General features: G+C 43.7%; 3 protein-coding genes across 6 annotated transcripts in view; 1 reads left to right on the top strand and 2 right to left on the bottom strand.

The window, feature by feature from the left end:
* PNMA2 (PNMA family member 2) overlaps positions 1-980 on the top strand; it is a gene marked incomplete at both ends in the record, with an annotated part of 1,092 nt that extends 112 nt beyond the window's left edge. The window contains one exon of the mRNA XM_080926762.1: positions 1-980. This exon is cut by the window's left edge and continues 112 nt beyond it. Coding sequence (XP_080782888.1) covers positions 1-980 — 980 coding nt within the window.
* A 53,118-nt stretch (positions 981-54,098) lies between these two features.
* Positions 54,099-75,705, bottom strand: BNIP3L (BCL2 interacting protein 3 like). 3 transcript variants are annotated; one of them, XM_080925852.1, is made up of 7 exons: positions 75,532-75,705; positions 67,705-67,888; positions 62,515-62,587; positions 58,247-58,350; positions 57,979-58,128; positions 57,761-57,804; positions 54,099-56,682 (listed from the first exon to the last, which is right to left on the bottom strand). In XM_080925852.1, the coding sequence occupies exons 1-6, from the start codon at positions 75,626-75,628 to the stop codon at positions 57,798-57,800; spliced, it is 615 nt and encodes a 204-aa protein (XP_080781978.1). In that variant the 5' UTR covers positions 75,629-75,705; the 3' UTR covers positions 54,099-56,682; positions 57,761-57,797. The 3 variants fall into 3 exon arrangements, with proteins under 3 accessions (XP_080781978.1, XP_080781977.1, XP_080781979.1); XM_080925851.1 differs by lacking the exon at positions 57,761-57,804; XM_080925853.1 differs by lacking the exons at positions 57,761-57,804; positions 75,532-75,705 and adding an exon at positions 75,024-75,141.
* Positions 75,706-83,546: 7,841 nt separating this feature from the next.
* PPP2R2A (protein phosphatase 2 regulatory subunit Balpha) lies at positions 83,547-133,850 on the bottom strand. 2 transcript variants are annotated; one of them, XM_080926707.1, is made up of 10 exons: positions 133,524-133,850; positions 131,727-131,801; positions 104,985-105,082; positions 94,921-95,086; positions 90,027-90,139; positions 88,916-89,093; positions 88,331-88,495; positions 87,405-87,574; positions 86,785-86,876; positions 83,547-84,261 (listed from the first exon to the last, which is right to left on the bottom strand). In XM_080926707.1, the coding sequence occupies exons 1-10, from the start codon at positions 133,528-133,530 to the stop codon at positions 83,982-83,984; spliced, it is 1,344 nt and encodes a 447-aa protein (XP_080782833.1). In that variant the 5' UTR covers positions 133,531-133,850; the 3' UTR covers positions 83,547-83,981. The 2 variants fall into 2 exon arrangements, with proteins under 2 accessions (XP_080782833.1, XP_080782834.1); XM_080926708.1 differs by having other exon boundaries at positions 104,985-105,079.
* Between the last annotated feature and the right edge of the window lie 10,329 nt (positions 133,851-144,179).

Raw genomic sequence — 144,179 nt, 5'->3', positions numbered from 1 at the left:
TCCTCCAGGAGACGCTGAAGTGTGTTGGCAGCTACCGGCTACTAGGCAAGATACTACAGAGGCAAGACAACACCAGCGCTGTTTTACTAGAACTTACAGAGGACACGAATATGTCTGTGGTCCCCAGTGAGGTGCAGGGAAAGGGAGGTGTCTGGAAAGTGATCTTCAAGACCCCTAATCAGGATGCTGAGTTTCTCCAAAGACTGAACCTCTTTCTAGAAAAAGAAGGGCAGACGGTTGCAGGGATGTTCCGAGCCCTTAAGCAGGAAGGAGTGTCTCCAGCTACCACACCGGGCACATCCCCTGAATTATTGGCTCACTTGGTGGGGCAGGCAATGGTTCATGCCCAGAGGCCTCTGTTGCCTGTGAGGTACTGTAAGCTGAGAGTATTCTCCGGGAGCACAGCTGCCCCAGAGGAGGAGTCCTTTGAGGTCTGGTTGGAACAAGCCACTGAGATAACCAAAGAGTGGCCCATCCCTGAGGCAGAAAAGAAAAAGTGGATGACAGAGAGCCTCCGTGGCCCTGCCTTGGAACTCATGCACATAGTACAGGCAGACAACCCTTCCGTCACTGCCGAGGAATGTCTGGAGGCCTTTAAGCAGGTGTTTGGGAGCATGGAGAGCCGTAGAACCTCACAGGTAAAATACCTAAAAACCTATCAGCAAGAAGGGGAGAAAATCTCAGCCTACGTGCTCCGGCTGGAAACGCTGCTCCGGAGAGCTGTGGAAAAAAGGGCCATCCCCCGGAACATTGCTGACCAGGTACGGCTGGAACAGGTCATGGCTGGAGCCAACCTTAGCAATGTTCTGTGGTGCAGGCTGCGAGAGCTGAAGGATCAGGGCCCACTACCCACCTTTCTGCAGCTGATGAAGGTGATACGCGAGGAAGAAGAAGAAGAGGCCTACTTCGAGCACGAGAGCAGGGAGGAGCCAGGGGAAAGGGAGAGCTCTGGCCGCTGGGACAGTTTGAGGAACAGCTGACAAGCATCCCACTCCATTCCTGATCTGGTGGGCACAGGGGTAACGCTCAACAAGGCTACTCCCATTACAGTGGACTTTAAAGTGCAGGACTGAAACCGAAGTTGTTTTGGTTTTTTCCTTTCTTTTTGATAGGGTCTCACCTTATAGCCCAGGCTAGCCTTGAGCCTCCGAAGTTCGGAGTTCTGGGATTAGAGGAATATATCACCACTAGATCCCCATTTTGGTTTTTCTTTCTGAGAAAAAAAAAAAAAAAAGCAAAAGCCTGGAGTTTGATGGACTCTAACTGGATTGTTTTAAAAAACAAAATACTATAAGACTAAGTTCCGATAACTCAAACTCCTGAACTTTAGTTTCCTTTAAGTCCATGAGGGTTGGCCAGACAGCTCAGTTGGTCAAGTTGCTTGCCAGTCTCTTCAGAGGGAGTAATGGGCTGGAGAGATGCTCAGCTATTAAACACACTTGCTATTCTTTAAGAGGGGTTCTGATCCCACCACCCATCTGGTGGGTCACAACTATCTATAACTCTTGTTTCCGGGGATCCAACACCTTCTTCTGGTCTTTTTGGGTACTGCACACATGTGGCACACACACATACATGCAGATAAAATGCACACCATACACATAAAATAAAAACAAAACTTTGGGAAGAAAAGAAACTGGCTAGGCAGTTTCCAGACATTCCACAAGTATCACTGGTCCTCTGGTTCTATCCCCTTCCTAAAAGTTCCACTTCCTAAAAGTTACTGGACCTTCAGCCAGACACTAATCCAGTTGTGAATAGCTTTAGAATTAGATCCATAGGTTTGGGCTGGACAGATGGCTCAGCAGTTAAGAGCACTCTGACTGCTCTTCTAGAGGTTCTGAGTTCAAATCCCAGCAACCACATGGTGGCTCACAGCCATCTGTGATGGGATCTGATGCCCTCTTCTGCTGATGTGTCTGAAGACAGTGACAGTGTACTTCTATATATAAATACAATAAACAAATCTTTAGATCCATAGGTTTGTCATGATAAAATGGCTTGTATCTGTTCCTCAATTTTAGCCCATCCCCTAAATGATTTTAAGGTTACCTCACCAGAGGGGGAATTTACAGTGTCCTTGATCAGGGCTTTTCTGCGTCTCATTAAGAGAAAAACATTGCTTTCTGGTCAGAAAAAAATGGAATCTACCTCTTGCCTATGCAGAGACCTACCACTGCAGGTCCCATCACCTGGCTAATGGACTTCCCACCAGGAAGGCAGATTCACCTAACTCTATGCTAATGAGATGGGAGGAATAATTATCCCGTTAATGAGGTCATAAACTTTTCCTTCCCAGAATTCCTGCTATCTGCACAATTACTACAGAACCACCATGAAATATAGTTTTCTCTTGTTCTTTGTCTGTTTTTGTTTTGGCTGCTGGCCCAGGCCTAAGTACATACTCTAGCACTTCCAGTCGGTTCAGTCTCTCCATGTGGCTGCATGCTAACCCTCTACCTACACAAAGAAAGAGTGGCTTTCTCTCTTCTTCTTCTCTGTATCCCTCTTCCAGGCAGGTTTGATCCCCATAACCCACAGAGTAGAAGAAGAGATCCAGTTCCTGCAAGTTGTCATTACACACACACACACACACACACACATAAATATGTAATTTTTTTAAAACCACACCAATGTTTACTCATACCACAGAAGGATACATTGTCATTATTTAAAAACAACGACAACAACTTATGTGAAACACATATATCCTACTTAATGTGTGCGGTGATCTACTCTGTGTATGCTTGCATGCATGTATGTGTGTGTGGAGGAGGGGCGGTGCTTGTGGTTCACTTCATAAAAAGAAAAGAAGCAAAGATCAGCTGAGTTAAATGGTCACAGCACCAAAAGGCTCAGAAGGTGATACCTGAACAGAAGCCCACGACAAGACGTTAGAAACCCACCCTCTACTGCATGTGACGCAGGTGTGTTCTCTTAGCTCTGTAGAGGGTTGATCTTTTAAGCAAGTGTGTGCTTGAAACTCGTTAAATCTCAAACACCCAGCAGGTAGTATCAAGCATGCTAACGACCACGTCTCAGCACATCAGTATTTGCCAAGCTTGGTTTTGTTTCCAGACTGACCCCTGGCTTCGGAGCAAAGCTCCCTGCTGGCAACGGTGCATATTCCAGCGTCCTGTAGTCCTGCACAGACTTGGAAAGCTGTGGGTCTTGTGAGCACGTGTGTGCCGGGTCAAGTGCACTAGGGCACTGTAAACAAATGCCGCTTAGTTACACGCCAGGTAGAGCTGGGGCACAGTTCATGTGCAGCCTGTGGTAGAGCTCTGTGTGCCGTAAGCAAGTTGCTTAGTTTCTCGGAACATCAGTTTCCTTATCTAAAAATGGGCTGCCGTCAGGATCAAACGGCATAATGCTTTTACAGGGCTTTGAGTAAACTTAGTTAGCCCTTGGTACACTGACAGTCTCCGTGCTTTTGTGATAGTTGTCAGCTCAGCACAGGTCTCCTGACTGCTCCCGTTGTATGGAAACAAATCATGATGTAACAGACATCCATTGAAGTCAGGATGCACCTGCAGCCATTTTGGCTCTTTTTTGGAATTAAGCATGCACAAGCTGGTCACCCACGTCTGTGGTAAGTATTCCAGTATCGGTTGGTGACTGTTAGTCGACTTAACTTTGGAATGACAGCCTGTTCTTCTGGGTTGTGGGTGAGTTTAACTGAAAAAGTTGTAAGAGTGGTGTTCTGGGTTTTGTTGTTTTTTTTGTCTTGTTTTTCCAAAAGTCATCACCTGTGATGGTTAATCTCTCGGAAGTGTGTTTCTCAACACTGTCCAGCCACAGTGATGTGATTGTCCCTGCGAGTTCTGTGCTGACTTTTTTGTGACTTTGTGTACCTGGGAATGGCTTCGCCGTTGTGCTTACCAACAGGCTGCAGAGTTAAATGTTACCACTGTGAAGTTACCAAATAAATCTGAGTTAGTGAGATCCTGAGTTCTTTTCTGCTTCCTGGATGTCTGAGTGACTGAAGGAGCTTCGTTACTGAAAACAAAACAAAATCAAACTAAGGGGCTGGAGGGTGGCTCTGTGGTTAAGAGCACTTGCTGATCTTCCAGAGGACCTCAGTTCAGTTCCTAGCACCTACATCTGATGTCTCGTAAGTAATACCTGTAACTCCAATTCCAAGGGACCTAACACCTTCTTCTGGCCTCTCAGGGTTCCAGCACACTCATGGGGTACTCACAGAGACTTAAAAATAAATCTTTAAGCCAGGCGGTGGTGGTGCACACCTTTGGTACCAGCACTTGGGAGGCAGAGGCAGGTGGATCTCTAAGTTTGAGGCTGGCCTGGTCTACAGAGTGAGTTCCAGGACAGTCAGGGCTACAAAAAAAAAAAAAAAAAAACTCCTGTCTTGAAAAACCAAATAAATGAAAATAAATAAAATGTAAATAAAATCAACAAATCTTTAGGAAAAAAGAAATCAAACTAAAGCCAAAGGCCTTGGACGCTTCTAGGTAGGAAATGCTGAGCACAGGGACCTAGGACAAGCACTAGGGCGGAGTCTCCAGGGATAAAACGGAGCTCTGCTCACCCACCATTGATTTCTGTATCAAATGCACAGGACCCAGGCAGATCACCAATTGATTCACTTGCTCAGGAAAGCAAAATCCCAGATCAGCTCTCCAGCCTGAGCTTCGCCTTGGGTAAGATAACTAAAGGTGGACTCTCTCGTTTGGGGCTGAAGTCAGCTTCTCTGTGCAGATCTATACAGAGAGATTGGCTCTTGCCTTTGGGGGGGCACATGTGTGCATACACACACACACACACACACAGAGAGAGAGAGAGAGAGAGAGAGAGAGAGAGAGAGAGAGAGAGAGAGAAGAGAGAGAGAAGTTGTCCTGGTCCAGACCTCTGTGACATTGTTCCTCTCTGTCCAAGTGCTCCTTGACATCCCAGATGGACATCTGCATCAAGATTAGTGAGACTCGAGGAGCACAAACCCGAATCAATGTCCCTGTCAGAAAAGGTATAGGGTTTCCATCTTGCTTTCCACACACCAGCTGGGAGTGCCTATTAGTTATGTCTGGGCTTTTGTCAACAGCAGCTGAGACTTTCCCCAGCCACCCCACCTCCCCTTAAAGGTCATACTTACTAAGGGGGAGGAGTGGCAAAGGCTAAGAACTACACAGTGGATGTGCTGGCCTGGGCTGGAAGCCACTGTGAAGGCACCACAGGAAGGGAAGGGAAGATTGTCCCCCACACCCAATCCTACCCAGACCTGTCCCTCCTCCATACAGACTCAGTGCAAGTCTCTGACAGCCTTCATAGGTCCTTCCGAGCACACTTTATTACCAAAATGAAAGCTTTACTGGACAAACAGTTGTCACAAAAAGTGCATTTTGTATTGTTCTTAAGCAAAGACAATGGAGTCAGGATGATGAACCACGGGATCTGAGCCGGTCCCCAAGTTCTTTCATGCTTCAAAGCTATAGGTGAAATCATCTGACATGTATCCCAGGGACTGAAGAGACGGCTCGACAGTTAATGATTAGTGTCAGGTTAGGTTTCCAGCGTCCACTGGGAGGCTCACAGCCATCCCTTAACTCCAGATCCACCCAACTCCTCTGGCCTTCGAGATCACTGCAGACACAAGGCATGCACACAAAATACCCACACCTGTGCCCGTAAAATGAAAACAAATAAATCTGTCAGAATAAGACGTATTTCAATGGCTCATATTTCGGGTCTGTTTAGAAATTTCTGTCTAAGGAGGAGGTTGGCATAGCTGCTTTCTCATCACTGAGAGGGGGTTGGAGTGTTTTTCTGGAGGGAGCGGGTTATACAGACCTAAGCTGGGCATCTTGAGGCAGAAAAGGTACCCAGGCCCGGCTAGGGATAAGGATGGGACTTGATATGCATTGAAGAATAAGGGAAAAGACAGGGACCATTGAGATGTCTTTGTGAGCAAAGTGACTACCACATAAGCATGACATCCCAAGCTCCATCCAGAGAACTCATGATGGGGAGAGCTCACTCCACACATGCACATGAACTCCACACATGCACTGTGACATTGAGTGCTCCTATATGCATCCTGCACACACATTAATAACAACTCAAAATAACAAGCTTAAAATGGAAGAGAGCCAGAGACCACAAGAAGGGACAGGGTCAGTGAGATGGCCTGACAGGGAAGGGTGCTTGCCAACAAGCCAGAGGACCGGAGTTCAAGACCCAGAAACCACATGCTGGAAAGAGAGAGCCTGCTTCTCCAGCTGTCCTCCGATGTCCACCTGCCTGATGTGGCACCCACCCGTCTATCCACATATACAAATAAAGAACCCTGGAGGCAGCTATAGGAAATGGTATTTACACAGAAGAACAATAGTAGAAATAAATGCTAATAATACATGATAACAGCACATGCAGGCAAAAGACAGACTATAATGCTATTAAGCCATCGAATAAAGAGGACTGTTGGCTCAGTGAGGATCCAGTGAAGTGTGACTTCAGAGTCATCTGAAGCTAGGAGAGACATGGAGATGCTTGCAGGGGGAGAAATCTGGGCACTGGGAGAAAGCCTACAGAATGGATTTCTTTAATGGCTACTGGACCACTCAGGATATTGCATTTCCTCTGGGACCAATTTTGATCACTCAGATTTTATTTTACCATTTTCACAAGGTTTTCAAATGAAAAAAGCATACATCTGTCAGTCTCCATGTCTTGTTTTAAAATGTTAATATTATGGTTCTTGCTTTACTTCCATTCCAAGTTTCTCCCCCACTCTACCTCCTCCTCTCTCTCAATTTTCCATAAGTTTAGCTATTTTGTTGATGATTTATGGAGAATCCGCTCTTTCTGCTTCATCATCTTCCATCTTCCCCACACTAACTTCCACTCTGAGTTTTATTCCATCTTTCCTTTCATCTGGCTCACAATTAACACACTACTTCATTTTGAGCGTTTTTAGGACTGTTCCTTGTCTTTTTATTTTTAAATGCTGGGTGTAAGACTGACTTAGGGTTTTACTGCTGTGAACAGACACCATGACCAAAGCAACTCTTGTAAGGACAACACTGGGGGCTGGCTTACGGGTTCAGAGGTTCAGTTTATTATCATCAAGGCAGGAGCATGGCAGTGCCCTTGCAGGCATGGCACAGGAGGAGCTGAGAGTTTAACATCTTGTTCCAAAGGCAAGCAGGAGCAGACTGGCTTCCAGACAGCTAGGATGAGGATCTTAGAGCTCACACCCACAATGACACACACTCCAACAGGGTCATATCTGCAAATAGTGCCACTCCCTGGGCCAAGCATATGCAAACCATCACAAAGACCCAGGGTTTCACAACACTGAGCAGCCTGGTCTTCATTATTTGTCCTACATTAATATATTTAAGCATAGAAATGTATGTCACTTTTAATTCTTTGGCAATACTAGGGATGGAACCTGCAATGTCACACATGCTGGGCAAGCACTCTATTACTGAACAACACTCTCCAGTTTCTCTACTGTGTGTGTGTGTGTGTGTGTGTGTGTGTGTGTGTGTGTGATCAAATAATATCTGTATTTTTATATATTTGTATGTGTTTTAAAATTCTTGTTTGTATTTGTGTTTGTCTACAAGAACAGGCATATGCACATGGGTGCAGTGCCTGCAGAAGCCAGAAGAGGGCACCAGATAACCTGGAGCTACAGCTGGTCAAAGTGGGTACTGGGAACTGAACCTGAGTTCTTTGCAAGAGCTGTAAAACCTCTTGACTGCTGAGCCATCTCTCTAGCCTGTTAAATATTTTGTAGTCTTTCTTTATTAAATCGTTCAGTGGGGAGACAGATGAGTACAACATCTCCTCATTTTAAGATAGTTCTAATTACAATGTAGTTAATGGATACATTTACTTATTTGCGACATTATCTTACTATACAACCCTGGACGGCCCCAAACTCACAGAAATCCTTGTGCAATGCCACATCTGGCAAGCATAACTATTTTTTAAAAATATCTTGGTGCTTCATTTTTATAACTATCTTATGTGCTCTGAAACATCATCTCTGTCCTCCATGCACTTTCCTTTCATCCTGCCTCAGTCTCCCAAGTACCAGGATCACCAGCACCTCTGCATGTTGGCTGAAGTTCCCTCTAGTCGCTAATCTGGAGCAACTGTGGAGGGTGCCTATCTTAGTGTCTTAGTCAAGGTTTTGGTTTTCTACTCCTGCACAAAGCATCATGACCAGGAAGCAAGTTGGGGAGGAAAGGGTTTATTCAGCTTACACTTCCACATTGCTGTTCATCACCAAAGGAAGTCAGGACTGGAACCCAAGCAGGTCAGGAAGCAGGAGCTGATGCAGAGGCCATGGAGGGATGTTACTTACTGGCTTGTTTCCCCTGGCTTGCTCAGCCTGCTTTCTTATAGAACCCAGGTCTACCAGCTCAGGGATGGCACCACCCACAATGGGCTGGGCCCTCCCCCCTTGATCACTAGTTGAGAAAATGCCTTACAGCTGGATCTCATGGAGGCATTTTCTCATGGAGGCATTTCCTCAGCTGAGGCTCCTTTCTCTGTGATGACTCCAGACTGTGTCAAGTTGACACAAAACCAGCCAGTACACTTAGTTACCCCCTCTTGGAGAGCACAGGCTTTTTTGCCTACTATTCAATATCTTCAAACTGTTATTGAATAGTCCTTTTATACACTCACCAATCTGTGTATGTCTGTAAATCTATCAGACTCCAACTTAGCTGAAAATGGAAGTCTTCTGGCACTTTTTTTTTTTCCTGAAGAGACTTGGAAAATGAGAGCAAATGAGCTTCATATTTATTCTTACTTTGATATTCCTAGTTCTCTCTGCCAAGAAACTCTTTCCATAACTTCTCACAAACTGCGGCGAGGAATTAGCACAGCCTGTTAGTGTGGAACGTGCTCTGATTTGCCTCGCCATTGTTTAAGGATATCGTGCTAATCTAGGTTGGCTTTTTGAAAGTTCTGTGTGTGGGCTGACCTGACTCAGAAACTCAGGGTGCTTGGTGTAGAAAATATTTCACCCAACTGTGGGGCTTCTACCCTGCCTTTGATCATTCAGTTCCTGGACAAAAGACACACAGCTTTTCCTATTAACAATAAGCCTTATTCAGCACTGGAGCTGGGCAGATACCTACCCTCTGTGCTATTAGAATCTACTTTCCGAACACTAACACCAAGTTATTTATTACTTACTAGGTTTCATCTGGGCTGCTCTTAACTCCAATTGGCCAGCCCTCTTGGCCATGCTTTCTTGCCTCCTGACCCATAGTGTCTTTTTCTTCTCTCCCCCAACCCCAAGGCCTGCAACACCAAACCCCACCTATTTCAATTGTGCCCAGCTATAGGCTGTAGGCATCTTTATCCACCCATCAGAAATAACTTGTGGACGAGGTCACAGAATGTCACTTGGGTCTATGTGCAGACATTCTCTGGGGCATTATAATGCATAGCAACCTCAGCAGACGCTTGCTGCCAATGTTTGATCCCCAAACTTTTGTAAGATGGAAGAACAGAATGGATTGCTGCAAGTAGTTTTCTGGCCTCTATGTGTATGCTGAGGCAAATACACGCCTCGTCCAAAAAATTAATTAATTAGCTAATTAATTAATTTAGTTAAAAGTTTATTTTTTCTTTTTTTCTTTAAAATTTTTAGATGCAGGGTTTCTCTGTGTAACTCTAGCTGCCCTGGAAAAACCTAGTCCTGCAGACCAGACTGGCCTCAAACTCAGAGATCTGCCTGCTTTTGCATCCCAACTGCTTGGCTCAAAGGCATGCGTCACCACACCAGGCTACAACCAAAAGTTTGAAGAAACTCTGAACACCAAAGTTTGCTTTATCCTCTTGCCTGTGGCACTTCTGAAAAATACTTGCAGTTTTGTACACCTCATGTCTTTATCTCGTTGGAATTGTTCTAGAATTTATTTTTCTGACTTGTTTCCAACAAGTTAGACACACTTAGATGTGATTAATTTTTTTAAATCCTGCTTAGGGTTCACTGGCTTCTTGAACATGAAGATCACAGTTTTCATCAAATTTGGAAAATATTTTCCTCTTGACATAACCATCTGATGTTGCCCTCCTTAGGAGACTCGAGTCACGCTCACTTCCTGCAGCTTGGCACTGCTCTAATATTCCCTAGGGGCAATGTTCCTTTCTTCCCCTCCTTTTCCGTGTGTTGCCGTGGACAGTTGAATGGCTGGGTCTCCAACCTCACCGACTTTACTGCTGCTATGCTGTGGGGAACATAATCTGATGTGAAGCCTGGAGAACTTTTTGGTCCAGATATTCTGTTCCTGCTCCCACATCCCTCTCGGCTCCTCATCTTGCTCCCTTTTATCCGCTCATATGATCACGGTTTTCTCTGAATTCTAGAACATACATCCTATAACATCCTTCCCTATTAGTGCAGTTGTCTCTCCAACAAGTCTCGGTCTATTCGTCCTGCGCTACCGACCCTGGTTCCATCAATCACCTCGGTTTCATGACTAACATGTTCCTCTAGAAGACACAGGATGTGCTGAGTCGGTTGCTTGTACTAACTGTGGCTCCAGATTCCTTTTCTATTTTGTTGCCACAATCTTAGGTCACACCCAGGGCCTTGAGCATGCTCAGGCAATTGCTGTACCACTGAGCCCCACCACAGCCCAGAACCCCCTTTCTAGCATGTTTCTGGTTTGAGTGAGACACAGGAGGGAGGCAGAAACCATGCTGCAACACAGGTCCCTTCCCAGTATAGACCCAGTACAAGCTGATGTGCGCCTTCGGAGACTGTTCTGTGTGTCACTGAAGTCCGTAATTCATTGTTCTCATTTTAGTGCGATTGCTTTTGCAGTGCTGGCACCAAATCCAGAACGTGACACGTGTCAATTTTCAAGTTGCCGAAATGAAGCTTAGTTAAAGTATGCCGGCCTGACTTAATCAGCTGACAGTCTTTCCAATGATTTTAACATTTTTGTTTTGATTATGTGTATGTGCATGTCTGTATGTGACCCCAGGGGAGGCGGCAAGCTGTTGTGAGGCGCCCAGTGTGGGTGCTAGGAAATGAACTGGGGTCCTGGGGAAGAGCAGCTCACAACCTTAACAATTTGGCTTACTGTCCAGTTGCAGGTCAAAGTCTTTAAAAGGGATCTGAGCACTTGGAGGGCAGGGATATGTGAATCTTTGTGAGTTCAAGGCCAGCCAGGGATACACAGTGAGAGCCTGTTTCAAAAAAGGAAGGGAGGAAGGGAGGGAGGAAGGAAAGAAAGAAGTGAGGGAGGAAGGAAAGAAGGAAGGGAGGGAGGGAGGAAGGAAGGAAAGAAGGGAGGGAGGAAGGAAGGAGAGAAGGAAGGAAGAAAGGAAGGAGAGAAAGGGAAGGAATTGGAGAAAAGGAAGGAGGAATGGGGAAGGGGGAGGAGAAAGAAAAAAAGATAAGGAAAGGAACGAAGATAACTCAGACCACTCCTGAGCTCCAAATCGCTTCTCTCGCTTGTCTTTGCAGCATACACCTGACTGAGCCACGACTCTTCAGCCTATAGACTTCAAGTTTGCTTAATGAGCCTCTCGACTTTACATACGCCAATTCTCATTCTATATCTACTTCCTTCTCTGAACCCAGACTGGCCTGGGAGTGACACTGGTTACTGTGAATATTAGGTCACTGGGTGTCTGGATTGGTTTCTTCTTTTAAAGAATATTGACGCTAGTTCTAGTTTAGTTCTAGTTTACGGTTAAATTCCTTGTGAAATAGCTTCATCCTTTTGTGCTTTGTTTTTCAGGTGAATTAGAATGAGTTAGATGAGATTAATTACTTTTAATTACAGTAATAGTCATAGCAATAGTAGTGGTAGTCATGTTAATAGTCTTGCTGCTGATATAGAGTAGTGTCACTATTTATCCATGATCCTTGTAGCTGTTCCAAGAGGTTTTCCTCTTCTGGCCCAGTCATACTTCAAATGTCATCAGCCCATGTGAGCTCCAGTCCCACACCTAGCTTTCAGTGGGAAATCCTCCTCAGTTTCCCTGGTTTGCCTGGTAAAGAGAGTTTTATCCTATGCATGAACGACCATTTGCTGATGCTTGATTCTCCTCTCAGAAGGTGCACAGCTCCTGCTTAGACACTCCAAACTCTGTTTCCTACATAGCTTCCCGTTCCCCTACGCGTTTCTGGGAAACCCAGTGTTCTGGGATACAGGGGATCCTGCCTCTCAATGCATAAGTAGAACATTAAAAGCCGACAGGTAAGAAGGCTGGAGAGGAAATCAGAGGATATGCAAGGTGAATTGTGTTTCTGGTCCGAGAATACACGGACTTCAGTAGGAAGGTCTCTTTCCTGCACCAGAAGGAAAGAAGAGGGATTGGGGTGCTCTACACAGATTGACAGCAGACCACGGGCTGATGTACGTCCAGTGTTCAGGTTGGAAAGCAACTTACCATCTACTCTAAAACCCCAGCGCAAAACTGAAGGGGTTTCAGCTGCCTCAAGTCATGGCTACGGTGGCTGGCAAAGGAGCCACAGAGGTTCCTGTCCCTCCAGGTTTTCTTCCTAATGTGAAGCCCACACCAGGAGTCTCTTTCCAGTCTCCTCTGCTGCCTACCCCTCCAGCCTCAAAAGAGGGAGGGCCTGCTTAGACTCAAAGATGATGGACGACACTGTGGGGAGGGGGGAGAGAAAGGACTGGAGTGGAGTTGAGGCAGAGAGGTGTTCAGTCTGCTTGAGGCTTGGGTTCAACCTCAGCACATAGAACAGCGGGGGCGGGGCAGCACAACCAGGGCCTGAGCTGAGCTCCAAGCAGTGCCTGGCTTTGTAAGCACTTCCGAGTAAAGGGTTACATCTCAGAGTGCGGGAGACAAAGAGACCAGATTGTGGAAGGCTTTGAGCGCCAGAAGTAGGAATTAAGAATGATTTCTGCTTTCACTTATTCATTAATTCGTTTCTAAAAATGTGCTGGATGATATGTAGGCTCTGGGCTCAAAAGACTGCAGACAGTGGGGCTCGAGGGGATTTCTAGTTGAGAGAACGGAAGGATGAGAGAGGTAAATACTTGCAAATGAGCTGTGTGGTGTGATGGCCTCTGGAACGCGCGAGTTCACCTTTGGTTTCTGACCACAGGAGGATATGCCCTGAATGTTCGTGGTATATGACCATCCAGCTGGGCAAATTCACCCAGGCTCAATAAGCCTTTGTCTCCTTCTCTTTGAGCTTTAAATCAAAACGTCCCTTAGTTGAAATATGTTGATTTATTCAGAAATATTTATTCAGCATCCGGCCAGTAGTTGAGATACAAAGAAAACCAAGGTAGGTCCCAGCCTCATGGGACTCCATCATGGGATAGATAATGTTAACAATACAATGGAGGTAGGAGGGTAGAAGCTGAGCAAGCACACGGTCACATATCACTAATCAGCAGCAGCTGGCCGGGTGACCCGCAAGTGGTGACAAGGCCTTTTGGTATATCAAGCCACAGAACACCACACCTCAGAAGGCAAAGGCCATGAGTTTTCCCAGTGCCTGGTGGAGACTGTCCATTCCCGAGAGAGACTCAAAAGTAGAATGACCACAGACATGATCCCACCAGCTGGTCTGAAAAATGGAGACTGTGTCTCCTGGGAAAGCCATATTAACTCCCTCAGAGAGATGTGACAAAATGCTACAGAGGGGCTTCCCCATGAAGCCTTTATTTTCTTACAATTCTGGAGGCTGGAAGCCTAAGATAAGGGGTCAGCAGGGGTGCTTTCTGCTGAGACCACTCTCTTCCCCGTGTGCTATCATAGACTAAACGTTTGAGCCTCTGCCCAAACTTCTACGTTGATCAGTATGGTGGCATTTGCCTGTAATCTCAACACTGGGAGCTGGAGGAAGAAGGGTCAGAAATTTAAGGGCCTAGGATAGCAAGTTAAAGGCCAGCCCAGGCTACCTCAGACCATATCCCAAAAGAAGAGGAGGGACAGGAGGGAGAGAGAGAGAGGAGGGAGAGAAGGGAGAGGAGGGAGAGGAAGAAGGAAGAAAACTTCATTCTCTCACTCTTCCATTTGAGCGTGCAGCGTGGTAGCATTAACTTGAGTGTGGGGGCCCTTGGGAGGTGACAACATCATGAAGGTGGAGCCATCATGGATTGGATTAGTGTCCTTTAGGAAAGAAACCCCAGAAGAGCACCCTTGGCCCTTCTGCCATCTGGGGGCACCATGAGAAGATGCCACCTATGAACCAGAAAGTGCATCTTCACTGATCACCAGCCAGGACCTCGATCTTGGGCTTTGCAACCTATAAAAGCTTGAGAAATAAATGTTACTGGTTTATGACAGTCTGGCTTAAAAAAAAATACCTAGATAGCATTCATGCAGCCCATACTGGCCTCAAACTTGCTATATAACCTAGGACTGACCTTGGACCTCTGATCCTCCTGCCTCCATCTTCCAAGTGCTGGGATTACTGGTGTGCATCCCACGCCGGCTCCTGTATAGTGCTGGAGCTCAGAGTAAGCATGCTAGGTGAGTACTCTAACAATGGAGCTGCAGCCCTGCCTGACCTGAAACATGATGTTACAGGATCTCTCCTAAGACAGCTGTCCTCTCCTCTGTGCTCAACTGGCCACTCTCTGTGCACACATGTCCCCAGTGTCCCTGTGTGTTCTGATCTTATCTTCTGAGGGACTAGAGTTCACCCCTATCAGTCTCTGTGTATCTTAATCACCTCTTCAAACCCCCAACCACTTACCACACACAGTTATACGCAGTTGTGCTGAGTGGCCAGGGTTTGAACACAGGAATTTGGGGTTAATGAAGTTTAGCCCATAGCAGGATTTAAGTTTGGTTTTCTACTGCTTGGCACCATAGGGACAAAGATGGGGGGCAAGGTCAACTCCCCTATGAAGGTGAGAACCTCTTCTGTGTGATGAGGCTGGCAAGCAACAGGAAGAGGGAGCCATCAGCTTCCAGAACAGGCACCGTTGCTCAGAACGTGCGAAATGGCTCTTCTCCAAAATTAGAGTGCGCCACACTTCCTTGTTGCTCTAAATAGTGCCTGTTAAGGCTGCTGTCAGCTTTCTGGAGACTTCACTTTTGGTAGACTTTAACCCGTTGCTGAGCAAGCATAGCATGGCATCAGTAACCTGTGTGAGCCCTTTCTCTAGGCCAGGCAGAGTCCCCACCCCCACCCCTGCCCCTACCACTGGCTTTGCTGGCAGAACAGTCTCTCCTTGTCACATTTTCAACGCTGGCTATTTACTCTCAAGAAGAGCAAGGTGGGGGTCTGGCACAGCGAACAAGAAACTATTTCAAAGAAAGCCTGTTACCATAGGAACCAGTTGTCAAATGCTTTTCTGTGCGGGAGGTGTCAAGAGTGGGACTTCGGGATTTGCTAAACGTGGCTTTGTCTTCAGTTAGTGACATGAACGGTGATTGGTGATGGGGGAGGGGAAGGAAAGCTCTCATCTGCTGTAAGTTCACCCTGAGGGTGAGCTGGTCGCTTCCAACTGCAATGCTCAGGGGATCATAGGGGGTCACATAACACCCATGATCAAAGGGCAGAGAGATGCCTCCTCCCTAAACCAGAAGGTGTTCCTAAGGTCCGCCGCCTCCCGTTCTCAGCCCTGTTGCTAGGCTAAAGTCAGGCAAGGTCTGTAGCTTTGGAGGGCCAGCAAGCTGCCTGGGGAAGTGGAACAAACACTCAGGAAATGCAAAACCACGGAAGCCAGTGTGCAGTGTTGCTGAGCCCCATGCAGAGGCTCTCTTCGGTGTGTGCATGCGTTCTAAATGGACAGCCTGAGATGGAGGGCCTAGGATTTTACCTGGGACCAGATTAGGACGGCAGATGTGGGGGCCCGTTGTTCACATATCCCTTTGAGAAACGATTGGTCCAGGGTTGATAATAAAAACATGTAAGGGACTCAGAAAATGAAAAGAAAAAAAAATTTTTACCTGATTTTAAAATGGGAGCAGATATTATTTAAAAGACAGTCAAATGGTGAACCAACAGATGAATGGTGTTCTATGTCATTCATCCTCAAGGAAATGAAGGGGTTGAAAAGATGGCTCAGCAGGAGAGAACATGCACTGCCCTTCCAGAAAACCCTTGTTCACTTCCCAGCACCCATGCTGGGCAGCTCACGGCCACCTGTAACTCCAGCTCCAAAGGATCTGATGTCCTCTTCGGACTCTGAAAGCACTAGCTCTCACATGTGCACATAATTAAAAGTTAAAGTAAGTCTAAAAGAAACCACAGTGAAACACTGGCCTATAACTGTATGGATGGCCTATTATTAAAAAAATAATACTGAGTAAGAATGTGGAGAAAATGCATGACCTGTTGTACCAGAATATCTGTTGTACAAAAACCTCTGTAGCCATCATGACAAACAGACTGGAGAGTCCTCCATGTTGGGGACATGGCTCACTGGTTGAGTACTTGCCTAGTGTCTTAGTTTTACTGCTGTGAACAGATGCCATGACCAAGGCAACTCTTATAAAGGACAACATTTAATTGGAGCTGGTTTACAGGATCATCAAGGCTGGAACATGGCAGCATCCAGGCAGGCATGGTATAGGAGCTGAGAGTTCTACATCTTTATCTGAAAGCTGATAGCAGAATACTCGGTTCCAGGCAGCTAGGATGAGGGTCTTAAAGCCCACACACACAGTGACACACCTACTCCAACAAGGCCACACCTCCAAATGGTGCCACTCCCTGGGCCAAGCATATACAAACCATCACATTCTACTCCCTGGCCCCCATAGGCTTGTTCAAACACATGAACTTATAGGGGGGCATACCTAAACATAGCATAATAAAAAAAATTACATTTAGTCCAACTTCCAAAGTCCCCATAGTCTATAGCAGTCTCAACAATATTAAAAGTCCAAAGTTCAAAGTCTCTTCAGAGACTCATCCAATCACTTAGCTGTAATTCCCAAAGCAAAACAGAAAATAATTTGGGCAAACTCCAAACTCTGCATCTTCATGTCTGATGTCAAAGTGGTCTTCAGATCTCCATTCCCTTTTCATCTTTGTTGACTACAACAAACTTCTTTCTCCTGGGCTGGTTCTGCTCCCTGTTAGAAGCTTTTCTCAGCAGATAGCCCATGGCTCTGGCATCTCAAACATCTTGGGGTCTCCAAGGCAACTTCAGTGTTACAGCTTCTTGTTTCAATGTCTGGGATCTACACATGATCTCTGGGCCTCTCCAAAGGGCTGGCATCACTTCTCCAGCTCTGCCCTCTGTAGCACTCTACGCTCAGGTTAATTCACTCCACTGATGATGCTGGTCTTGGTGATCATCCCATGGTACTGGCATCTCCAATATAATGGGGTCTTCCTCTGCAACTAGGCTTCACCAATAGCTTCTCATAGGCTCTCTTTATGATGCCAAGCCTCAACTCCTTTGCATGACCCCTTCAGTCCTGGGCGATCAACTGCAACTGAGGCTGTACCTTCACCAGTGGCCTTCCATGACCTCTTACAATGCCAAGCCTCAGATGCTCTTCATGACCCCTTCATGCCTCCAAAACCAGTACCACATGAGTGACTCTTACACATTACCAAGTACAGCTGCAGCATGAGGTACAACCTTGGTGATCTCTGGAACACAGCTTCTTTGTGCTCTCAGAACACACTTCCCAGAAGACTTCATGTTACTGATGCTGGTCTCTCCTTAATGACCACTAATTTCTTAGCTCCAGCATCAACCATCCCAGTAGTTCCTTCTATTCTGGACTCTAAAGCCAGAGCCATATGGCCTATGCTGCCTTGTTCTGCTGCTTGCTGGGGATGGAATGTGGCCTTCTTGTTCTCCTACATTATCACCAGCTTTCTGTTTTCCAACTCCCTCCCTGCCTAAGTTTGGCTGCCCTGGATTTTGCTCTGTAGACTGACTTTGAACTCAGAGATCTGCATGCCTGTCTCCTAAGCACTGGGATTATAGGTGTGGGCCAGCAAACCTGGATTTAAGTTTTTCTTTACCTAGAATTTACTCTGTTCAAAGATGGTCTTGAGCTCAGAGATCTCCTTGTCTTTGCCTCCTGGGATTAAAGGCTTGTACTACCATTCCTGGATCTAAATTTAGCTAGGTGGAATCTTGCCACAAGGTTATTACTCCCTTAATTCAATTTAATCTCCTTGAACACAGGATTCAGCTCCATTTCACTTCTTCGTGCCCATTAAATACTCAAACCATATATTTTGTGTTTTTTTCCTCAGGTTGCTATGTTTGTTTAAAATGCCCTTCATGAGACTCAACCAGAGAACAAAGTCTATGATGGGTGTTTCTAAAATTTCCTGTCAATGCAATTAATCTGAGTCTCTTCACCTTAGCCTTAAGAAGACTCTTCAGAGAAGGGCAAAAAGTATTCATATTCTTCACCAAAATACCACAAAACAGTCTCTAGGCCATATATTGAAATTCTTCTCCACTGAAACCTCTTGAACCAGGTCAGCACAGTTCAGATCACTCTCAGCAACAGTCTTCCATATTCCTTCTAGGATAGCCCATTAAGCTCCACTTAAAGCATTCCAGTGCTTTTCAAAGTCCTCAAACTCACATTTCTTCAAACAAAAGCATGGTGAGGCCTAGCACAGTGATACCCTATTCCTGGTACCAACTTTTGTCTTAGTTGGGGTTTTACTGCTGTGAACAGACACCATGACCAAGACAAGTCTTACAAAGGACAACATTTAATTGGGGCTGGCCTACAGGTTCAGAGGTTCAGTCTATTATTGTCAAGGCTAGAACATGGAAGCATCCAGGCAGGCATGGTACAGGAGGAGCCAAGAGTTCTACTTTCTCATCTGAAGGCTGCTAGCAGAATATTTGATTCCAGACAGTTAGGAGTAGTGTCTTAAAGCCCATGTCCACAGTAACACACCTACTCCAATAAGGCCACACTTCCAAATAGTGCCACATCCTGGGCCAAGCATATTCAAACCATCACACCTAACATGCATAAAGCCTGGGTTCTACCCCTAATGCCAAAATAAATATGCACACAGTCCACCCATCCATCAGTGCCCCTACTGAGTAACAGCCAAAGGAAATTAAGGTGGTGTGCCAGAAAGAAATCAGCACTCCTTCTCACTACAGTATTAGCCACAACAGTCATAATATGAAAATTATCTAAATTCAGTTCGCTAAGGTTGGAAGATCCACTCTAAATACAGGCTACACTGTTGCATGGGCTATGTTCTCTGATAAATAGAGGAGAAAGTAGGCTGAACAGTCATGTCTGCTTCCTCTACAAATACAGTGTCACCAGCTACCTCAGGCCCCACTGCCATAATGTCCCCTCCACAACAGACTATGTCCCCTCAAAGTGCAATCCAAAATAGACTCTTTTGTCAGATACTCTGTCCCAGTAGGAAAAGTAAGTCATTCACTGGTTTCATGTCCTTTTTGAACTGCTTCCACAGAGCGCGGGTCACCCTCCTGGCCTTAGACCCCTAAGGGTCAAACATCCCTAACTAGTTTCCTTGCATTAGAAACTATCCATCCTGTACCCACAGCCTCCCCCTTCCCCGTCTCACCCTACAGATCCTCACACCAGGCTTTCAGCTGCTTTTCCTGGGCGGACTGCTTAGAACAATAAAGGCAGCCACCACTTGACCATGTGTGTCCTCTGAGTTCTCAGGCGGTGGTACAGCACCTGGCATGGGATGGGTGTGTCTCAAGAATGGAGGACTATGTGAGTGAGGGTGAGCACCTGCAGAGATGACACACTAGAGAAGCAGGAGCCCCCACCCCACAAAGACCTAGAGAAACCTCAGCAGCCCCTCACCAGGATGCTCTCCTCAGATCCTTTGTATTCATAAGCCAGCTTGATGGATATGGTTAACACACACACACACACACACACACGCAGGAGAGGAGGGAAAGAACCTATTAAATAAACATGAAGTTTTATCCTACATAGTAAGAGCTTAATGGACCCAATTTTCCATTTCATTTGATTTTTTTGTACGGTTGAGGGGGTGCTTAGAGATATCGTTAGAGGAGGCAGGAGGAAGCTTCTGGACTTCTCAGCCACATCCAACACCATTGTTTATCCAAGGCCACCAAGAGCTGGAAATGTAGCATCCTCCTTTGGAGATGTTCCCATGGAAACCATGCATGTGCTATGCATACAGAAGGGCAGCTTCTAGCACCATCCGCCAGCCGTGGCTCCTGAGACAATGTGGTACCCAGAGTATGGAGCCTGCAAATAAGGAAAGGGCAGGGGCAAAAAACATCTGCTGCCTCACAGCCGGAAAGCACATCTTCGGTTTCCCTGTACTCCGTTAGCTGCCACATCCCCTTCCTGGGAAATGTGCCAGCCCCCCTATGGCCCTGAGCATATACGTCCCTGACCTCAGTGATGGGTGAGAGAGACATCTACCTAGGAAGGTTACAATGTTAATTTCACCCTGTCATGTCACAGGCAGAAATAAGACAGGGCTGAAGGCACAGAAGGGATTTTCCACGGGGGGGGGGGTGACATCTTTGATGCGTTTTGCAGTGTGGACACGTGGTGAGCAGGCTTAGACTAGGCAGAACACATGCTGTTGCTCTTTCGTGTCTAGGGAGACAATGGCTCCCAGCCATTGCCCACTTCTCTGCAGGTAGGTCTTGAAGGCAGGAGGCAGTGTGGAGGCCATCTTTGCTCCCTCTGGTAACCCACTTCTGCGGCACCTACCTGTCAGTGATGTGGTAGCTCTCTGAGCCTGTCTCCTTATCTAGTGGATGGAGATAATAAAATCTGGTGCATAACCTTCTTTTCTTTCAAAGAACCGATGACACGTAAACAGTCTCTAACAAGGGGCTAGAATTAACACCCAGCCAATCACAGGCTTTCTTCCTTTCCATGTACATACTGACTTCCGGCCAGTGGAGAGATCTGATGCTTGTTTTTCACTTTAGACGTCTCTCATTGTACTCCCCCTCCCCCATCTCTGCCTCTGCCTCTGTCCCGGTTTAGGGACAAATTACAGTCTACTGGAAGGAGACACGAACTAAGGCTACGAATCCTACCTTATCAGGGCCGTGTGGCTTCTTGCCTTCTGTACTTTAGCCTGGCTCCTATGGCACGCCAGTCTGCTGTGCCTCTGTGTGCATCGAGAAGCCATGAAGCCCTTACTGCACGTGGCCTCCAAACTGACCCGTTCTGTATGTACGAGATTTTCTCTGCAGCAGCCAGGCCCAGAGACCATCTTACTTAGCCATATCTTGTGAGGTGCTCCTGCTCTGCTGAGCTCTTAGGGAGGTGGTACTAAAACTAGACCCTTCTTTAACAAGAGGGATTCTCAGAGGGGAGGCCATAGACCAGAAGCACCCAAGTTCCATCTCTCCTAGTTCCCCATCCTACCGTGATGGACTTGTCCCAAAGTCTTTGGGAACACTCAGCAGGAGGTTTACTGGTCCAGTCCTGAAGGATACTGCTTCCAGATCCTGGAAGACCCAGATTTCCCATCGGAGTTGTCAAATGCCTACACCATATATGAACAAAGGCCAGCAGAGCCAAATTCAGGGACATCCTGCCAGTCGTGTGGTCGGATGCAGAAATTCAAACTGAGAAACTGTCCGTGTGTGTTATGGCAGATAGAAGACCCAGATACGCACCTTGCTGCAGGTACAGCTGCATGCTGAAGAGACAGACATGGTTCGATTATCCCGCATCCTTTCCCAGAAAGCCAAAAGCCATGCTCTGCAGCAGAGCTGAGCAGGATTCATCTGATCCAGGTCACTCGTGCCTTCCCCATTGTTCATCTTCTGCATCTTCCGGCCGCTCTAAAAACAAGGCAGCCGGAAGCACCCACCTGGAGGTCCTTCCAGGAAGTGGTTCTGGTAGGCATTCACTCACTCATCTACAGATTCATGAACACCTAGGGTCGGTCTGACAGTGTACGAAGTACTGGGCAGATGCAGGAATGCAGGCCAATGCTAACATGGGCACTGAAGAAATGCCACAAGCCCTATGGAACTATGACCTGTGTCCCATGGGGGAAAGAAGCTATGCTAGAGAGCCTTCTCCCAGCCAGCGTCTACTGGGGTCTGTGTATGTCTGAATATTCCCAAGAACGAAGACAAGGACAGAGGATACAGCAGGGGGTACAGAATGTGCCCAAGACCTGTGCTATGGGGACCAGAAAAGCAGAAGGCACCTGACATGGCAACCATGTGGAAGCCATGATGGGGGTTGTCTGCTCTGGAAGAGACAATGATGCACTGGCATGATGACGTCACAGGAATGCAGTCGTGACTAGATGACCGCTGTTCGTGGGCGGTGGCTGTAGGGAGGGACAAATGAACTGGAAAGACTTGGGAGCCATCACTGACAGGTCATGTGAGTCAAGTGGGTATGGGGCTGAGGGACAGGAAAGTGAAGGGGAGCCAAAGGATCTGTCCTGCTGGGTGAGGATTGGGGTGAAAAGCATGGCTTTGGTTTGGGGCATTGTCACAGTTTTCTCTTACTGAGGGAAAAAAAAACTTTGGAGAAATCAATTTCTAGAAGAAATTATTTTGACTCATGGTTTTAGTCCAAATGTTGCTGGGCTTTGTGAGGCAGAGCCTCAGCAGGAAAGGTAGAGCAAGCTGTTTGCACCACAGCTGAAGGAGCCAGGGAGAATGCTAGGGGAAGGCTCTAGGAAACAGACACAACCTTAAAGGTGTGGCCTCACTGGGCAATTCCCTCCAACCTTAACCTTAACCAGTTTGCTCTGAACTTGTCAATGGGACAACTTATGAAATTAGCTCCTCGGGACCCAGCCATGTGTTAACAGCACCATCGCCGGGGATTTTTATATAGAAGCTGTATCAGACATGTCAACATGTAGGAAAGGTCTCCTCGTCTGAAAGATGTGCCCTGTGTGGCAGGAAGGACTCCTGAGAAACAAAGAACCAGAAGAGCCAATGGTGTAAATCAGTCTGCAGAAGTCAGAGGGCAAAGGAAAAGGGACAACTCAGCTCTGGCAGAGGGTAAATCCACCCTTCCTCTGCTTTTGTGTTTGGTTTGGGTCCCTCCATGGGTGACTTGAACCTTTACTGTCTACTGATTCAAATGCTAACCTCTTCCAGAGTCACCTTCACAGATGCTCCCAGAGATAAAGTCTGACCAGCTACCTGGGCATCTCACGGCCCGGTCAGATCTACACCATGGTCACACATGTTGTCACACATATCACACAAGTCGTTTCCCGTCACTTCTGTGTGTGCAGTGTCCCACCATCTCCCATACTTTCCTTCTGTGGAGGCGCATCAACCTCAGTTTCCTTTAACATACAGCATCTCGGCGTCAGCCCCTTCCTGCGTCTACCTCCACTCCCAGGTTTATTCCCATTATCCTCATCAAGAGAGCCTGTCACACCACCCTCTAACTTCACATTCCTTCATGTTCTGGTGCCACCCCCCATCATCCAGAGACCACAACCCTTAGAAGCCGCTGTTGGACAAAGCCTCTGGGATCATCTCTCCCTCCCTATCCCCACTCTTTTCTCTGATGTCCCTCGGGGCCTGTGATGGTTGGTCTTAGATGCCAACGTGGACTGGATTAATATCTACACTATGGGCATTCACCTCTGTATGTCTGTCTACAGGGGTGCTTCTGGGGAGAACTGACATGTGGGACAGTCAACGGAAGACGCCCCTCCTAGTTGTGAGTGGCATCCTTCAGCAGGCTGGCATCGTGGGGATGTGGGAGGAAGACAGCGTCTACAGACAGTCTGCAAGGCCCCATCTTGTTGGTTCTGAAACCCTGACTAGTCCAGCACCTCTGCAGTGGCTGCTACCCCTCTGTCTTTCCCCAAAGGCCCTTGTATCACCCCCAAATGCTGTGCCTTACATCCTGACTTGCAAGGCTAAGTCCCAGGTTTTCACCCCATCAGGATCCGAGGATGTTTCTCGTGTCTGCATGACATTCAAACAACTACGCTACAGAGACAGCCCCTCCTTCAAATCTGTTTCATGTTTGATCCCCATGAAGTTATCAGTTCTCTTTCTTGTTGCTGTGACAGAAACTTTAAAAGAGGGACTATTTAGGGGGTAAAAAGTTTTCGTGGGTGGATTGGTGTCCTTATATCTCCCTGGGCATCCTGCCTGGCTGCAGGAGGTGGCCTCTTCAGGTTCTATATCCCCACTGGTGTAAGACTCAGCTAAAGTCCATAGACTCCTGGGGGCCTCCCTCACCCCAGGTCTCTGACACATCCTAGAGATGCCTCCACCTACCCCATCCCCCCACACACCATCTGTAGATCTCCATTCATCTTCTGCCCTCTGCCCTGTCTCTCCCCACACCTGAACCTGAGCACCCCCCATTCTCCTCCTCCACCCAGCTCCTTCCCGCCATCTGCCTCCTATGACTGTTTTATTCCCCTTCTAAATGAGATTCTAGCATCCTCGCTTGGGCCTTTCTTCTTGTTTAGCCCTTTTGGATAGGTGGATATATTTGCACTTCATAGCTAATATCTACTTATAATTAAATAATTACCATGTATGTCCTTTTAGCGCTGGGTTACCTCACTCAAAGTATTTTCTAGTTCCATCCATTTGCCTGAAAAATCCATCATCTCCTTTATTTTTTAATAGCTGAATTTGTCTTGTCTACCAAAAAAAAAAAAAAAAAAAAAAAAAAAAAATTCAGAGACAAAGATGCAGCAGAGGCTGAGGGAATGGCCAACCAATAACTGGCCCAACTTGAGACTCATCCCATGGGCAAGCACCAGTCCCTGACACTATTAATGATATTCTGTGATGCTTGCAGACAGGAGCCTAGCATGATTGTCCTCTGAGAGGCTCCACCCAATAGCTGACTGGAACAGATGCAGAGGCCCAAGGCAAACATTGGACAGAGCTTGGGGATTTATGAAAGAGGTGGAGGAAGGATTGAGGACCCCAGAGAGGACAGGGGCTCCACAAGAATATGAAAGAGTCAAGTAACCTGGACCCTTGGGGGCTCTGAGAGACTGAATCACCAAGCAAAGAGGGAACACAGGTTAGACCTACCCTACCCTATGATCTTCCTGTGGGTCCCCCAGCAACTGGAGCAGAGGCTGTCCCTAAAGCTGCTGTCTGTCTGTGGGATCCACTCTCCTAACTTCAGCTGCCTTGTCTGACCTCAGTCGGGGAGGATGCACCTAGTCCTGAAGAGACTCGATATGCCAGGGTTGGGGGATAATCAGGGAGGGATAATCCTAGGAGAAGGGATGGGGGATGGAGGTAGGTGGGGGGGCAGGGGAGGGGCATGAGGAGAGGGAACAGCAATCTGGATAAAAAACAAATAAATAAATAAATAAATAAATAAATAAATAAATAAATAAATGGAATATTTTGGCTTACCATTCCAAGATTTAATTACTTTAATAGATTTATTTTTAACCATGTATATCTGCACATAAATGCAGGTGTTCACAAAGGCCAGACATATCAGATCCCCCTGGAACGGGAATACAGGCAGTTGGGAGGACAGGCTGCCAAGTGTGGATGCTGGGAACTGAACTTGTGTCCTGTGCAAGAGCTGTACATGCTCATGACCACTGAGTCATTTCTCCAGCCCCTTGACTCAAAAATTCAAAAGGAAAGACACACAAGATCCATTTAGGAGGGAAGGCACGGCAGCAAGAGCATGGGACAGCAGGTCACATCTTTTCACCACCAGAAAACAGGGCAGGAAGTGAGCCCCAGCTGTAAGCACTGCAGGCCCCAACAGGTGCTCCACTTTCTGTAATGCGGTCTCACAACCTCTCCAAACAAGCTAAGAACCAAGTATCCACGCACACAAGTCTTTAGGAGATACTGCACACTCAACCGTAACAAAGACCACCACGAGGCAAAGGATTTTTTAAGTGGTTTATTAGGAAGTATTTCCAGGGAAGCTAGTCAGGAAGAAAAGGCCTGCTCTTGGGAAGGAAAGCAGACCAAGCAGAGGTCTGCGGGTTCCTCTACCTCAGCCACGTGAACACCTAGGATGCCTGCCATGTTTGCAGGATGTCCCTTCCTAGCCTCTACTTAAGGTCTTGCTTCGTAATCTCCCAGCACACGGTAGCACTGGCTTGTTGATTCACTTTTATCTCTCTCCTCCGCTCTCCATGGGCAGGGAGAGAGGAAAAGAGAAGAAATAGGAAAGGGTTAGAAACCAAAGAGTTAGCAGAAAGTCAAGAGGTCAATCCAGTCCAAGCCAGTCAACTGCCAGTTTGTCCATCCCGTGGGCTAAGGATGCTTTCCCCATTTCTGAATTGCTAGAACACAATCAAAATAACTCCTGTCCTCTTACAAAATAAATAAATAAGTGTTAACAAAGAAAAAGGAAGAAAAGAAAGAAGGGGGAGAAAGGAAGGAAGGAAGGAAAGGAAAGGAAGAGAAAAAAGAGGGAGGGAGGGGAGGGAGAAAAAGAGAAGGAGGGAGGGAGGAAAGGAAGGAAGGAAGGAAGGAGGGAAAAGGGAAGAAAGGAAGGAGGGAAAGAAGGAGGGAGGGAGTGAAGAATGGAAGGAAGGAAAGAAAGGAGGGAGGGAGGGAGGAAAGAGGGAGGGAAGGAAGGAAGAAGGGAAGAAGGAAAGGAAGGAAGGAGGGAAGGAAGAAAGGAGGGGAAGGAAGGAGGAAAAGAAGAAAGAAAGGGGAAAGGAGGAAAGGAAGGAAGGAGGGAGGGAAGAAGTGAAGGGAGAAAGGAGGGAGGGAGGGAAAGAAGGAAGGAGGAAGGGAATGAGGGAAGGAAGGAAGAGAGGAAGGAAGGAAGGAAGGAGAAAAGGAGGAAAGGAAGGAAGGAGGGAAGGAAGAAAACCCAAAAGGTTGCCAGCCTCAGCAGTTCCCTAAGCAGGCGGGCTCTGCCAGCCCAAGGCCCTTAGGGCTGAGTGTCGAGTAGCCAGAGCTCCTGTCTCACTCCGCTGCCTGTTTGTAAGCTGGAATGATTTGTCTCAGCATCTTCATCTTTCGAGGGATAATAGTAATAAATAGTGCCCACAGAGCCGATTGGAGCCTGCCTCAGCGAGGCCACATGATGTAGACCGGAAGGCTCGTATGCTCCATAGGAACCGTAAGTGGTAAATGCCTCCACTTCTAGAAGCTTCTCCTAGCCTTCATTTATCTCCAGGGCGCATTAGCACTTTCACAGGCTTGGAATACAGGACTTAATAAATCTTATCTGACTTTGGAGGGGCCAGGAGCCCCCAGCTGTCACCTGGGCTGCACATCCAGTGAAGAGTGACAGATGGCAAACGTGTGCAGGAGCAGGTGTGAGACATCACATGTCACTAGGGAGGCACAGATGGAAGCCACCGCAGGGACCAGGGCACACCTCTGAGAATGGCTGACATCCAAGGATCTGACGGTCACACATGAGGGTGGGGCGGCAGGCGCTCTCGTTGATGGCTGCTTGGATGACAACTAGTCTGCAGACAGCTCAGCCGTTCTGTACAAAACTAAAGACTCGGGAGCCACACTTGGATATGTCTGCTGGAAACTGTGTTCACACACAAAGCTGCACTCGGATGTTTACAGAGGCTTATTTGCATCGATAAAAGGGGGAAGTGAGTGGGTAAAACCTACAGTGTGTGAGGCCCATCACACGACTGTCCAGGAGGGTGAAAGTCTGGAACAATAAAGCATCAAAGCTTGGCAGGGCCTGGAGGTGGGGATGTCCACACGGCAGGTGTACTGCAGGGGGTTGGGGGCACTGAAACAACTCTATACGATACTATAGGGATGAGCCATGTTGTCACACACCTGTCAAGACAGGTACAGCTCGGACCAAACGTAAACTACGAACCTCGAATGATAATGTGCTGATATTGGCCTATGTACACTGGCATAGGGGTGCTTGCCCAGATCGCCAACATCTGAGGAGTCAGGAAGATCAGTGGTGCTCAGGAGTTCAAGTCTAGCCTTGGCAACACAGTGAGACCCATCCTGTTAATGAAAAAACAAGACAAACAAGGCTGGCAAGATGACTCAGCAGCTAAAGGTACTTGTCACTATGCCTCATGTCTGAGTTTGAGCTCCAGAACCCATAAGGCGAAAGGAGAGGCTCATTCTCTCTCATTCTCATTGTGTGTGTATGTGTATGTGTGTGTGCATATGTGTGTGCATGTATGTATATGTGTGTATGTGTGCATATATGTATATGTGTGTATGTGTGCATGTGTGTGTGTGTGCACATGCACCAAGCCAGAATATAACTTTCTGATGTCAGGTCTCTCCAACCATGAATGCTAGGGAGACTCTGGTCTGGCCAGAGTGCTTTGCAGGCTGAGAAAGCCTGCCTTCCTAGTGTTTACATGGAGTTATCGCTTTCCTTTGCAGCCCTTCATCTGTGTCTTTGCTTTGCACCTGGCATCTGAACTCCGGTAGGTCGTGGAAAGGCTTTCTGGTCAAATCTGGGCCCTAAATGCCACAGTTTGGGGGTCTGCTCTTCGTCCAATTTGGGAAGCTACCTTCTCTGACTTGATAGAAGGATCCGCCTCCTGCTGGCTGCCTCCGTCTTTGGTCTCTTTATCATAGCTCAGCTTCTTTTGGGATGCTGACACTTGAAATCCCCATTTCCTCCATCCTCCGTTCTCAAATTCTTCTGCTTGGTTCAGGATACTCGATGTTTTCTACCACGGGTGAGTTTGTTGGTTTGGTTTTTTTCTCTCTCAAGTTTTTCATTTCCAACATTTCTGTTTTGTTTTCAAATCTCATGCTCCTTGTTGGATTTTCCTGACATGCTGCTAACTCGTGCATACAGAGGGATGACTCTCATCCGTTTGGCTGACATTTTCTTCCATGCGCCTGACCATCTTCTCTGGGTCCTGGATTCAGCCCATCTGTCATCTGTATCCTTTGGAGTCACTGGTCAGTCTTACAAGTAAAGATCAGAACCCTCTGTCTCTTGCCTACGTTGGTGTCAATGGCTGGGGAGTTAGGCTCCTTTGGGGGTCATGTTACCTGGCTTTTCCACATGCTTCTTTGCTGTGGTTCACACCTTTGATAGTGAGACCTCCTTCCCAGCTTTGTTTGGGGAATCTTCTTGTGCACAGTCTAGTCTAGAGGGCTGAATCCTCAACACTGCTCAGAGTGAAGAAAGCGAATTAATGTAGCAACGGCCTCAAACCCTGAAGCACAGACAATGGCTGAAGATCAGTCAGCACCAGATCGGACCAAGACCGACCTAAGCCTGGAAATGCCGAGATAGTTAGAGAGCTGGAGTAGACGTGGAGACGGTAAATGAGATGAAGACGTGGAAAGAAGGATAACGGGGTGGGGGGGGAGCAAGTTAAAGGAGGACGGGGAGTGGAGGAGAGCAGAATGCATCGGTGAGCAAGAAAGAGGGGCAGGAGATGAAAAAGGTAGACAAACTAAGGAGCAGTGTAAGATTTCCCAGTGATTAGAAAGTTTAAAAAACAAAATTACACCCACATAAGAAGGGGAATAAAGAATTAAAATGCTAGAAGTTTTATTAAAATATGAAACTAACAAGATCTGTCGAAATAGCTAAAAGGGAGAGCTCCGTGGGGAGAGGGGCTTGCCACCAAGGCTGATGGCCTGAGTTCAATCCCCGAGACTTTGAAAGGTGGCCTCTGACCTCTGCACTTGTGCAGTGCACATATAATCAATGAGTGAACTGTTAAGAAAGAAGAGATGCAGATAGAGAAAACCGTCTTAAAGAAGGCATTGCAGCACGGCTGTGGTGTCAGCAGGCGGCTGGAGGAAGGGGCTGTCTGTCCTCTGAACAGCTGATGCTCCCTGAACCCTGGCTGTGGGACCTACTCTTTTTAGGTGTTAGCTGGCCTAAATCATTCAAGAGCCCTGAAGAGACTCAAGAGGAGGGAGAAGGGAGAACTTCAGGATGCGTGACGGAGCTGCTCAGAGTGTGAGCCTGGCACTGAATGGCCAGAAAAGCACGGCCCCGCTTGTGACCGAGGCTGGTCCGAACAGCTGCGGATCCAGTCCTGGGCCATAAGTCTCACAGGTTTGCTGTCTGACCGTGGATCTGATGAACCACTCATGCCGGAGCCCAGGCTCTAGGCTGTGCCACGCTTCTTATCCTAGACCCCCAGGTCCCAGATGTGAACCACATCTGGATTGGCTTGGGTTTGACTGTTCTTTCCAGGGCCCTAGTGAAGGCAGGATGACCTACAGAATGGATATTAGTTAGGACTGAAGGATTGAAGGGTCCTCTAAGACTCTATTCAACATGTGCATGTGCCTAACTACAGGTCGTCTTAGAAGTGATCACTGTGAGGGAAAAACTGCCTGTAACAAGGGACCGAATAAACTTTTTTTATGTGAGAAATAATTGGGGGTGGGGTGGGGCAGAAAAAGACAATTGCCCAATAACAAGTAAAAAAAAAGGGGGGAGGTTGGAAAGATGGATCAATGGTTAAGAGCAATTCCCAGCAACCACATGGTGGCTCATAACCATCTGTAATGGGATCTGATGCCCTCTTCTGGTGTGTCTGAAGACAGCAGCAATGTACTTACATTCATAAAACAAATATGTTTTTAAAAAAGAATAAAAACATGTATTAATTGTTTTAACACAATAAGGTAACAATACCACTAAAAGTAGTAAAAATAAAATGGGAGAAGAGATGAGCGAGTAGCATCAGCTGAACTGTGCAGTCCGTCCTTCCTTAGTCCTTGCTTCTACTGAGCCCCTACGTAGCAGGTGTCTGATGGCTCCTGGATCCCTCCCCACGTGTGCGTGCGCTCGAGATCACGTGTGCATGCATGCATATTCGTGTGCGAGTTAATGTATATGGCTTGCCTTCTTTGTATACTGAGGGCCTCTGCTGGCCACACTAAGCTTTGCAGTGTCTGCTGTGAGATGTCAGCCTGGACTGCAGCCCCTGGGCGGCTGATGTTCCAGCTGTGGGGTGTCTCCCCAGTATGCAGCGGTGAGAGAGCAGCCACAGCGCTGGGATGTGTTCTGGCAGAGGCCTCATCCTCGTGGTTCACCGCTCCCAAGTACTCTCCCTGGGGTGAGATCAGTGGTTGGCGTAGAGCAGACAGGTGGCTCTGAGGGTTGATCTACTTGATAACGTCCTTATAGTGTCCTGGTAACGTCTGGCTGAGGGTTGTCACATCCAGAGTTTTCTCTGCCGGTGACTACTGCTTGCTAAGCTTGTCTCTGCATCTCCTGCCCGTGTTTCTCAACCCGGATTCTCTTCAGTGTCACCGGAGTCTTGTTTGTATACGCTCCCCATGTGTGTGTGCACTTGCACTCGTGTGTGTGTGTGTGTGTGTGTGTGTGTGTGTGTGTGTGTGCATGCATATTCATGTGCAACTTTGTGTAGGTATGTATCCCCGTGCATGCATAAGGATCACTTACCAGCCTGGGGTTGTTGGTTCATACCTTCCACACGGTGTGAGACACGGTGCTTGCTCGCTGGTGACTAACTGGCCCACACACTTCCAGGGGTTCCCTTGTAGCTGCCTACCATCTTGCCTTGGGAGTTCTGCAATTTCCAATGCACCGTGGTGACCTGCTTTGTGCGGGTCCTGGGATCCAAACTCACGTCTTCACGCTGGCACAGGAGGAGATTTACCCACTGAGCCACCTTCCCAGCAAGAGTGGAACTGGTGAAGTCTCATGCCAGCTCGTGGCCTCACCCAGGTCCCACGAGGACTCCTCTGAACGGCGCCTATGGAAGTCTTGCTCTGGAGGAGCTGTCGGCTTGTCCACGGACAACAAGCTAGCCTGACTGCTCTCTCAACCCCCAGCAGGGGGAGCTAACGTCTGCCTGAGACAGAGCAAGAGCATCACACTACTTCATTCTTACCGGATTCCGGGTGGCTCAGTAGACTCGCTTGGGTGCTTACTGCAGTAGAAAGCAACAGCTCCGTCTCGGTTCACTGCTGTCCTGACCTTTTCTCAGAATTATCCTTCCTTTACAGCTAAGGCAGCTTTGCTCTTTCCTCCAGGCTCTCTATGTATGAACCCTGGCTACTGTTCTGCCCCGAGCAGAGGTTTGGATATGTAACAACTGTTGTGCCTTTATTTCCAAGTAATTCATTTTTAAGCCTTCCAATTGGCAGATGCTTTAATTTGATATTCACTTATTGTTTTTTTTTATTTAAGGATGTATTTATTATATTTATATGAGTACATGGTAGTTGTTTTCAGACACATCAGAAGAGGGCATCTGATCCTATTACAGATGGTTGTGAGTCACCATGTGGTTGCTGGGAATTGAACTCAGGACCTCTGGAAGAGCAGTCAGTGTTCTTAACCACTGAGCCATCTCTCCAGCCCCATTTACTTGTTTTATATACTTGTTACTTTAAACAACTCAATCAAGCCAATATCTCATTCGTGTGGCTAAACATAAAAACTTCATGTTTACCCCCAATTCTTTTTATAAAAAGCAATCACTACGAATTCTTGAAGGCTTATTGATAAATTACTCTGGACATTTTCATTATCATTATTTTTTTCCTTGCTGTTATTTTGCTGTGATTATCTTGAATTTTTAGAATCGAGATCTTCTTTGTTATCTGATGATCCATTTCTTTTTTTAGTAGATTTACTTTTACTTTTATTTATGTGTATGTTATATGCACATGAAGGGTGTCCAAGGCCAGAAGAGGGCATCAGACCCTCTGGACCTGTAACCTGGAGCTACAGATGACAGCACAGTGGGCGCTGGGAATGGATTAACCCTGGCCCTCTGGAGCAGCAACCCGTGGTCCCAACCACTAAGAGATCTCTACAGCCCCAAAATGTAGAATTTTTAAAATAGCTTTTTAAAAAAAAATTTATAATTTTCATTTTAAATTCTATTTTGACTGGTATAAATATCTACATGTTTACTAAGATTTTCTTAAAATTTCGTTTTCATGCATTTTAAACCTTTATTTTTGTTTTTTACATGCTGCAAAAAACCCAAAGCTGTGCGTACGTGGGCAAGCACGCTTCTTCTGAGCTACACACTTAGCTCCCACCAACTGACAAATATAAATATAGAATACAGACTTATTGGGTACCATGTGACATTTTGTTGCAATACATTGTGAGGTACCTTGTGATGAGTGGTGTAGAATTTTTCTACGGCATTCTGCAGTGGAAATGCTTTCTACGGCCAGATGTTCTTGGATTTCAGAGAGACATTTAAGAAAACATTTAAACTCACTTCCATTTATTGAGATTACTGCTGTGGTTAGCACATTCCTGATTTTCTTTTATGTTTTACACTTACCGCACTTTTTTTCTGTTTTCTGACTTCTGTCAGGTTACAGTGTTCTTCTAATGACGTGGACATTCTGTGTTATGGTTCCAGTTTTGTGCTGGTACCCTCTCGTTTTAAACTCAGGGGTATTTTCTTTTAAATCAGGATCTAGTGCTGATCAAACTGTGCCCACCCCCTTGGGTGCCTGCCTGTGGAGGAGAGAAGAAACATCCTGAGCAAAGATGCTCTCCCTGCCTGAGAGTGGTTCTCAGCATTTCCTACTGTGAGGGAGAGTAGCTGAGAAATCTCCTTCCAAACAGAAACACAGGAGAAGGGGCTGTTTTGGCAATGCCAAATGTCGAGGTGCAGCTGTCAGAGACTTAGACCTTAATAAAGACTCAAATTATACTGTCGCGCTAACAAGCACCTCATAGCGTGGCAAAAGACTCTGTTTGTGTCTGGGCTGACAGTTGGCAAAATGAAAAAAAGAAAGAACCAGGAGTCAGACGGCAGGTTTGCCTTCTGGCTAACAAGTGGGGTCATGGTGGCCAGGAGCCAAGAACCTACCAGGAGCTAGGAGGCTACAGGAATTACCAAGGTCTGAACTGAAGACGGTCCCTGAGCTGTTGGCAGCTAAATTTGTTTTAATGTGGCGTGGGCAGCATGAACGAGAGGAAATGACTGTCAAGAAGAAGGATTTTTCCTCCATGGCATGTCACCTGAATGGCCCAGGAGGGAAATGAAGGCAAGGTGCTTTACTGAGGTTATGTGAGGCCTGTCAGGCCTGAGCATCTTCGTGGGCTTGGGGTCCAGGGGTGTCCACGGCTGCCTGGGGCCTGGCCTGTGGATGGGTCAGGCAGAGCAGATAACCACCAGTGAGTCCTGGGGGAAGGGCTATGGACAGTGGATCACTAACTGGTTTGAATGTGAAAGCAAACATCAGGGACTGTCTCTAGGGAGCAGCTGGCCCCAGAAGAGCCTTTCTGGACCACCAAGGCCCCAGAAGTAGCACCACCCGGAAATAAGATATCTCATTAAAGACTCATCAAAGTGGGAAGGCTGACGAGGAGACCGGAGCAGGCCAAGGTGAGGCAGAGGGGGAGTGAAAACCGGCTGTGGTGGGAGCCTACTTATTCTCCAGAAAGGATCTTTGGGGGATAGTAAAGGGGAGCCCGCAGGAGCTAAGAAGACGGCCCCAGTAGTAAGCTTCCTAAGCACAAACACCCGAGTTTCATGCCCAGGAACTCGAATTATCCGAAAACAGAGGTGCTGCCGCGTGTTTGCAACCCCAGCTCCAGAGAGGCAGAGACAAGTGGATCCCTCCGGGCCCCTGGCTGGCCGACCTAGCCCAACTGCTAAGACTCAGAGCAGCAAGAAACCCTGTCAAAACACAAAATGGGTAAGTCCATGGGGAATGACCCAAGCTTGAACTCTGACCTCCACATGGAAACAGGCGCCTACACACACACACACACACACACACACACACACACACACACACACACATACACAAACACACACACACACACACACACACACACACCTATACACACATATGTGTGTACGTGCACACACAGACAGCAGCCCACAAAGGACCAAAGTCAGCTCTCTGCCTTCTTATGACAGAACTGTGTCCCCGGCAGGAGTGCCCAGCCTCTCTGCTTCCCCCAGGTCACATATAATAGTAACACAAGAACAAATAACTTCAAAGGGGTTGTTATTGTTATTTTAGGGTTTGGTTGGTTGGTTTTTTGAGACAGGGTTTCTCTGTGTAGCTCTAGCTGCCCTGGAACTCTATCTGTACACAAGTCTGGCCTTGAACTCAAGAGGTTTATCTGCCTCTGGGTGTTGGGATTAAAGGCCACCATCTGACTACAAAAGGTATTCTTACTTAGTAAATTTGCATGGAAAATCTCACGAACATAGGCAACCTGTGTCACACCAGTCACACTTAGAAGCTCGTCTCCTTTTTGATGAACAAGATCCGAGCTGAACCAGGAAACTTCAGCCCAGTTGGCCTGCTCCTCCAAGTGCTGATGCCTGCTTCCCGTTCTGCAGTTGAGCGCCCCCTGCTGGCCAGCTTCCAGGAGACGCAGGAGACAGGCTTGCCCGGCCCGACAGAAAGCATGACGCCTCCCACTCAGCCAAGTCCAGCTGAGACAGTAAACAGAGCTCACAGTGACAGGAAGCCAAGGCTGCTGAGAGCCCGCATCTGACCTCGCTGAAAACAAGTGGCATCCTCTGAGATGCCAGAGGCGCTGCTGTCCCTCGTCTTGTCAGCTGTCTTTGTTACAGAGTAAAGACCTTCTGCATTCTAGGATGGCTGGAGCTCATAGAGGGCAGGGGCAAAGCGGGCAGTAGCCATGCCTTCTGGCCTTCCTATTCTGTTACCAGAGTTCTGTGGTCAGAGCTTGGGGTCTGGTGGACTCTAACAAGCTAAGCTCTGTCATCTGTCACCAACAGGTCAGTTAAAGATACAGCTAACAGGGAAAAGCAGGAAAAGGAGATGGATTCAACATGACCACATAAATCAGCAGGAGGCATCCAGAGAGACTGGCTCAGTGGTCAAGAGTCCTGAACTTGGCTAAGTTCAGTTTCCCACCCCCACCCCCATCCCCATCAGGGGCTGACAGCTGCCTTAACTCAAGTTCCAGTGGATCCAAATCCTTGTGACTTCTTGAGTACACACACACAAACACACACACACACACACACACACACACACACACACACACACACGGGGGCAGGGGGGAGCATACACTCACATAGACACACACATACATGAATAAAAACACATTTTTTTAAAAAATCAGGCTCAGTGACAAAAGCCCATCTCCGGGACCCGCTATGACGTAGGTTTAGGAAGGTGAGTGTGTGCACAAAGCAATCCTGGCCAAGGCTCGGCCCTACCCATCATCAGGCCTTGCAGCCCTGGTCCCTCCTGCAGGTCTGACAAGCTGCCAGAACTGTGTGATCTCTGCTTCCTCTGGCTAACATCCCTCTCTCCTGCAGGAGGTTTCTGGGGAAAATCCTTGTTTCTTGTGGTCCATTGCTCAATAATCTGATAGCCAAAGGGGAGGGGCACAAGGTTCTCTTTAGAATATCTTCATTTCTGCCAAGATGGTTACAATCAGAAGCAATGAAGAAGTCAGTGGCTATAACCATCAAAGACTGCATGCCACACACAGCCCTTACCCAGCATGGGGCGCAGTGCCCTACACTGGGGAACAATAAACCGTTGTCCTTCAGTTGTCCTTAAGAAAATTAGCTCATTAGACCTGCGAAAGAGGACAAAGCCATCCTGCTCCCCACCCCCACCCCAAAGCAGCCTTTGGCTCACTGGGACAGGCCTACTGTCTACAGTGGAAACAAGACACCCTGTCTCCACCCGGAGGCTGGTGGGGATCCTGGAACGGAATGCAAACAAAGAGTCTCCCTCCAGCATGACAGGCATGACGTGCAGTAGGCAGAGTCTGACACTGTGGCATCCAAGGTGAGGCAGGAAGCAGAGGTCTTCAAATCCAAGGGTAGGGTGAGGGGTGGTGCTGTGGCTCTAGGCAGCGGTTAGCAAAGGCCCAGAGGCAAGGGTATTGGGCACACAACCAGGTTAGATATACAGCAGGACACAGAGGCAGGAGGACAGTATCAGGTCCAGAGACCACGCGTGGGATGACCAAGAAGCCGGGTGAGAGGATGAGATGCAGGAGGCTCACCTCAGGCTGGCTTACATTCTTCTACTCAACGCAGTCTCCTTCGTTCCCTGAGTGGCAGGCGGTACCCACTACTTAGTAACAGAGATGGACACTGCCACCATCATGGTGCCTGATGCCTGTAAGTGGCCAACGGAGCAGGTGGACCGTTGGGCAGTGGTGCCAGAAGCTCAAGGACTCCCAGAGAAGCACCCAAGGGCAGTCCTGTGCCTCACTGTGTGTCCCCCCAAGTTGGATCACTGGGATGGGGTGAGCCTTGAGCCCTTACGTCTCCGTCCCATCTCTTGTGCCTTCTCTGCTTCCCAGCTGCAGAGGCAGCGTGACCGGCAGCCTCCCCCGTCTGCCACTCCACCTTTGCTGCAGGGATGAGCAGTACATCCTCCTTAAACTGTGAGCCAATCCCGGTTCACAGCCATGAGAAGTTATGTGACGGGCTCAGCTAGCAGTCTGGTCAGCCCACAAGCTAAGAGGACGGAACTGACTCTGGGCAGCTCTCCTCGGACCTCCACATGTGTACTTACACATGCGTGTGCATACACGGAGATAAATCAGCAGCAACGTCTTCACTTCACTGGTCACTAACAAATGGTGTCTGTTGAGGTTGTTTCCAGCACGTGTGTTCACAGTGACACTGCTCACGATTGGCCAAAGATGGAAGCAACGTCATCAGTGAATGGATGAGCAAAATGTCCTTCCCCTGAAACTCTCTGGGCTTAGCCAGGGATGGAATCGAACCTTCCACTATGAGTGAACCCTTTACATTTAATGAAAGGAATCAGTGGCAAATGGACAGATGCTGAAAAATTCCACTTCCCCTAGGCTCCTGAGGAGTCAGGTTCCTAAGAAGAAAGTGGAGGTGGGGGTTAGTTAGCGGTGTCAAGCATCACCTATGAATGATGGGAATGGATGGATGGTGGGGTGCTCACACAGCAATGTGAGGGTGCTGTGTGATTAAACCACACTGAAAAAGAGTTTAAAATGGCTGAGCATCATCTCGTCTGCGGTCTGGAACTTGGGAAGTAGGAAACTGAAGCCTAGCCTGGGTTACACAGTAACATCCTACCTTTGAGTTTTTATTGTTTATTTGTTTAGTGCCTGCGCATGCGTGAAGGTCAGAAAACAACTTTTGAGAGCTGCTCTTCTTGTACCACGTGGGTCCCTGTGACTGAACTCAGAGCATCAGTTTAAAGGAAATCTGAACGTGGAATATTATGTTATGTATATTCTATTGCAATATTCCAAAAAGAAGGTTTCCAGGCGGCCTTGGCAAAGGCAGAAATCCCTGGCCTTTAGAGTCTCATCATCTTTAATAAGAGGGGTTGGACCTGGGGCTTCTGGGTCTGCAGTCTGTTTCCATGGTAACCACAGCAGGCAATGCCTGGCAGGCAGGATCTCATCATCAAATCATCGATGTCCCCACAATGGTCTTCCACCCACCCTTTCTCCCCCCTAAGCTACCCTGAGGAAGCCCAGGCGCCCATCTCTGGCCTCTGTATCTCAGTCCAGTGACTCTGAAGCTCGGGTGCCATGCTCTCTGGCCTCCTAGTCTCTCGTGCTCTTCTCTCTACTCTGCAGCAGCTTCTCCTCCTCCCATTTCCTACCTCCATCCTGTCCTAGCTCCTCCTCTTCCTTCACATTTGTCAGGGCTGCCCTGTTGGTTCCTTGACCGGCTAGCAGGTTATGGGTTACTGAGATGGGTGAGTCGTGAGCTGCAGTCACAGTCCACGGGAGTGTGAGGCACAAGGATCAGGAATTCAAGGTCACTGCCAGCTGCACAGTGAATTCAAGGCTGGCCCAGACCACGAGTAAAGCACTCTTCAAATCTTGGCTCCTCTGTGCTCCATTTTTCTTCTCCTAGACCAAGAAGGGTTCGTGTGTGGCTGACCCTTCCCCCAGACAAGATCTGTCAAAGAGAGGCAGCCAGGCCTTCAGCTCCCATTGGGATCTCAACCGGACAGGACTAATCTTCAATCATGGAAAGTTGGAAGTCCATCCTAGACACTCATCTCTCCTGCCCCCACTGTCCTGTGTCCCATGCTCTCCACAGAGTGCCACCTCCCGTCTGATTCTCCAGATACCATGTCCCAGGCCCGGAGTCCCCCCTAAGACTCTTTCTCTGCCCTGTGCTCTTCCCTCCGCCATAGAAAAGGCTGAGCATAGGCCTCTGCAGCTGCTGGGGCAGGAGCTGCCATACATGTCTGAGTTCTCTCTCTGCTCGGTGACTCTTACTTGTTTTGTTTTCTGTGGTGCTACGCACCTATCCACATGAATGCATATACACCCACTCCTCATTAATTCCTGCAGACCCTCAGAGAATACAGGGCAGATTTCCATGTACCCCAAAGGGTTCCACCCACATGCCCCTTCTTCAAAGGAACCTTTCCTAACTGCCCAGAGCAGCCGCCTCCCAAGGGAAGATAGGTCATGGGACAAACATCAGTAAGGATGAGGCATTTCAGCGAAGGCCAGCGTGTCCAGGTGACTTTGTTTAGATTAGAGGGAGCTTGTGGGCAAAGGCCTTGGGACTCGGAACCTGTAGGATAAGTCACCCAGCTGGCTTCAGCAGCAGTGTGCCTAGAAACAAGTCACAAAACAGCTCTGAGCTGCTCTTTCTTCCCTGAGGGCTGCAGGTACATTTCCTAACCCATCAGGATGTTGAAATGAGGGAAGTGGTACAGGAAGGGCCTTGCTCCAGGAGCCTACAGCCACACCCCCGCACCCCGCTTTTTCCTGGACACTCACTCCAGTGGATTCCACTTCTTCCCTGGTTCATTTCCAGTTTGCAATCCAAGTGTCTTCCCAGACAGAGTGAGCAAGGGCTGGAGCCCCTTGGTTAATAAAGCATACGGGGTGTTGTGTTTCTTTCCTCGTTGCTGTGGGAAGACACCTGATACACACTGGCTTCAGGAATGGTTTATTTTGGCTCACAGTGAAGAAATCACCGCAGCAGGGCTGGGAAGCAGCCGGCCATGGTGTCCACAGTCAAGAAGTAAAGAGATCAATGCTTGGCTCAGTTTCACCGGGACCCCGGCCCATGCAATGACCCACCCAGTGACCTGTCACCTAGGGGATTCTAAATCCCAACAAGGTGACGACCAAGATTAACCAGCAGAGGGACAGTTATGGTTTGGATACACAACTTAGCCCCCAAAGTCTCATGTGTTAAGGGACTGATTGCCAACTGATGTCTTCTGAGAGGTGATTAGGTTATGAGGGCTGTAACTTCAACTTTGTTGAATTCTGAGCTGAATAAACCATGGCTGCCTGTCTCCATTGCTTTTAGGCCTCTGGCAAGGTAGAAACATGGCGGAAGGAAACTGCTCACCTCAGGGGAGCCAGGAAGCAGAGGGAAAGGAAGGGCCAAGGATACTCCTTCAAAGCTTCACCCAGGAAATTACTTCCTGCCTGCTCTGTTCCATCTCAGGCTTTTCCCAGCCTATTAACAGCATCCCTTCCCCCACAGAAGCCATCCCCGCCCCAGTGTTCCAAGGCTGCAGCGCCCAGCCTTCCCTGGCTGTACTCACAGTCCGACTTTGTGTCCTCACGTGACCCGATAGTTTTCATTTCCTTATTTTTTTTTTTTCATTCCTTATTAAGTGCAGCTTTGCATGCACATCTATTCACGTTTTATTTTTAATTTTGGCTCCATTCGTGTAAACTGCATAGAAGTGCATACTTGGGGCTGGGGCTGCAGCTCAGCGGTAGAGTGCCAGCCTCACACCCATGATACCCTAGGTTCGAGCCCCTGGAGCGGAACAATGAAAGAAGAAAACAAGTGAGTGGCCACTTCGATAAGCTCAGATGCATGTACAGACCGCATACCTATGAAAGAATCAACCCAGTCAGGACAGTGAATTCAACGTCTGTGCCCTTCAGACATCTTTCCCCTTACTTGGTGTCAGCCTCCAGTCTGCCCTATCCCTGCACAGGCGCGCATCTGTGAGGGCTGCAAGCACCGGCTGTGCATCTTTCTCAGTGGCTCTCCATTCTCGTCAACACTTGACACTAGTTCATTTTAGCCTCTGCAGTAGGTGTGCAATGGCGTCACACTCAACTCTCGCTTTTTTCCAATAACCAGTGATGAGAACTCACAGGTACTGTACGTGGACGACCCTATCACTGACTGCACGTCATTCTTTCTACCCTACTCTCCGAGGCGTCTCTTTCTGTTGCTTTAATCCGAATCCTAGGATAACAGGTCTGACAGAGAAAGTTGTGACAGAAATCACAACTATCCACTAAGCAGTGACAATACCTTTAATGCCAACAAATACCTGCACCATCATTTCCAAGTGGTAATCAGAGCCAAGCTCCCAAATCCGCTTACCTGTGTTCTGACCTCCATAAGCCCACAACTATGGCGGACACCCCAAAGAGAGGAGGAGGGGGAGGACACTGCTGCAGGAGAGGAGGAGGGGGAGGACACTGCTGTAGGAGAGGAGGAGGGGGGAGGACACTGCTGTAGGAGAGGAGGAGGGGGGAGGACACTGCTGTAGGAGAGGAGGAGGGGGGAGGACAATGTTGTAGGGGAGGAGGAGGAGGGGGAGGACACTGCTGTAGGAGAGGAGGAGGGGGGAGGACAATGTTGTAGGGGAGGAGGAGGAGGGGGAGGACACTGCTGTAGGAGAGAAGGAGGGGGGAGGACACTGCTGTAGGAGAGGAGGAGGGGGGAGGACAATGTTGTAGGGGAGGAGGAGGGGGAGGACACTGCTGTAGGAGAGGAGGAGGGGGGAGGACACTGCTGTAGGAGAGGAGGAGGGGGGAGGACAATGTTGTAGGGGAGGAGGAGGGGGGAGGACACTGCTGTAGGAGAGGAGGAGGGGGGAGGACACTGCTGTAGGAGAGGAGGAGGGGGGAGGACAATGTTGTAGGGGAGGAGGAGGAGGGGAAGGACACTGCTGTAGGAGAGGAGGAGGGGGGAGGACAATGTTGTAGGGGAGGAGGAGGAGGGGGAGGACACTGCTGTAGGAGAGGAGGAGGGGGGAGGACACTGCTGTAGGAGAGGAGGAGGGGGGAGGACAATGTTGTAGGGGAGGAGGAGGACGGGGAGGACACTGCTGCAGGGGAGGAGGAGGGGGAGGACAATGTTGTAGGGGAGGAGGAGGAGGGGGAGGACACTGCTGTAGGAGAGGAGGAGGGGGGAGGACACTGCTGTAGGAGAGGAGGAGGGGGGAGGACAATGTTGTAGGGGAGGAGGAGGACGGGGAGGACACTGCTGCAGGGGAGGAGGAGGGGGAGGACAATGTTGTAGGGGAGGAGGAGGAGGGGGAGGACACTGCTGCAGGAGAGGAGGAGGACGGGGAGGACACTGCTGCAGAAGAGGAGGACGGGGAGGACACTGCTGCAGGGGAGGGGGAGGACACTGGGGCAGGAGAAGAGGAGGGGGAGGAGCACTGGGGCAGGAGAAGAGGAGGGGAGGACACTGGGGCAGGAGAAGAGGAGGGGAGGACACTGCTGCAGGAGAGGGGGAGGGGGAGGACACTGCTGCAGGAGAGGGGGAGGACACTGCTGCAGGAGAGGGGGAGGGGGAGGACACTGCTGCAGGAGAGGAGGAGGACGGGGAGGACACTGCTGCAGAAGAGGAGGACGGGGAGGACACTGCTGCAGGGGAGGGGGAGGGGGAGGACACTGGGGCAGGAGAAGAGGAGGGGGAGGAGCACTGGGGCAGGAGAAGAGGAGGGGAGGACACTGGGGCAGGAGAAGAGGAGGGGAGGACACTGCTGCAGGAGAGGGGGAGGGGGAGGACACTGCTGCAGGAGAGGGGGAGGGGGAGGACACTGCTGCAGGAGAGGGGGAGGGGGAGGACACTGCTGCAGGAGAGGAGGAGGATGGGGAGGACACTGCTGCAGGAGAGGGGGAGGATGGGGAGGACACTGCTGCAGGAGAGGGGGAGGATGGGGAGGACACTGCTGCAGGAGAGGAGGACGGGGAGGACACTGGGGCAGGAGAAGAGGAGGGGGAGGAGCACTGCTGCAGGAGAAAAGGAGGATGGGGAGGACAATGCTGCAGGAGAGGGGGAGGATGGGGAGGACAATGCTGCAGGAGAGGAGGACAGGGAGGATGAGGGAGGATATCATTAAAGTCAGCCACATACACACAAGGATGATGTATCACAACGGAACTCGTTGTTTTGTACATTTAATGTCTATTAAAAACAAAGGCATAGAGAAATGCATGTACATAACATTAAAGCATATTTTAGTGTACAATTCAGAGGCACGAGGAACTGTAGAGGAAAATATGCTCTCTCTCTATCCTTCGGTTTTTAGATAGGCAGAGCTTTGTAAGAACAATCAGCCTGAGAGTAAAGCAAACAGGAGTTGAACAAGGTGTGTATTGTATGTCATGCACACAGGAAAGGGCCAGAGAAGGAACAGGTCACGGCGAGGCTTAGAGAGAACTGGCTAAGACGACCCACCAGACAGCTCACGGCTGCCTGCAGTCCCAGCTCTAGGGAACACGACGCCCCCTCCTGGCCTCCACTGGCACTGTAGTCACATGCATACACACTGCCACCCGAACTAAACATAAAAAGTAGTCTTAAAGAAAATCAGACTTGTATGGAAGTCATGCAAGCACAGAGAACAGTTCAGCAGCAGGGGACATTCCTTAGCTGGGTCACTCACACCCCACTCTGACCGACTGCAATCCCACCTGCCTTGAGCTGCATACACACCCACTCAGAACAAGAGCTTTCTCCTCCCCTAATGACCATCAAGACTAGGTTCTATTATGTTATACTCTTCTTGTGTCTGTAAGAAGATACAGTAATGGGCCACCACCCTCTGCTGCATCAGGGTTTTTACTAATTGTCTTTTAGAGATTACAACCCAGTACACACTGCAGCGACTGACACATTAGGCACTTAATTAATAAAAATAATAATATCATGGGAAACCGAGTGAATGAAGGAGTGAACCCACGTACAACCTCGACAGCACTATACCTGTCCACCGGAGGCCAGGCTCCTACAACAGGCTGCTGAGTCAGGGGAGACTGATCTGTCTGGACCCGAGGAAATCAGACACTCCCCTACTTGGGTTTGTCACCTTTGCCTCATCTGCAGTACCATGAGAGGCCAGGCCCTGCCATCCCTGCGTGAGTAAACAAACTGCAAGCCAGGAGAGATGTGGCTGAGGAATTCGTTCCTCAGAGACACGTGAGGCCCACTCACAGCATGCCAGACTGCCCTGAAGCAGAAATGCCACCATCAGCTGCCGGTCTGCTGACTCTGCCTGTTGACTCTTGGGCATCATCAAAGGTCTCACTGTATAGCCAGGCAGATCCAAATCCAGATCCTCGTTCTTCAGCTTCCTCGGTGCTGAGAGCACGGTGGGTGAGTCTGTCTTACCCAGAGTAAGCTTTTCACATCACACAACCCTGGGAGAAGAGCCAGGCTGCCAGTCATTTACCAGAACATTCCCATCAGACGCCACGCCATCCCTATGTATTTAACTCGGTATGGTGACAGATGGCTGTCTTCCGTTTTGTTTTTCTAAACAGTGTTTCTCCGTGTAGCTCTGGCTGTCCTGGATCTCACCCTGTAGACCAGGCTTGCCTAGAACCAGAGATTCATCTGCCTCTGCCTCCTGAGTGCTGGGACTAAAGGTGTGCACCACCGCTGCCTGGCCAGATGGCTATTTTCCTAAGAAAGAGCCATCATGGGCATCCTGGAGGAATCCTATGAGCCCAACACTCAGGAAGCCGAGGCAGGAGGATCGTAAGTTCCAGGATATCTGAACTATCTAGTGAGATGCCTTCCCAAAAAAACTAAAACAAGGTGGAGGAGAGGCAGGAGAGGAAAGAACATGGGTGCGCACCTTTAATTTTAGTACTTGGGAGGCTGAGGGAAGAGGACATGAGTTACTGGCCTGCCGAGCTACATGAAACCTTGTCTCAGAGAGACAGACAGACAGAGGGAGACACTGACATGACCTCTGACCTGTCTCTGCAGCCCTGGACCACATCTGTCTCCTCCATGTCTTTCCCATACTCCTGCCCAATGACCCTAAGACTATGCATGGCACTCCTGGTGTCAGTGGGCGCACTGAGGAATTACATCACACATTACTTATGGGTCTCAAGCCACAGTACCCCAGGGGAGTCATCACCTTCTTTCACCTCAGTGTCTCTACCCAAGCCACTTGCCAAGTCCTAGAGAAGTAGGAATCCAGAGAGCTGGGTGCGGATGCCAAAGCCCCCTCCTCACTGAAAGAGGGTAAAAGAAAGTTTGCGTAGGGACAGAAGGCAGAGCTCAGGCCAAGTATGGTGACAGCTGTTATTTTCTTCCTCAGGAACCTTGAGGAACCACTTTGTGATACTGTGATTTATAATGACACATACATCACCCCATTCCTAGTGCAGAGCTCATCCGATGCTTGGGATTCCCTAAATTATTCATAATAAGCCCCGTCAGCCCCAGTGCACGCTAATGAGGTGACTCCTGGGAGTAAGAAGCTGGGTCCTGGGAACCAAAGTGTTAGCAGAAGACTGGAAGGTCCAGCCCCACCCATGACTGGGGAGGTAGAGGCAGGCAGTTTGAGTCAACTTCCAGGGACCAAGAAGCTCATGACTCATGCCCAGGGAATGAGTCTCCCCAAAGGAGGGGTTCAGCTTTCAGATGAGCACATGGAGTGCTGGCAGGGAGGAACTCCAAAGAGGCAGTGCCACGCCCCTCAAATGCTAAGCAATCACCCAGTTACTGAACTGATACTTCCCAGACCTTTGGAAAAGCCATTTCCCAGTGTGTGTGAACAAACACACTATAGTGGCGGTACTTGGGTTGGCCAGCAGGTATCTTTGGTGCTAAGCCAGCGGTTCTCAGCCTTCCTAACACGGAGGTCCTTTAATGCAGCTCGTCTACCCTGTGGTGACCCCCTGACCATCAAGTTATTTTGTTGCTTTTACAACTGTAATTTTACTACTGTAATGAGTTACAATGTAGATCACTGAGATGTAGGATAGCTGATATGTGACTTCAAAGGGGTCACAACCCACAGGTTGAGAACCACTGTCTAAGCTGTCTCACCAGTACCACCCTTTCTCTTTGAAATAAGCTATGCATTTCCCAGGCTGGTCTTGAACTCAATTCTATAGTTCAGTGTGCCCTTGAATGCGTGGTCCTCTGCTTTAGACCTCCAAGGTACCTGGGATGACAGGTCTTGCCATCAGACCTGGTGATACAGCCTTTATAATAAATGGGCATCTGAGACTGGGGGCATTCCTCAATAGTGTGTGCTTTGCATGCTCAGGACCCTGGGTCCAAGCCCAAGAACAGAGTGGGGGGGGCGTTGCTTCTCTGGGAACCTCTGATTTCTGATTTGAACTCAAAAGGTGACACTGATCTTTGAAGCTGGGGACAGATTACTGGGATAATCTGCTGCAACTCGGTGTAGTACGGAGCTGCTTTCAGTCACAAGTTGAGCAGCTGGCCCTGGAGAATGGGTCACTGGGGAAAATCTACCAAGTGGTGTCGTAAGGAAACTACGGATTGTAGTTGAGAAAGGACAGCAACAGGATGCTTCCTGCTAAACTTCAAGCAGTTCTTCTGCAAACAGGCCCTATAAATGGAGGGTGGGGGGATCAACATTCCCCACCCCAAGTGCTTAGGATGGACATGGTCTACCACTGCATTGCCTCTCCAACCCCACAGGGACATCCCTAACCGGTGTTTTTCCTGGGATGAGGTGGTTTGGGTTCTCCATCAACCCCAGCATCCCTTCCCGTCTGTACACCTTCTTACAGAATGACTTCCCCATTTCTGGGCATCATCAGGACACAGTCTTGGTTGGCCCAGTGGTTCGCTTAACTTGGTGGGTACGGGAGACAGCTCATGCGGCTCTGAAGCCTAGGCAGCAAGAGGCCTCTTGGTCTGTCTAGCTTTATGCAGCCATACTGTTGGGAAGCTGAAGGCGTCTGATGCTGGGAGGTCCTACGGGTGAGTGCTGGTGGCTTCAGCTAAGGGCAGTACCTACAGCCAGGACAGATTTCACTGGTCTTCCGCAGCAGATCTCCCATCTGGACTGAGTAGCTTTAAGATTTGAGGATGGGGCTTAGTAGATTGAAAAGATGACTAGAATATTTGTTAAAACCGACCCTTCTGTTTAACCAGCTCTAATGAGTTATTAATATCCTCTGCCTAAAATCTTGATCCTTTTCTGCCTCTTATAATTACGTGTGAACCTTGCAGAACAGAAGGCCTGAACCCTAGGAAGGAGTGGAGTCCACCAGAGAAACTGGAAGAGGTAATAGAACTAGAAAATTAATATCACCCACCATCATTACTGCCCTAATGATGGGTTGTTTGGGGTGCCTCTGCTGCCCGAGACCAGTCTTCAGATAAGAGTCAAACTTGGAACAGAAATGTGTGGGCTGACTGGATGCTCTAGAGCTCACAGACAAGTCTTGGGGTATGAGGGAGGAACCGAGATGGTCGTGGGGCTGGAGCAGGATTCTGGAAATGGGAATGATTTACTGGGTGAGGTCAGGGTCCCTTAGAGAGGGTCTCAGAGAGGACCAAGAAGTACAAACGTAGCAGCTTGGGCACATGGTATGGGGTGGGGCTGGGGACACACTCCATGTCATTTATTGCACCCAGAGCAGCCTGATTCCTTGGGAGCTAGGTAACACTAGCAAAGCCTGCTTGGCACTGCACTGGGTAAAGCTTTAAGGAGACATGGGATCTCCAGGGAAAAGTCTTTCACCAAAGCAGGGCCCAAGAGAAGTAGAAATCAAAGTGGGGCCTGGTCTAGAAGGCTGCCTTTGTTTAGAAGGCAGACAGAGCCACCCTGGCAGCTCCATTCTGTTTCATCAGGCAGGCTACTTACTGCCGTCCATGTACGACTTCAGGCTCAGCTCCAAGTGAGGCAAAGCTTGCCCGGTGTTCCTACCAGTTCAGGAGACAAAGCTGCTCTTGGGGAAGACCCAGGTCAGGAAGTCAACCTGGGAAGCCACATCTCCCAGCTTTCCTCCCCCACCCGCTTTAAAGGTACCAGGTCCACTGCCCAGCTGCTTCTGATTCTTTCCTGTCAGTTCCACAATGCCCAGGGACGGGGTGGGGATGTGGACCCATTACACTCCATAGAAATGATGATTACACCCTGCCGCCAACGGCTTCAACTTGAGAGGGACTATTTTAGGCTGCACCTGCCCTAAGGAAAGATAAACAGCCAACATCCTTACCCTTAATTTACATGTGGGAAGACTGAGTCAAGGCATCCTCAGCACTCCAGTGACTCAGGGAGGCCAACATGCCACCAAACCAAGCAAACAACTTTGTGCCTCCAGGTCCTGATGTGCGTACAGATATGAGGGCCAGCCAGAAGCAGCACTTCCTTCTGTGGTCCTACCTAGATGCAGCCCAGCATCACTGGGCCAATAATGCTGGAATCCCAGCTAAGTGTGGTGGCTCAGGCCTGTAATTACAGTATTTAGATTTAGGCAAAAGGATCTGGAGTTCAAACCAACATGGGCTACATATGAAGTTCAAGACCGGCCTGAGTTATATGGAGAGACCTTATTTAAAAAAACAAACAACAACAATCCAGTAGGGGATGATTTTTGCCTGGAATATTGCTCAAGAGTCCCTGCACAAGATGATGCAAAACCCCGAGTTAAATCCTCTGGATAGAGAAACAGAAACAGAGAAGATGGATGGATGGGATAGAGATAGACACACACACACACACACACACACACACACACAGAGAGAGAGAGAGAGAGAGAGAGAGAGAGAGAGAGAGAGAGAGAAGTAGACCTACTATGAAAAATAATAAGTTAAACAGAATTACTGTACGAGCCAGAAACGGATGAGTGGATACGCAGAGACCTGTACAGAAGATCAAGCACTATGAGCATCCCCACAGTCTCTGCAACAATACTCAAGTGTGCACTGAGCATCTACCTACCAGACAACCTGCTCATTACCCTTCACCCACAATGGTGAGACAAAGAATGTCTTAGATTCAAGTGTGTTAGGGATTAAGGAATGTTTTCATGGATTTCACTGATGGAGCATTTTAGGGCTAGAGAGATAGCTCAGTGGTTAAGAACAGTGACTTCTTCCAGTGAGGACCTGAGTTTGATTCTCAGTACCCACATGGCAGCTGACAACTTTAACTGCAGTTCCAGGGATCTGACACCCTCTTCTGGACTCCACAAGTACTGCATGCATATTGTGTATGGACACATTGAAGACAAAAACAAAATCTTCACACATGGAATAGAATATTCTTAATCTGGATCAGAAACCCTACACATGGACTGAGATGGCTTAGCAGGTAGAGGTGCTTGTCACCAAGCCTGACAACCTGAGTTCTATCTGAGACTCACCTGGTGAAAGGACTCTCTCTCTCTCTCTCTCTCTCTCTCTCTCTCACACACACACACACACACACACACACACGGATAAGCATACTGACAAAAACATGGAATATCTGGGTAAAACAAGACTGGACACTGCTTCCATAGGACCTGGTAAGGAACTGTAATGAGTGAAAACAAACTATACCAAAGGAAGGTGAAACTTCGGGGGGAAAATCACAAAGGTGCCAGAAGAGCTGAGCAGGGAAGAGACAGAGACGGGAGAGCCAAAAGGGAGTAAGCCAAGCCAAGCACACCTCCAGACATGGCTCCCTGAAAGGGGAGAATTAGAAGCCTCATCAAAAAAGGAAAGCCAACCATCAGACGCCAGTCCACTAAGGCTCAGCCCCACTGTAAACTACCGGAAAGGTAAGAGCACATGAGTGGCCTCCACGTCTTTCCCCTTTCTAAGCAACTAATTGGCAACCTCCAGTTTTCAAGGACCCAGAAACCTGCTCCAACAACAACAACAACAACAAAAAGCTGCAAAACATCAAGTTACCAACAAAAGAAAACATAACATCAGATTTCTAATTATCAGCTACAAAAATCAGGAAAGCAAGGAACAATGGTTCAAGCCTTAAGTCAGCAAAGCTACTGCTTACAACTACGTGAGAATGTGAGAATGGCACTCTGCTTGCTGTGCTGAGAGGACAGCCACCTTTTAACTGACAGAAAAATGAGGACATGGTCGAGGCAGGGACAAACTATGGCAGTGCGCAGCCACTAGGCCCACCCCTCGGAAGATACTTAAAGGGACAATACACACAGAGGAGCAAGACAGCACAGGAAAGAACCAGTTTCTTAAAATGAGCATAGAGAAAAGGAGAGCTAGTAGGATAGGAATACATCACGTCTAACACAGTGAACCAGCAAACTTGTAACTTAACAGGGGAGGGGAGGGGAGGGGAAGGAGGGGAGGGGAGGGGAGGGGAAAGAGGGGAGGGGAAGGAGGGGAGGGAAGGGGAGGGAAGGAATGGGAGGGGAAGGAAGGAATGGGAAGAAGGGAGAAGGAGAGGGAAAGGGAGAGAACCAAAAACCCAAGCCCAACCAACCAGAAGAACAAACAAGAAAATCAAAGCAATTGGTAAGTATGTCTCAACTATAACCTTATGTGTAAATGGTTCAACTTGTCAAGAGATGCAGATGCTGACTAGACTGAAAAGCAAGATCTCTAAAACAAACAAGCAAACAAGCAAACAAGCCTTTGTCAGATTCAGTCTGAACATCACAGGATGAAGCCCGCTTATCAAATGAAACCCCAGAATGAATGTGTTCAGCTCTTCTGACACCTTATTATGCAGACTTCAAATGACAGAAGAAAAATTTGCCAAGATATAACAATGACAAGCAAATGCTCACCAAATGCTGTGGACTCCCAATTCATAAAATATATACAAGTGGGCATAAAAGGTCAGCATCGGTCCTAAAATCACAGTGGAATTTCAAAATCCCAGGCTCAGTGTATAACCCATCCAAAGTAAAGGCCAACAAAGACCTCATAGTTAAATCGCACCAGAAATCACATGGACTTAACATCCGTAAGATGTACCATCCAACAGATATGGGGTACATATTCTCTAAGCAGCCCACGGAACATTCTAAAACAGACCACAACCTAAGTCCCAACAAACACATACACCCACCTAGCTTCAGCCACCTGATCTTTAGCAAGGAGTAGTAACAAACGGGGATGGGGAAGACTCTTCAACAAATGGTGCTAGAAAGGCTGGGTGTTCACATGTGAGATAATGAGACTGAATCTGTGCCTCCCACAGTGCATTAACACAGTAATGTTGTAAGACCAAAGACCTTCCTGTAAGATGTGGGACTGCTAAGGAAGCAGCACAGAGCACAGGCAGAGGCAGGAACTTCCAAAAAGACTCCAAGAACACGGGAAGAAAGTTCAAGAACTGAAACAGGAGACTGTGTGAAATTAGTGTCTGCGCAGCAGAGCAAAGGCCAGGGGGAGATGACCTACAGGAGAGAAAACCTATGCCACTCTACAGAACAGGGGTTGAGGTCCAGAATATATTAAGGACTCCAAATCATGAATACCACTACCCAACCAGCAAATGAGCTGACTAGATAGTTTTCAAGGGAAGAAAAGTGAAATTTTAACTTTATCTTCCCACCCCTTAGTTTCTATCAGTAATGACTCTGAGAACAAATTGGTTATTATCCAATGCCTAGCCCATACACTTTGGCTCATTTCTTGACGTATAACTTACTTAACCTGTTAAATTTTTATGGCTACCATGTGGTTAGTTACCTTTCCTTCAGTCCCAGCCTTTTTCCCTAACCTCTCCTCAGCACCTCTCTCCTGGTTAATGCCCACCTTCTTGGTCTGCCTCCCACCTAGTCTCTCATGGCACTCCCCTTGTCTCTTTTTTATGTCTTACTATCTCCCAGAATCCTCTCTTCCTGCAAGTGTCCCACCTCCTGTTTCCTGCCTCAGCTCATTGGCCATCAGCTTTTTTATTGACAGGTGATGTTTATAGGTGATTTTCTTTACAAAGAAATACAGGTGTCCAGTAAATATCTGAACAAGTGTTCCACATCCTTAACCCTTTTAGTAATGTGAATTAAGTTTAGCCAAAAAGCCCTTCTCAGTCACGTCAGACTGGCTGAAACAAATGACCATAAATTCCAGGGAGGCTGTGTGCAGACAGGGGATTTAGTCACTGGTAGGCCTATCAACTGAAATGTGGGGGCTGTTAGAAATCTGAGAAGCACTTAACTGGTATCTGAATTTACAATCACCAAAACTTTATTCAAAATTAAAAACACAAGGAGACAACTATGTTTTGGTTAGTACTCCCATGTTGCTTTGTGCAACTTCACCCAAGCCCTGGTTCTGAACACACACCACATCCTCTATGCACTGAGCACACCATTGTGCCTCAGGCCAATGAACACTGCCCAAAGCACTGTCAGACTCGAGACTACTGTGTTAAAACTGCAGTGATCTTATTACATATACAGCATTCTCTGTTCTGTGGGAAATACTTTTAATAATCACCTACCACCATTCCTTATCTTGTTAAAGTAGTGTTATCTTTGTTGTAGTTTTAGAACATTTGACTTTTAAAATTGTTGTTTGAGTTGCTGACTTGAGTTTCACTCTTACAAATGTTCAATGATTTTGGAGTATTGTGATGACTAAAGATGGGAAGAGGCTGAAGGAATGGCTCAATGGTAGTGACCTTGCTGTGTAGTCATGTGGACTAGTCTTCAAATCACATCCACCGTGTCTAAAGGCAGAGAGCAGGGGAAATCTCTGGGGACTTGCTGACTTCTGGCCTAGAAAATAAATGTAAGTCCTAGGTTGGGCCCTAGGAGGTGGGGGGGGGGGGGACCTTGACCCAAAAGGTTATGTGGAGTGACAGAGGCCACACATGCCCTGTCTCAGCCTCCAGGCTCATAATTCACGTTTGAACTCCCAAATAAAGTAAATCTGAATGAAGAAAAAGCAGAGTCTGGCTTATGGAGAATGCTCCCTCTTGGTTTCTGCACTTACTCTGACTCTTTCACTTGTATTGGAACCAGCATATTAACAGTTAACACTGTTAACAGCTAGTTGCTGTGTATGAGAAGACAGCAGTCATTCTTCCAACTTCTTACCCTGACTTCTGTCCCCTAAAGGCTGTCTCTTTTAGCAGGAACCGTGTGGACTTAGCAAAGGAGATGAAGATCAACCTGGAGAAACAGCTGACACACAATACTGAACCTAATGATGCCCCAGGAACACACTGAAGCTCTAATCTTCTTTACACCAGGACGGCCAGTACTGCCTCCTAGCAGGACAAGGAACAAGGGAGACACTGCCTTGTGACCCGAATGCCATCAGGACTGCTAGCTGAGCACTTTTTAGAATCTGCATTATTAGAGCCATATTTTGTTGTATGTAATCCTCCTAAATATTACTGATACTTCAGGACTGCTCCAGGAAAAACGACTCACAAGGCTTGCTCTTTAGAGGCTAGTGCCTGCAAATTGCTTCTGCTTTGAGTTGGCATTCCCTCTGTGAATGATACAGGAGTTTGACAGTTGGAACACAAAGCAGGCCCACAGGCTCCTGGGGCAAGAGCTTGGTCCCCGGCAGGCAGCACTCTCTGTAAGTGGGGAAGCTTGAGCTGAAAAAGTGCATCCCTGGAGACTCAGGTTTTTTCTTTCTTTTTCTTTTCTTTCTTTTTTTTTTTTTTTAATATTTAGTTTATGTATGTGAGTACACTGTAGCTGTCTTTTCACACACCAGAAGAGGGCATCAGACTCCATTACAGCTATGAGCCACCATGTGAATTGAACTCAGGATCTTTGGAAAAGCAGTCAGCCCTCTTAACCACTGAGCCATCTCTCTGGCCCAGAAACTGATTTTGAAGGGTGGTCCTGAGTCCTTTCCTGTCTGCTACTACTGCATTAGGGTTAAATTAACCCTGTCTGGCCCCAGTTCCTTCAGCTGTGATACTAATTAACATCTGCCACAGTGCTCAGTAAGGGATTCCACAGCAGGCAGATTTCTCTTCGAAGGCAAGGCAGGTAACTTGGAAGGAATACTGACCAAGGCAAAGTCTGATTCCCTGTACTATACACTGAATTTTATGCAACTCCACCACCTCATTTCAGGTTAAATTTTAATCATATTCCCTACTAATATGGGGATGAGGGAGTGCTGTGGGTTGAATCCAGGACAAGGCAGGCAAACATTCTCCTTGTGAGCTACATGTATTGTTCCACAGTAACCAAGCTTAATGTCAGGCCAGCCAAGCCCCAAGACAATCACAAACCCCAAATGATTAAACAATACCATTTAGCTTACTACTGTCCCAAAAGAAAGGCTTGGGCAGCACCACTTGGGATAGTCAGGTCCTCTGTCCTGGAGAGCTCTCCATGGGGAAGGGTTGCATGTAGACATGGAAAGGCTTTTCAGGCAACAAGAGTGAAGTCAAAATGATATGCGGACAGGCAGGTTTTATGAGCGCTTTAATGGCACAAATGTTTATAGCTACAAGTCACACGTGCCCTGTAAACTGTAAGGAATGACCCCAGTGCTGACGAGACAGACGAAGGATGCGTGTCACTCAGGCTCCATGAACACCAGGAGTTCAAACGACTGCTTCACGGTGAGATTCGTCTTCATTTCACTCTTTACTGCAAATGAATAACTCACTGTGCAGTTCTCGGTGCCGCTTTCCTCTTGACTTACAAACATCTGAGCCAGTTTTCAATAAACTTAAAATGAAGCCTGCTTTTCATCCCAAATTGTAAACAGGAATAAAGCTTTTTAAACCTTATCTTAAATTTCAACTTTGTTGAATCCTGCTTTGTGATAGGACAATCTGTTTTCACTCAGCAAGAATCTATAGGAGGATGAATATCCCGTATGTTGGAGCTGCAAATCAACACTGTGCGTGCTCACTGATGGACAGTTGTTCTGTGATATATTCCAGGATTTTACTGATACTTTCAAAAATGGAAAACTAAATTTAGTTTTAATGCTGAAACAAAATCATGTTCCCATAGTTCAATGGCACTGCTGATGGAACTGCTACTGCATTTAGAAAGGTGATGTCTGCCTGTGAGAGCGATCAAGAATGACTCTGCTCTGCCAGCTCACACGGCAGCGCTGCAAACTGTGCTGAGGTTAGCCTCAGCAGCCTTGACAAACTGTGCTGAGGTTAGCCTCAGCAGCCTTGACAATTTAATTCCAGCTTTTCAAACCACCACCAACAACAAAACAACAGGCCATCGGATTGACTTTCTTCCTAAGAAACTCTATATAAACACTTGAAGTAATAGGTGAGAAGGCAGATCAAGCGTCACCAGGTTAAGAACAAGAAATGAAAAGGAGAAGTTGCCTACAAATCATGTAGACATTAAATGTCAGAAAGAAAATAACTCACAAAACTATTTTGGATATATTATCTTTCTTAAACAGCTATGTTCTTGAAAAAAGACAGAAATATCCTCTTATCTATCTTCCTTTCCATTTCCGTACAACACCAATTTTATAACCCTTTAGTGAGAGAGGAGTTAGTTTCTGTACACTGGCAAACCTGGTTGCCAAATGTATTCAAGGCAACCTGGTGCACCATGTAGGTTGCTAGTTTTGAAATCCACAATGGTTCTGTAACTATAGCAAAGTGTACACCATAAACAGCAATTATTTATATAAGACACAGACCCCTTCGGAGTGCTGCTGTGCTCTGACATCCAACAAGGTCTACTTGAGATAATCTGCACTGCTGATGCTGTCTAGCAATTTGGTCCTAAAGCTTCACATTTTAGAAACAGACAAAAGAAAGTCTGCCATTCGAAGAATTTTCTGAGTACTGTAGAACGTGAGGAATTTGACAAAACTGAGGAGACACCTACGTGAGAATCACAGGGTCCTGGGAGAGACTAGGGACATCTTGGGAGGACTGCAGCCAACAACAGAAGTAAGGAACCAAAGAGAATGAATGGCATCTTTCCGGAGCTTTATCAACTGTTCCCACAACCCAAGTCTACTCTTCAAGTCACACAAGTACTTGGAATAACTCAAGTTACTCTTCAGAATGTAAAGGCTCCAGAGAGTAAGGAAAGCTTCCTAAAACAAGAAGCCTCTATTAACACCATGAATCAGACTCATTCCAAGTCTCTTCTTAGAAAAAAAAAAAAAAAAAGAAAGAAACTAGAAAAACAAATAAAGAAAGTCATGAGAAATTCACATGCAGTAACACATGAAAATACCAAATGCGCAAAAATCTCAAAAGTATGTTTCATGTATGTCTAGGCCTGAGACATTCCTTACAAATAAAGATTCTCTATCATAGAAAAGACAGCATTGCAATGCCTTAATGTTAACTCTACCTCCTGTCTGTCACCCATACAGGCCGCTCCTACAAGCCGAAGTTGGTGCAGGAGGCTTAGGAAAGGAGCGGCTCCAAAGCTGGTTTAAAGGAATTTTTATTGCCCAGGGTATTTTTTTCCTTTTCTTTTTTCTTTTCTTTTTTTTTTTTTTTTTTTTTTTGGTTTTGTTTTCATTTTGTAACTATAAATTCAAGCTTAGAGAAGCTTGTTTTTGTCCTGGAAAACAAAACAAAGACTAAACAAAGCTTTTATAGTATTATTTGCAAACCTGACCTCATTTAGAAAGAGATGTTGCAAGGCTGGAACACAGTTTCTGGCATGAATGATGCAGGTGTGACTGTGGTACTAAGAGGAGACAATGCACTGTTGACAAGATTATAATCTGCTGGTGGCATTGCTGAAAAAAAGCCCTTGCAAATTTCTAAACAACAGTGAACTCTGTTAGGAATCTCTAAAGTGTCTTACAGGCCAAAAAGGGGAAAAGGTTAGTAAAATGCCCCAACAGAGTTTGAGTAAAATACTGGATTTGAGAGTTACCGGAATTGAGTATGTAAAAATGGGTTGTAGGTGGGGATCATGCTTACAATAGGTCTCAAATTCAAACTACAATACACCACTTCACAGGCCACACGAATTTCCAGGGCTTTTCGTCTCCCTCAGTAGGTGCTGGCAGAAGGTGTGCTCAGTCGTTTTCCAATATATATGCTGTAAGGAAGCAGAGTGGATCATGTTCTATCTATTTCCACAGTACAACAGCCTGGCCATAGGTCACCTCTGCTGACAAGCTGGGACAGCTCTGAAAGCCCCAGTGCATGCTTCCCAGACTCCCCGACCACTCATCGTCTCCTCTACCTGTTAAAGCAGCATGCTCCAACTGAAGGACAGGCCACTGACTAGCTCAGAGCAAATGACTTTAGGAATTGTTTCCTCGTTAAGTCAGGACTGGAAAGCACAAGGGCAGTGATGCTAAGCCAAGTCAAGCTAAGAAAACGAGACCCTTCAAAGCCCACAGCAGAGTACTTCCCGGCTCCAACTGTTGCATTTTAGATAAAGTGTTCTCTTGCTATTTCGAATCTAGAGCCAGTGTTTTTAAGATGGGACCTAACATGGCTTTCCAATACCAGGCGAGAACATGACCCTTTCAAAGCAAGAGCAAAAAAGGTCAAGAAAAAACAGGCAGCACAATCCTCAACAGTATAACAGCAATTTTTTAAGCCCCCTTTAAAACATTTTCTGTGGCAAGAGTTAAATTTAACTAAAGCAACAAAAAGTTTAAAGATTCATGAAAGCAAGAATATTGAAAGGCCCCCAAAACCAAGCTTTTGAGGTAAATGAACTGAATAGTTAGCAGGTATTAAGCGTCCTTCCAAAGCTCCATTCTCCCTCCACAGCGCCTCTCCCTCAGCTCTCTGTGAATACTGGCCCCAGAAGAGCCAGGGAAAGTGTCACACCTGCCCATGCTGCAGAGCAGGCACTTCCCTCTGCTGTGCTGAGCCGCTCACAGCGAGACCAGGAATGATCCACTTTCCATGCATCAGACACAGAAAGACTCACTGGCATGCTCAGAGCACAGCAGGTAGGTCTTGAAACTAATATTAATTAAACTAATGCTTACGATCTAAAATCTCTCAGAAGTGTATTTTCTTAAATATTAAAATCAGGGGAGAAAGCTATTAATTGAAAAGACATGCCACAAGTTAATGAATTAAGGGAAATACTAGGCTAACTTGTGAATAAATGCCACAAAGTTTAAAAGACAAAGATGGAACCCAAAGCAGCCTACCAGTGTATTCCAGAATCATCCTCCACAATGGTGTGTTTTACCATCTGGGGAAGGGAGGGGGATCATTTTTCATTTACTCCTACATTTACATTTAATAATTGATAAATTAGTCACAATTAGCCATATTTTAAATAACTCATAAAAGATAAATAACCTTTCTTTTCATTGCCTTCCTGTCCATTACCACAAGTCACACACGGCGCCATCAGGGTACTTACCCCAGCCCCAAAGCCAACACATGAGAAAGAAAGAGAGACGGGATGAAGACCTTTAGGAACTCTGCAGAGAAAATGCCTCCTTTTTTCATGGCTCCACTCTTCCGCATGCTTAGAGACGCAGCACGTTTAGGGTGTCTGAAATGGAACTCTCTGGGGAAAAAAATTCAGAGGCTGGAGTCAGACCACAAGTGCTACAGAAACCTGGGTCTGAGGCAGCTCCTATGTGTGAGTACAGAAAGCGCATGGCCCAGACACTGCAGACACTTACTTGGGTGGGATGTTTTCGGGTCTACTGGACCAGTCTGATACCCAGTCTGCACTCTTCTTCAAAGCCTCAACTTCTTTTTCTCCTTCTACAACTTCTTCTTCTGACTAAAAAGAAGAATTAAACAGTGGGAAGAAAGAAACAAGAGAACACAGAAAAGAACAATTCTTTTTAATACAAAAACAAACTAAATACAAAGTTGTGCATTGGTAATTTTAATGGAGGAAACAAGCTGTTTCCTAAAACTGGAACACAGACTGTAACCCTGGAAAAGCCCTCTGCAGAGATGTGGTGATGCTGTGGAGTTGGTGCTGTTGAACCCAAGATGCATACAAAGTATTTCACCAAATCCTTCTCAACATTATACTTCCTACACTGAACAGATTTTCAACTGCATTTAAAATAAACATACCAAAAAGGAGATGGAAAAAAAAAAAAAAACAGAACTGTGAGAAAGCTGGCAAAGGGATGTGGTAAATCCTAAAGCTGCCGACCACCTGAAACCAGCATCCGCTAAAGCCGATCTCATGCGCTGGCCTTTCTCTCGGTCAATCCCAAACAGAAACTGCTGTTCTCCACTCTTCAGATAAGGACAAGGCTTGTGTGACTTGCTGAGAGCCTCGCAGCTAAAGGGGGAGACCACTGTTTTCTAGCCCAGGCAAACTGCTCCAAAGGCCCTTTCTTACTCTCTAAAAGATAATGTTTAATATGAACTTTTCTCAAAATTTTGAAAATATGTTAGTCGGTTTTTCTGGAATAAACTATTTTGAAGTGAGCCAGGAGATAACATCTACTGCAATCAATCATTCAATCAATCAACCAATCAATCAATAATATTCTTTTTATTGCTAGTGATAACCTAATCTTTCAGGCCAGAAAAACAAACAAACAACTTACATTTCCACAAGCTTTTTCTTGTTTTTGCTCTCTGAGACAGTGCCTCATTCTGTAGCCTAGGCTGACCTGGAATTCACTATGAGCTAGGCTGGCCTTTGATCTCCCAAGTGCTGGGATTATAGACTTGAGCTAGCATGTCTGGAAAACTCTTTTAACAAAAACCAAGGGGATGATAAATTTTTAAAAATGACACATTTGTATCTATTCAGTTTTAAAAGAATGTGAGGCTGGGACTCCAAAAACTATGGAACACTCTGATTCTGACTGACAGTTGAAACCCCCTGGCCTGTTCACACGAGGCTTTCCCCACAGCCCCAGCTCCTCGTGACTCAGCTGTCTGGGAGTTTGAGCCTGGCTCTACACATAACACCCCTTTACTACCAAATCCAGGCCATGTCAGCACGGTCCTTATCTAGTTCTGCTGAAGTTGGCAAATTCCACTGACTAACACAATGCAGCATTTACAACGGAGCCTTTCCCAGCAGGCACTGAGCTTACTCAGAATCATGAGCTGGCTCTGTAGAGTAATCCTGAAATCATCCTCAGGCAGAAACCAATCAGTAGTCATGTTGCAAGCACTGAACAGCATGTGTGCACACCATTTCTGAGTCTTCAAACTTCTATAGGTCATTCTTTTGTTTTTATTTTTTATTTGGTTATTTGTGACGTGTAAAAGTCAAAGGTCAACCTGCAGAAACTGATTTACTCCTTCCACCATGTGGTGCTGGGGCTTCAATGTGGGGTGGAACTCAGGAGGACAGGCTGTCTTGCTGGTTCCCGTTCTTTTGGTTTGGGTTCAGCAATGCTGGAGACTTAAACCCAGGGCCTCCCACATGTTAGGCAAGAGCTTTGCCTCAGTAACTACACTCCAACCATATAGCAGTTCATTCTTAGTTCTTCCTTTCTAGTTTAGCTTAGGTACTTTTTAACCAGTTAACATTTTACTCTTTTCAGAGTATAAACAGTGAGACTTGTTCTCTGAATTTTCCAATATGATGGGATTTCCTCCCAGGGAATAAAGCAAAGTTACTGCTGGATTCATATAGTTGTGTTAGTCTACATACACATTTCTAACTTTAAACTCTAGTATTTACTGTTTCTGCACTGTTCCAGGGTTTTGGAGAGGGGATGGTAAGACAGCCTCGTCACACTCCTGAGGCTGTCCTCAAACATTTTTTAGAGCCCTGGCTGCCCTTCAGATCTCATGACTCTCAGCCCCCGAGTCCAGAAAACTGCAATATAGGTCTTAATACTATGCTTGGTCCATTTTGAGGTTTTAAATCATCTTCCTGTGACTAAAGAATATGGGAAAAGGGCACGTCATCTGACCACGTAGGGCTCATGCTTTGCTCTTCCCTGGACACATGCTTCCAGTCCTGACCACCTCAGACAGTCCAGGAAGGTAGGGAGGGGTCAGTCCTTATCTTACACTCACTTAATTCTTCCTTTTCTGGCCCACCTCCAGTTCTTTTAAAGTCTCTAAGCAGGGACAGTAAACTGCACGCCTGTATCCATGTACAAATAAACCATAGTCTCACAAGATAAAGAAGCTATTTCCACAGATCTCAACTCTGCACTAGAGCCATTCTAAATAACAACAGACTATCTGCATGAGACTGTGAATGTTTCTTGCTACGGTGGAGCCTCATGAGTGCCAGCTTCCGATCGGTGAGAGCAACCCTCTGCCCTAGCGGGCCACACTAGGGTTTTGCAGTCCTCAGTTTATCTGTATGCCCAGCAAGCTCTCCTGGGACTGACTTTCCTCAGAGGTTAGTTTCAGTGGAAGGACTAGGTAAGACCATGGGTTTGGGTTTACTTTCAGTCCTGACTCCAACACTGACTTGCACTGTCATCTTAGGTAATGACATATGACGACAAAGTGTCTCTCCCCATTTCCCCCAGTTGGACTAAGAATACTACAGTGATAGAGTGTGAAGTTTGGGGGTTTGTTTTGTTTACATAAACTTAGCAGCCAGTATAGACTGGTAAGCACCTGGTATTTTTCTCACTTCTCTGGACAAAGCTAGAACATGACACCTCACCTGTTCCTCACAGGTATAGAGAGAAGAGACAGCCTCAGTCAACTGCTCTCAACTTTCTAACATCAAACATTCTTATTCATGAAATACCACTTTCCTAATCCCCAGTAACTAAGTTTTCAATCATTTCTTCAATTTAAAAGGGCAATATAAAGGATCTACTAATACATCTCCATTTTAAAATTCCTACCCCACAGAGCCAATACTGTCTTTATAGACATTTAGCTACATTTACCAACACCAATGTTGTCCTTGCTGGCCTGTCTATCAACATGGTCAATCTCACTGGCAATCTGTCAGAATCTCATAAGCTCTCCTGAATTTCACAGATTTCTTTTTAATTTTATGATGGCTGCTTTCAGTCCTAAAATTGTAGTTAAATTCAGTGACCACATGCACCAGACCACTGGTGTCCTTATTTTGGGTTCTGTATGACCTGACATGGGTCCTCATGGGGCAGGGACTACAGGACTGCTGGTGATTTGACTCCAGAGTCTGTCTATGAAGCTTCCCAACTGAACACTTGAAGACACTCTTTGAAAAATGTCTAAACAAAAGCAAAAGAACTGAAGAACATAAACAGCAGAGCATCAACTCCCTGCTCTCTAATGTCCTGGGGATGCCTTTTGCCATCAACTTCATGTGCCTTTTCCACACCAGTTACACCATCCTGCACGTGGCCAAACACACACTAGCCAGAGATTTAACCATTTCAGCCAATTACCACCAATCTTCTTTATACAATAAAGTGCATCACAGAGTAAACTGGTATTCCAGGGTTCAGCATGTGAGCAGCTGAAATGAGCTTACATAAGCCAGTGTTGAGCACATGAATTTTCCAGCATCAGAAAATAGCAAAAGGGAGAGAAATCAGGTGTGGGGATGCTGTGTAGTCTGACAGAAGACTAGAACCGGTACCAGGCACACAGATCCAGCACAGGTGCCTATGCTCACAGTGAGAGAACAACGAAAACAAGGCGTCTGCAGGCCTCACTCAGAGAGCCACCAGTACCTTTCAAACACCTCAGCACAAGAGAAGATGACAGGAACATGGAATTCCTATCTTCCATTTACTGTCTTTATGCTTGCTGGTAAGAATGCAGCACATCAAGGGCCAGCCTTGGACAACTGTGAGCAGCCAGCAGTCAAAGTGACAGCTCCATGAGCTCACAGAGATGGTTTCCCTCTGCACTCTGCAGCAAGCATGCCAGTGGCAAACTACTCAGTCCTGATGCTTCAGAATGCAATCAGGTTTGGAGCTCAGCCCCAGTTTTCAGCCAACAAACTTGAGAGACTCTTATGTATTTTCCAAATCAAAGTAAAACACACACCTACCTGAGAGCTGTGGTCCCTGCTGGTGTGCATCTCAACATCGAACATAATCTGCCCATCTTCTTGTGGTGAAGGGCTAAGAGAGAAAACTTAAGTTATTAGTTTTTGGTTCTTACATTTAAGTTATTTTTCTGGACATAGATGTCACTATGTGTGGCTGCACATATGTCCTGGCACACATGTGAAGGTCAGAGGACGACAATTGGGAGTCTATTGTCCCCTGCCACCATGTGGGCTCCTAGAAATAGAACTCAAAAAGTCATTAGGCTTGGCAGCAATTACCCCCACTAACTGAGCCATCCAGCTAGACTTCCCAGTAGTTTTAATTCTTGATGTCATCTTAAGACTTTATCGGAAAAACAGAAAACTGAACCCTACAGAAAGATAGCTTAAAAACAGGAACACATTTGAAAGTCTATCTCACACAAGTAAGCAAATCGTGTGTGAGAGAAAGTGGTGAATGTAATGGAGTAATCATGCAGAATGCGCAGACTCTGTGATGACAATTGCCTTCACAGAGACAAAGCCAGAGAATATACACCAGCCTAATGATGTAGGAGCATCCCACTTTCTTGTACCACTGTCTAATGCAAACAGCCTGAGTTCTTTTGTAACAAGCCCCCAGACCTTAGCACAACTGATGCCATGCCAGAAGCAACATTCTGGCTTTAAAACCCAGCATAGAGGCCCCAATATCTCCCAAAACAGAAACAAAGACCTAATCTCTGAAAAATCTCATTCATAATCCCGAGATCTAAGAAAAGAAAAATGTATTAACTTTACTTTTTTGCTCCTGTAGCTTCACTGCATGATAACTCAAGTGTGACAACCAGGATGTGGGTTTGTGCAGAAAAGACAAAGAAGTACAACGCTCGGGCCTACATGATCGAGGCTCACTCTCTGCATAGCCACCAGCCAGCAATAGGAGACTTTCTGTGTGGCATGAGGAGTATTTGTGTGTGTTCCCTGATGGAATTACCTCACAACACTTTCTCTCAACACTTTTGTGCACACACAACTCCTCAGCATTTCTCAGTCTCTAAAGAGGTTTCTGTGAGGTAGGAACTGTTCTTACAGTCCTGTCAGGACATGTCCTTTTGATGCCACCCTCTAGTGAGTATACACTACAGCTTTTAAAGGCTACACAATACATGTGTTGGCCAGTTTTATGTCAACTTGACACAGCTGGAGTCATTTTCTAAGAAGGAATCTCAATAGAGAAAAATCCCCCATCAGACTGGCCTGTGGACAAGCTTGTAGTGAATTTTTCTTGATTAATGATTGATGTGGGAGGGTCCAGCTCACTGGTCCTGGGTGCTCTAAGAAAGCAGGCTGAAGAAGGCTGGCAGAGCAAGTCAGTGCGCAGCACCTCATGGCCTCTGCTTTGGTCCATGCCTCGCCTTCCTGCCACAACCTCCCTGGATGATGGACTGTAAACTGTAAGATTAAACAAACTCTTTCCTCAAGTTTCTCTTGGCCATGTTCCTCACAGCACAGAAACCTTAAACAGTATATGACACCACCACAGATTGAATGCAAAAGTAGGTGAGAGTACAGATGCCCCTGTTAGGCCAAAAATTAAAGAGTAAAACTGTAAACAACTGCTATCCATAATATTTTCGGTTATGGAGCTGGGCATGGTGACACACCCCTTTAATCCAAGTACTTGAGAGGCAGAGGCAGGTGGAACTCTGTGCATTTGAGGGCAACATGTAGACTCAGGTATTCCAGAACAGTCAACCTTCCATAGAGAGAACCCATCTCAAACAAACAAACAAACAAACAAACATACATACATACATACATACATACATACATACATACATACATACATACATAAAACAAACAACAACCCAAAACCAAGTCAAAATTTAATTATAGGAAATAGATATTTTTTGGTGCTTGCCTGGGAACCTGAGTTTGATTCTTGGAACCTACTTAAGGTATAGGGAGAGAACCAAATCCAAAATGCCCTTGACCAACACATAACAGACTGTATGTGCACAAATATGGCAAGTATATACAATCAAAATTTTAAAAGGAGTCTTAGGTGAAAATAGAAAAGGTTCACATCAAACAAGCACCATTTGTGATAACATATACATCTGTGATATCACCATGGCATCAAGGGCCAGCCTCATACAACTATGACCAGACCCGACAGTCAAAGTGACCTAATACTTATGAGAACGTTCCCATAAGCCCACAGAAGTGCTGAACTGTTGATACAAATCTTTCCTAGGGAAACACTCCCTTCTTCACTGGTAAGCTGGTTACACCTGAGGATTCAGAATGCCATCAGGCCTGGAGCCCAGCTCCCCACGGGCTCAGCTGGGGAGGCTGCTAAATATGCTTTTCCTGCACCGACAGCCAAAGGAAGCGCTCTGAGGATGAGTCTAGGCTTTTAGAAATTGCCCTGAGAGAGCACAAAACAAGGAATGCTGGGGCATCTTCTAACCACCACTGCAGTGGCTGTCCTAGGACTCAGATCTACCTGCCTGTCTCTGGAGTGGTGGGATTAAAGGTGTATACTACCGTATCTGGCAAGGAATAACTTTTAAACAAAACATCTGTAAACAGGCTAGAAGTAGTGGAGGCCTGAAATCCCAGCTATTCTAGCTTCTGGGGCAGGGAATTTTTTAAGTTTAATGCTTCCCCAGGATACAGAGCAAGTTTAAACCCAGCCTACACAACCCAGCAAGGCAGTTCCAAAACCAGAGAGTCACAAGAAGGCTAGGGATGTAGCTCACCAGAGCACCTCATATCCAGCACACTAGAGCATTGGGTTGAGTTCTCAGCACCAAAAGAAAAGTAGGGAAGGGGAGATAAAAATAAAAGAGAAAAGGAGAAGGGAAAATGTACGTCAGCTGGGGCTAATGTCTAATAATTCAAAGAACCCTTCCACCTACCTACATTGTAGGTTCTACAAGAAACACTTCCTAATAACCAATTATGAGTTAAATCACACAAATCTTGAAAGCAATGTTGTGTTATATGTGTTTGGTGTACAAGTGTCTGCAGGTTCAAGTGTATGTATCTGTAGAATGATCATTCTCTTGCTTGCACATATACAAAAACAGTCTACAGAGAGCAGAAAGCTCCAGGAACCCAAAGAAAAAGCTCTAGAAATCCTTCAGCTAGTCTGTGGTGGTTTGCATATGCTCGGCCCAGGGAGTGGAACTATTTGTAGGTGTGACCCTGTTGGAGGAAGTGTGTCATGTGGGTGTGGGCTTTAAGATCCTCATCCTAGCTGTCTGGAAGCCAGTCTGCTCCTGCTTGCCTTTGGAACAAGATGTTGAACTCTCAGCTCTTCCTGTGCCATGCCTACAAGGGCACTGCCATGCTCTCTCCTTAATAATAATGGACTAAACCTCTGAACCTGTAAATCAGCCCCAATTAAATGTTGTTATAAGAATTATAAGAATTGCCTTGGTCATGACGTCTGTTCACAGCAATAAAACCCTAACTAAGATAAAAGTCCCTTGATACAAAACTTTATTCTGGCCAGGCATGGTGGCACACACCTTTAATCCCAACACTAAGGAGGCAGAGACAGGCAGATCTCTGTAAATTCAAGGCCAGCCTGGTCTACACATTTCATTCTAGGACAGCCAGAGCTGTGTAGAAACCCTGTCTCAAAAACAAACCAACAAAACTACTGAAAAGCAGACTACAGTGCTACAGCCTCCAGAATCGACAGCAACTACTCAGAAGAAACGTGCTCACTTCGGCTTGTGACAGGAAACTCAGCAACAAGGCAGAGATGACATGAGGGTGGCAGGGTGCTCACTGTGCCAAACAGCCAACTAACCTGTCTTCCAGCTGCCTTGGAGACAGAACTGGGTCATAAGGCATACAGGAAGGTCAGGTGTGGTTTAACTGCTGTCTTTTTCTCAAAAATTAACCATGTAATACAGATGAAACAAACCAGCTAAGACAGATATGTGCCTCTCTTCTTCCAGTCCTACCCTGCTGCCTTTGAGATATCCCTCTATCTTCCTGTGTATGTGCATCTTCAATACGGTGAACAATCAGCCAGCTGCAAATGAACCAGCATAGAGTAGCCCATGAGGCCACACTAACAATTTCTCCCCATTTTTGGAGGTGGGTTATTACAATGTATTGTTATGTAGCCCAAGCAGGCCTTCACCTTGTAGAAATATTCCTGCTCAGCCTCTCGAATGATGAGGACTATACATATGTCTTAACTATATGAGCATAGAATTGTTAATGTTATTTAATACCTAATTTTGTAGTTTTAGTCCTAACCATAATTATCATAAGGAATATAGACTTAGGTTTTCAGTGGAAAGAGCTACACAGAGATGAAAGCAAGCAACACCTGCTCTGAGAAAATGCCTTCAGGACACTGCGTACTGAGAGCCACAGAGCCACAGACACGCCTGGAACCTCCATCAACTTACAGGTCCTGTAAGCTGAGCATTTACTGAGTGTCTCATGTGTGCCAGCCTGTTACTGTGAAGGGTGGAAAAAGGCCACATGGTCCCTGCTTCTACTGCCTAGAAAGAGAGAGAGACTTGTTACTGTGAGTCATAATATGGGTTCAAACACAAAGGAAAATGGGATAAACTCATGAACTCTGAGATAACATTAATGACACTAAATTTTATTTTTATTTTAAAATTGCACTTAGTTTGTGTGTGTGGATACATGTGTGGGTGTATGTGTGGAAGCCAGAGGACAACTTCAGGAAGTCATTTCTCTTCTCTCACCATGTGGGACCCAGAATGAAACACAAGTCAACCAAACTTGACATCAAGTGCTTAACCATCTTGCTGACCTGCTACTCAATTTCAAACTGATAAACATCTAAAAATAATTCAATCTGAGGATAAAAATGACAATGAAGGTGGACAACTCAGGTACCTATCCAGTAGGTCTTCAGTTTTTAATTTAATTTTCTTGAGACAAGACCTCACCATACAGCCCTGACTGGCCTGGAACTCAAGATATAGATCAAGCTGACCTCAAACTCACTGCCTCTACCTCCCAAGTACTGAGATTAAAGGTGTGTACAATCATGCCTGGCCTAGCTGTCCAGTTTAAACATGTATACCGCAATAAATCTGGAGGCCTATTCTGCTAATGAATATTTAAGCAAATGAGCTTGCCCCTTATGAGTCAGCTTTATAGCCACTGGCCTCCTGACTTGGCACCCGGAGTTTTACTTACCTGTCACAGTGAGAACTGCCTCTTGAGCTGCTCTGTCCCGACTCATGCTGTGCATCCAGAAGGATCTTCTCCATGTCTCCATTGTGGATGGAAGACGAAGAAGGAACGTGCTCCAGCCCCCCATTCTTCCCATTTCCATTATCATTGCCATTGCTGCTGTTCATGGGTAGCTCCACCCAGGAACCTGTTGGACGGGTCAGATAATAAGTCATAACCACAGCAGGGCCAAAACCCTCCCATGCACACAGATGTCCATATGCTGAGTTCCGATAAGAGTTCTGACTTGCCTCAAACAGAAGCCAAAGTATTCTGAAGAAAATAAACATGAAAAAAGTCAGAGTCCATGTTATGCTCTCACAAGGACTCATGCATTAAAACACTTAGAAGATAGAAATCAGAAACTTAAGATGTGCTCTCCATCATTTTTCTTTTTGGTTAAAGCTTAATTTGTATGCAATCAATGCTTTGGTGAAAACTCAGGCTGTTCTTCAAAAATTACATACCTCTTCCTTTACTAGACAAGAAGTTACCTTTAACATTTCAGTTACACACAAAGGCATTTGCCATATGTGCTACAGGATTCCTCAGCTCTTTAGGTACAGGCGCCCTAAATTAAGTCAATGAATAACTGAGCAACACAATACAATTCATCTTAACAGTACAACTGTCCACTAACACAAACTGAAAAGGCTCCTGGCGTAGAAACCTGAATGTAATCACAAAGCTCTCAAACAGTTCTCAAACCCAGAGCAAGCAATAATGCAGCTGGTCCTTAATAAAGCCAGATAAAATTAAAAATGGAGGGGTAAGGAGCACTGGCTCCATTCCACAGATGCCGGTCTCTCTCTCCTTTGTGCTACTCTCATTCAAGTCTTTCTCTTCTACACCAAATGTACCTTGTCAAGTTGTTTCTTCCTTTCTTCGCCCAGGACTCTACTTTCTAGGGTTTTCACTAAGTCCTAAGGGTATGGAGGAGGGAGCAGACACTGCAGATGGGCTATAAGCAGCAAAGTTTGGGACAAATAGTTGAAGGGGGTGGGACCACAGGAAAAGGGGATGGGCCTCTGTAATCTGAACATTTTGAAAGTTCTTACTGGCCCAATAAATTGAATGATTAATGGTCTTAAATTTTTAATAGGAAATAGTAACAGTAGCCAATTAGTCAACTGGACAAAAAAGACATGCTTTACATTCCTTCTGTCCTATACTTTGCTCTGGAAATCTGACCAACAGCCAGGTGCTAAGCTCACGATCAAGAGTGAGGTCACGGCTGGCCTGGGCTACAGAGTAAAGCCCTAACTCAAAAGGAAATGGAAAAACACAATTTCCTCTCTAAACCAAACCCAACAACCTCCAAAATGTAACCTAGCAGGTCAGCAGGGCCAAATTTCTAAATCTTTAACAGATCAGTCAGAATCATCAAAGACTACCTCAAACCCTAAAATACACCCCAATGAGTCAATGACACCAGACCTAGAGGGAAGGAGCAGCTTGTGGCTGAAATCGCACTCCAGCCTTTAACCCCTCCTGTCCTCATTCAGTGTCACCAGTTTACAGAGCTGTGACAGAGGGACCTACTTCCCACAGCTGCCAGAACCAACCACAGTAACATAAACTGCAGACAAACAGCAGACTCACTCACATACTAAGGAGTTTGTATCTGTTACTAAGGAGTTAGCTTGTCTCTCCATCAAAGGCAGCTGCTCTCCCACCCTCTGCCCCATTGCTAGCAGTCTTGAAATCACCAATTAATTCCAAACAACACAGGCACACAACAGCACCTGGCCTCCTTCTACACCTACGTGAGGATGGGCATGGATGAGAACACAGAGAGACCTTTAGCAAGAAGAGTTTAAAATTCAGAGTGCCCATGGAGTGGATACAAACTTTCCTGAGCACATCTAAATTTAGATCTCAGTAAAATATTCTGGGGGGGGAGGGACAGAGAATAAACAATCTTTCCCCCTTCTCCCACTGCTTCTGGGATTTCAAAGGTCTGTTAAAACCAATGAGATTGGTTATTGTAGACAACTCACTGTACAAAATAAACAAAACCAACAAAGACCAGGGCTGCTCTGCCAGGGGCACTGAGAACCCGGGGCTCCAGACAGATACTCAGACAATCAACTCTTGCTTGGAAAATCTGATCAAAGGAAAACAGTGGCCACAGTGCCTGGGTTTCTGCTCCTCACTTTTCTGAAGGATTTCCAAGGCACCATGCCAACTTTATTTTCTGCTTTAAACATATATAGTCACTACCTTTAACATTATGAATTTGAGAAGACACACCTAGAAATGTTTAAAAGTGATCTCTGCCATGACCTCAACAGCCTGATGCACACTGCCCCCATTCCCACTGTAAGAAGGATGTCTTCGATTGGCATACACCAGCACCACAGTTAACAGTGCAGAGGGACACCACACCCCATGCTAATGCTAACAGCTTATGCTTGGACAGGTGCCTTGGCCTCTGTGTCTCAGCTTCCTTATCTATAAATAAGGATAAATGCTTTATCTATTTCAGAGTTACTAGGATGGCACGAATAAAGTGCACAGAAAATTGTAGTACCCAGCAAAGAAGTGCCACATTTAGGTCAGTCATTATAGTAAGTATATTCTATATGTCTTCAAAAATCACTGGATTTCAAAAAGTGTGTTCTGTAAGCTCAGAGATGTCAGTATATAAAACTAAGATTCAGGGCTGAAGAGAGGGCTCAGCAGTTAAAAACACTGGCTGCTGTTGCAGAAGACCTGGTTCAACCCAAGTGCAAGAGGCCTTTGATTGTGATTCCCTGGAAATAGTCCCATGAAACCTAGTGTATCCTCAAATTCCAACACTTTGAGCGCTGGAATTACAGGAGGCACACCACACCTGGCTCCCATTCCTACACCCAAAGGAAATCACTTAAATGGTTTCCCATGGAAATTTCTACAAGTTTTTTTTTTCCTTATGAAGTATTTTTTTGGGACTGGAGAAATGAATGGTTCAGCAGTTAAGAGCACTGGCTGCTCTTCCAAAGGACCCGGGTTCAATTCCCAGCATCTACACAGCAGCTCAAAGATGTCTGTAATCCCAGTTTCAGGGGACCTGACACCTTCCCACAGACATACACACAGGCTGAACACCAATGGACATAAAATATTTTTATATTTATTTCAAGGTAGGGTTTCTCTGTGTGCCCCTGACTGTCCTGGAAGTTACTCTGTACACTAGGGTAACTGCAAAACTTGTTCTTTTTTTTAAATAAACAAATGGAACTGTACTATATCAAAGTTCCTCTAAGTCACTGGTACTCAACCCGTGGGTCATGACCCCTTTAGGAGTCACACATCAGATATCCTGCACATCAGATTTGTGACGGTAGCAAATTACAGATATTAAGGAGAAACAAAATAATTTTATGACCGGGTGTCCTCATGTTCCACAACATGAGGAACTGTATTAAAGAGCCAAAGCACTAGGAAGGCTGAGAACCTGATTTTTACCTAAAACTCTAGAAAGCCCTTTAATGATAGTATGTGCGTTCTTTTGAATACCTCGAATCTCATTTTTATAATTTCTTTTACAATTTCATGTGTATGGGTGTTTGGCCTGCATGATGTCTGTGTACCTATGCATGGCTGGTGCCTATGAAGGCCAGAAGAGGGTGTCCGAGCCCTTTTAATTAGAGTTTGCAGTTATGAGGCACTACTTGGTGCTAAGAATCAAACCTGAGTCCTCTTTAAGAGAAGTCAATACCCTTAACCATTGAGTCCTCTCTCCAGCATCTGTGTGATTGTGTGTGTATTGTGGAGACCAGAGGTCACCCTCACATCATTCCTCAAGAGCCATCCTCTTCGTTTTCTGAGACAAGATCTCTCCTTGACCTGGAAGCTGATAATTAGGTGAGGGTGGCTAGCCAAGGAGCCCCAGGGATCTACCCATCTCTGACTTCCCAAAGCCAGGATTCCAAGTGTAGACCAAGTGCCTTTACGTAGATTCTGGGAAACTCAAATTCTCATACATGCAATGACTTTAATGGTGGAGCTATCTTCCTGACTCCAGCTGTGTTCTCTGTGGAAGCATGCAGTGCCTCAAGGAACACTATGAATACATTCCTTACAAGGAAACCTATTAGACAGGTGTGGTAGCTCACACCTGTAACCTTGGCCAGTGGTGTCTGAGGCAGGAGGGTTGCTACTAGTTCAATCAAAGTCATCCTGGGCTGTACAATGAGACCCTGTCTAAAAACAAAACTTAATAATCTGATGTTGATAACAGAAATAGAAACATTTTAAAACATTAGGTTTATCTTCTGAGTATGACACAAAAAAGGAAAACAGGTGGGGGGGGGGGGTGAGAAGACATCTCTTTTGTTACTGTTTTTCACTTCCAAGCCTAGTCTGCCCTGAACCTCACTCATTATGTTGTCTAGGTTACCTTAGCCATGATCCCAACTAGATTTCCAGTCTCAGGGTCTCTTAATGCGACACTTCTGCCAATCCTCACAAACTCCCCTAATGCTTGGAAAGGAAACAAGGCAAAGATTTCATGGAATCCAAAAAATACAGAGGAAACCACTTCCAAGGCAGTTCTCTTCCTAACAAGAAAGCTTTAAAGAGCTTAGGCAGCTATTGTTAAAGGACTGTTTACATGTTCAAAGCTGCTCCTTTGTGCTAATTGTACAAAGACATGGAAACTTATTTCCTAACTGAAGTCTCTGGAATGGCTAGGGAAAGGCATTGCAGGTTCTGCCCAGTAACTGATCATCACACTTACTACTGCAGCTTGCAACCCCTAAAGTTCTCACCAAGGATTAAATCATCTTATACATCACAGGAAACATTAGTTCTCATTTTCTCCGAACTTCTCAAGGCCTCACAAGTCACTGGCACAAAGCCTTTCTGTCTGCTTGTTTCAGGAACTAGATGCTGGGATCCCAGATAAGCACGCAACAGTCTGGCACTCTTCTGACAGTGGGCACAACACACTAGTGTCTGACAAAGGCATCACCTGTGCCACAGCCTGAACTCCCAAGGTGGACAGCAAGAAAAGGCTGTAATTCCAATTACACGAGAGTTATGATGCCACCCTAATCTTCCTTATGCCACTCCTGCAGTCTCCTACTGTCTAACTCATATCCTGAGAAACTTGATAGTTTTCTTAATTATGAAAGTAACAACTGGAAACATCCTTTAACTTTGTGAGAAGTTTGGGTATTTGCCCTCCAACAGTCCCTACAGTGGTAAGTAACAGAATCATAAAAAGGTTTCACTGTTTCAAATATATCAATAATTTATTTGGGCTAGAGAGATGGCTCAGCTGTTAAGAGCAGGCACTGTTTTTACCGAGGAACAGAGTTCAATTCCCAGGACCCATATCTGTTTGTGTTCCAGATCCCAAGGATCTAATGTCATCTTCTGGACTCTGTGGGTACTTGCACTCAAGTGGACATATTACAACACTGGTGTACGTATGTGTGTACACACACACACAAACAAACACAGCTCTAACTAAAAATAATCATTAAGGAATTTCAATAATTTGCTATTAAAACTCTGCCATGGGGCTAGAGAAATGGCTCAACAGTTAAGAGCAGTGTCTGCTCTTCCAGAGGACCTGGGTTGGATCTATACTCTAGTTCCAGGGGATTTGATACCCTCTTCTGGCCCCATGGGCACCAGGTATGCACATACATACATGCAGGCACACCCATAAAACAAACCTTCCACAGTGATCCTTGAAAAAGCCACAGATAATCTGTATGTGTTCCAGCTGCTGTTTTCCACAGCTGTGGAACTGCAGCCAGCAAAGTGCTTCGATGTATCTATCAGCCATTAGGATAGTCTTAGATGTCTGAATAAGTTGTTTTGCTCATTGGGGGAAAAAATCACTTGGAAGAATCAATAAGGCTTGCTGTGTTCACTCCATGGTTGTGTATAAAGCTTTAAAAAGCAAGCAAAGTAAGAAGCAAGGACAGTAATTAAGCCTGGCATTATCTAATAGCTTTCAGTAATTTCTAAAAGTACAGTTTACTTAGCCCAAGTTCAATACTTTCAATCTAGAAGATTTCCCAAAGTGACATCTGGTATCATATGTAGGCTGAAGGTTCTGTAAGAGCCACTAAAAAGTGAAGGAAGACGCTGGCTGGCCCATGACAAACGCCTCCCAGATCTGTCAGACTCCGGGATAAACAATCACACAGAGCTCAACCCTTTTCAGGGTTGTTGTGAATAAAGAATCCAAGGAAAACGAAAATTCCTTTGTAGTTCACATCCCCACACTGAGCAGACATCCATGTAGTAAGAAGACAGTGAGCACATCTAACTCAGAAAGGACCAGACAGAAGATACACATGTACATCCATGCCAAACCCAAGAGAAGGCTCCCGAAAGCTCCAGGGGGGCTCAAAACAGAACCACCCCTTCTGGGAATAACACAGAACACGGATTTCTTTAGTCTTCTCATTTCTAAAAATGTATGCTAAAAATGTAAAAAAAAAAAAAAAAAAAAAAAGTAAAAACTTAAAATTCTGAATTACCGTAGTATGAATGAAATTTAAGAACACAGTGGACTAAATCTTTGTAAAAGCCATAATTTAGAGAAGTTATCAAATATCGGGGCAGGGGCAGAGTGTCTTAAAATACCCGAATTCTTTGTTACTTATTTGGTTTTGATGTTTTCTGACACGAAGTCTTACTCTGGGGCCAGGCTTACTCCACTTCCCTAGTGCTGGGATGACAGGCAAGTGCCACCACATCGATTAAAATCCCCAAATGCTCTTGCCATCCTCCTCTAGGCTCGGCAACAGCCCTTCACTAAATCACTCTGGCCACCCTGGAAGCAACTCCTCTTATGAAAGATACTTCCTGACCTTTAAGCACCCAAATGGCTTTTAAAGAACTTTATCTGGCCCTGTGTCGACTACCACCACCCACTACCTCTTTCATCAAGACATGAAATTCAAACAGAAAGAAAGGTTGGGCAAGAAGGTCGGGTGATCTCACAACCGTGGACAGTCTGGGGACAAGATGTCTGACTACAACTCTATCCTGACCAACTTTCAATCGACAGTACCTGTGCTCTGTTTACTGTACTTCCTGAAGTCCACTGCAGATTTGGCTAAACTGGATGTAATCTCAAGGCATGTGCTGGGCACCCAACCCACTTAACCTAAGAAACAGCACTTGAATACTATTATGTCAGTCGCCTGTCACCTAGAACTTGGGAAAGTGCAAAGCAGGTGCAAGGCCAGCCTGGGCTACATGACACTATCTCAAAAAAGAAAAAAAGAAGCAGTAAAATATGAATTCAAGGTTAACAGCAACACAAAACTCACTTGAGGAACTTGGGAACTTTTCAGACAAAAACAAAAGACAAAACAGGTAAATGTCAGGGGCGGGGCAAGCACCCTGCACGAAACTCCGATGACCCCTGGACTGGCGTGCGGTAGCAGGCGAGCCTCGCACGCTCACCTGCGCGGCCGCACGTCCACCCGCCACGCCCGGCCGGTCGCGTCCATCCCCGGGTGTCCCCGCCGCACGTCCCATGCCCCCCTCTGCTGGCCAGCTCCAGCCTGCCGCCCCCAGCTGCGTGCGCCGCCAGCTCCCGACGCCCACAAGGACCCTAAACCTTTGCGCCCGGAGCGCAGGCCCCGAGCCAGCGCTGAGCGCCTGCTCCTGACCGGAGCGCGCCGCTGTCAGTCATACACGTAACCTCGGTCCCGACCAATGGGCTGCCGTCTGCCCCAGCGCCCCCCCTCCGCCTCTTCCACCTCCCCACACGGCGGCGGCCGAGCAGCTCCTCCTCCCCCATCCCTCCGCTGAGCCCGGCGGCCCCGCGCTCACTGTTGAGGCCAGCGGGCGGCGGCAGGGACTGCTCCCCTTCCTCGCAGTTGTTGTTGTTGTTGTGCAGGGGCGGCGGCGGCTCAACTAAGTGAGACATGATCAGGAGACTGGAAGCGGCACGGCCGCAGGACGACAGTATCCGGCTCTCCGGCAGCAACACAACAAGTCGAGTCCCCCCGCCCCCTTTTCTGCGCCTGCGCAGTCCCTCCCAGCGTGACGTCAGGGCCCTCCCTGACCACGTGATGACAACACAGGCAGCGGGAGCACAGGGTCCGAGCTGGGAAGTGTGGGAGGGGGGGAGAGGAGGCGTGACCAGGCCGGACTGGGGCGGGGCATTCGCGAGTTCCCCGGGATTTGCGGGTGCGGAAGTCGCGCTGACAGGAGCACCAGGAACGAATTCCTGCGTGTCAGTCGCAATAGCCGGAAGGGCTGAGCTAGAAAGTTGGCTTTGGATTGAGAATGGGGAGGAGTGTGCAGCCCGGAAGCGCGGGGCGTGAATGGAGCCCCTCCCACGCTCGCAGCATCCACGTAAGGACTCACTCCTGGCTTTAAAGAAGCAGAAAACCCCAGTTCCTTCCCCTTGGTGAAACACAGGATACCGCGTGAGGTACCTTGGAACTAATCACGTTGTTGGAATTTCTAATATTTTAATTGCAAAGGTAACATGCAATCACTTAAAAAAAAATCTATGACTGGGCGTGGCACACACCTGTCATCTCAGCCTTTCCTGAGACTGAGGCAGGAGGATCCTAACTTCCCTGCAGCCTAGGCTATCGAGCGAGCCCTTGCCTTCCAAAACAAATTATAAGGGAAAAATACAGATTTACCCAAACCCTGGTTGTTACCTATCTCTAAATGCCCTACCATCTGTACGGTGCTGACTTAATATTCCTAAATCTTCTACATTGTATCTTTATCAAGTTTTCTTGACCTGATTTTTTTTAAATAGAGAATGTTTTTTCTCAATATGGTACTTACCTTTTAACTTCGTTTCAATCGGTAGGTGTTGAATTTTCATGTAATTGTCTTTTTTAAAATTATGGTCTGAGCTACCCATACAGTAAAATATTAAATCTAGGACCAGCCAGTGAGATGGTTCTGCTTGTAAAGGCGCTTGCTGAATAAATCTGAAGACTGGGTTAATTCCCCAGAACTCATGGTATATAGAAAGCTAACAAAGTTGCCTTCTGACCTCCACAAATGCACCTGGCATGCACCCTCCCCCTATAAGTCATAAATACAGGCGCACACACAATAATTTGAGATTTATTTTAAATTTTTATTTCTGTGTATGTGTGTGCTGGAGCCGAAGGGCCTTCAGAGGCCAAAAATATCTAATAGCTCTGATACTGGACTTTTTGGAAGATATGAGCCACCTGACTTGGGTTCTGAAAATCGAACTCAGGTCCTCTACAAGAGCAGTACATGTTCTTAACTGCTCAGCCACCACTCCCGCCCCAGTAATTATATTTTCTAAAGATTATGAATTTATTGTATAACTAATTATTTCTTAAGGCTAGTTTTACATGTAGATTCTCCCTTAATTCTCCTGGAATTAACTTTTTATATTGTAAATTCTGCCTTTGATTCTTCCCAACATTGTAGCCAATTGACCCAACAATACATATCTACCAATCTATTTATTTGCTGGCCTTTTTGAGGCAGGGTCTCACTTTATAAGCCATGCTTATATAGTCTTCAACTCACTATATACTACTGTATGGTCTATAGCTCTTGGTAAGTTCTCCTCAGCTTCCTGAGCGCCACTTTTTCACATTCCAGCCACCATGCCGAGCTAAGATGTAACCTCTTTGTTTTTGGGTTTTTTTATAACAGCATTTCTCTGGGTAACCCTGGCTGCCCTGGGACTTACTCTGTACATGAAGCCACCCTACAATTCAAAGATCTGGCTGCCTTTGCCCCCAGAATGCTGGTATTAGAGGTGTGCAACACTATGCCCCCAACTGATTTGCAGCCTCTTGAACACACCCAATTTTCTCTCATACTTCTTAATATTTGTTTATTTTTATTATTTTTAAAAGTACTATATCACTATAGCTATATGCCCAACCCTCCCTTTTTCTTTTAGATACCTCTTCTTCTTTTTCCTCTTTTTTTTTTTTTTTTTCTTGCCAGGTATGGTTATCACATACCTAGAATCCCAGCAGAAAGCAGCCCGGTCTGCAGAGCCAACTCCTGGACAAACAGGGCTACAAAGAGGAACCCCACTCAAAACTACAAAAACAGATTTACTTTATTTTTAGTTGTATTTATTTCTGTGTGTGGATATGTACATTAGTGTAGGTCAGAGACATTGGATCCCTCTTGAACTAGCATAAAAAGAGGCTTTAAGGATACCCTGTATGCGTGCTGGAAACTCAGGCCCTCTGCAAGAAAAGTACGCACTCTTAGTCACTAAGCCATCTCTCCAACCCACTTTTAGGTGCTTTTTCAGAAAGCTTTAAGTATTTTTAAGTGTTTTGGTTTTCCCTACCCATCTCCACAACCTTGATTTTCAGGTGTAAAAAAAAATTGATTATATTTTGACCTGAGAACATACATACTACACATAACTTGGATCACTTCCATTCTGTTGAAGCATGTCTTACCATTTTAAAGAGTGTTCTGCATGAGAACTCAGTTGCTTTCAGAAAGAAGGATAAGAGGGGCAACAGAGGAAGACTCTCTCTCCTTGACAGATAAGACTGACTATGAGACTCCCGCCAGCCAAAACTACTCAGTGCTTCTTTATTTTGGATAACTCAATTACCTAGTAAAGCAGTATACAACAAGTCAGGATAGATAAGAAGCAAAATATCATCAGGTATGGTGGCACACAAGCCCAGAACTCAGGAGTCAGAGGCAGCAGGTAGATCACTGTGAAGTTTAAGGCCATCCTGGTCTGCATAGTTGAGTTCCAGAACAGCCAGAGCTACATAGTGAGACCCTGACTAAAAACTCAACAAAACGAAAATGTGTGCATAAGGCATGCACCCCTGGGTTTGTTCCTCAGAATTATAGAAAAAACTAAGTAATGTTAATATACATTTCCAAAAACTACATAAAGGTATATATAAAGACGCTATAGTTGGATATATACTTTTCTGAGCGCCTCTCTCTTTGGTGCCTGTGCCTAAATAGACTGAAAAACTTTTAAATTATGAATATATTTGCATGCCTGAGTATGGGGTTGTGTATGTGAGGGCAGTACACATGGAGGCCAGAAGGCATCAGATGCCCTGGAACTGGAACCACCCCTCCAACTCTGCGAAGAATAAGAAAGGGGGGACGACCGAGGAAAAACAGCAAAATAATTTTATGACATTATTCACACATACTACTTTATTTCAAGGTTTATGTACTATAGTAATCAAGACAATGGTACTGGGAAAGGCATAGACCTATATATTAATGGAATAGTTCAGACATAGACTCAGTGTGAAGTCAATTGAATTTCAAGAATATTGTAAAGAAAATTGATCCTTAACCACTTGCTGGGAGCAAGCAAACTGGGTTACATTGTTGTTTCTTTCAGACTTTGTATGAATATTTGGTTTGTGTGTGTGTGTGTGTGTGTGTGTGTGTGTGTGTGTGTATGCATGGATGGGCGCATGTGTACAATGTGCATCATTTGCACCCTCCGAGGCAAGAAGAGGGCACTAGATTCCTCTGAAACTGGGATCACAGATGACTATGACCCGCCATAAGTGTCAGAAACTGCTGAACCTATGGATGAGCAACAACAAAAAAAAAAAAAACAAAAAAACTTTAATTTGTATTTATTTACATTTCAAATGTTATCCCCTTTCCCAGTTTTCCCTTTGCAAGCCCCCTATCCCATCCCCATTTGCCCTGCTTCTATGAGCTGGCTTACTGCCCTAGCATTCCTCTAAACGGAGGCATCAAGCCTTCACAGGACCAAGTGCCTCTCCTCCTACTGATGCCAGTGAGGACCTTAGTTCCTTCAGTCCTTCCCCTAACTCCATCGGGGTCTCTGTGATCAGGCGTATGGTTGGCTTCAAGCAGCCACATCTATATTGGTCTGGCCCCCACCCCTACCTTTTTGATAGTGTCCTTGCAGTCAAGACTGGCCTAGAACCCTATATTGCTGAGGATGACTTTGGGCTCCTGACCCTCCTTCCTTGTTTCAAGGTTGCTGTATAATTACAGGTGTGTACTGTCACACTCAACCTAAGTCTTGATTTACTTTCTTAAATGGATAAAACGGAAAACCCAGTTTTTGTTCAGTGGATATTAAAATCATGGCTAATATGATCCAAGGTTTTGGTATTTTGGAAAGTACTTTTGCTATCATGTCCCAGATCTGTAATGTCCCTACCCTGTAAGGTACTAATTATGTCTGTACATTAATAGTTTTTACAGAGACTGGTATGCTTATTAATTTCTACTTGCAGAATAAAAACAAAAATCAAAACCAGAAACTGGCCATGGAAAATGCACACAAGTGAGGCTATGCAGACAAGAAAATTCTGTGTATAGAGAATACTTGAAAGTCATTCACCAGCACGCACTTGGGACACAGAGAAACAAGAAAATCAGGGATTTAAGACTACCCTTTGTCTCAAAGCAAAATCCTCAACATGAGAATTTGATCAAAATGTCAGAAGAAAAGACATTAAACATATATATGGGATGAGTCCAGTTCCTATAGAAAAACAAGCTTAAGAACACATGAGTGAACACCCTCTCTGCTTAAGTACTTAAATTCTTTCCTCCAGAGAATCGAATTTACACACATTGCTGTCAGTTGCACAAACATGCATGAAGGTGTGTCAGATCTGCCTTTGCAAGGAAAGAATGGGGAGTTCCTTTCCAGAGAGGCTGGTACATTCCAAACAACAGTTGGCTTTAGGGTGTCTACCACTGGTCTCAGTGAACAAGGGATTAATCTAGATATAAGCACACTTTAAATTTACCTTTACTTGATCTGGTTTGGGTTTTAATGGCTTTCCTGTCTATATAGTCCAAAACACTTCACAAATGCTGGTCAAGATTTAATACTGCCCCCTAGCGGGAAATAACCCCCCCCTTTTTTTTTTTTTTTTTTTTTTTTTGACCTGTTTAAGTTCTGCCTGAATTGTTTGTAGAATTTGGTTTTATGGCTGTCTATGTGACAAGGTATTATGAAGGATCACTTCATGTTAACTTCGAATTTGTAAAGTCTCTAATTCAAACATAGGGCTAGTGCGTCCCGAGTGAGAATACCTTCAGGTTCTACAGATTCACTAGGCATAACTAAGAATGTTGTGTAAGAAACTGTCATACAGCTTCAACTCTCCACCTTGACAGATCCTTATGGGTTCTCAGACAGTGAAGAAAACTGATTTACACACACTTAAAATGGGGAGGACAGGGTCTCCATATGTAGCTCTGGAACCTACTTTGTAGAGTAGCCTGACCTTGAACTCAAGGGATCAGCTTGCCTTTATATCAAATGCGGTGAGACTTTGTCCAGTAGGCTTAGCCTTTGTCTCATGTGGTGGGACTGAAGGTGTGCACCACCACACCAGAGTTTAAAAACATTTTTAAATAAAATGTTTAGTGTGTGTGAAAGAGGAAAGAGTGGACATGCAGGTGTGGCGGGCAAAGGACAAATACTGAGTTCTGTCAGCTAATCTCAGATCATCAGGTTCGGTTCCAAGAGCCTTTAAACTCTGAGCCATCTTGATACTGGACCAGTTGGCAATTTTGGGTGGCGTTAGGAAGAGACAGTACAAACTATTTGTTTGAAATCACATAGGATAGGAAACAATATTCAATAATTAGTTTCAGTCCCCCCCCCCCCGCGCACACAAAAAAAACGCTTTTGCCAGAACTGCTTAGCTCTATGTGCACACAAATTTTCTAAAAATAAATATATTAATGTAGTAAGTAGCAAGTGACTCTGCATTTCTCAAGGAATGGCAGTGCAAACAGTGAGCAAGCCTGATGACCACCATCCACGGTGGAAGACGGAGCAATTCCTACAAGCTGTCCTCTGACCTCCACATGCATGCTGTGCCAAATGCACTCAGGCACCACCATATATTAATAATGAGATAGTAAAAGTTATGTATAAGATTTTAGGGTTTGAATAAAAGGGAAAAAAGTTCAAAATTTAAAAGAACATTTTAAAATTCTGAGGAATGAATATACAACTTGATACCAAGAAGTTAGTTGTTATAAAGTGTATTACAGGTTTATGTATTACCAATTTTTATTGCCCAGCCACCTAGTGAAGAATGACATTTAACAGAATGAGAACGCTCCCATTCTAGCTATTCAAAAACATTACAAGAGGGTAAAATATGTATACAGATCACAAATTAAGAAAATACATTCAAGCTGACATGACTACATTTACTCTAAGTTTTATTAATCAGAAGTTGATTATATGAGTGGCTAGGCTTGTTTGCTACCCAACGATACTGGAAAAACAATCTATATAATTTATGATAGCATTCCTGATAGGCATCTTAAATTTGACAGCTTTTATTTGACTCTAGTCTAACCCTTCTAGTGATAAATGAGAATCATAAAAACAACCATTTGGATTAAAAGAGAAAGGACTTCTATTAACTGCTTGGTGACTCAAAGCCAAACCATAGGAATGCCACCATCCCAACATATATGAATAGTTATTCCATCAAAAATTAGTATTGCTGATCCTTCTGAATGCACAACTATCCACTTGCAAGCCAAAGAAATAAACAGATTAAGAATGTACTCACAATCCCCAAAGAAATTAGTAAAAGTGCCATTAAGAATCAGACATATTGTTTAAATACAAATTCAAATTTAACTCCAAAAGATACAGTAACTTTATTACATAAAATTTCTCCTGTGTGCTAAAAATGTTAGCATACAAGCCATAATATCTGTGTAAGTGTAGAGGGAACTGTGGAGGAGTTGTTTTACCATTTTCCATTACTGACGAACAATAGGCAGTGGGAATATTTAAGCACGCAGAGTCCTCTAAATTCAGCATTGTTATATTAATATCCAACCAAAATATACTGCCATTCTTATATAAATGCCTGCTCATCCATCTTTTAAAAATAAAGTCCATTCTCTCTCCATAAAGCTTCCTGAAGGACTGACCGGTCCATCCCACACTAACTGGGACGCTGTCTTTGGGGACACTGTGGGTGCTTCTGCAGTTGTTGCAGTCCAGGCAGCACTGTACCTTTAAAAGCTTGTCCAAGATATAGCTTTGGAAAACCTAAACAAAAGACGCATCTGTGGCAAAGTACAATTCATTGAATTCCACAGCAATTAGTACAAAGCAGCTCTGTAGTGCAGCATTGGCTTTCATCTACCAGTTACTTCCAGAGGGAATCCAGTCTACTGTACCTGAAAATCTCGAAAATCGACTTGTATTTCCTAAGGCAAAGGAGTGGAGCACTGAAAGGAGACTTCAGAGTGAAGCGTTACAACTGTGGTTCTCACGGACAACAGCTTTTTTAACAGATTAAATCAAGCAGTCACAACCCCCCCCCCCAAAAAAAATCCAAGATCCAGAACCTTCTAGCATTTCTAGACTGTGAACTCTTAACAATAATATATATTCAATACATGGATGCACAGAACCATGATTCTCTCTGAGGCTCCATGGAAAAGAACACGTGTTAAAAATAGTTCACAAAAAAACCCCGAGACAATAGAAACCTATTTCATTTCATTGCACCCAAGGACATGACACAAAATATTGATTTAAAGAGGTAGATGAAAAAGAAAAAGAAAACCAGATTCTCCATTCTTTGTCACTTTTATTCAGTAGTAGTTTTTTTTCCTTATTTTCAGTGCCATACATGGCAAGGAGTGATTACAGCCAACTGTTATTAAAACATTTGTTCGTAACATATTCCCCCATTACCACTGACCCCAAATTGACTCATTTTGTGTGCTTTCGTTCTTCCTTTTTTTAATACGCCACCACCGAGACAAGGTGGAAAGGGCAAGGGTAAGAGATGGAGGGAAGAGTCCAGGAGGCCAGAGAGGAGGAATGCTACAAGCCACAGTAAGAATGAGCTGTATTTAATTTAAAAAAGAGGGGAGGGGTGTACCCCACAAATGATACAGTAATGAGGATACACAAATTCCATAGCATGACTGAAGGCGTTCACTGTGTTTGACGTCATCACAATGGAAGGCATAAAAAGTGGAGTACATCAATGCTGACACAGTCCAGTCCAGTCCACCAGGCAAGATGGTGCAAGAAGTCATTAAATTAAAAGTGCCCTTCCCTTCCCTAAATGGCTAGCAGACATGGAAACAGCCCGGGATGCATCCGCACAGCTTTCTCCATGTGGCTATCAAATGTGTTGTTGAATGGCACACTGTCAAACACTGGAAAGGGACGCCACAATGGACCGCTCTCTTATAGGTATGAATGCTAGATTCAACTATCTCACTAAGCAGGAAGTGGCTCCTCTGCAGAGAATGCCAGCCTAATTCACTTTGTCTTGAAATATATACAGATTGTTTGTAGTTGCTACAGCAATGATGTTTTCCTTGGGATGCCAGGCTGTATGAAGGATTTTCTTGTTGAAGTCTAGGCTGTCAACACTGATTTCATCTTTCTTTCGCTTGCCGCTTGCACAGACTTTGCGTGGCTTCAAAACCGTGCGAGGCTTATTATTTTCTCGTGATGCTTCTAGGGTTATATCTCGCTTTGTGTTCCTGTCGAACATTCTGAAGAAATTATTGTAGGATCCAGTCATGACAACACTGTAAAGGTAGAACATCCAGTCAAACATGTTAACAAGAGACTGTTTACTGTAAAAGTCAGTGACCATCCTGGCCCAACACTCTATAGGAAGCATCTTCTCTAGGTTTATTTCACTTAGGACAGAGACTGTTGATAAGAAACCACAAACATTTAAACCCTCCTTCAAAAAAGCAAGTCTAAGGAATTAAATAGGCCAACAGCACCTAAGTACATTTTTCTTTTTCATCTGAGTTACCCCCATTGAGTTAATTTTTCCAACTGCAAGCCACACAACCAACAAAACTAGTAACAAATAGAGCTCATTGTAACCTCTACCAATAACATTTCAACCTCCTCCAAAATGGGGCAAAAAGAAAAAAAAAAGGGTTGTTTCTTAGGAAGCAGTTTCATGATGTGAATTATGGCCTATTTTTTACTTCTCAGATAACTTTTTGTTTTCATTTTTCTGATGAGGTCTCATTATGCTACCAGATTAGCCTCAAAATTATAACCCTCCTGCCTCAACATTCCTAGTACAAGGAGTATAGGCAAATGTTTACTATGCCAAGTTCAGATGTTTTATGAATGTTTACAATAAACCTGGTCAAAAACCTTTCCAATTTGGATTGCCAGCCCCTTAAAGAACAGATAATCTAAATTAAATTCAAGTGGGTTCATGTCCCTGGCAACAATGAAACTGTTTCTTTAAAAATAAGTCATATTCCAGGGCTACATCGTAAAACTCTTGCTGAGGAAGTGAGGGAGAATCACATAAATCACCGTGGTTTACCCATCCCTCTGGTATCCAGGTTTGTAAGATTTGTATATGACATGTAATCAATGAAAAAATGCAATGCTCACACTGAGAAAGTCTATGCAATGACTGTGTCACTGTCTAACACAAAATGCTGAGGCTATGAAAGATGAGAAGACTGAAGGACTTTTCTAGAATAAAAAGAACAAAATGAGATATGACATCATGTCACTGTAAGGTAAGAGCAAGTTCTTCTGTGCCATGAAGGGACTGAGAGCACCTGGTGGGCCAGTGAGCTCTGTAGACTGACTAAAGCTGACACTGAGGTCAGAGCTGTGGTAGATGGGGTGCGTCCTTTAGGAAGCAGTGTGAGAACTGTGAGGGTTTGGTGAGAAAGAGTACTTGCTGCTTTTACAGGTTTCTGTTCCCAGCAACCCACTGTGGCTCATGACCCCTTTTACTCCAGTTCTAGATCTGCAACCTTCTTCTGGCCTTCACAAGGCACAAACATGCTACACACACACATATATACACACATACATAAACATTTATACACATAAAATAAACACTGTAAGAAATAGGTTGGAATTTAGTAAGTAATTTGAAAAGAATCATTCCAAAAACTTTTTTTCTTTCAATTCTATTGACCTATTTACCTACCTGCCTGCCTGTCTGTCTATTGGTTGACTGATTGTGGGGTGCGTGGGTGTGTGTGTGTTACATGGTGGCGGTCAGAGGACAGTCTTTAAGAGTTAGTTTTCTTTCCCTTTTGAGTTCCAGAAATCCAACTCAGGTTGTTAGCGTTGGCAGCCTTTTGCTCCATCAGCCATCCTGCCTGCCCTCAGAAAGTATTCTGAATGTTGAGAATAACTTCCTTCATAATGGAAGGAAACTGAGAGCTGCTAACCATATAGCTATGCAACACACCACACTTACACACCAGTATGTTCTCTTCTTCATATATGTCCTGGCTTCACATTTAGCAGCAACATCGTAAGTCCTTAGCCCACAGCAGGCCTGTGAGCAGTGTGGCCAGCCTATTATTGGGCCTCATGTAAAACTCAGGTAATTATAACTTGACAAGCACCCCCAAGTTCTAGGGCTCTCTGGAACATCTCACACCAAGGAATCTGAATCATATCAAGCTTTTTAAACTCAATTACTACCAGTAAAGCACCTCTAATTGCTTCAGATACGGACTAAATTAACTTAAAATTATGCTTTAAGTGAACACAATAAGCAGCAAGTACTTCCAATAACATACAAATTGTTACTTCTGTGAAATTAAGGGAGTGGTAACAAGACACTGTATCAAGTATTTGCCACCTCTCAAGTTCCCCAAACAATAGATCAGCAACCAAATGAAAGCCCAATGTTTTAACTAACTGCCATAGCAGAGTTGTGACTTTATTTTAAATGCTTCTTGAATCCTTGTCTGTGTTACTTAGGCTAGCCTCAGACTCCCAAGCTCAAACAATCCTTCTGCCTCAGCTGTCCAAGTAGGTGAGACCACAGGCACACATAGCTAGCAATGTTGTTATTTGGCTTTCAAAGGGGGAAAAATTTCTTAATAAAACAATTTAAGTACTTATAGCTTCTTGCTGCAGACCTCCATTTACTTTGAAAATCAATGCTTAGTTTCCAACATTATGGCTCCATTCATTACGTGTTATTCACAGCTCCCTGGAGGGAAAGTGAGTGACTTAACTCCTGTCAGAAAACCCTGAGGCTGTATTTACAAACAAGTGTAACAAACAAGAGAAATGAAATATTCAGTTTCTTCCCTTACCTGTCAGACCCATTCCAACAACATTCAAATTTGTCAAATATGCAGTCGTTTTCATACAGTGAGCAAAGTTTACTTCTGAGGTATTCGTGTACCTGTGGAGAAAATATATATTGAGTTTACATCTTTCTCTGCTCAAATCAGGAACGTGACTAAAAAGGTCTACAGAATTTGTCTGTCTACAGAATCACACATCCCTCTAATTGTACCATTTCTCTTCCTTCATCTTGACAGACTCTCGGGCAGGCACACTCTCCTGTGACACAACTAAGAAAAACCACCTTTATGGGCATGGCAGTGCACGAGGTAAGCATGAATAAGACAGCCTATGATTACTTACCGAAGAATGCACGACCCGCTACCCCAAGGCTCACATGCTTGAAAGTTCGGTCCACAGCTGGCAGTCTGGCACACCATGGTGCCAGTACTGAACCACATGAGTAACAAAATTAAGTTTAAGTGCAATCCTGAACAGACAATATACTTTTACACAGGCAATGGTAAAATATCAATGACTCTTCTGGGGAAAGCTAACAATGTATCACTCAAAAACCCTGTGAGGAGCACCTTGATATACTTTTCCCACAGATACACACTCTTCAAAAGAAACAAACTGCAAATACCTGGTATGTCTCCACCGGCCTGTTTTCCATATTCAAGTCCCAAATTTTGACTGACAAATAGTCTCTAGTCATCATATAGCGACCACTATGGCTGAATTTTACATCAGAAATAGAGGAGATGATTTCAGAAAAAAATGACCTGTTGCTGGGATCTTCAGGTTCTTCAAACACTGAAAACAGAGAGAAACGTTTTATATTTGGGCTTGGATAAATCATTTTCTATCACAGGCTAGTCCAAAAAAATTAAAATATTTTGCCAGCTTTAGAAACATGTTTCATCACAAAGTCTTTTGAGAGAAAATGATCAGTACAAAGTGCAAACCGCAGCTACTAAGGTAGGAGTCTGATTCTGCACAGGCGGATGTCCAAGGTGCTTTACTTCAGTGCATCCCCTACCTCACTGCTCCATACCGTCACCCAGGAAACCACCACCCACCTCACTATCCAATTTCTAGGATTTTGTCAACTGGCACATATTTGAATTTTTCAATGCAATCAAAACCAAGAAAATAATTTTATAGCCCTCCCCCTTGCTTTTACAATATTCTACTTACTTTTAGTTTATGTGTATGATATGTAAGGTGCTGGTCCTTTGGAACTAGTGCCACATACAAACAGCTCTGAGCTGCCACAGTCTTTACTGCCAAACCAGCTCCCCAGCCTCATTCATTTTAAAACCCATGTTTTCCCAACATTTTATAAAGATGAGAAAAACTTTTTGGGGGGGGGTTGGGTGGGTGGGGGTAAGGGAATAAGAAGGGAGGAAAAAAAAGAAACTCTGACTGACATCATGCTAGAGAGTTTAACCACACTTATACTCCAACAGACACTCCTACCCTATGGCTTCCTGTGAAATCCCACAGACACAGACCCAGGTCAAGTCTGAGTAGATGACTATTTTAAAGAAAGGGCAGAAACAGACTTACGTTTAGAATGCCTGTCACAGAGCGCAGATGCCCTCATGTCACATAACCGAATAGTTCCTTTACTGCTGCTGTACACAAACGTGTTACAGCTGTTGGGATGAAACTCTGCAGCTGTGATCACCTCCGTGAGCTCTTCCATATTGGCAGGCTTGATGTCCACAATATCTAGATGGCATTTCATTAAGGAATCTACACTTGGAAAAGGGCAAAAAACTAAGAACTTGTATTTCTTCTCAATAACTACTCCTTTTTATGAGAAACCCCAGAAGTGTTCAAGTGTGTTTTCTATCTTTTTTCTTTTTTTTAATGAGAGTTCTTCCCATCCATAGACGAGCTGGCCAGAAATTCCTGCCCTTGGAGTGATGGGACTGTGAGACAGCACTGTCATGCATGGGCAGGAACAAACCTTAAAACAGTTCCATATCCCAACTCTCCCTGTTTTAATTATTTAAGAGGGGTTGGGGAGATGGGAAGACATTATAAATCAAGGACTTGAATATATCTAGGAGATAAAATAAATCTTATATGGATAGACATAATTTGATTTCTTTACCAAACACCAAACTAAACAAATTAAGTGGATACTAAAACTCCTGTCTGTAATTTCCAGATGCCAGAGATTAATTCGCAAATCATCTGCTGATAAGTAGGTTTCATAATCACTATTGATAGAAATGGAGTTGATGTGGTAGGTGTGGGCGTTGGCAAATATTCTCCGTGGACTGGCCTCCACCATTAGATCCATGGGCCTAAACACCGGCACCTGTCAACAAAATAGAAAAACCCAGATTTTAAAAAAGTAAAAATCCTTTTAAACAGTACGAGATTTATAAGACCATCATTTCACTTTTGAGAACACAGACCATAGAAAAATATAAGTTTATATATATTTTATATATAAGAATAGAGCTCTGGGGCTGGAGAGATGGCTCGGTGGTTAAGAGCACTGACTGCTTTTCCATAAGTCCTGAGTTCAATTTATAGCAATCACATGGTGGCTCACAACCATCTGCAATGCAATGTGATGCCCTCTTCTGGTTTATCTGAAGAGAGTGACAGTGTACTCACAGACATAAAGTAAATCTTTTTTTTTTTTAAAGAGTCTTTCTTAGCCACTGATGTTGCTTGATAAGCACTGAAGGGGGGGGGGGGGTCTGAACAACCCACCTTCTTTTCCAGGAAGAAACAGTACTAGTTTATAAGTTGTAGCTCTAGTATAAACTAGCAAATGTTTCTGGTTTGATTTAATGAGACTAAAATGGAAAGCCCAGATTCTTATTCTCAGTGCCTTTAGCACAAACTATAATATTCTGCCATTTCTACTTTCTCAGCTCCAAAGCTCACTATGTAACAAATAAGGTTCCAACCCTGAAAGCCAAAACCAGTAAACAGCAGAGTATAAAACAGTCTGTATGAGTCCCAGTTCTGTCTCCCTTAGCAGTGGGACCTCTATAGAGTTGTTTCTGTTTCAATGGAGAGACACAATGTCCAATGAAGAACTGTTCACCAGGTTGGAGCCAGAGTATAAAATATTGACAGAAACCTAACCAAGGCTTCTCTTTGAAGACAGGGTCTCCTTACATCTCTGGCTGTCCTAGAAAACACACTATTAAGTCTAGGCTGGACTCAAACTTAAGAGACCCACTTGCCTCTGCCCATTGTTCTGGGACTGAGAGTAATTTTAATAAGTACTTACCCGTAGTGTAGTGACTGTAGTAGGATCTCTATATCTTCCATCTTCCTCTTTCAAGTTATAGCCTTCTGGTCTTTTGTCTCTTTCACTGATTTTCCATAATTTTATTGTTTTATCTGGGGAGAGAATAAAGAAAGCCTTCAAAAACAGCAGGGAAAAAATAATTCTGATAGAAAAGTCATTTTAAATATGCCATCAAATACTTCACCTAAACTATTTTTTACTCCCCCAACATCTCCTTTTTAGATATAGATAAGATTTCAGTGAGTAGCCTTGGCCTAAACTTTCTACATAGACTACAGGCTTCAAACTCAAAGCTCTCCCTATCTCTGTCTCCCAATTGCTGGAATTAAAGTATTGGTCCACTGTGGCTGGCTTGTGTGCAAGTGTTCACTCTGTAAACCACTTTTCTAGAACTCTTTATGTACCTCAGGTACAACACAAGCTACTCTTAGCAACAATAACAAAAAGAAGCCAGATGCTATTTCTTAAAGTTTAAGTAAGGTACTTTAAAGTGTAACTAACTTTCAAAAATACTCAGAACTGTTTCAGGGGCATAAACACATCTATGTGCACAAACTTGCCCAGCATTCAATATTATGGTAGAAAGTCAGCTCTACCTACAACTGAGCTCAAGTGGCAAGGCCACTCCTTGGATCCTATCCAAGCATATTTTATGGAAGACCAGGCTCCTTGACAGCATAGCATGATTGTTTTGAATTTGCCTTTTCTCCTCTTGGATCAGGGACTCCCTAAATACAAAACGGGCCTGAAAGCAGTGATTAAAAGTTTCAAATATAGATGTATTCTCATATATACTTTACCCAGGTTAATGTCAACATCTTATGCAACAATAGCAATGCTTGTCAAAACTGAATGTTAACACTATAGAAACTAAGGTTGTCCCTGAGATTTGAATAAGTTTCCCACTAACACCCATTTTCTGTCTCAGGATCCAAACACCACTTCATGGCATTTTGCCATGAAGCCTCCTCAGTCTTTAAATCTGCCTCTCAGACTTGGATAATTTATCTTTATTTGGGCAGCTGTGAACAGTAGGGCTGTGGCCCTTCAATGAATGTCCTTCATTGGGTGCTTAGAAGAACACAATGGTGAAGTGACCTCCAAGCTCACCACACAAGGGCACAGACTGTCAGCATAATTGGTGGCTGGTAGCTGGTGCTGCCAGGCTTCTCAATGGCACCCTTTGCATACCTGCTCACTTTATTCTTTGGAAATAAAATCTATCCATGTATTGTTTATCTAACTATTTACTATGGATACATGTATGATTTTATGTAGTTATGATTCTAAAATGGTATTTTTATACAAAAGCAAGACATTTTGAATGATCTCATATAAGCAAAATTGAATACCATAGGTTTTTTTTTTAAAGATATTTATTTATTTTATTTATGTGAGTACACTGTAGAGGGCAACAGATCCCGTTACAGATGGTTGCGTGAATTAAACTCAGGACCTTTGCAAGAGCAGTCAGTGCTCTTAAACAGCTAAGCCATCTCTCCAGCCCAAAACCATAGTTTTAAAATAGCCTGGAAACCATTTTAAAAGTGGTGCAAGACAATCGCTACAGAAGACACCAGTGCAGCCATTTCTACTTCCTGCTTACAACACTTGATACAAAATGAAATGCAAACATAAAAACTCCTGACTTCAGTAACTTACAGTCTTCCCCTAAGCTCTCGTCTAGATCTTGCGATTTTCCTGTAGCTAGGTTCTGCTTCCTGTGTACCACTAGACTTACAGACAGATGATTGAGTAATAAAAGCTCACTTTAATCCATATACATACTTAAAGACATAGACATCACTTAGAAATCCCCTTCTGAAGATGAGGATGCCAAATCTGCCCTTTCCCCTCCCCTATCTCCAGCCCACTGAAATTCAGCAACTTTATAAATGGTCCAGATAGGAAACTATAACATACCAAACTTTCAGATGGGACGAAATTAGTTAATGTTTTCTTATAGTAACAGAGAAAAACAAAAACAACGAAAAGCCCCCCAAAGCAAACAAACAACTCTGACAAAATCTGATTCAATTTTTTAAAGGTATATTTTTTTCAATCATAAAACTTGTGAATTTAAAAACTATTTTTTGTTTCAGTGATAAAATACAGAACACTGAAGTGCGTAATAGTTACATGATCTCAGTGTAGACTGAGAAGCACTAACACAGGACATAAAATTGCTACACGTAAATCCATTTGTATCTAGCACTTCTGGCCCACAGCTGGTAGTCTGTGAGAAAGATCAACTCAACTCCACAGAACCACACAATGGAATGTGATGTGTACCATCATGAAATGAGCAGTCGTCTCTGCAGCTCTCTTCTTCCTAAAACCTCTACTCTATAACATCCCTAAATTGACAACACAAATAGCTCAACTGTCCCACCAATCCAAAGGTCTCTATAATTCCTCCTGTTACAAGCAGAGGGTCAAAGTAAGGAAAACCATGTGGCCAGGTTTTTTTTTTTTTGGCGGCGGGGGGGGGGGGGGCAAAAACATTGCTTTAATTATGATTTTAAAACATCTTTGCCAAAAAGCGATGAGAACAACCCATTTCCTAGTGCTCATGATCACTATGGTGGTCAGCAGGACTAAGGGGAAGGCAAACAATGTTTTTAAATTTGCACCTAATTTAATATTTAAGGGCTATGATGCTGAATCTCACAGTAAACTTAGACAGACTATACTATGGATGTTGACATCTCCAAAAAACTTTCATACCTCAAAAGCCATTGGGCATAGCTCCAGTTTTACCCTTCTTACACCTTCTCTATCCCTTCATACTCAGACACAAGTTTATAAAATGCTGAACCTTTTAATGCTACCATATAGGGCCCTATTTTTAAATACATACCCCCACCCCAAGGTGTTACCAAACCTTAGATCAATAATAACAGAACATTGCAATCTGTTTGAATAATCACAGCCCCCATGTATTTGAAAGTCTCAGGGGTAGGCTCTGAGGCTTCCAAAAGCCCACGCCAGACCCAGTCTGTCTTATCCCTTTCCATATCCCTGCCCCTTCCCTCTCCATGTTGTCGATCAGGATGAAGCTCTCAACCACTTTCCCAGCACCGTACCTGCTGCTCTGCCCTTAAATAATTTGTAACACTATTCAGTATTTTCAAATGTAGGCACCTAGTATGTTCAGAGATACTGCCCACTGTCTACAGATACAGAACAGAGTCACAGACCCCTGCTCCAGCCACAGGAACTCTTAGTAGCCTCACCCCCAAACAGCCTCCAAATGCTTACTGCCTAAAGTAAGGTTCATCAGAATGGGCATAGTTACACACTCCTACGACCCATCACAAAACCAAATAAAGGAATGCTTATTTAATGACACTTTTTCTAGAAGAGGAAAACAGTATCTACTGAAGCTGCACGTGTCATACACAAATGAATGACAATTAATGGTCTGCTATGAGAAGGGAGGCGGGACTTGAGCACTCACTGGGTCTCACCATTCACTACTGTTTCTACTTGAGCTCTTGAAAGCCTATAATTGAGCTTCCTCTTTAGAAAGTAAAAATATGAAACGAACTGCCATGAAGTAGGTAGGCCTTATGGCCCAAGCTTATCACTCCAACCTGGGAAAGCTAAGGCAGAAAGATTCCAGGTTCAAATCTGCTTGAGCTAGGAAATAAGTTCAAGACCAGCACATGAAACTGAATCTATGTCCAAAAGGAAAAAAAAAAAAAGTAATAAGGTAAGGCAAGTAGGTAACCAGGTATAATGGTATATGTCTTTAATCCCAAATACTCAGGAAACAGAGGGAAGCAGAGCTTTGCCAAGTTCCATGTAAGCCTAGGCTACATGATGAGTTCCTGACTCAAAAAAAGAGGGGAGGAATAGGTGGAGTGGAGGAGGCTGGAAGACACACCTCTGAAGACAGAAAGGCTCTCAGTCATAAAAATAAATATTCCAAGCCAAACTATAATATACAACACACTTCCCGGGGATATTTGTTTTATTTAAAAAAGATACAATCATGTATTACTTGATGCAAAAACCAAACAAACAAGCAAAAACCCAAAATGTTGAAGCACTACTTGAAGTACCTTAGTTTACCACATAAATCAAAATGGAAGCAAGACCAGAAGCTATCATCTGTTTCTTCTATCAAGGATTCGATGTGTTGCAGCCTTGTTATGTTACTTCCTTTTAGGAAGAGGTGAAGTGGGATACAGTGGGCATGCCCATATTTGGGAGGCCGAAGTAGGATATCAAGACTTCAAAGCTAGCCTGGGCTACAATGCAAGACTGTCTCATTACCTCCCTTGCCTCATAAACACAAAGAAAGTGCCACTTATGTAAAAAGAGAGGAAGGCAGAGGGTAAAAAAATTTAATTGAGAGAAAATGGGTCTCCAAGGAGGCATGGGATTAGGAGTGGAAATGTTTTCTGCACTGTATTCCATAAATTCAATACAGTAATCCACGGGGCACAAGAGTGCATGAAGGGGGCTCTAAATATCTCCCACTGTGTTACCCTAAGTAGTCATGAGTCTACACACTCTGCAAATAGAAAGATCTAAGTGCTAAGGTTTGCTTCTATTAATAGTTAGATGAGAAAATGTGAGATTTCTGCTAACATGTGTCAGCCTAAAAATTTTTATAGACCATGACACCCAGATCTCCAAGTATCACCCCCACCTCTTTAATCTCAAGTTCATAATTAAACACACACACACACAAATTCCATTCTTAACTTGTCATGCAGAACTTAAAACTCTGTCCAACATCTCACACAGATCTAACCTTTTCTAACACCTTTCCTTACGTAATTATAGCTAACATGAGAAGGGCCTGTATCCTCTACAGGACATGTGTCCATGTGGCACCTGAAAACAAAAAATGCACACTTACCGTTGGTAGACAATAAAAACTGGGCAGCATTTTTCTGGGGTAACCACCTAATTTTGTTGATCTTCTCTTCTATTTCTAAGCTTTTCAAGTAGTCAAATTCTGGCTCATGGCTCTGGAAGGTGCTGTAAACATTGTATTCTCCTCTGCTATGAGACTGGATTTTGTTCTACAACAACAACAACAACAAAAAAAAATATTTGGACTATGTTGAGAAATACATAAAACCATAATCAACCCCAACAGACTCTGAATACTGTAGACACCCAAACTAGGCAGCTCTATCCTATATGCTATTGTACTGTTCTCTGTTTTTAAAGTCCTTCAAGGAGAAAGAAAGCTTTACTAAGAGTAAGAAAGAAACATTTTAAGTAAGCTTTATTAAATAGGAAACTGGTAGACCAAATACAGACTGATTTGGTTAATTTGTATACTATCTAGCATGGTCATACTGTTAAAGCAGGAAACTGAACACCCATAGTAATGGATACATTTAAAGTGTAAAATTAGGAAGATGCTGCTCAGAAACAGCTGGCTGGAGCCCATTTTCTCCACTCTGTTATCTAATCTGATGTTTGGTCCTCTTATCCTTTCTGAAGCCTCTTTTCTATATCTCACTAATGAAAAGCCCTTAAAAAGGTGCTCTCCTGAATCTAACAACCCATGTCACCCATATATAGATAACAGCACCCTGGCAATGCCTGTCTGAACCTCTGCTCCATGGCTTTCTCTGCCGAGTTCTTTCTGATCACAGGAACCTCACAAACTGATGCTAGTTCACTTAGTGCCAGTCTGCTGATATATATTTATCCAATTGAAGGGATTCAATACAAACACTATTTGAAGTGTTTCTGTTAACAATTGTAGCCTAGCAAAAGAATTATAATCACAATTTCATCTTGTGACCTACCACAAAATTAGAAACATTTTCATAAAGAATATTAAAAAAACTTACTAGATTCTTTGGAAAAATAGATTAAATGAAAACACAACTGTATGTATGGATAAGCAATCTCTTTAATGAAAACAAAGTTATCAAGTGAAATGTTTATAGCTACCAAAACACCCATCTTCCCACCCACATCAGAAGAAACCTGTTCAATTATCTTGAAAACATCTGCTTTGGGTTGTTTCTTCTAACAATGCAGTCAGGACTATTCAGTCACTTATTCTTGTATACATCAATCATTAGTAAATGGGCTGGTCAAAACTGTTAAGTCTTCAGAATGTACCAAGAACATATCCAACCTTGAGATGTGTTGGTGTGCCACACTCATGCCAAATTCCAAAACATGCTTGTTTTTTCTGTATAATACCACATGCTGATGATCTTTCATCTAAATTTACCCAAACAGCCTCACATGAAATAATAAATGAAACTACAATTGAGGTATTATGACCTATTTTAGTATATATGTTTGGTATATAGTACTATGAATATCTAAGGCTTAAAGGGAACAAAACCCATGACAAAAGTACACACTTCAATACCCAGTGTACAGAATAAGAAGCTACACAGTGAATTATTGCATGAAAACCATAAAGCCATGAAAACAAAATTCTCAGAAACAGAATCTGAATACCATCATAAAGATGCCTCAAGAATCTCATACAAGGTCCACACCTGGTCTATTTCAATCTATTACAAAAACCTAAAAGAAACAAACAAGCAACAACAAAAAGGAGACTACAAGAAACACCTTTTACCAAAGAAAATTGTATTTTAAAAAGAAGCCAAATGCCACTACACTAGAAGAGAAGAAACTCACTCCCAAGGCAAAGTCATAGAATAGATGGCCTAGCACCTAGAAAACCGAACAAAATAACGAAACAACAACAAGAAGCTTTTTAGACTGCAGAAGTCCGAATGGCCTTTTCCTCTGGCAGAAGAGCCTGTGTTTAGGTTAAGCAACATGGCAGCTCTGTTTTCTAATGGACCCTCGATAGTGAAAAGTATGAAGAAAAAGACACCTTCCTACCTTCAACACACAGCAATGTCAGAAGGGGGCTTTCTGCGTTTCACTTAAAACAAAAACAAACATTGCTCTCCTGTATCACAGAGAATTGTGACACATTCTAACATTTTCTGTGTTTGAGTTTTCTTGCATGGCCTTTTAATATCCCTATTTTCTTAGTTTGTTTTTGATCACAAGAATCTATTTTCTTCACCATGTGCTCCATGTGTAAAATTTTCCTAACAAATTTACAAATGGTTTATCCTTAGCACCTGTATTAGTGTCAGGAATACAGCATCTTCAGTCAAATTCCTGCCTGAGAAACAATACTTGGAACAGAAAGAACTTAGCAAAATGCACAGCTAGCAACACAAAAACAGCTTCCAAAGAGAAGCTCATATTCAAAGAGACACGCTTGTATTCACCAAAAACAGTACAAAAACCAAACCACACATCTCCTATAGAGCAACAACAGAAAACACACCACAATTATAGAATAACAATGTCAAAAGCTGTTTTCTACCTGCCACAGGTTAACCAATGGCCACATAGGCAACACCTAAAATACTATGATCAAAGGGAAATTCACTTACTCAACTCATTCATTCACTCGAGTTTTGCTATATAAACCAGGATTGCCTCAAATCTGTGATTCTCCCACACTAGCTTGGGTTAACAGCTCACTCCTTTGTTCATTCACTGACTTTTCAGCTTTTAGAATGGGTCTATTGGTTATTTTCCATGAACTGCACTACTGAAAAGTCCAAGTCCCATCCATTTTTAACACCTTACATATATCAGAACTTCTAACATTGATTCCCATTAGAATGGACGGTGCAGTGACTATTAGTTCAGGGAGGCTCTGGGAGCAACAGTAGCATTACTGCAAACCTAGCTATTGTGTGCATTTACTCTTTATTTTACCACCTAGACTACAGTGGGCTTATCTCTTCTTTAATCAATTTAACTGTGAATAGCCACAAGGCCAGTTAGAAAGAGATGAGATGCCAATCCAGATACTGGAAGCACAGACAGATAACCAGAAAGGAGCCTCTCCATCAAAAGGTAATTTAAACAGTAAATACACAAAACAAAGAAAGTAACCTCAAAACAAGAATGAAAACCAACTCGCTATAGAGGCAGGCCCATCTACTGCAAAACTAAACTTCAAAGCCAGACGGTCTTATTTTAAAAAGCTAATGAATGAATGGCAACTTAAGACTACTATATCCAGCAAAGCAATCTCTCATAATGATAGAAGAACACAAATTTCCACGATTAAAATAGACTAAATAAGCCAAGCAGTGGTGACACATGCCTTTCATTCGAGCATTCCAGAGGCAGAGGCAGCCAGCCTGCTCTATAAACCCTGTCTCAAAACAACAAAAGACTAAACAATGTATGACCAGAAAGTCATCTTTACAAAGAAAAGCAAACTCATCTACAAGGCCACAGGAAGAATAAATCACACTAAATTAACAGTTAAAAAGAGACAAAGAAGGAATTACTAAATACTACAAAAAGCAACAGAATGGCAGGAGCCAATACATATGTTTAATAACTACTGAATGCCAACGATTGAGTCTCCATTAAAACGTCACAATCACCACTGGATCAAAAAAAAAAATAGGTGCCATTTGTCTAGTGACCCCAAGAAATGTAACTCACAACCAAAGATTAGTAATTTAGGGTGAAGGAACAAAAAAAGTGTTCCAATAACGTAGACATAAGTAGCCAGGAAAAAAAATATTAAAGGCCATTTCACACTGACTAAGGGGAACTTTCTCTAAAACAGATCACGGATCTGTTTCAGACAGGAAGCAAGCTCCGACAGTTATAACAACCCTGGCTGTCCTAGAACTCTCTCCAGGCTGGCCTGGTATTCAAAGAGCCCCACCTGCTACCTCTGCCTCCTGTGTGCTGGGATTAAAGGTGGGCACCACCACATGCAGACCTTGAGGAAAACAGAAACAATTCAGACCACAGTGGAGTAACAGCAAGAGAACAAGTAAGGAGCATAAAGACCTCTTAAACAGCACACTGGAGATGAGAAGAATTCTTAAGAAATGAAGAAGAAAAGAAAAACATTTCTAGGGTCAAATAAAAATAAAAACATTAACCTACCCAACCCCATGTGATATGATTAAGGCAGCATTAGGAGTGAAGTTTATAAAATTCCAGGTACCTGTGTTAACAAGTTAACAAGACCTCTCTTGATATATGCACCTTAAAACTCTGAAAAAGAACAAGTCAGCAAATGGAAAATGGTGAAGATCAGAGCATAAACTAATGAAACAGAAAACTCAACCAAAGAGCTGGTTCTATAAAAAGAAAAACAAGAAAGGCAAACCCCTAGCCAAACTAACTGAAAGAGAAGATCCAAATTAATAAAATTAGAAATGAAAACAAATGTGCTACAGTGAACTTCAGAAAATATTTAGGTCTTACCTAAAAAGGGGGAAAAAGTGTGAATTTCTAAACAACTGGTCTACCAAATCAAGATGAAAAACAATTTGAACACATCTCTCACAAGGCAGTAATATTGAAGCAGTAACTAAAAATCGTAACTATCTAGGTGAAGCTGCACGCGCCTTTAATCTTAGCACACAAGGTAGAAAAAAAAGTGTTCAAGGCTAGCCTGGTCTACAGAGTGAGCTCCAGGACAGCTGGGGCTACAGAGAGAAACCATGTCCCCAAACATACATCTCCCAACTGGGGACTGAAAGACAGCTCAGCAGCAGGTTGCCTCTAAGCTTGACAACCAAAGTTCAACTTCCTAAATCACCATGGTGGAAGGAAAAGAGCAGACTCCCCATGAGCACATGTACAAATATACACACTCAGAAACATACTGAGATGGTTTGAGTAAAAATGGCCCCCATACACCAATGCTGGAGTGGGTGTGGCTTGTTGGAGAAACTGCCTCAGTTTCTTCTGTTTGCCTGCCCCTCCAGATCTAGAACCCTCAGCACCCTATCTGCCTGCATGCTGACATGCTTCCCACAATGACAATAATGAACTAAATCCCTGAAACTGTAAGCCAGCGCCAATTAAATATTTTCCTTTATATTAGTTTCCATGGTCTCTTCACAGCATTAAAAACCTAACTAAGACAGACAGACAGACAGGCACACACACATTTACAATAAGACCAGGAATAACAACACAAGAGTGTTTCCTCTAGTCACTCCTACCCAATACAATAATTCTTAGCCAGGGCACCAAGAGAACTAGAGGCTCAGAGGGTCGAAGCACTGGCTACTCTTCTGTGGGACCCAGGGTCTAGTAAATACCCAGCTCTAACTCTAGTTCCAAAAGATCTAACACCCTCTTCTGGGTTTCACAAGCCACAGGTGTCCACATGGCGCACAGGCATACATTCAGGCAAACGATCCATAAACAAACAAAAGAGGAAACAAAAGGAATACAAACAGGACAGGAAGAAGTCAAATATTCTATTTGCAGATGATATGATTCTATACCTGAGACCTAAAAGACCACCAGAAGAAAAAAAAAAAAAAAAACCAACTCTCAGATCTGATAAACACTATGCAAATTAACATACCAATAACAAGCATATGAAAAAAACAAATCAGGAAAGCAACTCCACTCAATTGTTTAAGATGAAAAGCTTTCCAGAACCTACTACTTTGTAAAAATATATTTTTGTATAAAATAACTTTTAGTATAAAGTTTTTATTCTAAATTTTAAATTAATAGGTTTGAAGGATGTCTGGTTGGACAATGCTGCACCCAGAAGACACAGGTTATGAAATGAACATTTCAGTCTAAGGATTGGGTTACCTCCCTACAAGTCCCAGAAGCACCTGAAACAACCCAGGCTACTGTTATTGCTATTGGTTATCCACCGTAACTAGATGCAAAGACCCTACTGCCAAAACACCAGACGGACTGTAGGACAAAGAAATGGATCTGGAACTCATGGAGAAACTTCCCTCTTGGCTAGCTTCCATAGAGGAAAGGTACCACACAGGCTGCTGGGAAGGAAGAGACATCAGTGTTCATAACCAGCACTGGACCTTGCCTGCCACAACTCCAACCTTAACAAGAAAGACAAGCTCACATAACCACAAAGGAACGGCTGTTACAGAGGTACAACTACTTAGTAATTTGAATTTGGGGATTGTGCCACAGGAGGTAATTCATGTGTGGAGCTGTAAACTTGGCCAGAGGCCTGTGGCTAAGGTCATAGGCTGAAGGTGGAAGGGATGGTCCTGTTATGTTATTTTGCTAAATGTTCATGCTGTCAAACTGCCTTCTAAATATTTATGCTTATTGCCCATAGATTAGTTACACTCTCTAAAGGCCAGGGAAGCTTCTTTTTTGCAGCAGGTAGCAGTTAATAATACAAAGAGAGACTAGCAACTAAGAATTAAACACTAAGAGTTCAGTGACTATAGTGTTCTGCCTAAGTATATTAACTTCCCACCCGGAAGTTGAGAAGGATGCTGTGAAATGTTTTTCTGGACAAGATTAGGCTGTAGCACTAATGAATTCACAGCAGAAGTGGTTACATGCACAAGACTTAACCAAGGATCAAGCCAGTCAGTATTCCAGCATGGATGCAGAAGGGACTTATGAGGTTCCACCCCTAGCTGAAGATCTACTGGCAGTTGGTGAAGGCTGGGGGAGAAAGGAGTCATTTTTCTTTCAGGATGTGGTCAGTGGTAGGTTACCCAGAATCCTGTGGATGGCCTCACACCCATGTATACATATAGGCAGCACTAACTAGACTGTGAGCTTACAGAAGAAGGAGATAGAGATGGGGAAGGGTTAGTGTGCATGGCAGAAATAAATGTTAAAATATGTATAAGAATGGAAATCTCAAAGAACAAAAAAAAGTACTGGTTAAAAAGAAAAAACCAGCAACTATATATAGTGGTGCACACCTTTAATCCCAGCACTCAGAATACAGAGGCAGGAGAATCTTGGTGAGTTTGAGGCCAGCCTGGTCTACAGCTATGTCAGCTAGAGTGACAGTAAGACAAGACTATCTCAAAAGAAAAAAGCAAAGTAGTCATGGCAACTGCTCATCTCAACTGAACATCCATGCAAACCACAAACCCATTACAAACCAAAAGGCAGCCTCAAATCTTCTAAAACCCATCTGTTATTTAAAAAAGAAAAAAAAAAAAACCCAAAACTTTCAGATATTTCCTTTGTTCTCAAAAGATATTTTAAATTGTTAAAAACAAATTAAGAACTTGGGTAATCAATTTACTTTAGGATACACAGTAAGGCTTTACTGATGACATCATGGCTATGATCGCCTCAGAAAAATCTCTTTATTTTTATGCCTCAATGTCTCTATTAAAATAAGAAATATGCCCTTGTTATGAAACTTTTTGGGATATTTAACCTAAAAATTAGAAAAAGATTATCGCAGTTCCTTTTCCTTTTTCAGAAACATACTTTCACCAATATAGATGTGACTCCCTCAGACCCGTACACACTCATTAACTAATCACTGACAGACCCAAAGTTACCCCCTAAGACACAGCTTACAGTCTGAAAGATTAATTAGCAGAAACACATCAGTTAATATTAACAGCATGCAGATATGGGGGGGGGATCATCACTGTTAAAACATTTTATATATACTAAGTGATTCTCAAAATAATACATATAAAACATATGAAAAGAATTATATATCATGATGCCATTACCAAAAAGTTACCCATTCTGCTAATTCTTCCTCAAACAGTACTTATTTAAAACAGCATTTCAGACTCTTTGGAGAGACTTCAGAAAATAAGAAACCACCTTTTCTTTTCTTTTTAAAAGAACATCATATTTCTTTCCATTGGAGGTGTGTCATGGCCCCCATAGGGAAGCTAGGTGAACCTGTAGGTGCCTGTCATCTCCTTTCACCTAAGTTCTAAGGGTTAAGGTGCAAGTCGTCAAGCTTGGCTGAAGGACCTTTATCCACCAAGATGTCTCACCATCATTAGACTACTCTGATATAAACTTCTGGGCTTATTTTCTGATATTCTCACAGTTTAAACAATTTCCCTTTGTCAGGCTTATGTTACCAATCACTATCACTGGTCCTTTAAAAACGATTCTAGAGTGCTTTGACAACTACTAAACTCATATAAAAGCAGTCACTTGCCCCATTTTATCCTAAATTCCCGCCCTTTTTGCATCTGATTTGACTTTAATAACAAATTAACACCTACAGAAGGTGGAAATGACTTCATCCACATGCAAAATATTTCCAAGTTAGCTTTTAGCTGACAACTTTCACTTTAAAATAGCAGTGGCCTCAGCAAAGAACCGGAACACCCCCTACCCCCAGAATAGAAAGCCTGTGTGCACCACCCTTCGCCTGAGAGATTAAGCACAGTAATTGAAATCATTTTTGGACTTTCTCTTTAGCCAGTTTTAGTGACATATACTCTTAATCCCAGGACTTAGAAAGCAGAACCCGAACACCCAAATTCCAATTCTCTGCCAAACTCACTGCTGGCCTAGGCTATATGACATACTGTTTCTAAATAAGTAATCAAGAAAACAAATAAATGATGTTGGAATTTTAGGGGAATCTAACACAAAAGGCAGCAAAAAAAAAAGAAATAAAAAAAAAAGACTTGCCAAAAATTCTAGAGTGGCTATATATTTCTTTTCTTTGGTTTTTTTTTTTTTTTTTTGGCTATATATTTCTAACTTAATATTTTTATTTGTAAAGAAAGGAACTAAGTCTCATTTTACTTTCTTTTAAAGATAATTATGGTCACATTTCTACCTGTTTAAAACTGGACAAATGGGCTGGGGATGAGGTTCAGTTGGCATGCTTCTTACCTAGCATGCATAAAGTCCATCCCCGGTAAAAATAAAACTCAGATGGTGCTATAGGTCCATAATCCCAGCACTTCAGAAGTGGAGGCAAGGTTATCAGAAGTTCAAAGACATCTTTGGCTACATAGTAAATTCTAGGCCAGTCCAAGATATCTGACACCCTGGCTCAAAACAAATCCAGAAACAGAAAAGGATTCGGCCTCCCTTCCCACCAGATCACTCTGTCAAGCAAAGGCTTGAGTCTTATTTTTCTTACTTTCTTCCAAACAAAAGATTAAATTAAAGGAGACATATTTAGTGTTTGTGCATCTTCTATTCAGACACTATTAATCATTTCTTTTAAAATTAAATTACCTACCTCACTGGGGTGTTGTGAGGATTAATTCATTAGTGTTTCTAAAGCACTTTGAGATCCTCAGGTCAAAGGCGCTATAGAAGTGCAAAGTAGTCGTATTATTACTAGATTCTTTGCTTACTTAAGGAATTTTACAATCCTGTAAAACCTTACCCTGGGTTTTGATTTAGACATTTGTAAAATCCTGTAATTTATCAACATTAAATTCTCTTGAGTATGTTATAGACAGACAGGGACAGATGTTTCAAAGCCAACTGTCTTAAAGGTTACACCTTGACATAAAATTACTGGAGCAAGTTTGGAAATATCCAGTATGACAAACTGTGTCCATACAAAATTCTTATGAGAAATCCCTTCGATCAGATTTACAAGTGTGCATAAATTGTAAGAAAAACAAAACCGAAATGTACTTAACTATAAACTCTGTATATGAAATTTTCATTCTTAAGAGGAAAGGGAACACAGTATCCAAAACCCTTATTTTAAAAGCTAGCACTTTGTTGATGTATTAATTCTATTCACAAAGGTGCGAGCACAACACAAACATTTAAGGGCTAGTAACAGTTTTTGTATGAACTGATCATAAAGTACTTTGGCTGATTTTCTTCCAGTCAACTGTACCCTCAATTACCCAGAGCAGCTAAGCCTTGATAGGTCAACTTATTACTGAGGGTAAAGGCTTCTTCACCTCTGGCTAAGCCTTGGATTAATCAACTACTTCCTACCCTCTTCTGTAACGGAAGGATTTTACAATTAAAATGAGTTTTCAAATAAAAGCAACAAAGGCATACACACATACACAGCAGAGCTAAGAGGAACCACAAGCTATCTGCAGACAAGTATGTACTCAGGGTTCAATGCTAAAGCTTGATTTCTCCAGCACAACCTCCAGTCTCAAGATCAAACTGAAAAGGAGACACTGAACTGTCAGTACTTACCTCCTGCTCTTGTTGAAAGATGACAACTCTCCCACCTTTATCTCCTGTGGCTAGTAATTCTCCAGAATGATTAAATTCTACTGTAGAAATTATATCTGCTGTATAATTGAAACAAAAACAAAAAGACATCAGTTTCTGTCCCTCAACTCACTAAGGATAGTCCTAACATTCTAGAGCGACGAGCATCAGAAACACTTTTATTTGGGGAGAAGATCCCCCAAATAAACCAACGCAAAATGATTCAACCAATCAGGAAGATAATAATAAATGCCAAGTTTGTAAATATTTCACTTAATTTGAATGCAAAGAAAAAAACAACAACCTATTTGTAGGATTTGGTATTGTTGTTATTTATGTTATATGTATGTGACTTGCAGAGGGGTGAACAGGACAACATGTGCATGTGGAGGTTAGAGGGCAACTTTGCAGAATGGTTCGTTCCTTCATCTTCAAACAGTTTCCAGGCTCGCACTACCCACTGAACCATCTTGAAAGTTGGTGGGTTGTTTGGAAAAGGGTTCTCTTGTAACCTGGGCTGGTCTTGAACTCCTCATAACTTATTTTTCTTCCTGGACTTCATGAAACATTTTATCATAACACTATCAAACAATAATTATTTTATTAATTTTCTAACAATACTGTTTCTAGGCTTGGTTTTCCAAGACAAGGACTAGCTGAGTAGCTCAAGTTGGCTTCAAACTTGCAATCCTACCAGCTCAGCCTCTTGAGTGATGGAGTTAGATATGTGCCTTCATTTACATACTCTTAATGAGCATGGTGGCAATTTTGGTTTTGTCAGAAGGGTTACTGTAGATCCAACTCTAAAGGAAGACTCAAGTATGAGATGCAAGTGCCCATCTCTGCTGCTAGGCTTGTTTTTACAAACTCAAAATTTTCAAAATTAGGGCAGAAAGAAACCAATGTAGTGGTGCAGGCCAATGACCCAATACTTGGGAGGCAGGGGCAACAGGATCAGGACTTCAAGACCAGCCTTTGCCACATGAGACCCTGTCTCAAAAACAAACAAAAACCAACAACAAAACTCTAAAGCAGATATTATAGGAGAGGAAACATTTTTAATAAGAATAATTTCTGATGGCATTCTAATAGTCATAAATCTAAATTGTAGTCTTAAAAGTCAGTAACATATATACTTTTGGGTACACAGAATATAGTTAATTAGAATACACACCATTATGGTGAGCAGGCTGAAAACAGAATTACGTCATGAAAACTACCAACATGGGAACACTCTTTAGATTTAAGTAACTATTCTATACTTTATAAAAGCTACAGCAGGGACACCACAATCAAAATCATTATACTAAATGTGACATTGCCCAGCATAAAACATTGAGTTATGTTATCATAAATAAGAAATGGCAAAGACCAAAATACTTTTTAAAAGAAAATGAATCTTTCTAAGGACTATAAAAAATGTTATTTTACAATCAAGACTGTCTTACTAATCTCAGAACATTCTAACATAGCTAGTGATAAGGGGACTCCCACCCCGAACACTAACACTCAGCAAATTTTAGACATATAGATTTATAAACTATGCAACAAAAGAAAAGTCTTTTAAAGGCCTCATTAGTTCTTACATCAATTCAAATTAAGTTTATAATGGATTCATTCTATGAATATAATATCTCCTTTTAAAATTATTACCATCCAAGCTTGCCCTCTATAAGTGAAACAATCACTTCTTTTGGGGGTGGAATATAGTTGGGTTGACTGACAGCAGTATTAGTGGCCTATTTTTACCTTGCCTGTTCTTGCCATCACACAAAGAAAGGTCCTTTGTGTGGCATAATAAAGAGATGATCAGATAAGATAGCCAAGAATTCCAAACTTTAACACTTGTTTTAAAACTCAAAGAAAAACACCCACTTGTGGCATACAGAAACTATTAGTGACAAATGCTTCATGTTAATGGACCAAATTCTCAGCCCTACCATTTTCTCTATATTTTAACTCTGAGCTGTGAGGCAATGTTACTCACTAGCTTTATAATTTTAAATGAGAATGACTTTTCAAGGAAATAATTTGAAAGAAACCAACCAGTACAGACAGCTATGTAAGGCTTCTGAAATTGAAGCTGAACATGTGCTAAATACCTGACGAACAAGAAATGTGAAAGGTACTTGTAGTTACAAGTTAAAAATTATGGCCTACCACCCCTCTCTGTAAGTATCTTCCTGGAGCCCAAAACTAAGGGCAATTTACTAGCTAGCTAGAGAAGGTCTGACCACCTTAGTTCTTATATATAAAAAGAATTGGATACTTACATTAATACAATAGATTATATATAAAAATGACTCCGAGCTCATTCATGGACACAGATATATGGAACTACAATGTATCAAGTGAGTGTTAAATATATCTATATCCTACTCATAGCACTAACTATAGTTTATCATTTTCCATTCCTAAAGAAGCAATGGAAAACTCTAAATATCAAGTATGTTATAGGGGGTGGTGTTACACACTAGTGTCAAGAGTCAAGACCAAGACTCAAATTTAGCAGCCATATGGTTTCAGGAGCAGCTAGTGTCTATAAATTAAGGAATGAAGGCAAAGGAATGCTGTCTAAATATTCAATTTGCTGCTTCCCTCACACACCGAGAAAGTACCTGTATTCAAAGCACCTAGAACCAAACAATTTTTACCTAAGTAATGACTGAGAATAACTAAGCACATAACATAGCACCCACTACAATAAGGTATCAAGGGTACTGAGTGATCACACGTTCTAAATTTCACCTCTTCAAGAAAGAGGAACAATATATTCATAAGGATTCAGTAAATGTTTAAAAATAGAAAAAGAAAACAGACGCATTCACAAAACTACCAAGGAGTTAGCCAGATAGCTCCTGGTCAAATGCCTATCTAGATGAGCTCTAGGTAAGAAGTACCATCTCAAATACAAGGTAGAGTGGCAAAAGCATTGACTGTTTGAGGTCAGCCTCATCTATACAGGGAGCTCTAGGCTATAGTTATACAATTACCCTGTTAAAAATAATAAATAAGGGGCTGGAGAGATGGCTCAGCAGTTAAGAGCACTGACTGTTCTACCAGAGATCCTGAGTTCAAATCCCAGCAACCACATGGTGGTTCACAACCATCTGTAATGGGATCTGACGCTCTCTTCTGATGTGTGTATGCATATAAAACAAATAAATCTTTTAAAATAATAACAATAAATAATAATTACTGGTGGTGACACCAGCACTTAACCCAGCACTTGGGAGCAGAGGCACAAGGATCTCTATGAATTCAAGGCCAGCCCACTCTACAGAGTTCCAGGACAGCCAGAGCTACACAGAGAAACCCTGCCTCAAAAACCAAACATTGTAATAATGCCAAAGGTGAAATATAAAAAGCAAAAATTGATCCTAGCACATAGAGACCAAATAAATCAGTATGTAGAGATGCCTCATGTTAAACTTAGAAATGACTATAGCTCAGAGGCAGAACACAGCCTTACTAGCACATAGAAGCCCATTTCAGCCCCAGAACTAACAGGTGAATACAAATTAAGGATAGACTCAATTTGGATAAATTGCTGAAGTGTGTCTAGGCATCTGGGTTGTAAAGTCCTGCAAGCTGTACTTCAAAATACAAAGTAAAAGCCAAGTTCATGCTGAGCCATGTTCCCAGCTGCTATGCATCTTTAATTGTACCCTCAAATCTCATAAATGTCAAGGGAAGATAATTCTCAACCTGAGAACTAGTGTTATTTTAGTAACTCAGCAGAGAGTATTATGTGATTGAACATCTCGGTATTGAAAGGCAGGTTTGTATCAGAAAGCTGCCTAAATACCAGTTTTCTAAAAGCTACAAAATAGTCTGATACTGTTAGGACAGTAACGGGAAACTGAAAACAAAATACTAGAGCTTAGACAGGAAGACAGGTACGAGATACTGTATCATTTCCATGGGAACACCAGGATACTCGAACTCCTCAAATAGCTAAATGAGAAAGCAAAAGGCAATCGTCTGCTGACAGCCATCATCACTTAACCTGTACAGGCACACAACACTGCAGACACTGTGATAATGAATCTTCAGTGTTAACCTGACCAAATCTGTTAGCATCCAGGAAGCATACCTCCTCATGTCTTCTGTTTTGGGAGTAATTTAGCTGAGGAGGAAGACCCACGGGTAACAACCATCTCAGGGGCTATGGTCTCAAGCTGAATAGAACCAGGGGAGGGGCAATGCAGGCTTTGATGCCTGGCTGTGGACACAGAATTATCCACCATTGCCTTCCCTGGCATGAGAATATATCTCCTCAAACCATAAACCAAAACTAGCTTTTTATCATTCCTAAATTGTGTTTGTCAGCTACAAGAAAGCTAATACAAATATTTAAAACTTTTATCATGTTGACTAAACAATCTCTCTAAATAAAACAAAAACTAAAAAGCCTCCAGGGTTGGTTTTAGATCCTTTGGCATGCTTTCACCATCCATATCCCCCAAACTTTAAAGGGAAAAAGAGCAATGCTAGAAGTATAAAAATCAAAGTGGAAACTATAACTGAGCTGCTGGACTGCTCGCCCAGCATGTACGAAGTCCTGAATTTGATATCCAGCACCACATAAAGTGAGCACGAAGACATTTGACCTCAACCAGTGGCCTCCGCAAGCATGTTCATGTGCACATATATAAACATGTGCCACACAGTCTCATTCAAATTAGCACAAAATTAATGTTTCATTTTATAACTGCATTTTAAAATAACTGAATCCATACAAGTTCTGCAAAGAGGAATAGACAAAGAATGAAAGGATGAACCATAATAAAAACGATAAAACAATGCCCCTCAGAACATCTGACCACTGCTAACACTCTTGTCCTAGAGCAAACTGCTTAGTAGTCAGCTAGGCTCTGAAGCTTAGGTAGGTCCGTGTCGGCTTGTTCACATGTTTATTAGGCACAAGCCTATACCTTGGCTCATCATCTTGTTAATCTTCCAGTACTTGTTCTTCCAGACACTGGAGAGGTAGAGCGAGAAGAGAGCATTACCTGTTTCTCTGTCGTTTTAAAAGGTCCACTCAAGAATCAAAGCTTGTTACACACTTATATTCCAGTTAAAAGGCGCGGTCCATTTTCACCATCTTTTCATTGGCCCCACAAAGCTATCTAGACATGACTAACCCAATTTTCCCCCCAGAAAAACTCATTTCTCCATATTATAAGGGAATGCTCAGACTGAGGTGAGATTTAGCACTTGTGAGGCTTAGAGTCCTATCTTGATTCCTAACACAAAAAGGGGAAGCTAATGCAGCAACTTCTTACTAGAAAGGGAAGGCTGTCTTCAGGTTCTTTCCCCCAAAGAACTTCAGGACACTTTTTAGGCTGTTGTCCTCTAGAGGGAGCTCAAAGTCCTCAGTATTTTTCCCAAGGTCAAGCCACTAAACCCAGTTGGAACAAAATCCACTGTTCCATGCAGAGCAGGTTCAACTTAATGTCCTTTGGAAACCTCTTCCCTTCAAAAATAAACCCTTGACAAACAGGCCACACCATTTCTTTCTTCCCATTTCACAGACTTCCCACTTGGCACTGACTAGACCATTCATTCATTCCTCTTCTACCTGAGAGGCAGAGGAAAGGTGGTGGTGGTAAGCATCTAGAGGCAAATGCCTCCCTGTTGTGTTCACAGGCACACAAGCCAGTGTGTTCCCACTGTCTTGAGTCAGGGCATGGACAGAATGAGATGGTTGGGATACCTTTTTTAAGATAAAGATGTGTTTGTCTTCCTAGGTTCTACTCAAGAAAAGGTTCTACTCAGGAAACCACTCAAGGGCTGAGATCCCTCATCTACAATACCTCAGGACCACATTCGTACAGAAGAGGCACAGAAAATAGACATAAAGTAAGAATGTCTGATTCCTATTTGGAGGCTCTTTAACTCCAGCACTAAGGAAACAAAGGCAAGCAGGTAAACTTGAGTTCAAGACCTAGAGGGTTCTAGCCCAGCCAGGGTTACACAGTGAGACCCTTAATAAACAGCCAAATAAAACAAAATATTAACTGTCTCTAGGGTGTTACAGTCAACATAGCCTTGGCCTTTGTTTTCCAAATAGTCTACTTTAGTTAACTGATGTTTGAGCCTAAAGCCCAAGAGAGTAACAGTATCACAACTGCTTTGTTCTGTTGCTTCTTCACATACAGACAGACGGAGCCTGGGCCTGTGTCATGGCTGGTCAAGGTCAGGATTCCAACTGTCTTCTGGCTAAAATATCATCCTCCCAAGTTTTATGTGATTCCCAACTAAATTACAGAGAAATGTCCATGGTTTTCCTCAACCCAAATTAGTGAAACAGACTATGGTTTCTTAAAAGCTCAACAAAAACCATGGCTGTCCATGCTCAGAGAAAACCTACATTGTAATGTTTACATGAGAATTGGGGTCCAAAAAGTGTTTTCCAGAGAAGTGATATGGAACCAGTCTCCCTTAATAAAATGTTCCTGGATAATTTGGTATCATGTTTGGATAAACACAATGCAATTAACTATATACCCTCCTGCAACAAAGAGAAACAGCTCCTAATACATTAGTCTCCAAAGTATGATTTTAACAGGCAAACCTCATCATGGAAATGCTTTATAAACTACAAGGAGAGAGCTATAAACTGACCATTTTAAACCCAAAGTTACAACACTATCTTCACTGGATGTCCAATAACTTAGCTCTACAAATCAAATTATTCCAACTGCTTGACCCAAACCAGGAGCGATGGCTCATACCTAATTGTAGCACCAAAATGTTTGCAGTCAACCTGGTCTACATAGCAAACCGTAGGCCAGCAAGGGCTACTGAGACCCGGTCCGAAATCACCAGTAATACTGATGATGGCGATACAAACACATCTTCTTCTGTTGTTTATGCAAACAAACCACACTCCACATATCTTAGTCACCAACCAAGTAGTTTCTACTTTCACTCTTGGGGGGGGGGGGTGTCTTGGTGTGTGTTCCTGGTTGGGCTAAAACTGACTATGTGAACCAGAATGGCATCAAACACAAGAAATTTGCATCTGTCTCTGCAAAATTAAAAAGCAAAATGTCTTTTAAGGCTGAAGAGGTGGCTCTAAGGCTCCCACAACCACAAATTAAAAACTCCAGTTCCAAAGGATCACTCATCTGACTTCCAAAGGCACCAGAATGCATTCTTAATTCAAATTTGATTTCTCATAGGTTACAAACACAAGAAATAAAAATGAGAAAACTAAAGAGACTTTTAGATTACGTTATAAAAATTTTACAGGCTTATTCTAACATCCAGAGACAGAACAGAGTTTTTTTTTTTTTTTTTTTTTTTTAGAGTTTATTCAGGTCATGGGAGAGTTAAGAGGGTGGTAGAGGCAGAGAGAGAGAGAGAAGTAGAGGAGTAGAGGCCGGCCATGAGCACGTGGGACAGAGGGGGGGAGGGAAAAGGGAGAGCAAGGCTGCAAGAGCACAAGGGCAAGAGAGGCCAAGAGCCAGAACAGAGTTTTAACTAACAATCCAGTCAGCTTGTGTGCCCTGTCAGCTGCAACACAGAAAGATTGAGTATCAGGAAGAAGGAGAACAGACAGAAGACCAAAGCAGAGGTGCCTCAGAAATCCTAGTAAGTAACCCTGTTCTCAGAGCCAGTGCAGTGCTGTATGGTTGTGCTGTGGTAAGCTTCATGCAATGTTCTAGCATTTAATTCCCAACACAAACATGTAACCTTGTTTACATTAATACACAGGCTTAACAGATGAAAAACCTAAAGCCAAGAGGGCAGATATGTACAAATCTTCAACCAAACATAAAATAAAGGTAAATGCCATCTTCCCACTGGCTCAATGGACCTCATCACTAATAGACAGATATGTACCTCACAAACTCCATTTAACAGCATCTAAAGAGCAGATAAAACTGTTAAAAAAAAAAAAAAGCCCACTGGATAACTAATCCAAAAGATTATACCACTGATTTCTTCACAAACCCCTTAATCAAAAGGAACACCTCATATAACCTTTATAGGAATAGCAATTTAAGCATACCATGGTGGCAACCTACACTCTCAGCACTTAAAATAGGTGCAGGAAGTGGATCAGGAGTCAATACCATCGTTCCCTGTAAAGGATGTCCAAGGCTAGCCTGAGACACTCAAGAGCCAAAAAAATAAAAAATAAAATAAAAAAATAAAAACAGGGGAGAGGCAATTTCAGTGAATTCTTTCTGTTTGTATCTTTGTAAAAATTTCTTTTCCTCTCAATTTTGGTAGATTAAAACATCAGGTAGTCATTTCCTGACCTGGTTTGCAACCATATTCAAAATTCAACTCCTTGTCTTTATTATACTTTTCAAAAAAAGTTATGTTTTCAAGTGATGATAACTCTGAATGAGATCTTACTAAACAAGGGATGAGAAAGGTCAGAGCTGGCTGGCAGCAGAAGAATGCTTTCTGAAGGTAATCCTGCAAGAAACACGATGGATGGATGGATGGATGGATGGATGGATGGATGGATGGATGGATGGATGGATGGATGGATGGATGGATGGCATCTGCACATACCTGATTGGACATGAGCAGAAATGTCACATAGGTAACTAGACAGATTTGGCAGTAGTTTGCAGAAAGCACTTAAAGTCATGTGACATCCTTGTGGAGTAGGCAAAGAAAACCAGGGTTGTGGGCTAAGAGCCTTAAGGCTCTCCTATCCTTGACTGCTGAGCAGGAACCACATGAAGAGATGCCTGGACTTGGGGTGCGGCTGGTGAGGTTGGATGTTTTTCCAGAAACCAAGCACAGTGTTTTGGAAAAGCAGTAGTGATAAGCAATATTTAAAATAACTTAAAAAGATGTGAGTAATGTAATTTTTGGATTGGTGACATGGAGATTTTCTGTGTAACTCCACTGGATTAGTGTCTTCAAAATAAAAACTATTGTTTCCAGTGGCCTTATTTTTTTTTTTTGGTTGTCAGGTGAGAGGATGCTCCAGAGGGAAAACTATGTAAGCGCCAGCTACAGACTCACTTCCATAGCTGCTGTCAGACATCAGTTTTCCTGGATGCTTGCCTGAGATACCAGTTCTCTGCCAAATGGATTCCAGAAAAGTTCACAATCATGGTAGCTGGTCATGAAAATTAAAGAAAATGAAAGGGAGCAGCCCGGACCTTTCTGGTTGTTGTATTTATAAGTGTATGTCATCACTTCTGTCATGCTTGTACAAGCCAGTTGCTAGGTTTGTCATATTCAAGTGAGAAGCTTACACAAAGACTAGAACATCAGAGGGCAGTATCCATTGGAGACATCTTCAAGGATGCCATTACAGCTCCTTGGTTGGCACAGAAAAACAGTAAGAACTTCATGGCCAGGTGGTGATGCTACAAGCTAAAGAACAGTTTAGTTTCATCTTTGAGCTTCTAGGTTAAAACTCTCTCCTCCAGCCCTAACTGCCTCCCTGCCTCATCCACCCCCAGTGTGCACAGGATTGTGTTGATGTTGTTTAAGAGAACCTAACACAGTGCCTTGCAGGACCTATGAGGCAGACATTCCACCGTTTAGTTACAGCCTCACATCTCAAGCTATTTGATTTTTAATCCCTGCTTCAAACTCATTAACCTAACTACCTATCCTATAGTCCACTGTCACTTCTACTCAGGCCCTTCTCTTACTCTCCAGGGGGCTCTCAACCCTGTAAACAACACTAAAGCAGTCAACAATGTCACCTTTTCCAGCTACTAGTTTGTACCAGCCAAGTGCTTCTCACAGCTTAGGGCACTCTTCCAGGGTTTCCAAGGATACTGAACTCTTCCCTAGTATGCTTGTTGAACATTTCAGTGTTTATTTTAACACATGAGTTTAGATCACCATTCACTACCACAAGTCAATACTGCTATTGTTTAAATAAGGTACTTTGCACATTCTTTCAAAGCCTGTTTTGATAAAAAGTGGTAGGAAATGTGTATTAGTTTCCTAATTAGTCAAATTCTTCTCTTGAGGAAAAGAATATTGTTTTCACCTACATCAGTAACTCCCAGGATATTTTCTTCTAGGATGAATTTACAAACTGCTGAATTCTAAAACTTCAGTGTCACCAAACTCAATTCAAAATACTAGTTTAGGCCAGGTGTGTAGCACACAAGTATAACCCTACTGTTAATGGTCTAAGGGAGGAGGAATTACAGGTCACAAGCAGCTTTGACCACATAAACTCTGTTGCAACAACTCCATAAAGCAATTTAAACTTGGCTCATTACTATTTCCTGAGAGACAGCGTTTAACTATACAGCCCTGGCTGGCCTGGTACTCACTACTTTATCATATAACCAACTTTGCAGCAATCCTACTGTCTCCACTTCTTAGATGCTAAGTTTTATTGCTGCTTTTTAATTTGGAAAAAAAAAAAAAAATTGTGAGGCTGGAGAGAGGGCTCAGGTTAGAGCACACTGGCTGTTCTTCCAGAGGCCCCAGAAACCACATGGTGGCTCACAACCATCTATGATGAGATCCAGTGCCCTCTTCTGGCCTGCAGGCAAGTAGAAAGTTGTATACCTAATAAAAGCAAATAAATATAAAAACAATTTGTGAGCAGAGCTACAGAGAAACCCTGTCTGTCTGTGTGCTGCCTACATGCATGTCTGTATACTACATGTATGCATGGAATTAGCTGGTTGCATGCTGCACTGCTGCTACTTGATGGGAATCCCAACACTGGTCCAGTGTTCTTAACCACTGAGCCATCACTCTAGCCCCCATAGATTTCACTGTAAGTAACAGAAAAACTACTATCTTAAGTTCTGTAAAAAGCACTACAATTTACTTGAAAAAGAAGGTAGAGGAGCAGAAAATAATGAACTCCTATGGTTGATTGAGTTGAGCTATTTGGGAAAAGAGAACATAACTGTTGGCGTCTATAAAGTGCACTCTCGACAAGCACACACAACAGATCAGTTTGTTGTGAGGCTCCATTCATTCTATGAGGCCTGAGTGCTGCAGTCTGGAAATAGCTGGCTAACTTCAGGTTTGGTGTGGTAGACAGCCTGGCGTGGCTTATTAGCTTTTCCTTGGCTTTCAAAAGACCCAGATTTTGTTGCTGCTGCTTATTTGAGGAGCTGAAGATCTTGGTGCTATTCTTGCTGGTTTTCTTCCTTTCTGAGTGGTATGCTTTTGTTATTCTCTATAGGTGGACACTCAACTTGTATTTCCAGTACTTAGGGGCTGAAGAAAAAAGACTGCCAAAAGATCCAGGCCAACCTGGGCTAAAATTAGTTCCAGGCTATCCTGGGATACAGGAATATTCTGACTTAACTATAATAAACAATGTCTGGTCATAAAAACAACTCTAACTAAAATCAGTGAGTCACAAAAACAAGTAAAAAGCAAAAAGACATGGAAATGAAGGGAGGGTTGAACAGAATGGGATGAAGGTGACAGGAAGGATAAATGACAAGTACTTCATATATTCAAATGAAATTGTGAAAGGATAACTAAAATTAAACAAAAAAAGTAAGATTTTGTTTAAATTAATTCTCACACTAGAACACAACCTTGACTAAAACATCAAGATCAACCAAACGAGTTTAATCTAGAAATGGCTCTGATGCTCATTCACAGTACAAAGCCCACCATCCCAAGTTTGCCCACTGTGTTCAATACCTAAAAAGAACTCCTTGACAAAGATTATTTCCTCAACAATGTTTAGCACAATGGATCCACTCAGAAACAAAGTAAAGAATTTTTTCCTAATTGAACCCCCTTCCCCAAGAAAAACAAAACAAAACCAGAGCCTACGCAGTCTCTCTGGTGCCCCTGCATGTTCAAATTGCACACCCCTTGAACCAAATGAAGAATCAAAGGCTGATTCTTACCCCCAAGCATATCCACATAAAGACTCTGAATTTGAAAAGGGGGGAGCAATATAAAATGCTCACTGACAATACAGTTTGTTTTTTTAAGCTTCTCAAACACCTGTAGAATTTCCTAAGAACACTGAATATATTCATCAGTCTAGACAAGGTTCTGGCAAAGACCTAGATATGTATTACAAATATTTCTTACCTGAGGAGGACAGAAAGGTGATTATGTACCATTTATACTACTTCTTGAGTAGCAAGGGAAGTTTTAGGCAAGGTCTTTTTTTAAAAGCTGCAGCAATCAGGGTCAATACCACCCAACACCTACTCCCAACCTCTGCTTAGAGTAACTGTTCCTCAAAAAAGATGACCATATTTGAACTTTTGTTACTAAACATTTAATTTTAGATTACCCAAACAGTCAAAGTACTACTCCACTGCTTAACCTCAACTCTGATACAATCAATATTCTTGGCCTGGCTTTCCCAATCTCCTAACCCACCCAAGGCAATCAATCTATGCTTATTAAAACAACAGGTATTTCCTGTGTTCTAAACCTCCAAGCAACTAAGGGATCTTGAGTTGAACTTTTAAAATTCTACTATTATGAGGGTGAAAAGATGACTCAGCAGACTCTTCAGAGGATCAGGGTTCAAGTCCTAGCATCCACTTAACCTCACTTCCAGGAGACTGACACCCTCTTCTGGCACATTATGAAGACAAACATGCAAGTAAAACATTCATACCTATAAAATGAAAAGCAAATTCTTCAAAAAATTCAAAGATTGTTCTGTTAGATGGCAGTCTGTTAATATTGTTAAATGAGCCACGTCAACTAAGCTTCTTGACTGTTCATCATGTGCCTGTCCTAGGCATCCCTGCATTTAACCTTTGACTAGCAGTCAGCCACCCTCAAGTGTTTGTCCACCCGACTTCTTTTTACCTATTCAAAATTACTCTATCCCCCACAATACTCAACATACTTATTCTCTGAGCTGTTAAGCACTCGTTAAAAACAAGCAAACAAACAAACAAAATAACCCAGAAAAGATGTTTCTATATGGTCAATATCATGGTCAGGAGATAGACACCATAATTCACTGAAAGATGAAAACCAAAACCAACCCTCTCTCCCAAAGAAAACCAACCCCAATGTCCTAAGGCAAATTGTCAATATGAAGCAGAAGCCATAAAAAAGACAGTGTTGATCCAACAATCGCATTTCTTCATAAACATACCCTAAATAGAGTATTAAGAACTGTACACACCAGGAATGGTGTGATAAATGCCTGTATTCCAGCACTCTTGCTGGTATGTAGGCAAGACGATCAGAAAGTCAAGGTTATCTTTGACTACTGGTAAATCTGAGGTTAGCCTAGCTACCTAAGATCTTGTCTCAAAAAGTTTTTAACTAAAATAAATAACTCTCAACCAAATGTCTACACTAAATATACCAGTCAGACATACATCTACAGCCACTTATCACCCATAACTAACTCAAGTAACATAATACAAAGCATGTATTTTATGAAATATAAGTTCATAGCAGAAAAGACCCAGATGTTAATAGACATGTCTAAAAATAGGGAAAACATTCCTGGTTTTCCTAACCTATAATATAAAAGTACCAAGTTATCCTCAGAGGTTGGCTGAGTGAACTGTATGAGTTCACAGCTAAAAAGTGCCACAGGGAAAAAGGTTAGCTGTTTTCCTAACATTTAGCAGACATTTTACACTTACCAAATCTAAATTATTTAGTGTGCATATATGTGATCCGTCTGTGCCACAGATTGAGAGGTCGTCAGAGGACAACCTTCAGGAGTCTGTTCTTTCCCTGCACCTTTCCCTTAGAGGTATGAACAGGAGATTTATGAAATGGAGGCCAACCTGATCTATGTAAGTTTAATAAACCAATCACAAAAGCCTGCTTGAAGCAGGTGTGCTTTAATGGCAGCATTTGGGAGGCCAGCTAGATCTACATAGCAAATTCCAAGACAGCCAAAGCTCCCTAGGGAGACCCGGTCTCAAACAAAAGACTACTTGATTGCCTTTACTTGAGGTGTCTAAAGTTAGAATGATGACCCTCCAGGCTAAGGAAAAGGGTGACTTAGGATCGCCATCCCCCATGGAGTTTCAATTTTATGGGATCAAAAGTTCTAGAAGGGGGGAGGGGGAAGATGGCTCAGCAGTAAAGAACACAGACTGCTCTTCCAGAGGTCCTGATTTCAATTCCCAGCAACCACATAGTGGCTCACAACCATCTGTAATGATGCCCTCTTCTGGTGTGTGTGAAGACATCGACAGAGTATTCACATAAATCAATAAACCTTTAAAAAGTTCTGGAGCCAGGTGCATGTCCCGCATTCCAGAACCTGGGAGGCAGTGCACAGTGAAACCCTGTCTCAAAAAACCAAACCAAACCAAACTAAAAGCTATGGAGACCTCACCAGACTAGGCTTAAACTCAGTACAACTGGCTAGCAAGTATTAAGGCCTGAGGTTCACGCTCCCAAAACAAGAAACAAAGACAAAAGGACAGAGACATAGACAAAAGTATTTCCATTCCCTCAAGGAACTCACTGTGCCTGTTAGAAAATGATTTGTCTAGGGAGACTAACAACTGCTGTACTGATTCCAGTAACAATCATTTCCATGCTGTTGTCTTTTCAACAGCCTTATCATTCTGGTAGTCAATAGGAAAAAATGAAGAATCCTTCTACCCCCTCTAGAAATCTAACTCTTATTTAGCAACTTGGACTTTTATTTTAGCTTGAGGCACTGAAAGAACAAAAGAGAAGGAAGACGGTCCTGCAGATGGGCAGCCGCTGCACAAGAGCAGGCTCTCAGAAGCAATGCTGCTCAAAACTAACATTCCCAGAACTTTAGAAAAATTATTAACTACCACACACAAAAAATCCTCTCTTTACATAATCTCTTTTCTCTAAATGTCCATCTCTCTTGCAATAATAGGGATAAACACAAACCTCACCTACACATACCAAGTGTTCTCCCAGAGTTGCACTGTCAGCCATACTTCTCTTTTTAAATATCTATTGATTTTTCATGTACACTGTCGCTCTCTTCAAAAGTACCAGAATAGGCATCAGAGCCTGTTACAGATGGTTGTGAGCCACCATGATTGCTGGGAACTGAAGCTGGGTTCTCTGGAGGAACAGTGCTCTTAACCCATATTTTTACTTCTTAATACAAAAAGAAAACTGGAGTTTTAACTAACTCACTCACTCACTCCCTCCCCGTCCCCCAGAATGAAATAATAGAATGTGCACGAAGTTCAACAACTCAATACATTCTGTGATGGTTTTTGAGACAGACACAGCAGGTAGCAGAGGGGACAGATGTCACTACATCTGTCAAGTCTAGTACCTAAAGATCCATGCCACAGATATTAAAACCAATATTCTTTATTTCTTTTTTTATTTTTTTCAAGAAGGGTTTGTGTAGCCCTGGCTATCCTGGAACTCAAGCCTGTAGGTCAAGCTGGTCTTATCTGGAACTCGAGAGATCCACTGCCTCTGCTTCAGGACTGCTGGGATTGAAGGAGTGTACTGTCACCGCCTAGCTTAAATCAATACTCTTAAGGAAGAATATTCTCTTAGCCTAAGTAGGAAAACTCATTTGTAATCTCAATACTGGGAAAGCTGAGGCAGGAGTATCAGTTTAAGCTGGAGGCCAGCCTGAGGTACTCAATAAACTCAAGGTCAGCCCTGGCTACAACAAATATTCCAAACTAAGGCAGTGTGTATACAAACACAGAACTAGTTTAAAGCAGTACAGCACCCCATTATTCAGGAAGTGTAGGCAGGGAGACTGTTGTAGTGCTGTCTAAACCAAATATTGAGTTCTAGGCTAGTTCTGACAACTCAAATGAGACTCTGGCTCAAAACTTTAAAAACCCAAATCTGGTGGAGCACATCTTTATTCCTGATGTCTGAGGCTAAATCCAGCCTAATCTACCTAGCACATTCAAGGCTAATCAAGTACAATCATAAAACCCTGTTTAAAAAAGAATTCTCTCTCTCAACACACGTGTGCGCGCACACACACACACACTTTTTTTTTTTTTAAAGCAAAGGTGTTTTATGACTGTGATAAACTGCCTGATTTGGATAGACCTAAGTGCTCTTAAACCCTGTAGTGTTTTTCTAGACCTAGTGAGCCATTATTGATTAAACTATGGGATTCCCTCTTCTGAAGTCAATCAGTAAGCTCTAAATTCAGTGAGACCCTGTTTTAAAAAGGTAGAACTGGGCTTGGTTTAAACACGTTTAGGCCATCTCTTGGGAGACAGGGAGAGATCTTTCGCTTTTGGAAGACAACCAGTTCTACACAAGAGAGTTCAGGAGGTAGGGTGGGGGGCTGGAGAGATGGCTCAGAGGTGTAGAGAACTGGTTGTTCTTCCAGAGGTCCTAAGTTCAATTCCCAGCAACCACATGATGGCTCACACCACCTGTAAAGGGTTCTGATGCCCTCTTCTGGTGTGTCTGAAGATCAAGCAATCAACCAAGTGGAGTGATTAAGGAAGAAAAACTATCATCCACCTTTGGCCTTTATGCAGACAGGCACAGGTACCCAGACTTCTATACTACACATATTCTACCATAAGAGACTAAGCAAAGTTGGGCAAATTCTATGAACAGCACAATTTCCTTTAGTATCTGAAACCAATAAGGTTCAAAGTATTTTTCATAGTAATAAACTCTACATAACAAAAACATTGAGGCGACTAGAGCTAGGGATGCAGCTCAGTTGGCAGAGTGCCTGCCCAGCATAGATGAAGCCCCATGTTCTGTCCCCAGCATGTCATAGACAAGGTGTGGCAGCACACACCTGTAATATCAATATTTGGTAGTTTGAGGCAAGAGGATAAAGAGTTCACAATAAGTCTCAAAACAAAACAAAAAGAAACAAGAGACAAATTTGAGCTGATGGTTTACACTGCTGCAAAATCTCTTCAATGTCTGGCCTGCTTTAACAAAATTCTCATGGCATGACAATGAGAGATGCACACATGGGAGAAAAACACCCAGCCTCATTTAGCAATGTGCTGATAAGGGGAGAACAGTATTTAATAGTCTTGAGGTGGGTGATGATAGTTCTCTGGTACAGTCAAACTTGACAGATGGTAGGTTTTTTTTAGATTTATATTTATTTACTTATCTATTTAATGTATACAAGTACACTGTCTTCAGACACACCAGAAGAGCATCTCTCTAGCCAACAGGCAGGAGTCCCTGAGAGCTCTGTGACACTGCACTTGTCAGCACTACTGACTTTTTCTGAAGGCCTTTGAGAAGCTGAAACCGTCAAGTCCATGACAGCACGCATATTCTCTAAAATCCCAACTTTTGCTGAAAACTCAAATTTTACTGTGGTCAACAAATACTAGTACAGCAACAGGTCCAATGCTCATCTGAGAAAACCAGTATCCATGGCTGAATACTCCCTGTTTTTTTGATTTTTTTTTTTTTTTTTTTTTGGAGATAGGCATTCACAAAGCCCACAGCCCAAACTGCTGTAAATTATGCAGCCCAAGGTGGCCTCAAACTCCTGATCCTCCCACCCCAAGTTTCATCTTGCTGGCCTGCACCATTTGTCAGCTCTTTACTTATTTCTGAGATTACATTTTACTATGTAGCCCTGGCTTGTGTAAAACTATGTAGACCAGGCTAGCTTCAAACTCAGAGATCTGCTGGCCTCTGGGATTAAATGTATGCTGTCAGTTCTTAAAAGTAAAATAAAACGGAGAGCAGCCAGCTCTGTAAACAGCTTTACCAAAGCTCTTTCTTACAGAAATGATTTTGGTGTGTTTTCCATTTTTGTAATAGAACTTTTATCCTCTAGGTACTCAAGCCGAAAGTAACACTTCTAACTACTCTGCCAAGGGTATTTTGAAGAATTAGTCAGTTCTAGCTAGGTGTAGCAAGTGAACTGTGGTCTCTGAGTTTAAGTCCAACCAAGACTACATAGAGACTTTGTCTCAAAAGATATCATCATCATCATCATCATCATCATCGTATGTCTCAGTGGATCATGTATGTTGCTGGGGATTACTGTGATTACTAGCAATGCTGGTGCCGCTGCACAGGATGCCTGCAGGCTGACATATCTGGCTTTCTCCCATCGCTATGCAACACAGCATAGAAGGCAAATTCATTGTAATATATACCATTATGAAAATACTTTTGAGTTCATAAGTGTTTTCAGTGAGTTCAGAGGTTGCCAAACCACACATTGAAAGCAATAAGACTTAGTAACAACTATTTTCACAGTGGTTATAAACTCTAACCAGAAAAATGCCCATATATAAACACATACAATACAAATTTACATTCAACATTGAAATCTTCATAAAGAATTCTAACCCATCTATAGTTCATATCAAAATAACATTAGCAAAAAAATCCAGTAAATCCCCAAATTGCAATAATATCAGAACAGAAGGATGGGCTGGGGTGGGACCAGCAGCAGAATGCCTGCCTCACACATGCTCATCAGCTCTAGGTGTCAGTCCTGGCATCATCAGCTTCCACTAAAATAAACTATATGGTAAACACCAAGCAGAACAAAAACGAAAAAATCCAAATAACAAAAAAAAAACCCAGGCATGTCATGGTGGCCTATATTTCTAGTACTTGGGAGGGACAAGCCTGAGGACAAACTTGAAAGCCTACCTCTTCAGCTAAATTTAAAAAAAAAAAATCTTCATCTGAATTAAAACAGGATCAACTTGCCCTTTTTTGACAGGATCTTGCTCTGTAACCCAAACTAGCCTCACACTCAGTCCTCTTGCCTCAAACCTCCAGAATGCTATGATTATAGGTAGAGCCACAGAGATCAGGTTGGAGATCAGCACTTGAAATAAAATTGCATTAGGAAAATGAAGGCAAGATAAGTATCTTAGTGGTTCCACTTGCACAAGATTACAGTTAATACATTAACCTTCTCAACATGGTCTGCTTACTTCACAGGGCTTTGTGAAGATTAACGAAGGAATACATATAAAGCAATGGACCAAGCCAGTCATCTCAGCACACTGAAAGCAGAGGCAGGAGGCAGACTGCTATGAGTTCTAGACCAGCCTGGGCAACAGAATGGGACAGTATTTCTAAATACAAAAAAGTAAGACCAGTGAGATGGCTCAGTGGAGCCTCTTCCCACTGCTAATCTGTATTCAATCCCCAGGGACCCACATAGAACACTTCAAGCTGTCCTCTAACCTCCACCATGTGGGTCATCGCACAATATATAAACATAATTTTAAAAATAACAAGATAAACAAGTGGCAGTGGCACCCGCCTTTACAGTCCCAGCACACTGGGAGACAGAAGCCTGGTTTACAAAACAAGCTCCCGAATAGCTAGGACTACACAGTGAAACCCTGTCTCAAAAACAAGAAACTATAAGATTATTATGCTGCATAAAAAGATCCCAAAATTCAGGCTACTTCACTGCTTCACATTACCAAAGATGCAGCTTCTATGTTTACGGTCTAACAAAAGACAGCACAGGAATACTTTAGGCATTTCTAGGAGAGAGAAAATACAGAGTAGGAAGGTAAAGAAAAACCCTGTGGAGCTGGATCTCACTGGAAATTATCAGAATAAATTGCTATCTTAAGTTCTGTATTAAAGAATACTAGGCCAGCTTGGTCTACAGAGCAAGTTCCAGGACAGCCAGGGTTAGCCAGAAAAACCTTGTCCAAGGGAAAAGAAAATATACCGGGAAAAAAATAAATAAATGTATACCACATGAATATGTACCACATAAACATCCAACAATGCTTGTAGCTGTTATTAATGACCAGGCCAACACACACTTGCCATAGACAAAAAACTGTGCCCAGAGATTTTTGTTGTTTTAGTTCTTGGTTCAAGATGGGCTTTCTCGGGGTAATAGCCTTGGCTGTCCTGAACTCACTTTGCAAACTAGGCTGGCCTCCAACTCAAAGAGATCTGCCTGTCTCTGCCTCTCGACTGCTAGGATTAAAGGTATACTACAAAACTGCCTATTTTTAAAAATAATTTGTTTATATTTATATACATTGGTGTTTTGCCTGTATATGTTTATATAAGGATGCCGGGGTCCCCCTGAACAGAAGTTACAGTTTTGTTATTTTTTTAGCTGCCCTGTGGGTGCTGGGAATTGGCCCCAGGTCCTTTGGATCACTGTTCTTAAACTACTGAGCCATCTTTCTAGCCCTCCAGGTTTTTCCTTCTATTGAGGAAGCAACTTGAGGCCCCTTAATTAATTATAATTTTAATCTTCATCTCAGGTAAGAAAAGGGAAACATTACAATTGAGACTGCTAGTCAAATATCTATCTTCAGTACCTCAATTTTCCCACTAAAGAGCTAACTTACAATGTCATTATCTGTGTTCTTATAACTTAACCTGAAGAACCAGTCAAGCACACATCTGCAAACATAGGAATTTGAGTCAAGCAATCTCCCCTCTTTCACCACTTAATCCCACCATTTCCAAGGACTTGACTAATTTTAAATTGGTTATAAAATTTTAATTTTCAATTTATTTTAAAAACTTGAAACAAATGCCAGTTAACTCACTTTTAATAGCCACTACTTCTTATAGGCTTTCAATCAGTAAATGTATTAAATAAAGAAAAAGAAATTACTACCTTAAAATACAACAAAGAAAGTAATACTACAGACTGCTGCTGAAGTTATTTAAGGGCAAATTTACAGAGCAGCAGCATGTCCCATGATGGTGACTAGGTCAGTCAGTGGCAAACCTGGTGCTAAAAGATATGCAAAAAGAGAGCAGGTGGTGGTGATGCACGCCTTTAATTCCAGCTCTCAGAAGGCATAGTCAGGCAGATCTCTTTGAGTTTGGAGCCAGGCTGGTCTACGTAGCAAGTTCTGGAGCAGCCAAAGCAATTACAGAGGAAACCCTATCTTGAAGAACAAAAGGAAAAAAAGGCTTTTCCAAGAATCAGTCCACAAGTCTAAATTTTACCCAAACAGGAAGCAAAGATACAACGCATTTTGATTCAGATTTCATAAAATCAGGTTTTAGGTAAGAAAATCCTATCCTAAAATAATTCCCTATGAAATAAAGCTTAAGACTGTCAAATGTGCAAGCCAGAAATATATTTAAAAGTTAAAAATAATATTTTAAAATGATGAAATTAGCAGAATGTGGTGGTACACCCCTGCAATTCTAATGCTGCTGAGGTGGGAGCCAAAGGATCACAAATGCCAAGGAAGCCTCTGCTTGAGCCAGCCTGAGCTACATGAGAGCCTGTCTTAAAGACCAAATGGGAAGGGGCTTGGGGAATCCCCACTGTTTCCCTTTTTTACTTTTTGAATTCATACTTTAAGAGCAATAGATAGGAAAAGATGAAGTGGTGGAGTATGAAGTGGGACAGCTTGTGGCCTGGCCTCGATGTGACTGATGGGCGTACAAGCTCATCACACTACTCCACACACTTTCCTTAAAGATCATAAGCTTTGCTATCAGACTCAAGGCAGACAGACACACAAATGGACAGTCAATAACTATGGGAAAGGAAGCAAGTGACAGCAGGGACCCCCACTGGTTCAACAGTGAACACAAACACAGCGCTAACAAGGCAAGTCGACTCCCAAGTGAAACGCTGCAGCACTGTGGTACTAAAGGGCAGAGATGGGGCTGAAGATGGAAAGAGCTTAGGCTTCATGTACTAGAGAGAAAACTGATGATGCAGATGTATCATTACTTTATGCCTCCCCAAATGCAAGTGAGCACTAGGAACAGGAAAGACCTCAGTGTTAGTCTTCAGGATCACAGACAAAGGAGTAAAGGAATTTTGCAGTATTTCACTCTAGCCACTAGGACACTGGATTCAAACCCAAACAAACCTGCATATACTTGCCACCCTCCCCAAGTAAACATAAATGTTTTAAAGTATTAAAACCAAAACAAGGAGCTAGAAAGATGGCTCAGTGGTTAAGAGCACTGGCTCCTCTTCTACAGGACCAATATGGCAACTCCAATTCCAAGGGATCTGGCACCTTCACAGACTAACATGCAGGCAAAACACCAAAAATCATAAAATAAAAATATATAAATCTTTTAAAATAAAAGGCAGGGCTGTGGTGGCACATACCATTGATTCCAGTACTCAGGAAGCAGAGGCAGGCAGATCTAAAAGTTCAAGGCCAGCCTGGTCTATAGAGTGAGTTTCAGGACAGCCAGGATTTGTCAACAAAGCAAAACACCAAAAGAATAAAAATAAAAAACCCAAAAATATTCAGGTTAATCAAAAATGGCAAACATTTAACTATACACCTACCACCCAGGTCAAGATGATCGAGGCACCCCAACCTCATCTGAACTTCCTCCTATTTGCTTAGAGGAGCTGCTTTTATGCTAATCAATAGCTTTTTGTGATCTTAGGGCTTCATGTGTCACTAGTCTACAACCCAGTCTTCACTTGTTTAGTCTCTGCTAGTGTAATCAAAAACTGTAGGGTGAGGGGAGGGAATTGAAGCAAAGTACAATGTTACATCTATATGAGGATGTCATAAACTCATTACACTGACTAAAAGAATTGTTAAAGCCCAAACATGTAACATTGTCTTATAATCCTAGCATTTGGGAGGTGGAGGCAAGAGTATCAAATTTAAATGTACAGAGTTTGAGATTCCACACATAAACACACTATGCCTTCACTTTGGCCAACAAAGGATTAGTAGCTATTTTAAAAATACTCTATGAGCTATAGAGATGGCTCAGAGGATAAGAACACTTACTACTCTTCCAGAGAACCCCAGTCTGATTATAAGCACCTACATGGCTGCTCACAATTGTCTGCAAGTGCAATTCTAGAGGTTATCCAACACGCTTGTCTGACATCTGTGGGCAAAAGGCACTCACTCAGTACAAAGAAGTATGTGCCAGCAAAACATCAACATATAAAATAAAGACAGTCCCCCAGTTTCTTCAATATAATTATCCCTTACTTGCTCTAAGCATTGAAATAAAATTAAATCTTTACTGGCTCTCACAAGAAAGGAATGTTCATGTATACCTGAAATATCAGCTCCGAGGCAAAAAGATCTTGAATTCCATGCCAGCAAAGTCTATACTACATATTAAAAAAAAAAAAAAAAGTTCCAAGCCACAAGAGACACGGTCTCAAAAACACAACAGCACTTAAAAGGCAGCTGGAGGTAGAACTCTGTGAGTTCAAGAACAGCAAGTCCCCATTACCCAGGGCTACTCAGTAAGAATGTCTCAAAAACAAAACAAGCCTACCTATTCTTACGGGCAAGGTATTTTTTTTTAACAGCTATACATTCATTTAAACATCAAAATAACACTGTCAGGGTTTTTAGTAACCCTTTTTAATGGAGTTCACTAGGTGAACTTGTTTGCCCAACACCACAGTAATGACAGTAATGACTAAGGAAGACTCAAACTTCAGCCTAAGACCAGAGTCAGTGCTCTTAACAACTCCAAACAGAAAGTTACAAGTCAAGAAAATTAAAGATTAAAATGCATAGTGTTATGGTGACCTCACAGATTTTGAGAACTCCATGACATGAAAAAAATAGAATGACAGAATTTAGTACTTCAACGTCCTCTCAGGAAGCTACTCCAAAGGTAAAACCAAGACGCATGCCTGCAGACCTGTGTAGATAGAACAGTAACTTAGAATTCAAGTGTCCTGTCTTGAAGACCAAACAGGCAAAAACAGCAAGAGCCCGTGGCTGAGTGTCACTCTCTGTTCTGTACTTAATAAAAACTCCTAAGCCTTGAGAAGTCAGTCCAGTAAAGACATATTTTCAATTAAGGCCCCTACTGAGTCAGCATCTTGAAACAACTTATCAGTAGTAATAACATGGAGCTACCTCCTTCTGACATCTTTGAGAACAAAAGCATTAAGAAAGCAGCAAAACACTTCATCCAGTCCCATCAATTTTATGGCTAAGTACAGGAACCCAGAAAGGCTCAATGCAGAGCAATAGACTGAATTGTTGGAGTACTTGTTACAGCCTTCTGTGCAATAAAAAGCTGCAAACCAGAAACAGAAGGACCCTGCCATAAGTTCACCTCAACTATCCTATACCTCTGTTCTTTGCCTTTCAAACCCGAGCAACAGGAACATAGACACTCAAGATATCCAATGCCTATCGTATGCCAGGCATTGTTCTAGGCCAAGCAGTTTATATATGGCATTTTCAGAGAAACAAAGATCTTTGGAACTAGGCTTAAAGTGTAACAGTTGAGACTTAAGGTACTAAATACAGTATTTATTTAACAAAGTAAGTAAAACAGATTTTAAAAATGATTTCCACAGAGGTGATTAAAAGGTTATAGGTGTGACTGAGGGTGAGTGGGATTCTGATAAGGGAACAACTGCAGGATGTCAGACACTGGGATTAACAGACTGCCGATATAGCTAAGCGGTGAATTTGCCTAGCATGCAGCACAAGGCCCTGGGTTCAATCCCAGAAAGAAAAAAAAAACAAACAAAACAAAAAACAATTCAAAGTAGAGGGCATAGAGTTCGATTGTACAGTATTCAATGGTCTCATTTGCTTAAGAGAAACATATTGAAGAAATGTCATACTTTGCCAGCTGAAATTAAATTTTGTTTCTAATGCAGTGGATTCAACAATCCACTGCAGATTTCCAGAAAGAAGACAAACCAGGTTGTGTTTAAAATTAGAAGTAAAACACAGGAAGAAAGTGGTACTCATTTAAGAAATTAATGTAGCTGGGCATGGTAGTCACACCTTTAATCCCAGCACTGGGGAGGCAGAAGCAGTCAGATCTCTGTGAGTTCAAAGTCAACCTGGTTCCAGGACAGCCAGATCTACCCAGAAACTGCCTCTAAAAATATAAAGTAACAAGACAGGTACAGAAGATGAACACATTACACAAATAAATCAGCATGTCCTGGCTGCTGCCTGGCTACAAGGGCACAGTCAGACATCATAAACTACAGAGAGAAAAAAATTAGAATGCAGCATTAACAAAGAACAGGCAGTCTAAGGTCCGAGCCAGCAACCATTTAAAATTATAATCTCTACCTATAGGCCACGTATAATCATATTCTACATTAGAAAAGCAAAACTTCCCTTTAATAAACACAATAGACAAAGGTATAACAAAGTAGTTTCCAAGAATCTAAAAACCAAAGCAGTGTAACTTGAAAACAATGTTGTTTATGTACTTGTGAAGACACAGTACTAGAACGAGTTCTGTTCTTCCTGAAGCACACACTCCAAGTCTTCACACTGTAAGAGTTAGGAGCATGCTGTCACTATATATACCCTAGAAAGTTATTTAATCAATCAAGAGCAAAGTGAAGCTATTAAGGACTGACAGACAAGAATTAAAACCGATCCATCACATATATTTTGTGTATACATGTAGTATCACAAACTACACTTGGTTCAGTTAAGTAACTGATGTTCAGTTTGGAAAGTCAATTTCTTCTGATTGAGTGAAGTTTTTCCCCCATGATTAACCGAGTTTCTTAAAGGTAGGCAGTTTATGTTCTAGACACTACACACCCGGTCTCAACATCCAGGAGACCTTTGATAAGGGAATAAACAGTGCAACCAAGAAATGTTTTCCAAGCACAGGGCACTTTCATAATGTGGCCAGTATTATTACACAACTGCACAGAACCGAGGATATCTGAGTGCCTACTACTCAACAGGTAATGTTACAAAATCAGGAATTCGAGACTCCTCCCTTCAACATAGGATTTATTTCTCAAAACGAGTTCCACAGAAAAGCAGTGCAGATTGACCATCACTGAGTCATTCCTAAACTCTTTAATTCTTCCCAAGTTTCTAGTCTCTCATAAGAGAAAGGGATGAGGACCACCAAAAAACAAAGGTGGGAGAGTTTGTAAGACACAAAAAGTGTGCCAATGACTTTGTTCAGGACTCACCCACCATACCACACACACACTGATGACAAATGTCACCATGGAAAACATCTCCTTAGTCAACCACCTCACCATAGCACTCTATGGCAGCAGGAGAGCAACAAGGAAAGGCACCACCTAGAGGAAGGGTACACATTTTCATAGACATCGGAAGTACACACTCTTCGTTGATTTCTGTTTAGAAAAATCCCACTAACTTTACTGGGGAGGCAGAGGCAGGCAGATGGATCTCCAAATTCAGCCTGGTCTACACAGTAAGTTCAAAGCCAGCTAGGGACAGACAGACAGACACACATAGACACACACATAAACATCTCCCTCACACACCAATCCCACAAACTTTTAATATTTCTAAGCAAAGAATCCCTTTTAAGAGTATTTTTCTCTACCACAAAAAAATCAGCTCAGACTGCATGCAAGACCTTGACATTCCAAAACTTCAGATAAGTTTTGAAATAAATTAGCAAATTTCTATCTCAAAAAAAGTTCCCTACAAAACAGTGATTTATTATTGTATCTTATCTGTCTACACCATACACACAAATCCCTGCAACATAAGAAAGTAAATAATTTGAGGCAGCATTTTCTCAGCAAAAATGTCAACCAATATAACAATTTCAAAGCATTTAAGTTCAAAAGTCTCCCCACAAAAGGTGCTGTTGAGAGCATTTCTGAGCTAAGTATTGCTGGTGTTATTTTTCCTTTATCTAAAGACAACACACAAACATGAAATCCAGTCAGTTTTACGTAGAATTTATGTAACAAGAAAACCTAAGTCATACAAACCTTAGAGCACTTACTGCTCGCCATTTACTTCATTAACTCAATGGAAAAAAAAAAGATAAAAAGCCATAAGAAGATATACAGACTTTTCAAGAAGGCGATCATCCAGCCTCTTGAACAACACAAAACATTGAGTTCCCTCAGTACCCAGGACTTTTAGTCAATACTCAGTTGTCACTGTTAAAATTTCTTACCTTCTGCTACATCATCGTCTACTGCTCCTTTCACCTGAGAAAAACACCACTGAATATCATTCCCTCCTCCAGCTCCTGGAAGAAGAAAACATAGCAATTAAAACTGAGTTCTGTTCTGTTTATGCTCATAAACACAGAGATGGTATCCGAGGCTGGCCTGATACTCCCTATGTACCTAACTACCACTGAGCCCACAGATTTGGAACCAAATTAGGCTCCAATAGTTGGTAGTGTGTTAAAAACAAATCTGCAGGTATGAAATATTCAAAGGTATACAGCCTACCAATAATTATCATCATACAGATATTCAAAACCTGACTTCTACTTTCCCCTCCCCTTAAAGACAGTCAGAGCCTTTCATGTAAGACCTACCAGAAGAAAAAAAGAAAAAGAAACCACCAAAGTTAGTTTTCCTTTAAATGTACAAAAGGCCTACAGAAGAGTTATAAGACTAAACTACCATGAAATATAGAACGAAGAGAAAACTTGGGGAACATCACTGCCTGAGTGGAGGGATGATTCATGTGGACCAAGCACACACAACACCCATTTCTTTGCCTTCCTTAGGAGCAAATCACTGGCTGCGGACAGAGGAAAAGGGGCGGAAATGCATGCCTGGGAAGAGATGGTCAGAGGAAGAAGCTGCTTCTGCATCCTTTCACCCAACAAGAGCACCCAAAGGACCCAGAAAAGGCAACTTTACTCATCTGTCATCTCTTACAATACAGTTCCAATTATCATTTCATTGTTCAGCAAGGTCAGAGGGCAGCTTGTTTATATAGCAAACCGTAAACCAGCCCAGCATAACTTCTTTAAAGGTTCTATTTTCTATATAACTATTGAAAAGACAGGAAAATTGGTTTAATCTCCAACACTCACTGCCCAGCACTAAAGAGGAAATGAAGTGTGTGGGGGCAACCCTGGATTTCTGGAAAAGAAACAGAATCTCAATCTATAATTACTCTACTAGATGAAGGACTTCAAGACTAAAATGTGCAAAAGATCACTGACTCTCAAACAACATTAAACATCGCTTTTCCTTTACCCATTCCTTGCTAAATTATTCCCAATCAGGCTTTCTCCCCCCTGGAAGCTTTTATAAAATCCCTCTCCCTGTGGCTATTTATATCGCCGAACTCCACAACTATTTTAACTCCAAGAAACCCTTCTGGGAAAAGGACATCTGCACAAACGCTACCGTGCAAAATGCAAAGTTTAAATTACCTTTTTCTCCCACCCAGCCCCCACCCCAATCCTTGCAACTTCTATTAAAGGCTTAGCATTCATGAGTGGCAAAAAATAAGACATGGAAGGGAGCGCAATCGAAACCAAATTCAGGCATATACCCTCAAAATCTGACCTGTGTGGTGCTGGGGGGGGGGCTGTGAAGGGGGGGGATATGCCTCCAATGTATTTTAACTTGCAAAGCGTTCTTCCTTGTTATCAGTCCAGAATACATTTCTACAGAAAGGTTCGGAATAGACCGGGAAGAGGAATGAATATGTAAGGAGGAGCGGGGGGAGCAGGGTGCAGAGGGGACCCATCTGCACGCCTGCACCCGCCCCACCCACGCCGTCTCCCACCCCCACCGCACCCGTGCCGGGTTCCTGTAGTGCCAGGCCCTGGGCCCGGCCTCCAGGCCCCACCGTCCCAGCTCAGTGCCAGGCCCGCCCGCCCGCCCCGCACTCGGCCAGCGCCCCAGGCCGAGGCCCCGCCACCACCGTCGCTAGGGGGTGACGGAGAGCGCGCAGAGGAAGCGGCACCCTGTCAGCCGCCCAAGGGCCGTTTCTCCTTTACCTGCCATGTCGCGCTGCAAATGGTGACCCTGCCGGGCTCGTCGGGGTCTCCGCGACCGGGGCTCAGCCCCCTCACCTGGGGATGGGGGGATCGAGGGCGCGGATGGAGGCGGATGGCACCTGAGGGGGGAGGGGACGGGAACCGGGGCGGAAAGGAAGCGGCCTGGGCGGAGCGGTCGGCAGGATGGTGGCGTTCACTCAGGGGCGTCCTGTCTCGTGCTTCTTCTCTCGCGGTGGAGACGGCAGCAGCGGCGGCGGCAGCGGCAGCGGCGGCGGCTAGGACAGCGACGGCGGCCCCGGCGGCAGGGGCAGGCGACTCCACTTTCAAAATGGCGCCCGCTGGCTGCCCGGTGACGTCACTCGGGGGCGGAGCGTCTTTGGGGCGGGTCGCTCTGTGTTGATCACGCCTCCTTCCTGCCGAGCTCTCGCCCCGCCCGGCCCGCTAGGACCCTTGAGAAAGTCTCTGTGCAGAGCTGAAGCTGCATTTAGTTTGCTCTGGCTGTGGGTTGGATATTCCAGGCATCGGTGCCCAAGTGACCAAAGCCTGGCCTGTCTGCACCTCTCACTGTGACAAGCCTTGAAGCCAGGGTCGGGACTCTGGGATGGCCTCATCTGTTCACTTACGCTCACCCACATGGTGAGCTGACCCTCTCTAGAGAATACCCCTTTTGCTGCTCCAGTGGCCCTGTGGATGAGCCCCGGGGACACCAAAATAAAGAGACAGTGATGCATACTCGCCACTGCCTGTCCAAGGTGAGAGTTCACTGAGCCCAGAAGAACACAACTGGGCTGGTTCCATCTGGGTGAATTAGGTTACCTTCCCATGGACTAGAGCCCTTGGCTACTGCAAGCAGTTAAGAATAGCTCTCCAACAGAAACTGAATGTTGTGACTGGTGCAAAAAAGCAGCCCGGGGCTGTTCAGATAAAAGTGGTAAAAATCAATAAGAAGAGATGTTCTGCTGGCTGTGGTGACACATGCCTATAATCTCAGCACACTTGTGAAATGAAGGTAAGAGGTTGTAGAATTCAAAGACAGCTGAGTTTGAGGCTAGCCTGGGCTATCCGTATGAGACCCTGCCTAACATACACACACAAATTAAACTAAATCTATTTAAATATAGCCTCTTCTAGTCAGAATCCCTGACATTTCCCTCCATTTCCTATTCACCTTTAACTAGGTTGGATGCCCTTGTTTAATAGTGTCAAGTTCTGGTGGGGAGGGGTGGTGGTGGTAGATGCGCACCTTTAATCCCAGCACTCAGGAGGCAGAGCCCAGCAGATCTCTGAAAATTCAAGGTCAGCCCAGTCTACAGGGCCACATGACAAAGAAACCCTGTCTTGGAAGACAGGAGGAAGAGGAGGGAGAGAAGAAAAAAAAAACTGCAAAAATGTGTCAGATCCGAAGGAAACTCCAGTTCCCCAAACTTTAAAAGGCAGTCCACATATTCAGACATGAGCTCAACCTGAGCTAGAAGAAGCTTTCTGGCAGTTAGGTTAAAAAAAAACAAAAAAACAAAACAAAACAACAATAAAAAAAAAACAGCATTGCCCTCTACCAAAAAAGTCATTTCCCTTATTTCTGGCAAAAGGGAGATACAGCTACCTATGTTGCCTAACTGCCTATCAAAGCACATACTGGCATCACAGGAACCTGATGCACATTTCAGTCCACGCTAGCACCCTGCCCTTCTTACCCTACCTAGACTCCCTCCAGCCCTCAGGCATTCCTCCCCCAGCTACTCCTCTTTATGACCCTGCTATTCTGGCTGTTTCCTCCATATTTTCTTCCCTCTCTGGTCATGTTCAGTGTGTGTTCTGGACTCTTCCAGATGGCTCTGGCTGTTCTCTCAAATCTATAACAATCCCCCCCCCCTTAACCAAACTGTGAAGCAACCATACCAGTTTGTACAAATAGTCTCATAAAGTATAATGCACTTTTCTGTTTTCTTAAACCACACTAAAATGATCTCAGTCTGTGTCTGTTCTTAGACAGAAGTCTTTGAGGCTAGGAAGTATGTCATTCGTCTTCCTATTACCAGCTTCATAATTCATGGGATTAATGGATGAATAAATAAGTCTTTCTGGATTGGGAAGCAAAGCCACTTAAGTGTTGGCTCCTTGAGGTTTACTGAGTTGTAAATGTTTCGCTCACTCTTCCTTTTTTTGATTTTTAATTTTAACTTATTTAATGTGTATGAGTGCTTTGTCTACATACATGTACATGTGCCATGTACATGCCTTGTGCCCTCAGAAGTCAAAAGAGTGTGTCACACCCCTGGAACTGGAGTTACAGACAGTTGTGAGCTGCCATGTAGATGCTGGGAACTGAACCTCAGTCCTCTTCGAGAGCAATGAGTGTCCTTAACTGTTAAGCCAACTCTCCAGCCCTCCTTCTTCTTAACTGGGGGGGGGGGGGCATTTTAGAAGCATTTGGTGATCTCACCTACATTTATTAAACATCAACCCCATTAGGTAAATAGTTGCCTGTGCATACATTTGACATAGCTACTTCCCACTGCATCTTCAACCCTGTTTACACACTATTCAGGAGAGCAGATATCCTAGTAGGATGATGTTCTCTTCTCTGTAAATGACCTTGAAACTTTTGGTTGAACTGTTTTTGAGTTTTGAGACAGGGTCTTGCTCCCTAGCCCTGACCTAGAACTATGTAGATAAGGCTGTCCTTGAACTCATAGAGATCCACTTGCCTACACCTCCCAAAATTCTAGGATTTCAGTCAAGTCACCACATATAGTTACAAGCTTTTTATCACGTGAGACTCCTAAATGTATCTCTTGATCACATGACCATGCAAGGTGACCAAGCTTTGCAGGATTGAGCTCTTCTTGGGTAAATGCAGAGAGAAATTCCCTCTTGGTGTTTCTGGTGACCCTTTAGAAGACTTGGGACTTTTCTGCTTCAAAGAGGAGTCAAGAGACACAAAGAATTATAGAATCAGGAGCATATTAGAGCTAAACAGGTCTCACCCAAGGTGGCTTTTAAAATACATTACATGATGTCTTAGAGGTTCTCTTGCTCAAGATCTCCTGGGCACTTGGAGCTCGGGTCACTTCTCCAGCTCTGTCCTCTGCAGCACATACAGCTAGTTTTCTAGGCTCCTGCAAGCTCTACTCCTCTGCTGCTGCTCTTCTTGGTGGCCATAGCATGCTACTGTCTCCTCCAAAATGCTAGGGTCTTCATCTGCAATTTGGATGCCCTTTCACCAATAACCTTTCCTGGGTTCTCTTCAGACACTCCAGCCCTGCCACATAGTGCCAAGCCTCAGCTGCTCTCCATGGCGCTCTCTCCCCACCCCAAGCCGTCACAGCTAGTACCACACTGGTGACTCTTACACTACCACATTCATCTGCCAGCACAAGGTACCGCCTTGGCCTTGTCCTGGAACACTGCTCTTGTGTGCTGATTCTGAGGAAACGGCTTTCTAGAAGGTTTCACCTCAACGATGCTGGTCCCTTCTTCATCCCTGCGAATTTCTCACCGACAGCTGACAAGTACGGAGGATCCCAACAAAACAAAGGTTTCACTTTAGTGGTTCTGTTCTCTTGCGAAACGCAGCTGATCCTTCAGTCCCAGCTGACCGGAACCACAGATTCTCCCCATGGAAGACCCAGTAGAGTCTTTGCTTCCCTCCTGAAACTTCACAAGCCAGGCCTCTGTCATCTGCACTGCTCTCAACATTCCTGCCTTCCAAGTTCCCGCGGAGCAGCTCCCTGTATTCTCAACAGTCAGTGGATTTTTTAGCCCAAAGTTCTGAAGTCCTTCCACAATCCTTCCCAAAGCACGGTCAAGCCTGTCACAGTAATACCCGACTATGCTGGTACTAATTTGTCTTACTTAGGGTTTCTATTGCTATGATGTGATACCATAACCTAAAAGCAAGTTGGGGAGCAAAGGGGTTAGTCAACTTACATTTCCATATTACAGTTCATCAGCAAAGGAAGTCAGTTCAGGCACTGAAGCAGAGCAGGAACCTGGACCTCTGCAGGAGCTGATCCAGAAGCCATGGGGGAGTGCTGCTTACTGGCTTGCTCTCTTAGGCTTGCTCAGCCTGCTTTCTTATAGAACCCAGGACCACCAATTCAGGGATGGCTCTACCCACAATGGAATGAGCCCTCCTCCATCAACTATTAATTAAGAAAATGTCTTACAGACCTGTCTCCTTATCATGGAGTCATTTTTCCAACTGAGACTCCCTCCTCTAGCTTGTGTCAAGTTCATATAAAGCTATCCAAGAATTATTCAAGAATTAATGATGAACTAGATTTGGAGTTGATATTAATACAAACCCTTCTCCATTAAAAAAAATGGAAAATTGGTGGTATCCTTTTGCACCCTCTGTTCTCCAGGTGGAGTTACATACAGAGTCCCCATGCAAGACCATACATGTACAGACAAAAGCAGATATTGTGCACAACCAAAGTTGAAACAGATATGAATGCAACTGTAATCACAGCTACCAGAACAATCTTGAGTTCTAGACCAGCTTACGTGACATGTAAGATCTCCATCTCAAAAATAAAAACAATAGAAAATAAAAAATTAATCTGTTTTAGAGTCAAACATTGTAGGGCATACTTGTAATCTTAATAAGTATGGAAGGTGGAGTCAAGAGGATCAGAAGTTCAGAGTTGGGCTGGAGAAATGGCTCAGTGGTTAAGAGCACTGACTGCTCTTCCAAAGGTCCTGAGTTCAAATCCCAGCAACCACATGGTGGCTCACAACCATTTGTAGTAAGATCTGATGCCCTCTTCTGGTGTGTCTAACGATAGCTACAATGTACGTATATATAATAACTACAAATCTTTAAAAAAAAAGTTCAGAGTCATCTTTGACTATGTATAATGAGTTAGAAGCCAGCCTAAGCCACATGAGATCCTGTCTAATAGAAAAATGAATTTAAAGAGGCGGGGGGAGGAACATCGGGGGATTAGAAACATGCTGATGCTTGCTGGCTAGCTAATCTAGTTGTACTGGTGAGTCCAGGCTCAGTGAGACAACCTGCCTCAAAAAATATAGTAGTAGACAACCAAGAAAGACACCCAGGGCTAACCTGTGGTCAGTGTCTCTTCCTCCTTCCTTCTTTCCCTCCCTCCCTCTCTCTGCCCCTCCGTCTTACCCTCCCTTCCAAATGATAGTTATTCTTTCAAGGCCTAAAACAGTTGCAGGGCCTTTACAGGAAACACCAAAAGCAGTTGTCAACTTTTCAAATCTTCACTAGAGACTTAGCCTGGAAGGTGGTCTCCCGAAACTAGGAGCAGTCTGCACTGTAACAGACATTCTTACTAAGGTGATCAAAACATAGAATTTACTTTTTAAAAGTCACCAGTATCCCACACAGGAAAATGTTTAACAAAAACAACAGCAACTCTACCAGGTAGATTATTACATCATCAAATGCTTGTTCAAAACAGAACAGAACAAACAAGGAAGTTGCTGAGCCTCAGAAACAGGATACGGAATTTGTATACAATATGCTTCCCTAGAAGGTAAAACCAGCTCAAAAGCTGTAGATTCCTTACAGGAAGAACAGTTATCACAGTGTTCATAACAATGTCTCCAGGCACAGACACATTTCGGTGGTCATTTCCTCCTTAGCCAGTTGGGTTTCTCTAAATAGTATATATTTAACATATATCAAGGAGAGAAAATTTGTATTTTTAAAAGCTAACTCTAGCCAGGGAGATGGCTCAGGAGTAAGTCTTTACCACCAAGCCTGGTGAGCTGACTTCTATCTCTCAGACACACAAGGTAGAAGGGAAGCCACTCCTGTGAGTTAACCATTGCCCTTCAAACATATATCATACCATGAGCACAGGTCTACACATGCATGCACAGGTGAACACTCACATACACACACATACACACTCATACATGCACACAGGAACACATACACACACATATACACTCACCTGCACACAGGAACACATACATACACAGACACACAGACACACTCACACATACACGAGAGTGCACAGCACAAATGCACAAAGATTTTAATAAGCATTTAATAAAATAAATAAAAGCCAAGATGGTGGTGACACACTCCTTAAATCCCAGAACTTAGGAGGCACAGACAGGTAGATCACTGAGTTTGAGGCTAACCACACAGAGAAACCCTGACTCAAAACACATAAATAGCTAAATATAAAGAAAAGAAGGAAGGAAAGAAGAAGGATTCATTCTACCCAGGCATGGTGGCATGTGTCTGTAATCTCAACATTTGGGGGCGGGGAGTAGAGACAGGAAGATAAGGAGTGGTGTGTGTCTGTGTGTCTATGGTATGTGTGCCCACACTGAGTTGCTCAAGTGTGGGGATGCTTGGTTACAAAGGTCAGAGATTATATTTCAGGAGTGAGTTCTCTACAACCATTGGTACCAGAAGGGTTTGGTACCAAGAACCTTTACATAGCCACACCACTGCTCTTCCTTTAAAAAGTTTTAAATTGTTTTATTGTTGTATGTATATAATATGCATTGTCTGCCCGTATGTATGTGAATCACATGCATGCCTGGTGCCTTCCAAGGTCAGAAGAGAATTTTGGATTCCCAGGAATGGAGTTATGGGTGGCTGTGAGCCTCCACATGGGTGCTGGGAATCAAACATGGGTTCTCTGCAAGAGCAAAGAGTGCTGTTAACGACTAGGACAACTCACCTGGCTCCAAAATCTATCATCTGTCTGTCTTCCTCCTCTCCTCTTCTCCCCCTCCCCTTTCTGGTTTTTTTTGTTTGTTTGTTTGTTTGTTTGTTTGTTTTTGAGATAGAGTTTCTCTGTGTAGCCCTGGCTGTCCTGAAACTCATTTACCATCACTCACATCACGTGACTTACAAACACGTATAACTCCTGTACCAAAGCACTTTGGGCTTCCAAGGGCACCTAAATTCACATAGTGCTCTCTCTCTCTCTCTCTCTCTCTCTCTCTCTCTCTCTCTCTCTCTCTCTCTCTCTCTCTCTCTCCCCCACCCCCTCCCTCCCTCCCTCGTTAAAATAAAAAATAAATCTTTAAAATGGTAGGATTGTCTTTAAATCTTTTAAAAGACTGTTCCAGTAGCCCTAATAGTTATGTTGATCTTCCAATGATGATGTCTGCTTTCTACATAATAAGCTCAGAAGTCCTATTTCAGAATATTTATGAAAATAGATCTATATATCGGTTGGGGGCCTTTTCTTACTGTGATGACAAAGCAGAAGCATGGGACAAGTATGTATACACAGGAAAGACTCACTAGTGAGCATGAAAACAGCTGTGCTTCCTAGCAAAAGTAATCTTTGAATTTTGTTACAGAACAATTTGAACGTTCTGGAGGCCACGGCTTACTTTTCCACTTAGACTGCTAGGCAGTCCTTGCTGCTCCATCTTCCCCAGAAGGCAGTTCTGCTCCAGTGTTTTATAATGCATCATGAAATTTACTTACTTATTGTCCGTGTGTTTGACCTCCTTTTGGACATTCACTGTATGAGGCCTGTTTTCACTCAAATGTAGCTTGGGGCACTTTGTAGCTTCCATACATGCAAACATGCTCCATGACTGGAGATTCCTGTCTTATCCTTCATAGTCCCATTACAGTTGATTGACTAACACTGACAAAGCAGTACTTCCATGAGTCCTAAAATCTTATCTCTTCACATTCACGACCCCGGGGCATTTAGTCTAAATACTGGAACCTCTGATAAGTTTTTGGCAGACTTATTTCCAACTGTTCTTTAGTAACACTTGTGTCTGAAGGATTAAAATCCCGAGGAATCTGGCTGAAGCCATGGCTCAGTTGGGAGAGTGCTAGCCAAGCATGCACAAAGTCCTAGGTTCTAGCCTCAGCAACATATAAAACCATGAGTAAACCAGGCATGGTTGTCCGTTTTTTAATCCCAGCATCTAGGAGGCAGGGCCAAGTGATTCTTTGGGTTGGAGGCCAGCCCTGTCTTCAGAGTGAGCTCTAGGAAAACAGGGCTACACAGAAGAACTCTGTCTAGAAAAACAAAACAACACCCCAAACCCTGTGTTATGGTGCATATCAGAATTCTAGGCAAGATTTGGGAGGTAGAGATAGGAGAATCAGGAGTTCAAAGTCATCCATGGTTATCAGAAAGTATGAGACCAACCTGGGCTACCTGTGACTCTTTCAAAAAAGAAAAGTAAAAGAAGACAAGGAGCTGAAAAACTGGCTCAGTAGTTAAAAGCACTCACTGATTTTGCAGAGGACCCAAGTTTGGTTCCCAGCACCCACATCAGGCAGCTCACGGCCACCTGTAACTACAGTTCAAAGGATCCAAGAACATCTGTTCTCTGAGAGCACCTATACACATGTGGTATACATAAACACACTAGTAAAAACAAACAAAAAACCTGCAAACACTGATGACTGTATCCTGGACTACCATATCCTTTGGACTTCTAGTCCCTTTGGAGGGATAAACAGTTTGTTTTTCCAAACAGAAAATAGCCATTACTGTTCACTCGCACTATTGTGGGGATAACTAACTTTACCACGCACATGCTACTAATGGTTTGCTCTGAGTTAACTCCTTCCCAGTCCATGAGGCCCAGGGTATTACAAGGTTAATACCATCATGTCCATAGGAAATTCCATTTCTACAAATTCCAAATGGCAGAAGGGACAAATGGCTATCTGTGGTGCCTATTAGCATACTAAACAAAGTGCCTGCTGGCCTGTAAGCTCCCTTGGTATCACGAGTGCACATACATATAAACATGTACAACAAATACATTTTATTTATACAAAATTACAGGGCAACTTAGCAGGACCCTGTCTTAAAACAGAAAGAAAAAAAAAAAAAAAAAAAAAAAAAAAAAGAGGACTAGTGATTTAGAGTGCTTGCCTAGCCTTCATGAAGCTCTGGGTCCCATTTCCATCACCTTATAAACACCATGTGCTGGCACACAACCCTAGTCCCAGTGCTCTGGAGGTAGAGGTGGGAGGGTAAGAAGTTCAAGATCATCCTCAACCACATAGGGAATTTAAAGTCGACTTGGGTTCCTGGAAACCCCATCTCAAACACAGACAATAGATAGCTCTGCGGGTTAATAAATAAGAGAGTGTGGCTAGAGATCTGTGGTATCACACTTGCCTAGCAACGTGCAGGTCCCTGCATCCAATCTCCAAGACTGACAAGGAGAAATAAATCAATCAAAAACTGTCAGGATAAAAAAAAAATCCTTGAATGCCGGTGGTGGTGGTTCATGTCTTTAATCTCAGCACTGGGAAGGTAGACACAGGCCAGTCTCTGGTTTGAGGCCAGAGCGGTCTACAGATCAAATTCCAGGACAGCCAAGACTACATAGAGATATACAGAGAAACCCCTTCTCAACCTTTCTCCCCACCCCACACACACAAAAGTTCTTATAGATAAAACATGTAAACTCATTTATAGACCACAAATATGCCCGGTCTGGCTTTACCTCATGTCTTTAGGAGAAACTTTGCAATGCACAGGGGAAAAGGCGATAAAAGCACCTACAAACATTTAAAAATGACTTTCGGGAAACTTGAAAGTTTAATGAATCAAATACACTTAATAGACCAGCCAAAAGTAAAAACAAGATCCGAAAAAAGCCAAAAAAAACTCTGCTGTGGTAGGTTGTGTTGGTAGCAGAGCAATTTTAAAAAATTGAACTTTGTCACTTCTAATTTGGAAAGCAATAAACTGTAACAAAAGTAAAACTTCAAGTTGCTTTGAGCAAGGGAAGGAGCCAAGGCTCATCCTGCAGACAGTATTTGAAGCACCTCCCCCCACCCCAACCTCCTCCACTAAGTCAAAGTTCGAAGCCCCTACAAAGTAACTAGTTAAGTAACTAGTTATTTTGTCTCGTGAGGATGCTATGAAGTCCCACTTTCAGTCCTTGGCAGAACTCTTTCCAACCCTAAGATTTCCCTCAGGCGCCAGCACCCACCCACATAGGCGGTCCTTCTTTGTCTCTCCAGGCGTCTGGGTCTCAAGCAAGACATCCAAGGGAAACTGTTTAGCCCCTGGGAGACTCATAAAAGTCAAGACTGTATGAGAGAGGAGTGTATCTAAGGTCCCGACTCAAGTAAGAATAAAAGGAAATAAGCCAAGAGCCTATAGTAACAGCCAAACAACCAGGAAGTACCCATCTTGCTGAGCCTCTGGGAATTCTAATAATTGGATTGGTCAACTGCCCTATTAGGATATTCAAAACCAAGACAGAAACAGCTGAGTGAATAGTGGGACCCTGATAACTGTATATATGTTTTCATTCATTCATTCATTCATTCACTCATTATTGTTCCTTTTGACACCATGTCATTCTATGCTGCCCTGGCTATCCTACAACTCACCATGTAGTGCAAGTGCCTACGGAGGCCCGAGTTGTCCTAGTCAGCATCTTTTATTGCTGTGATGAAACACCATGACTTGAAGAGGAATTTATTTTATTTTATTTTATTTTAAGGTTTATTTATTTATTACATATAAGTACACTTCAGCTGTTTTCAGACACACCAGAAGAGGGCATCAGATCTCATTACAGATGGTTGATGAGCCACCATGTGGTTGCTGGGAACTGAACTCAGGACCTCTGGAAGAACAGTCAGTGCTCTTAACCACTGAGCCATCTCTCCAGCCCCAAATCAAGGAAATGCTACAGGCTTAGCTACAG

The sequence above is a fragment of the Micromys minutus genome (genome assembly GCF_963924665.1).
Source record: "Micromys minutus genome assembly, chromosome: 12".
Taxonomy (NCBI): Eukaryota; Metazoa; Chordata; class Mammalia; order Rodentia; family Muridae; genus Micromys; species Micromys minutus.
Note: the sequence above shows the minus strand (reverse complement) of the source record. Positions and strands in the feature narration are given on the sequence as shown.

Excerpts from the sequence above, each read along its gene's own strand:
- BNIP3L (XM_080925851.1), bottom strand. The coding sequence starts at position 75,628 with ATGTCTCACTTAGTTGAGCCGCCGCCGCCCCTGCACAACAACAACAAC. Across the intron at positions 67,889-75,531 it reads GCCGCCCGCTGGCCTCAACA|GTTCCTGGGTGGAGCTACCC; the intron begins GTGAGCGCGGGG and ends CCCGTCCAACAG. Across the intron at positions 58,129-58,246 it reads CCCGAAAACATCCCACCCAA|AGAGTTCCATTTCAGACACC; the intron begins GTAAGTGTCTGC and ends TTTTTTCCCCAG.
- PPP2R2A (XM_080926707.1), bottom strand. Across the intron at positions 86,877-87,404 it reads GGCCGGTGGAGACATACCAG|GTACACGAATACCTCAGAAG; the intron begins GTATTTGCAGTT and ends TTTTCTCCACAG. Across the intron at positions 84,262-86,784 it reads TGTTGGAATGGGTCTGACAG|TGTTGTCATGACTGGATCCT; the intron begins GTAAGGGAAGAA and ends CTACCTTTACAG.